Source organism: Ovis canadensis, chromosome 3 (assembly GCF_042477335.2).
Source record: "Ovis canadensis isolate MfBH-ARS-UI-01 breed Bighorn chromosome 3, ARS-UI_OviCan_v2, whole genome shotgun sequence".
Lineage (NCBI taxonomy): Eukaryota > Metazoa > Chordata > Mammalia > Artiodactyla > Bovidae > Ovis > Ovis canadensis.
Window position 1 is genome coordinate 222,820,752 of NC_091247.1, and position 121,896 is coordinate 222,942,647.

At 43.2% G+C, this 121,896-nt stretch overlaps 1 protein-coding gene across 1 annotated transcript; it reads right to left on the reverse strand.

Annotated features, from left to right (window-relative positions):
- Window positions 1–39,004: 39,004 nt before the first annotated feature.
- Window positions 39,005–120,616, reverse strand: ENTHD1 (ENTH domain containing 1). The gene is made up of 6 exons (XM_069579573.1): window positions 120,268–120,616; window positions 104,294–104,536; window positions 89,989–90,107; window positions 75,525–75,648; window positions 52,212–52,607; window positions 39,005–39,612 (listed from the first exon to the last, which is right to left on the reverse strand). Exons 1-6 carry the CDS (start codon window positions 120,614–120,616, stop codon window positions 39,005–39,007), a joined length of 1,839 nt encoding a protein of 612 aa, XP_069435674.1.
- Between the last annotated feature and the right edge of the window lie 1,280 nt (window positions 120,617–121,896).

The window sequence follows — 121,896 nt, forward strand, 5'->3', positions numbered from 1 at the left end:
TCTCCAATAATAAACTTTGCACCTGCGTTTATAGTTTCTGCCTTCGTAATAAATGCATTTTTCACTGGGGGCAAAGATCCAGGGAAAAATATCTTCCAGCCTCTAGGCCTTGCTGGTCTGGTGGCTAGGATTCCTGGTTCTCATCCAGCTTAGTCACTCAGTGGTGTCTGACTCTTTGTTACCCCATGGATGGTAGCCTGCCAGGTTCCTCTGTCCATAGGGATTCTCCAGGCAAGAATACTGGGGTGGGTTGCCATGCCCTCCTGCAGGGGATCTGCCCAACCCTGGGACTGAACCCAGGTCTCCCCCATTGCAGGCAGATTCTTTACCACCTCAGTCACCAGGGAAGCCCTTCATTCAGGCTACCCATGTTCACACGCTTCACACGTTTGCTCACTGCTGCCTCGTGAGATTAATACTAAACTACTGGACAATTCTATGTGAGACTTTAATTCTGACAAATGGTGGACCAGTAGCCTAAAGAACACAAGCTGCTGTCACAGGTTAATCCTTAAGTCCCAGGGTTTTTTTTTCTTATTCATCTAACGTTTGAAATGGCAGGCAGTTCTTCAAGCAGTGATTAGGGACACAGGCTCATCTGTCTTGTGACTCTGCCGTCTTCCCCTGTGGATTGTGTGGGAGGTTTTCACAATCCTGACCTGGGAACAGTTCCACTAGACATGCTACCATGCTTAGCTGCAAGGGTTGAGGGTAGCTAGGGCTGTGGTCTAGGTTTGAGCCCCAAAGGAAGAAGAGATGGTTTGGTGAACAAGTATTTGTTCTGCTACAGTCAGATCCTCTGGGGTTGAGGGACACTTGCTACAAAAACACCTAAGAATGCAGGTTCAGTTATTACAAACTTCTTTATTCAATGTGTAGCTAAGTTTGCAAGAAAGTAAGGGAAATTCCTGAGAGCCAGTAATGATGTGGGAACTGATACCGGAACTAGAAGCAAACACTGCCTTGAGGCATTTGCTAACAGGAGCCTAGAACTGGGTTTTAACTGCAATGCACATATTATCTTTGGGGCTTCCCAGGTGGCTCAGTGGTAAAGAATCCACTTGCCAAGCAGGAGATGCGGGTTTAATCCCTGGGTCAGGAAGATCCCCTGGAGAAGGAAATGGCAACCCACTCCAGTAGTCTTGCCTGAGAAATCCCATGGACAGAAGACTCTGGCGGGCTGCAGTCCATGGGGTCACAAAAGTGACACAACTTAGCAACTAACCCACAAGACATTGTCTTATCCAGAGCTCGTGGGAGCTTGGGAGTATGAAGTGAGATCTTTATCTCAAGCTGGGACCCTCCAAGGCAGTACACTCAGCATAAGGTTGGGCTGTATAAACCAAACTTTTAGCAAAGAAAGAGAGCAAGGATATTCATGTGTCTAGGGCCCTGCAGTGAATGAAGACAAAAAGATTCCTTCCTGAGAACGTGTCAATTTAGGCTGATCTTCACTAGCAATTGGGGCTCCAATTTGTGAGATCAGTGGTCCAGAAAACCCCAAGCCCAGAAATTAACCTAAAGTGGTGCTGGCTGGATAGGCCTGGGACACACGGCCAGGGCACACCCATGTCTTCTAGGTTCTTCTGGGTTCCTACAGAATATCATTTGGCTACAATCTCAAATTGCAAAACACGTGAGACAACCACCCATGATGAGTCAGAATCAGCAGAGACCACACATGCAAAACTAGATCAAAAGATTTCAGATGTTTGAGTGATCAGAACTAGAATTAAAAAAAAATAAGTTAAAAATATTTCAAGAAAGAATTGAGAATACAGACAAGGAGGGGAAAAAAAGACTATAAAAGTGATCCAAGAGATTGAAAAAGAGCCAGGTAGAACTTCTAGAAATGAAAAACATAATAACTGGAATACAAAACTCCACAGATGGGAGGAATAGCGTATAGACCCAGTTCAGGAGGGAATCAGTGAACTAGAAGATGGAGCAGAAGCAATTACCAGGATGCGTAAATGCAGAACAGAGGAAAAAGCCAGAAATATGAGACAGAGGCTAAGAAGAGGGAGTTGGGGTGAGAAATAATGCACAGCTGCACAGAGGGCCAGAGGGAGACAACCGAGAACAGGAGAGACGGTCGTTATTTGAAGAGGTGATGGCTGAGAATTTTCCAGAATTGATAAAAGACATGAATTTCAGTTCAAGGAGCACAATAAATCCTAAGCAAGGGATTAAAAAAAACACACAAAGTAACCCACACACAGACCCATCACAGTGATAGAGAATAGCAAGTAAATCTTACAAGAAGCCGAGAGAAGAGAAAGTGACCCATCTGTGAATGGCAGACTCCTAAAGGCAGTGAGAGAGGCTAGGAGCCTGGAAATCAATCTTATCAAAGACTAAAACAAAAGTGAATTCATTGTCCAACTGGAATCTATCACATAAACATGTCTCGCAAGAACAGGATGAAGGCATCTTCAGAAAAAGCCCAGAGGGGACAAGAAACCCCCACGAGAGCCACTCCTAATGGAAGGTGATTCCTGATGGAAGGAGGCCCCAGAGGCAAGAGCAGGGGGCAAGGAGACGGCCCACACGCGAGGAAAGCCTGGGAGGTACGTTGTCTTTGTAGAACAATCCTGTTGCTGTTTAGTCTCTAAGTCGTGTCCGACTCTTCTGCGACCCCACGGACTGTAGACTGCCAGGCTCCTCTGTCCATGGGATTCTCCAGGCAAGAATACTGGAGTGGGTTGCCATTCCCTTCTCCAGTGGATCTTCCCGACCCAGGGAATGACCCCACGTCCCTTGCATCTCTTGCACTGGCAGGCAGATTCTTTACCGCTGAGTCACTTGGGAAGCCCTGAGCAATCCTAGTCCTGTCTAATCTGGGGGATAAAATAGATAAGATGTCCGAGATTCTGGTATTTCACATGATGACGATCTTCATGCTCTTTGGGAAAATACTAAATATCAAATTTTTTGAATAGTGTTCTCTGTTTTGCCCGGAAACCAGGAGCACACTTTATAGACCTGAAGGATGGTTCAGCACCTGGACAGAAGCCCAGAACACCCTTTGAGGCCCCAGAGTCTTGGCCAGAGGAAAGAATTCCCAGAATTTGCTTTCCTGATGCTGATTTTCCCATGGCCCAGCCCACCGGTTCTCACCTGAAGCACCTGGAGGACATTCTACCATCCGTGTCTGGTTCAGCCAGAGAATCTACATTTCTAAAAGTTCCCAGGTGCCCCTGGGCTTGGACCAGTTTTAGAACCATTAATCTAATCATGCGAAATCTCTCCCGTCTGTTGCAAGGTTAACACCCTTCCTCCAGGAAGCCTTCCAGCATGCACACACACCTCACAAAGCAAGAACTGTGTCTTTACGATTACCGCTGCATTTTCATCATTTGCCTGCTCAGAACAGAGCAGATGCTAAGTCAATTTTAGTTGAGTAACTAACTATGGAAACTTAAGGTGTATCTTTTGGCCAGTGGGTCTTTGAGTGGGGGTTCAAGTCAAAGATGTCTTCCCAGGTGGCTCAGTGGTAAACAGCCCGCCTGCGAATGCAGGAGACTGGGTTTGATCCCTGGGTTGGGAAGATACCCTGGAAAAAGAAATGGCAACCCACTCCAGTATTCTTGCCTGAGAAATCCCATGGACAGAGGAGCCAGTCTACAGTCTATGGGGTTGCAAGAGTCAGACACGACTTAGCAACTAAACAGTTCAGTTCAGTCGCTCAGGTGTGTCCGTCTCTTTGTGACCCCATGGACTGCAGCATGCCAGGCCTCCCTGTCCATCACCAATTCCCGGAGCCTACTCAAACTCATGTTCATTGAGTCGGTGATGCCATCCAACCATCTCATCCTCTGTCATCCCCTTCTCCTCCCACCTTCAATCTTTTCAAGCATCAGGGTCTTTTCCAATGAGTCAGTTCATCGCATCAGGTGGCCAAAGTATTGGAGTTTCAGCTTCACCATCAGTCCTTGGGATTTGTCCCCACCAAGAAATCACTGACATGCACACGCAACCCATACATATACACAATGCATACACCACACACACACACACACACCATTTCTATTTACCAGAGTTGCCACATCTCCTCTGCCCCTTAGCTTGAGGGCTTACTTGAGGGCTCTCTGTGTGCCGGGCTCCCCAGGGGCTACGGAGGGTGCGGGGCTACTTGTGGCTTTTTCTAAAGACTCTGGACTGCTTCTAACTGCTCCGCCCCCTCCAGACCCTGCTTTATTCTCTGCCCCAAGGCCATGTCCCTTAGGGATTGGTCCAGAATCCTGGAAAGCCCTTGTTTCCTCCCCGCCAGTGAAGATGTCAGGGCCTGGCAGGGGGACTAAGTGGAACGACACGGGCAATTGATCCCAACAAGCTTAAGACGTCCCGGTTCCGGGAGAAGGGTCTGCTGACAGAAGAGGCAGCTGCCTGGGCTGCTGGTGGAGTCTGCTGGAGCAGCTGGGAGCCCCCGGCCTGTCGTTGAGGGGGGTGAATGGTGGGGAGGAAGGAGGGTGCTGGGCATGTTGGGGGAGCAGGCCCTCTCCTGGAGGGGCTGGCGGTCTTGGTGGGTGCTGCCCTGAGAGGTGCCCAAAGGCCTCCATGGGTGGAGGGGGCCGTGGATGGGTGCCTGAGGAGGCCCAGATGGCTGATTTATGAGGTCAGATTAAGAAGATGGATGGCCTGTCCCTGGGCCAAGAAATGAGTCCTGTTGCAAACCTCTGAAGGGCACGGACCAAACGTGGAGGAGAAGATTGAGAAGGAGTCGTTCAGGAGAGTAATGAGGAGTAATGGTTTGAAACTGAGCCGATTTCAGGAAGGAGATCTTGGCTGTGACATCTGCTTGGGCTGGAAGCTGGCTCTGGGAAGAAGAGAATCCTGGGGTAGCTACTGGACCGGGCTGGGGAGGCGCAGGAGAAGAGACATGGGGCCCCTCGGAGGACCTCCTGCACCACCTCACCCTGAGCTGGAGAGATCCGGCCTGAGATCCCCACTCCCCTGCCCCTCCAGCAAGAAGAGGGTCACAGCTCTAGGGCTGCCTGGGGTCAGGAGGAGTGGGGGCCCAAGGGATGGACAGCTGACAGAGAGCTGGGGGCAGCCCAGCCCTCTGCTCTGCCCGTGGGGGACCGAGAAGGCACCACCACCCACTCTTGGACAGGGGGCAGGGTCACACCGACTCAGACACTGAGCAGACTTGTGTCAGAGCCCAGCTTTCTGTTCAGAGTCCCTGCAACCGATGGCGCGGGAGCTGGACGTGCGGGGACCTTGCCGCGTGGCCACGTCCTTGGGAGCAGAGCACCCCCAGAGGTCTCTGAGATGCCTCCAGGGCCTGGGGGAGCCTCTGCTCCCTGGAGCTCACTCCCAGGTCCCCTGAGTGACTCAGCTCCCAAGAGCAAGGCCAACCCTCCTTCCACGTGGGGCCACGTGCCAGGGTGGCTCTCATACTGGGGGATGTTGCCCATGACTCAGGTGCCAGCACAGTGCCCAGCCCAGGGCGGGAACAGGTTGCACCCTCAGAGAGCCTGGGAGGGGGCAGCAGGGCTGGGGAGCCATCAGGGGAGCCCCCTCCTACATGCCCAGCCTCCAGCATGACTCCTGCTGGGGCGTGGGGGCCTAATTCTCCCCTTTTGTAAATGAGAAGGTTGCCATGAGGCCTCGCCCACCGGGTTCTGGGTTGTCGAGGGCGGATGGGGTTGACCCCTCATTTCCGCCATGTGAAAGGCCGCGCGTCTCTCTCTGTCATTAGTTAGGAGACCAGTTGCTTCGCCACCCTCAGTCTCCCAGGAAGAGGAGTCAGGACCTGATACCCACTCCACAGGGTCCAGGGAGCTGAAGGTCCAGCCTGGCCCCGGGTAGGTCCTTCTGCAGACCAGCATGGGCCTTTTCCCTGCTGAGGCCCCGGGGCCGTGAAACAGGGGTGTCTTCCTCATGCAAAACGATTGGTCCTCGTGGGCCTGGCACCCCCCCTGGCAGCAACTTGCTTTGGCCTCTGTCTGCGTGTGCAGTCTGGTCTGGCCAGCCTGGATCTGGCTGGGCAGGTTCCACCCACCCCCAGGCCTCAGCCAGCCGGGAAGCCAGGGCCTGCCCTCCTCGCCCCACTCGGGACCTCCCCTTCCCCTCCTGACTCCCCTCTGGCCCTCCCCTCCCGGCCGCCTCCCCCTGCTTCCAGCCCTCCGCTCTGAACGGCCTTGCTGCTGTCTTTGGAACTCTCTTGCTGTCCGAAGGCAGCATGTGGAACTTTAGTCACCCATGAAGCTGAAGCTTGGTACATGACAGATGAGGAGTGAGAAAGAAGTGTGAGTGCCGGCTCTGCCTCCTGAGGGGACCCGCCCCCCTAGGGCAGCGCTGGTTCCTGGGGGGCCCGGCCTCCCCAGAGGGGAGCTGGGGTTCGAGTGCTGGGCTGCGGAGCTGACAGCGCACTAAGCCACGCCCCTTCCCCATCTAGATTTGTATTCCTGGAAGACTTGGGGGGAAAGTAATCAAACGTGAAGAAAAAAAAACAAACCCCAACACGTCCCAACAAGATTTCTCATCAGTTTGAAAGATGGACTAGGACCTAGGTCTATAATGAGGAGACTGGATTGTGTCCTGATTAAGCTGTCTGGCGCTTGCCAGTGGCGCTACAGCTCCATCGTGACCTTCACAGAGGTCTCCAAACAATGAAGCTCACTCCCAAAGAGACACTGCCCAGTTTGGGGTGGATTTAAAGCCCCCCATCCCCTCACCCGTCAAAGAGCAGGCCTCCAGCCCTCCCAGCCTCCCCTAGGAGAACAGAGGGGAGGGTGCTGGAGGAGGGGCTGTGTCTTCTCTTTCTGGACCACAGACTCCTCCCCATTGCCTGGTGATCCTGCCTGGATAAGCGGGAGGATCTTCAGTGAGATCCGGGCAGGTTGCCTGGCCCTCAGCCCACCCTCACTCGGCACCCTTTCCTCTCCTGCTTTTGCAGTGCCCCGCCTGGTTATCTGGTGAGAGAGGGGAGGCCTACTGCCCTGCCCTGCCAGGCAGGATGTTGCTTCCTTTCAGCTGGGGCAGGAAGCCATCCCTCCAGCCCCAGTTCCGGGGCTCAAGCTCACCCAGTGGTTCTAATTGGAGGCAGGGAGTGGCTGTGCATGAGTCCTGTGGACTAGGACTATGCTAAACCAGGAGTCATCTCCCAGCTAAGGGGCATCTTCTCCCTGGAGAAAGGTCTTAAAGTGTCTAATGAACAAGCACAAAAGCAGCTCGGGGCACTCTACGTGAAGCTCCAGTGGTGACATCCGCTACATAAAAATGATAAGGGCCATTTATCTTCTGTCTTTGGAACAGGAAATCAGACTCTTAAGCCTAAGACTATGTGAATGGAATTGTTATTACCTGCAGCTGACCGTGGCACCCTGCTTCTAGACGCCAGGCCTCCGGGGCGGCCTGGAACCATCATTAGAGAAGGTTTTACACGCTCTTAAATAAGAGACCAGGTTTAACGGCCTCTCCCGCCCTTGGGCTCTGAGTGTAGTGGCCTCCCTCTTGCTCTCGCCCTGGACCACCTCACTGGCACTCTTCTGCCACCTGCGGGCTAAAGCTCACCTCGGTTCTGGAAACTGAGCTTCAAGCCCTGAGAACTTTGCCTCCTAAGTGTTTCTGGGGTCCTTCTTCCATTGCCAAGACCTCTGTGCTGAATCACCTTGCCAGCTTTCCCCAGGACGCCACGGGGTCTCCTGACTCGCCTGCCACACTGACCACGGGACCTACGTGAAACGTGAGTGAATCTGACTGCATCAACCCCTCAGCTTTGGTGGCATCCCAGTGCTTTTCCACAAGACTCTCTTGACCTGATGTCACCTGCCCTCTGCCCCCTCTTCCAGCCTTCTCTCTGTCCCCTGTCTCAACACTCCATGCTAGCAGACTTCCCTGGTGGTCCAGTGGTTAAGAATCCATCCGCCGATGCAGGGGACACGGGAAGCACCCAGCACAAGAAGGTGCTGGCTGAGAGCAGCTGTAACCGAGTGAGACCTGGGAGAAAAGGATGCTGTCTGAAGGGTGGGCTCTAGACTGCCTTCTCCTCAAGCGGAGAGCCCTGCGCTGCTTCTTCCTGTCTGGGAAGATTCCACGTGCTGCGGGGCAACCAAGCCCACGTGCCACATCTACTGCAACCAGAGTGCCTAGAGGAAGCCCGTGCTCGGCAACAAGAGAAGCCACCACAGTGAGAAGCACTGCAGAGTATCTAGGAGGCGGCCCCGCCCTCAGCAACTAGGGAGAACCTGAGCACAGCAATGAAGACCCAGAACAGCCAAAAATAAATAATAAACAACCTCTGCGCTGGCTACAGCACCCCATCCAGCTCACGGCCCCCTCCATCTCTGCTTATGCTAATCCCTCAGCCTGGATGCTCCCCTTTCCCAACTCCCTGCGCTTTGCTGGACTACTGGTTTTATAAGTGTCTGAGTTATTTCCTCTTCCAGGAAGTCCTCCTGGAGCTGCACACCCCTACCCTCTCTCAGTGTGCTGTGTCATGACCGTGCCCATTTGGGATCTGTCTGACCCCAGTGTCCCATCTCCCGGGGAACACTAGCTCTGCCTATGAGGCTACCTGACCCTGTCACTCCCTGGGTCCCTGCTGCAGATAGAAACTGATTTCACCTGGATGTAGCCCCCAGACCAGCATGAGACCACTGCCCACAATGCCTGAGGCCGGATGCCAGCACATCTGGGACCCTGAGGGAGGAGGCCCAGGGCCCTGTGCCCTCAGCTCCTGGGACCTCCCCTGCCACCTCCCTTCTTGGAGACCAGCTGGCCCCGAGGAAGGGCAGGAGCAGCGCTGGGCTCTCCGCTCGAGGAGAAGGAAGTCTAGAGCCCACCCTTCCGACAGCATCCTTTTCTCCCAGGTCTCACTTGGTTACAGCTGCTCTCAGCCAGCACCTTCCTGTCCCTGGGAGAGGGCTGCTTGGTTCTCGGTGCCCCGGTCCCCTCAGTCACCCACCCCAGCCTCACTTCATTTTGTTTTCATCACATGCTCTCATCAGGGAGGCCAGGGGAGGGCCCGGGTGGCTCCAAGATGTGGATCCATCTGGAAACTTCAAAGAGGCCCCAGACTCTCAGAGCCCGCAAGGAGGTGATGACAAGGACCAGATGGGGTCCCCGCGGACAAGGGTCACATGTGCCTCGAATGCTCCCGTCTTCCCTGGAAGTGCCCTTGTACTTGTCATGGTGATGGGGAGGTGGGGGCAGGGTTGGGACATGTCACATGGGCAGGACACTTCCTCATTTTCTAACTTACATAAGCCCCGGCCACACGGTGCCCCTGTTGCAACAATTCAGGGTCTCAGAGGGACAGTAAACCCCATATGTTCCCCAGTGAGGCTGGTCTTGTCACCTCCTCCTTCTCTTTGGGGACCTGCAAAGGACTTGGGCACAGTGGTGGAAGCACCCGCAGCCCCAGGACTCTCAGGAACCCAGGGACCGTTGGGGCCACCCCAGGGCAGGATCGTGCTGTACAACCTGGTGCTTTTGAACAAAAGCATTTGCCTGGTTATCTGCATTCCTTCCGTCTCAGAAATGCTACTGACTCCTGCCACATGGGGGATCCAGGGCATGCACCTAGGTCAGGGGGTTCGACGGGAGCGCAGAGGAAACTCGGTCCGAGTGGAGGGAAGGCTGGATCGGAGTAGGTGTGCAAAGTCCCCTAGTCAGATGATGAACACAGACTCGCAGCGAAGATCTGAGTTGGAACCCTGAAACTGTCTGTCATTTCTTGGCCAGACACAGACTCTCCTGGCCTGATGTCCTGATTTCAAAGGGGCATGTGCTGCCTCAAAGGGTCGAGGTGGGTACCCTTGGAAGTGGCTGTCAGCCCTCGCTGGGTGCTGAGGATGCAGATCCAGAAGCCGGGTCTCCGCCCCAGGGGCCCGCAGAGGAGAGAAGCACCCCTAGGCTTGTGTTAGAAGGAACAGCCCTCTTCGGAGCCAGTTTAAATAATGTGAGTTTGCTGTCAGGACCCAGGGGGATCTCCCAGGACTTACTGCAGGGAGGGGGCACCTCTCCCGGCCTCTCGAGGCCCCCTGCCCCTCTCTGGGTGCAGGCTCCATTCTCCACGCAGCAGGCAGAGCAGGTTCTGCCCTCCAGAAGGGCAGGGGCAGGCAGGGGACAGGGAGGGGTCCCAGGAGATGAGGAGATTTTAACAAGGCCACCAGCTTCCGAAGGCTGACTGAACTTGGCCTTGTGGCAACCCCAGCACCCAGCAGAAGGCCGGCTGGAGAAGTGAATGAATGAATGAGTGAATGAGTGACTCTCAAACGTGAGTGGGCCTGGCTGTCAGGCCTGCACTGGAGCTCGCGGGCAGGGCGCGTGGGCAAGCTGGGTAGGGCTAGCACAGGACACCTGGCAGGCTGGCGGCTGACCCCTGGGGAGCGGTCAGGACGAAACGCCCACAGAGGCCTCCACTTTCAACCAAGCAGTTCCACTTCTGTGGAATTACTGGCATAAATATACAAAGATATTTACTACAGCCGTGGAAGCTGCTGAAATGACCGTCACAATGGGATTCAAACACTACACTACGGAGCATTCACACCATGGAATTCCAGGAGCTGTTAGCAAGAACCACGACACAGACGAGCAAGTGGAGCCATTTGCCCAGGCCACACAGCAGCAGCGGGGAGAGGGTCATTGGCCTGGTACTAAAGGGCTGCAAGCAGCACTGCGAGATGAAGACCAGCATGTGGGATGGTGTAAGAAGCGGCAGAGGTGGGCGGGCGGGCGGCATCAGAAACGTTTGTGGGAAGCGGCTGGGAAACAGCCGAGGATGTTTTACTAGCTGTGAACCCTTTTGCTTTTTTCCATGTTTGTTTCTGTCTTGGTTTGAAAAGCAGTTATTATAGACGGAAAATAACAAAAAACAAACTTATTTAGCATCTTTCTGGCAGGAAGGAGTAGGTTGCTTGCAAATAATGTGATGAATCTTTAAAAATATCGCCCTCAAACTTAAAGGCAGGGTGACTTGGTCTAGATTGGGGCCCAGGCTGGTTCTAGGGGAGGGGGCATTGGTCCCCTGAGGGCATCCAGGAGGGAGTGACCAGCAATTGACAGCCACACTGGGCTCAGGGCTGGGGGCTGAGGGAGGGTGGGAGACGGGCCAGCTTGTGACCGGCCAGGCAGGGTGCAGACCACGATGCTGCAGCCGGGCCTGGGAAGCAGAGGCTAGGAAAGAGCAGCAGAAATAACTGCGCTCAGACGAGACACATGTGACGAGGACAGCTGCCGCTGTGTGCCTGGTGTGGTGCTGGGCCCTGCCTCTGAGCATCTCATTGGCTCCTCTAAAGGTCACAGGCTGCAAGCCCTCACAGTGTCCCCAAGGCACAGACAAGCCAGTGGAGCCATCTGTCCAGGCCACACACCAGCAAGGAGAAGAGGGTCATTGATCTATCTGGTCCCAGCCTCCAGAGAGCCTAGGGTCCAGGTGCACAGTGGACATCAGGGCGAGCGGGTACGTTGACCTGCCCTGGGTCTGGGCTTGGCGGTTTAGGATCCCAGAGCCGGCAGCACAGGTCTGGGAGGCTGGGACTGAGAGCTTGCATTTGCCCCCCGCCCCAGAGTGTCCTTAGGGGCTGCAGGTACCCCTATCCCCCACCCTGCCCTCTGTGATGAGCAGCACAGAACTTGTATGGTTGAGCCTTTATGCCGGCTCTGGTTAGGAATGGTATCTGTGACCCCAAAACCCCCAGGCCTGCTGGGCAGGGAGTGTCCTGCTCTGTCTTGGGGCCTGAGTCCAAAGGCAATGCTTTGCCTGCATGTGACCTGGCAGGTGGAGGCTTTGCAGAAAAGATTCACTGATTTCTCTACAGGTGTTTTCACTAGGCTGAGGCTCAGGACATTATGAACTTGACCCCTAGGGCCCTTGAGAAAGAAGGGGTCCAAGGGAAGCAGGGGAGGGGGCTGGGGAGAAGGTCTGGCTGTTGTCTCCTAGGGCCACCCCCCACCCACCTCACCCAGGGCCACTCCGTGCCTGCGTGTGTCTCCCTACAGTTCACGGACACTGCAGGGCCGGGTGGGAGAGCTGTACTCCTAGCTGGGCATTGGCTGTGGAGTAGGGTCAGGGCAGAAGCTGGAGGACTTTGGTGAGTTATGATTTCTAATGAAAGTCACTGCAGAGCAGGATCAGCGTGAGAATGTTTTATTTATTCTTCTCATTTTTAGGGAGGGCGTTTCTTGCACAAACAGGCCACGCCCCCGTCCCCCAACTGCCGGGAGCCTAGGGCTTTGTTAAGCAGGAGTATTTAGTATTCATCTATCTGGGTTTCCCTGCCCATGGGGTCACAAAGAGTCGGACACAACTGAAGCAACTAAGAGACACACACACACACCCCGGGGCTTCCCAGGTGGCAGGAGCAGTAAAGAACCCACTTACAAATGCAGAAGACGTAAGAGACGCAGGTTCAATCCCTGGGTTGGGAAGATCCCCCGGAGGAGGGCATGGCAACCCATTCTGGTATTCTTGCCTGGAGAACCCCATGGACAGAGGTGCCTGGTGGGCTACAGTTCATAGGTTGAAAAGAGTGGGACACGACTGAAGTGACTTAGCACACAGGCACATATTTGGGGGTGGGGATGGGCTTGGTTGGATTTAACATATTCAACTAATATTTCTTGAGCATCTGTAGTGTTTCCATACATCCTAAAAGTCTGCCTGGTTTCACCCATATCACTTCTGGTCATCCCAGTAAGAGGCCTGTGAAGTCTTCATCCCCATTTTACAGATAAGACAATGGAAGCTCAGAGAGCCTGGAAGCTCGCTGAATGTCTATGCAGGCAGAGGCCTGGCAGGATGCTTGGCATGCATCTGGGCCTCACCTGACTCTGCTGGGTCTCCAATTCCTCCCAAGGCTTGACTTCCTTCTCTCCTGGGTCCTCAGGGACTGACTCAGACAACACTGCAGCCCTAAATTCTATGGGCCAGACCCTCCACCCCAGGCTTCCCTCCACTCCCAACACCCAGGCAGGCCAAGACCTCCACTGTACACCCAGGCCTGCCTACCCCAGAGCATCCCAGCTCCTGGTTGGGAGAAATAGACTTAGGTCCCAAGTCTGGGACATCCTTGTTGGGTAAGCCTGGGCAGTGTGTTCTGGAAAACCAGAACTCAGGAGGTGATCTTTCTTGAATCTGAGCTTTCAGGAAGGTCTGAACTCCTGGGAGATGGGGGCTGAGATGACCCAGGAGCTAGCAAGGAGGAGGACACACCCCCACGGACACACACTTGCTTTCTTTACTTTGTATCTGCAAGGCATGCAATGTGTAAACTGCACACAGCTTGGACAGCAAAGAGATCAAACCAGTCCATCCTGAAGGAAATCAGCCCTGAATATTCACTGGAAGCGCTAATGCTGAAGCTCCAATACTTTGGCCACCTGATGCAAAGAGCCAACTCATTGGAAAAGACCCTGATGCTGGGAAAGATGGAGGGCAGGAGGAGAAGGGGGTGACAGAGGATGAGATGGTTGGATGGCATCACCGACTCAATGGACATGAGTTTGAGCAAATTCTGAGATGGCCAAGAATAGGGAAGCCTGGCATGCTACAGCTCATGGGGTCACAAAAATTCGAACATAACTTAGGAAATGAACAACAACAGCTTGGTTTGATTTTCTGTGTGTGTACCCTTGTGTACGGTCATCTACACCAAGATACAGAAGAGGCCCCTTGCCACCTCACACTCAGTTCTAACTCCTCCCCCACTGAGGTAATCGGTATTCTGACCTCTTTTATTCTATACCAGTCTTGCGCATTCTTGAACTTCATATAAATCATATGACGTAGTCTTTTGCTTCTGACTTCTTCCATTTAACATGGTATCTGTGAGATTCATCCATGCTGTCTTGTGTCATGTATTAAATGCTCATGTCTCTTTCTCTCTGAGGTGTACCCATTGTACAAGTGTGACTCAGTTTATCCATTCTCCTCCCAGTGGACATTGGCTCATTTCTACTGTTTATTTATGAATGTGACTTCATTGCGAATGTGGCAGCTAAAATATTTTTGCCTTTGTCTTTGGATGGATGGACTCTTTTCTCTTACTTTTCACCAAGAGGTAGAATTTCTGGGTCATGGGGTGGGCATGTTAGAAAACCAGTTAATAAATGCTAATAAATGTTTAACCACCAGCTGTTTGGGGAGGAAAAAAAAAAAAAAAAGCCCTGCTGTGTAGTGCTGGCCAGTTTTCATGGCATAAATAATTCCACTATGGCTGATTTCAAGCTACCCACGTGAAGTCACCATATCTAGACTTGAAAAGAGAGGCACATGATGGGACCTTGGTCCCCCTGGGAGCCAGCTCAGGATCACCACCTGGGGTGCTCTTTTCCTCTGGAACTTGTTCAAGCAGAACAGGGCTCCTGAACCCAGAGACTGGGCTGCTGTGTGTCCATTCATTCTCCCTGCAGAGTCATATTTGCTTTTCTGCTGTCCCCCAAGTCCAGTCTCTGGGTTCAAGGGCATGCTCTCAGCAGAGCATTAAAGGGGGCACATGTTCACCTGGCTGGCAGTAGGGATCAGTGAACTGTGGAGGGCTGCCCACTCTGCAAGTATCCCTTTGCTGCCAACCTTGGGGGATGTAGGTCTTATTATTAAGGAAAGTGGTCAGTTCCTTATAGAAACTGAGGCTCACTGACTCGATGGATATGAGTTTGAGCAAGCTACAGGAGTTGGTGATGGACAGGGATGCCGGGTGTGCTGCAGTCCATGGGGTCACAAAGTCGGACACGACAGAGCGACTGAACTGAACTGAAGCTGAATGGCCTCTCTCAAGGTGGGGCCTGGGAAGAAAAGACCTTATGTCAGAGAAGTGAGCCTCTAGTGACATTTCAGGCTCCTCTACAGGCTGGTCGGGGGTGGGTAATGGCCCCACGGGCCTCATGACACCCTGAAGCTCCCTCGGAGGCCTGAGCCAGCCAGTCAGGCCTTTCTGGCTCATTTGAAGCCTCCGATTCCCTACTGTGTAGTCGCGGGTGGCATCTTACAGGCGTAGCCAGCCAGCCCTCAGTGAGCTGGGTGCAGGAGGCTCTTCAGTCCTGATGCACGGCAGCTATTAACAGACACACTGCTCTGAGGGCCTGAAGCCTCCAAGGACACATCTGCTCCTCAGAAGGCTCTCTGATGTGACAATCTTCTGTCCCTGCACCCTGTTTGCCCTAAGGGAGGCGGGTAGTGTTCCCATTCCTTCCCCGGAGCTCCCCTGTGCCTGTCCATCAGGCGCCAACTGGCCCCTGACTCCCCCACCACCACCCACCCCTACCTTGCAATAGACATCTCCCAGCTCCACACTGCCTGCAAGATCAAGGAACCTCCTGGGTTCCTTGACTTCAGGGTTTTAACAGAGAGTGCATCCGCTGCTTCCCAGAACATCTCCTGTCACTCACCATCCAGCCCTTCTCTGTGGACGTTCTGCTCACTTTGCACAGCCTGTGCCATTTGTGGAGCGTGGACCCCCGTCTCCTACCTGGTGGGCTCAGCCCCGAAGACCTGGCTCAATAACATCTCTTCTGCACCGGGCCTCCCCCTTCTCTGGGAGAATTTGCCCCTGGCCCAGCACCGCAGTTCTGCCTCCAGAACACTTCATTGTATGGTGGTGATGGGGTGGAGGCTCTCTGCCCTCAAGGTCACAGACAAGGTCATCTTCCTCTTGGGGCCTTGGGGCTTTGCCTTGAGCCCAGCACTTAGCAGCAGCAACTCAGGAAATGTCCACGCTTTATTGAAAATGAGTGAAGAAATATCTCAGTGCTAAAGAACGCAGGCAATACCTCCTGGCCTGAAGGTGATCCAGAGAGGGTGCAGAGGGTGGGGTGGGGGTAGGGAGATGGGGAGGTGGAGAGGTGGGCGGTGAGTGGGAGAGGTGGGGTGGGGTGCGACCTTTGGCGTTCTGTCTCTGAGGAGGGTCTCCAGGCCCTGCCGTGGTGGCAGCCATGGAAGGATCCCCCGGCTGAGCGCTGTCATGGGACCCCACCCCGAAGCCACACGTGCGGAGTGGTCTCGCTTTCCCTCTTCAGCCTGGCAGAGGCAGAGCCAAGGATGAGGCAGGAACGTGAACTTCGGGGCTACACTTACCCGCGCTGCTTCCTGCCTGTGTGACCGACCTTCTCCACCCCGGGGGCAGATGCTCTGGCCGTGGGTTGTTGTCAGACATGGGACAGGCTCCTGCAGAGGACCTGCAGCCCCAGGGGCCCGGCCAACAGCAGCGGCTGTCACCTCCCCGGCTTCCCTGGCCCAGCCTCATGGGGTTTTGCTCCAGCTTGACCCGGTCTCACCTGCGTGGTTTTTAAATGCAAATAAGAGGTGTCCTGCTGCTGTGTCCCCCACAGCCATCATGATCTCCTATAAATAAGGTACAAGTTAGACTCGGCGGGTCACAGCTGGGGTACTGGGATTGGGGTGGGGTTTTTCTTTTCCTTCTTATTTCGTAAAGGTTTTTTTGAGATGAGACTCTGTTCCCGCCCCGACCTTGTCTGAACCCCTGCTTGAACATCAGGTTCGTGGGTATATGTGAAGAGTGAAATAAGACAGGAAAGAGAATATCAGCCCAAAGAATAAGTTCTGCTTCTAACATTTGAGACCAGGGTGTCGTGGGTGGAGGTGGGAGGGAGCCGTGGGTCCAAGGCCCTGGTGTCCACTCGTGAACTGCCTGGGGCAGAGCCTGAGCTTCTCTGAGACTTGGTTCCTCACACCTGAGATGCACTAATCGCATCCATCTCCAAACACTGCTGGGGGATCAAGTGAAATAAGGTGTGGAGAGAACATTTTCCACACTGAGATACAGGGTATAACTGCTAACCATCAAGGATCTTTCACCATTTAAAAAATGTGTGGTCTATCCATAAATGGAATATTATTCAGCCTTTAAAAGGGAGGAAATTCTGACATATGCTACAACATGAACGAATCTTGAAGACAGTCTGCTAAGTGAAATACGCTAGTCATAAAAAGATAACTCTTTCATGATTCCACTCACATGTGATACCTGGAGGAGTCAAGTTCATAGATAGAAAGTAGAAGGGTGGGTGTTAGGGGCTGGGGGCAGGGAGGATGGGGAATTAGTGTTTGATGGGCACAGAATTTCAGTTTGGAAAGATGAAAAAGTTCAGGAGATGGATGGTGGTGATGGCTAAACAACCATGTGAATGTACTTAACGCCTCTGAACTCGACCCTTAAAAACAGCTAACATGCTAAATTTTACGTTATGTGTATTCTATCACCAAAAAAAAGGTGTGACAGCCACTTGGGGAATGGAAACGAAGGGATGGAAGCACACGCCTCATTTCCAGAAAACAAAGGGGGTGTGTGTGTGCGATTTGCTTTATGCAGATGACAAGTGAAATAAAGGGAAACAAGAGAAAACTTTAAAAAGGAAGCTTGCCAGTCCATGAAGCTGAGGTTTTTATAGCCTCTGGGGCAGTGTCCTTTAACACTGGAGAAAGACTGACATTGCTCGTAACATTTTGAAAGGTCAAAACCAAGTGAAACGCCAGCCTACTGCCTAAATGCATGATAATAGCAAATTTAAAAATTAATTACAGGGTCCTTCCTGCCGACACCTGGTGCCGCTCAGAGGTGTCACTGTTCTCAGATGCCTTCCACTGCTTCTATTCTCAGGAGCAGCTCAGCTCTGCCTCACACCATTGTTCCCAGACAACGGGACATTTTGAAATGAAAACTGTTCTAGCTAGACACAAAGGAGACAGCTTCTGGATTCCGAGCCCAGACAGGAATAAAAACTCAGCTGAGGGCGGAAGGGGCAGCCATTCGAGGAGGGCATCTGGGGAGCCCTGAGTCAACTTCAGACTCAGGGCATGAGTCCCGAGGTGCATGAGTCCCCGCGAGATACAGCCAAGCACTCCGTGTGATGGTGTCTGATCACGTTCTCCCAACCATCCTGCTCCCATCATTTCTGTTTCCCAGAGGAGCAAAGCAGCACCCACAGAGGCTAAGCTTGCCCAGGGTCATCCGTTCTAACACTCAGGCTGGATTCAATGCTTGCCTCCCTGATGGCCAAGAAGGAGCAGGAAACCGAAGATCCATCGCCAGCTGGTATCTAAGAGGCCTTAGGGAAGCATGTTTTCAGCATGTTTTCATTTGCTTATTTTGGAGATGGGGCTAATTTCTGCTCCAGTCAGTATTGAAACCAAGCAGGAGCCTGGGCACAGAAGCTTTTCTTTCACCCCATTTCTTGTTCATTAGGGAATAGCCTTCTGACTCCGTGATTTTCCCTGAGTTCCAAAGTGCAGATTTGAACAACCACTAATCAGGGAAGGGAGGGGATGCAGAGACAAGGGAGGAATAGCCAGGAAACGGTGCTGCAGCCTTAGGGTACTGTCCTGGTTCTGCCTCAAGGGATACACATAAAAATACCTTGGAGTTCTTTATAGAACTAAAACCCCCAACAGATGGAAGGTGCTAGCATTCTTCATTCCAGAGAAGACCACGAAAGGAGTGCAGGCCCTGCACACTCCCTCATCCTGATCAGCAGACCCCAGCCTCAAATCATTGCTAGGAAGCTCCTCCCTCAGTCCTCCCAGGTTGGCACACACCGTTTTGAGAGGCAGGAGCCTGCTGTATACCCCTTTTCCTGGCAAAGCAATAACACTGTCCTTTTATACTTCACCCAAAACTCTGAGCTTCAGTTCAGCACCAGAGCACAGAAGCTAAGTTTTCAGCATCAGTTTGGTGAGATGCTGCGAGGTTACCTCCATCTGTACCAACCCAGCGCTTGCTGGCTGGGGACTCTGTGGTGTTGCTGTGTGACAGGGAACAGGTGACTCAGAACATAAAGGCTTTAGCCAGGTTTTAAGTGACATAGCCACACCTAACCTCCAGGGGAGTGGGAGGCCCAGTTTTGCCCTGCGGCAGGGAGGGCAGGACCAGGCATATCTGATTCCACAACCCCACCACTTGCTTCCGAGGTTATTGTCAGGATGGAGAGAGGAAGTGTATGAGATGTACTTTGTTAAACATCAAATTCTCTGCAGATGTAAATTCCTCATGTAAAATACAAATGTAAGCTACTAATGTATTATTATTGGTGTTATTAGTGATATTAATAAACATTTTCAGAGGAGGAAATGGCAACCCACTCCAGTATTTTTGCCTGGAAAATCCCATGGACAGAGGAGCCTGGTGGGCTACAGTCCATGGGGTTGCAAAGAGTTGGACATGACTGAGCAGACAGCACACACCTGTCTTTCACAACATCCAAGAATCAGCCATGACCATGAACCCAAAGTGGTGGGAGGCACGCTCTTCCGGTCAGGACAGAAGGCTCTGAGCGGACCCCGCACTGCGGCCGAGCTCTCTGCATTTGGCTTCTGCCGTACTGTCTGTCATTAGAGTTTTTCTTCCTCTGCGGAAGTTTCTATCATTAGCCAATCCCAAAGCCACAGAACCATCAGAATTGTAATAGACTTGGGCCCCAGAGCTTGACTGCAAACATTGTCATGCACAGCTACGGATGGAAAGCAACAGGTCTTTACAATGTGACTGAACACTGTGCCTTTTAAGCCATTCCTCGGGGCCCCAGGGCCCTGCAGGGGTGATGGAGAGGTTTCTGGGAAAACAGTCGGTGGTGGGGAGATCATTTAATTGTCTCCGTTTTTCTGTCCCTGGCACTCTCCCAAAGTTATGCCACCAGTTGGATAGAAAAAACTCATCAAGAAAGATCTGACAACTTCTAAAATTTCCAAAGGTCTGTCCTTGAGTTCCATGCTGGCTACTGTGTTTCTTTATTCTCTTCCTCTGCTGTTGTTCCTCTCCTTTCCCCTTTCCAGCTGAGAGCATCTTATCTCCACTCTCCCCCTACCACCCCACCCCTGCCCTGGACACACACACATGGGCGCGCACACACACACACACTCTTAGCTCTGGGTGCTTTCTGCACTTCTCTGACGGGAAGTGCGGTGTCTTGCATTATAAGAACACTTCTTCGGACTCAAGCAGATCTGCGTTCAAATCCAGCCTCTGACTTGTACTTGGCGGTGTGTTCTTGGGCAGTTCCTTAAGTCCCCTGAGCCTAATTTCCTCACCACAACATGGGGAAGGTGATACCTGGTTTGCAGAGTTCGGTGTGTGGCTATGACTAATTTCCACCTCTTCTTCCTTCTTCTCCCACTGCAGCTCTGGCCCAAGCCTTCCCAGCCTCAGGTGTCCCCCGGCTCCATGTTGGCCCCGGCTCACCCAGCACTGGAGGGCCCCAGTCCCCTTTCTGGAGCTCAGGAGAGATTGGGCGGGGCTCACAGAGCTGGGGTGCTGGGGCTCTGGCAGAGGGACAGCCCAGGAGAGGAGTGGGCTGTGAAGGGCAGAGAGGATCCACATAGGTCCTGCTCAGAACATAAGCTGCACCAGCCTTAGAGATGTCAAGGTTAAAGGGAGAATTCCTGATGATCGGTTTTGGCTGTTTGCATCGGGCTCCTGGCCTGTGGCTCCATTCAGAGGCTGCCCCATGTGCGTCCGCGACCCCAAGAATCATCCTCACGTCAATGTTTCATCCCTTCACAGCTCTGTCCCTGGCACAGGCTTGTCCACAGCCCTGCATATGCCAGGCCCTCAGGAAACCCTGGTTCCGGCCCAGGCCCCTGTCTGCCAGTTTCTTGGTCAGCACAGGCTCAGCTTCCTGCTGGGGCCTCCAGCTTCCTCAGCTCCTCATCCTGGGCCACCTGCTCGATCACTCCCTGCCCCCTTGCAGCCTTCTTTGCGTCATCACTAGGCAACCTGGGCTTGGGGTGCTGGGATTACTTGAAGCCTCTTCCGTTTCTGGAGCCTGCCTCCTTCTCAATGCCCCTGCCTGCTCCAAATGCCCTCTTGCCTTGAGGCCTCTGATGGGAGGGGCCGTGTGAGACACTTTCTAACTAGGTCGGGCCTGGCTCCGCTTTTCCCCAACTGCTCCCCTCAGTGCATCCTTTCGCTGTCTCTGGGGCGTCTGATGCTAAAGAGGCCCCTGGCTAAGGAGATGCCCTGGACCAGGAGATCGGCTGATTTCTGGCATCAGCCTGGTTCCCAAGGCACGGCCCCTCTGGAAGGGGTTCCTCAATGGACTGATCCCTTCCTGGTGGAAGCTAAGCCTCCAGTCAGGCTTGGGAAGGGCCAGTGGGTGTCCTCTCCGTGACTCCTTTGGCCCAGGTGTGGCTTCTGCTCACATCCCTCCCCAGAACTCTCGTCAGTGCTCCAGACATAGCCCCACGGTGGCACCCCCTTCAGGATCACGCAGTGTCAGAGTAAGGGTGGGGATGTGCTGAGACCATCCACCCCAAGGCTTTTGTCTTACACCTGGGGAGCAGGTCACCAGCTCAGGGGCCAGCCAGGGCCAGAGTCTGGTCTTCTGATGCTCAACCCAGCACACAGGCCTCCTGCAGAGCCATCCCTGCACAAGCAGCTCCAGGCTTCGCTCTGAAGTGAGCACAGACAGTGGAATCACTTGTATGGCAACTCCCCACCCCCGGGAAGGCCTCCCCGTGAGGGTGACGTCCTGGCTTATGGCTTGCCGGCTTGGCCCAGCTGCCCTCCATGCTGGCACCGAGTGTGATCGCTTTATAGGAGCCAGGTACCTTCAGCTCTCCCAGATCTTTTAGCGCTAAGATCTCTAGGACCACGGAAAGAAAGATGCTTTCACCGCGAGGGCGCTGGCACACTCAGGAAACGGCTGAGTCTCCTTTCCTATCCTGGCTCATTCTGAGGCCCGAGTTCACCATGATACTTGTTATTGGCTCCTTCTCTTCTGCAAGCAGGCATAGCTGAAGTATGGAGGTGGAGTTAGACGTGCATACTATGTGACTCCACTGTGGGGGTGAGAGCCAGGTCCCCCAAGCAAAAATCACCCAGAAATCCAGGCCAAGGTCGGTGGCTGCCATGGTTTGGGGGCAGGGCGGATGGGATTTGTTCTGGCCCATCCCACACTGTGGTTTGGGGAGAGCTTATTTATAAGAATGAAGTACATCTCTAGGTCATCAGAAAGCTATAATTTTGGAAACTGTACATGGGGTGATGCTGCACTGCAAGAAGTTTCTAAGGGCCAGGGAGGAACCAAGGAGGAGAATCACAAGGAAGGAACGGGCAGAGCGTCTGCAGCCCCGCCAGGGGAGGAGTCCTGCCTCTGTGGGGCCGTTGATCCATCCTGCTCACTACTCTTTCTAGTAGAGATGCTTCCTAGACTCTGGCTGTGCCCCAGGCGCTGGGCGAGGTTCTGGTGACCCTGGAAGGACACAAGAAGAGGGGCAAAATTCCCTGCCTCTTCCTGGCCGCTTTTGGGGTGGGTGCCCCCTGCACTCAGGATGTGCTGGCCTGATTGGCTTCTTTGTGTTCCTTAAACAGTAAAGCTCATCTCCGCCTCGGGGCCTTTGCCCGTGCTCTCCTCCTTCTGTTCAGGATGCTGGTTCCTGATTTTTTTTCATAAGTGGCTCCTTCTCGTTAAATGGGTCTCAGCTCAAAGCTACCTCTTGGAAGGGGTCTTTCTCGATGAGTGTCATTCATTTTCCGACCTGTTTTTATCCATTCTGCTCTGTTTTCTTTACAACTCTTACCACTCTCTGGAATTCTGACTTGGTTCTTTATTGTCTGTGCTCACTAAGTGGGCTATCAGGTCCATGACGACAGGAATCCTGCCTGTCTCATTCTCCTCTAGATTCCAAGATCTCTCCTAGAATAGCGCCTACAGACAGAAGGAGCTCGGTAAATATTCATTGATGAATAAAGTTCCACATAGAACTCTTGAGCCAGCTCTTTGTGTTGGGCACTGTGCTTGGCACCACAAAGCTGTAAGCAAATTGACAGTGCACCATGCTTCCATACAATTGTACTGTATTTCATTCAGTCTTTATAGGAGCCTCGTTGAGAGAGAATTAATATTATTTCCACAGTGTAAACGAGACCATAGTAAATAACTTGTTCAGCCAGTCCCATCACTTCATGGTAAATAGATGGGGAAAAAGTGGAAACAGTGGCAAATTTTATTTTCCTCAGATCCAAAATCTCTGTGGACTGTGACTGCAGCCGTGAAATTAAAAGACACTTGCTCCTTGGAAGAAAAGCTATGACAAACCTAGACACAGTATTAAAAAAGCAGAGACATCATTTTGCCAACAAAGGTCCATATAGTCAAAGCTATGACTTTTCTAGTAGTCATGTATGGATGTGAGAGTTGGACCATAAAGAAGGCTGAGTGCTAAAGAATTGATGCTCTCGAACTGTGGTGCTAGAGAAGACTCTTGAGAGTCCCTTGGACAGCAAGGAGATCAAACCAGACAATCCTAAAGGAAATCAACCCTGTGTATTCACAGGAGTGATGCTAAAGCTGACGCTCCAATACTTTGGCCACCTGATGTGAAGAGTCGACTCATCAGACCCTGATGCTGGGAAAGATTTAGGGGAGGAGGAGAAGAGGGCGGCAGAGGATGAGATGGTCGGATGGCATCAGTAACTCAATGGACATGAGTTTGAGCAAACTCCAGGAGATAGTGAAGGACAGGGAAGCCTGGCGTGCTACAGTTCATGGGGTTGCAAAGAGTCAGGTATGAGTTAGCGGCTGAATAGCAATGAACAACAGACCCTAAAGGTAAATGACCTGCTTCTTTGTGTGGTTCCACCCTTCCTCTTCAGCACATCCCAGGGAGGGGCTGTTCCTTCATTCTGGATCCCAGAAAGAAGATGCCATGGATAAGCGCCTTGGCTGACCAGGGGTTTAACTGGAGAGAGAAATATGCTGTGGTGTTCATAAGCCACAGAGAATCTGGGTTGTCTGTGATCACAGCATAGCTGAGCAAGACCTGATTAGTACACTGGCTATAAGAATGTTGATAAGGAAACACTTTCTGGAGGAGGGCGCAGGTGCGGTTAGCTAAAGATACCCTGAAGAAGAGATGGGAAGATGCTGGGCCACAGGGGCACCCACGGGCAAGCGTTCTGACCCCACATGATTCCTCGTCTCTGCACTGACAGTCATGGGGATGCTGGTGTATTGTTTCCTGAATGGCCACCCCATCACCCCAGGTTAACAAGCAGGCCCCAGTCTGCCTCGCCAGCCTCGTCACCCTGCTGCTTTTCTCTCTGGACCCTATGTTCTTTCCTGTCTCTATCCTGAACTCACAAAGGGGCAGGCATCTGGGGAAATGACTTCCTCTTTCCCAACCTCACTTTCCCACCTGTGAGAGGAAGGATAATGAGAACTCTTGGGATTAAGAACTGAGTTAATGCGAGAAAGTGCCTGGTCCTCTGTAGATGTTTGCTGAATGAGTGAATGAATAAACAAATGAATGAGTAAACACTTGAAGTCTGGTGCCAAAGAAAGACCCAGCTCATAAGGGTCTCTTCCGATTTGAGTTGTTACAAACCAGTCTCCTCTGGCTTGGGTACTTCTGGAAAAGCTGATAAAGCCACCATTTTTGAACCTCCAGAAATCGAGACAGTGGTGACCTCGGCAAGGGCCAGCCCTCCCACGAGTGTCATTTTGCAGCAGGCTACAGCCTCACCTGCCAGAGGCAGGGACGGGGGAGCCAGGGTCAGCTGGAGCCACTGAGCAGAGAGACGCGTGTTCCAGAGTAGCTGTTCTCTTCTGAATGCTGCTCCTGGGTGCGCAGGCTCCTGGGAACAAGGCAATTGATTTCTGTACAGCAGACACAAAGGCCCACACAACATGGGACCTGGAGAGACACGGTGACAGTTAATCATTGCCAGGCCCGGCGTTGGATCTGTGTTCATTTCAAAGAAGGCAGCCCACCAGCTGGCTGGGTACCCCTTAGTGGATTCTTAAAACCCAGACACTGAAAAATGGTTCTCCTTGCCAACTAATTGAAACACAAGTTCAGCTTGAGAAGCACATATTTGTTGCAGAATTGGTTATATAATAACGTCAGGTCACCACCCAAATCCAAGGACTGTGTAAGGTATGTGGGAAACATGGAGATGGAAGAAGAGAGCTAACACTGATTGAGCATCTACTATGTACAAGGCATCTTGTAGACATGTTTTCATTTAATTCTCACATTAGCCAGGTGAGATGAGTGCTAATAACTCACGATATGCAGTGAAACATCTACTTCCGCTTTATTGACTACACCAAAGCCTTTGACTGTGTGGATCACAACAAACTGGAAAATTCTTAAAGAGATGGGAATACCAGACCACCTGACCTGCCTCCTGAGAAATCTGTACACAAGTCAAGAAGGAACAGTTAGAACTGGACATGGAACAACAGACTGGTTCCAAATTGGGAAAGGAGCATGCTTATTTAACTTATATGCAGAATGCATATCACGTGAAATGCCAGGCTGGATGAAGCACAAGCTGGAATCAAGATTGCTCAGAGAAATATCAATAACCTCAGATATGCAGATGACAACACCCTTATGGTAGAAAAGGAAGAACTAAAGAGCCTCTTGATGAAAGTGAAAGAGGAGAGTGAAAAAGTTGGCTTAAAACTCAACATTCAGAAAACTAAGATTGTGGCATCCAGTCCCATCACTTCATGGCAAATAGATGGGGAAAAAATGGAAACAGTGAGAGACTTAATTTTGGGGGGCTCCAAAATCACTGCAGATGATGACTGCAGCCATGAAATTAAAAGACGTTTGCTCCTTGGAAGAAAAGCTATGACCAACCCAGACAGCATACTAAAAAGCAGAGACATTACTTTGCCAACAAAGGTCCATCTAGTCAAAGCTATGGTTTTTCCAGTAGTCATGTATGTATATGAGAGTTGGACTATAAAGAAAGATGAGCACAGAATTGATGCTTTTGAACTGTGGTGTTGGAGAAGACTCTTAGGAGTTCCTTGGACTGCGAGGATATCCTAAAGGTCAATCCTAAAGGAATCAGTCCTGAACATTCATTGGAAGGACTGATGTTGAAGCTGAAACTCCAATACTTTGGCCACCTGATGCGAAGAACTGACTCATTAGAATAGACTCTGATGCTAGGAAAGATTGAAGGCGGGATGAGAAGGGGACAACAGAGGGTGAGATGGTTGGATGGCATCACCCACTTGATGGACATGAGCTTGAGTAAGCTCCAGGAGATAGTGAAGGACAGGGAAGCCTGGCGTGCTGCAGTCCATGGGGTCGCAAAGAGTCGAACATGACTGAGCAACTGAACTGAACTGGGCAGGTGAAGGAGCAGAGGCTCAGGAAGCTTGAGTAGCAGGCCCAGGGCTACAGGGCTCAGAACAGGCAGAGCCTGGACTCAAATTCTTGCAGTCTGATGCCCCAAACTGTGATTCTCACGTTGCTACCTCCGTGACCCTGTGTGGCCTCTGAATGGCTGAAAGGGAACACAAGGAGGGCTGGGCTCTAGTTACACTGCATTCTCTTGGAAGCAGGACTGAATTGAGGCAGGTGAGCCTTCAGATCACACCTTGATCTCAGACTCCTGGCTTTCAGAATTGTGAGATGATAAATTACTTTTAAAAATTTAATTAATTAATTTGACTGTACCAGGTCTTAGTTGCAGCAGACTCTTCATTGTAGCGTGTGAACTCTTGTGGTCTGTGGGTTTTACTTCCCTGACCAGGGATGAAACATGGCCCCCGGCATTTGGAGCAGTCTTAGCCGCCGGATCGCCAGTGTGTGTTCAGTTGTGTCTGATTCTTTGCGACCCCATGGACTGTAGCCTGCCAGACTCCTCTGTCCGTGGGATTCTCTGGGCAAGAATACTGGAGTGGGTTGCCATGCCCTTCTCAAGGGGATCTTCCCAACCCGGGGATCGAACCTAGGTCTCCTGAATTGCCGGCAGATTCTTTACCACAGCGCCGCCTGGGAAGCCCCCAGATCACCAGGAAAGTCCCTAAATTACTGTTATTTTAAGCTACCAAGCATGTGGCCAAGCAGCCCCAGGACACTAATACAGGGATGACAATGCTGGATCAGCTTCTCCTCTCTGTGGGAGCACTGAGTTCGGGCCCCAGCTTGAACAGGGCACTTCCTCAGTGAAACCATCTCAACCCCATTGGAGGCCTGTGGTTACACCATTACACCCACTGGAAGTCCTCACCCCATCCCAAGGGTGCTGTGGTGAAGACATCGCTATCACATTTCCCATCACATTTCCCAAGGGGCAGGTGAATGCTCCAGGTAGATTAGAGGGTTGGTTGCAGGGCAGAGGGGTCTGCACAGGCCAGCTGCCGACACAGAAGACAGAAATCACAGAAAGACACACACTCATTCCCAACCCTGTCCCACCCCCTAGATTATTTTTAAAATTCTTTAAAATTCAGAATTTTAATAATCAACTGCTTGTTAATATCCAAGCACCTCTATTTACTGTATTTTTCCATGCGGTAATAGTGATGAGCTGAAAAGCTGGTGAATATGGCTATGTTCTCATGCTAAACAGCAGAGCCAAGCCTCAGCAGATTAGTCATTGAAATTCACCCCTTTAAAGATTGTCATTTGGGTGTCGAGGCAGAATCCGAGTGGATAATCATTGCTAGCTCACCGCCCCCCACCCCCCGCCCAGCTCATCTCAAGAATGTGAGGTGTTCTGGTCTTTGTGTAATATTGTTTCCAGTAACTCTGGCTTTTAGGGGAAGAAGCGGCGATTAATGAGCCAAATGAAAACACTAATTTCCATATATTAGAGATGATGAAATATGCTAATGGCTTAAACAAAGCTAATCTAATATAAAAGACAATTTTAAGGGCAGAGGCTCCATACTGAGTTTTTGGCAGCTGATTAGAATGCTGACGCGTGGCTGTGCCGAAGAGTGGCTGGAGGCGGCACAGCTCATGGGACAGGATGCCTCCAGCATCGGAACCTGGGGGAGGCGTCCTGCTGGCTGCTCAGCGCTGTGTGACCTTGAGCCACTGAGTCAGCCTCTCTGAGGCCCCAATCCCTCATCTGTCTCGCTCTCTAAAGAGTCAAGAGACTAAAGCGTTAGTCACTCAGTCGTGTCCGAGTCTTTGTGACCCCATGTACTGTGGCCTGCTGAGCTCCTCTGTGCGTGGAATCCTTCAGGCAAGAATACCAGAGTGGGTGGCCATTCTCTTCTTCAGGGGATCATATCGACCCAGGGACTAAAGACAGATGTGTTTAAGTGCTTTGCAAATGGTAAGGCGCCCCACAAATGTTAGGAAGCCCAAGGCCAAGGAGATTTGAATAGACTGAGCAGTGAAAACCTTCTGAGATGAATACCCGGTAAGCACAGCGATCTCGTGTTGTTTTTCCTCCTGCAGCTTCCTAAGATGCTTTAAAAGGAAATCTAGGACTTCCCTGGTAGTACAGTGATTAAGAATCCTCCTGCCAATGCAGGGGACATGGATTAGATCTCTGGTCCAGGAAGATCTCACCTGGGGGTGGCTAAGCCCGTGCGCCACAACTATGGAGTCTGTCTAGAGCCCAGGAGCCACAGCTTCTGAAGCCCGTGTGCCTAGAGCCCGTGCTCTGCAAGAAGAGAAGCCGCTGCAGTGAGACGCCCGAGCATCACAACTAGAGAGTAGCCCCTGCTCACTGCAACTAGAGAAAGCCTGCATGTAGCAACGAAGACACGGTGCAGCCAAAAATAAATAAATATAGTGTTGCGTTGTGTTTTTTTTACAAAGGAAATCTACAGGCTTCAGGATGAGGCTTGTTGGTCTCCCCCAACCTACACGGCAGGTAGAGGAGCGGCTGGACCTTTCGTTCCTAAGTTGCTCGCCATTACTGTCCCCGCTGGGAACCACAGCTGGTGAAGGCACCTCCCCTTCAGTACAGCAGTGGCGATTAGAGGCCACCGTGGCAGGACCACACTCAGCAGTGGTTCTCAGCAACAAGGGACTACGCTGGCTGGGACCTGTCCAGCCACAGACAAGATGGTCCCCAGGGCTGGGCTTGCACAGGATTGAGCTTCTGGAAGACAGCCAGCCCAATCCCCACGGCAACTTTGGGGGAGAAGGCGGGAAAGCTGTCCTTTCCATGGGCTTTCAGGGCCTCCACAGGCCCTGCTTATTTGGGGGCGCGTATGTAGGTACTGAAAGGTGGTGGCATCTTCTGGAAGGGCCCTTGTCTCGGGAACGTAGGAAGTTTTGGCTTTGGGCTTCCTGTGTCCTCTCTCACGGTCCCCACGAGGTGGGCGTGTGACTGCCAGTGCTGTCTTGCTCCCACTGGGGCCAGGCCCTGCCTCCCCGCCTCCCGTCACAGACTGACCTCCCTCCCCTACGACTGCCTCTTTCAGGCTCAAATCAGCTTTTCCATTAAGTCCCTTCCGGTCTCTTGTCCAAAGGCTCTGCAGCCGCCAGCTGACAGTGTCCACCGCGGGTCTGTATCGACCGCCATCTGCCATATGAGAGGGACGGGGCGCTGTGCCCGCTGGGCCCCTGCATCCCTGGAGTCTGTGTTTGTTTGCCTCTTTCTTGCTGGTTCTCTTTATCTTTGGAATTTGTGCTTTTCAAGCTGTGTGTTTATTCTCACCTTTGGCTTAATCTAACGTGTTACTGTTTCTGGCTCAGTCCTTTCTCTGTTTTTGGTTTTTATGGGGGTGGGGGCGGGTGGAGGAAATACAGGTGGAACAGACTGTTTGAGGGTTAATAGAAGCAGCTCCCCAGGACTCTTACACAGCGAGTATGGACATAAAGCAATATCACACCATTAGCCCGGAGATAATGAAACCAACCACCAAGGGTCACTATGGAGAAAGTGTTCCCCATTAAAAAATGAAGTATGAGCATATTATTGTATATGAAACTGAAGTCAGAACTGATTTTTCTTTAGCCTGTGTTGGCTATTTCTGGGTTGCTCTCTGTGGTTTTCAATTGCACATTATATGCTCCAGAGGCAGAGATCCATTAAAGAAATGAAAATTCTCAGACTTCCCTGGTGGTCAGTGGTTAAGACTCCATGCTTCCATTGCAGGGGCGTGGGTTCAGTTCCTGGTCAGGGAACTAAGATCCCACATGCCATGTGGCTCAGCCAAAAAAAAAAAAAAAAAACCAGGGAGAAATGAAAATTCTCTGCTGCTAGGGTGAACCAGTGAAAGCAGTCCCCAATTAAAATCCTGTGTGTGTAGCCACATGACATTTCCCAGCTTTAATTATGTGGAAAAAAGAAAATGGGACAGTCTCTTCACCTCCAAACCAGCTCTTATGATATTCTAGCTTTCTCCAGCTTCTGCTAATTTGGGTCTAGACATGAAGGAGGGCAGGGAATGGCTGGGGAGTGTGTGTGGAGGCAGATAGCACTTCAGAAAAGGGATACCAACAAAAGAAAGATCCAAAAGGTCTAGGGTGGATGCTTCAGCCAGGCGGCTCTAGAAGTTGGGGGCGACCAACTAGACGGCAGTGTTTGAGGGAGACAGCTGCTGTGGAGGCAGGAGCCCCAGCTCCTCCCCAAACCTGGGGCAGACAGGCTAGCCCCGCCCATCTTCCTCATTTGTCATCCCAGTCAGGGGCACCGACACCCACCTTGTGACCCTCACCCTGAACTGTGAGGCACTGAAGCCAGTGATTATAAGCACAACCTCCACACCCGGACGGACCAGGATTCCTGGCCTGGCTTTGACCCTTACAACTATCTGTGTGACCCTGAACAAGCAAACTCAGCTTTTCTCAGCCTCTGTTTTCTCATATGAAACGTGGCAATACCTTCCTGTTATGGTTGTTGAGAAAATTAAAACGTGCTTAGAACATAGCAGTCAATGAATGTCAACTATTCTTATTGTTGATGTCGATACACACACACACACACATCCCAGAACTCTGGATCTCATCCTGATTCATTTCTTATTTTGCATCTCCCAGTTTTAAGCCATCATCAAGTCCTAGAACTATTGCATTTTGCGTTGGTGTTCTTCAGTGTTAAGAACGGTGCAGCAACCCTACTGGGACAAGTTCTCAACTGCCGCACAACTGAACACACACATTGTGATCTTTTATAATGGAATTTTACTGTTTGAATAGCTTTGAATGCCCGAAGCCATCATTCTGCAATAATTACCGTATCTTTAAGAACTTTTTGCATCATCCGTGAGAAAACAGAATTTGAAATTACCAAACACAATCATCTTCAGAACCTAGCTTCTCCTGAGCCAAATGACTCTTTTCTGAGCCTGCCTGCTGATAAAAGGTGGCAATATATTCTAGCATAACAATAATATGGTTGGCCTCCCCAAACGACTTGGTGTTCTGCAAGAAATAAAAATCTCTCAATTCCACGTAACTAACCCTGCCCTCTTTTAAAAATCACATCTCAGAATCCATTCTATTAAAAATAAAGTGAAACTTAGAAAAACAATCCCCAGGATGCTGAGTACATAACTGTTTGCCAAGTTGTTCTCTATTCCCTTTCTCTGTAAAATGAAGACATGGGAAAGAAGGGACTCCCTGAGCAACCAGGAACAAGCCACTGTCACAGCAAACTCATTTGGTGGGAAGATGAGTTACCAAGGCCTCCAAGCCCCACTCCCCGACTCTTAAAGATTTTTCTTTGATGTGGACCATTTTTTAAAAAGTCTTTATCAAATTTGTTATAATATTGCTTCTGCTTTATGCTTTGGTTTTTTGGCTTCAAGGCATGTAGGATCTTAGCTCCCCGACTAGGGATTGAACTTGCGCTCCCTGAATTGGAAGGTAAAGTCTTAACCACTGGATTGCCAGGGAAGTCCCATCCAAAACCCCCTTTTAAAGCCTATTTTTATCACTTGGTGAGTGGATTTTGGAAACCCTTTAACTCTCACATTTCTGTGATGGTTTATTTTCAATATGATACATTTCCTTGTCACTTGGTCCTTTTCTGTTAGTCTATAAATGTTACCTGTATGTGCGTGTGTGTGCTGGGTCATGTCCAACTCTTCATGACCCCCACCAGGCTCCTCTGTTCGTGGAATTTTCCAGGCAAGAATACTGGACTGGATTGCCATTTCCTTCTCCAGGGGATCTTCCCCACCCAGGAATCAAACCTTCGTCTTTTGCATCTCCTGCATTAGCAGGCTGGTTCTTTACAAGCTGAGCTACCTGGGAAGCCCTGAACGTTACCTCTCATCACCTACTGTAGATGCATAAAAGGAAACTAAAGTGCTCACATTTTTTAAAAATTCCTATTTAACATTTACTTATTATTTTTAAAATTTATTTAATTGGAGGCTAGTTACTTTACAATATTGTAGTGGTTTTTGCCATACATTGGCATGAATCAGCCATGGGTATACGTATGTTCCCCATCCTGAACCCTCCTCCCACCTCCCTCCCCATCCCATCCCTCAGTGTCATCCCAGTGCACCAGCCCTGAGCACCCTGTCTCATGCATCAAACCTATACTGGCAATCTGCTTCACATATGATAATATGCATGTTTCAGTGCTAGTCCCTCAAATCGTCCCACCCTCGCCTTCTCCCACAGAGTCCAAAAGTGTGTTCTTTACATCTGTGTTTCTTTTGCTATCTCACATATAGGGTCGTCGTGACCATCTATCTAAATTCCATATATATGTGTTAATATACTGTATTGGTGTTTTTCTTTCTGACTTACTTCACTCTGTATAATAGGCTCCAGTTTCATCCACCTCATTATAATTGATTCAAATGCATTCTTTTTAATAGCTGAGTAATATTCCATTGTGTATATGTACCATAGCTGTCTTATCCATTCGTCTGCTGATGGACATGTAGGTTGCTTCCATGTACTATTGTAAACAGTGCTGTGATGAACATTGGGGTACACATTTCTCTTTCAATTCTGGTTTCCTCGGTGTATATACCCAGCAGTGGGATTGCTGGGTCATATGGCAGTTCTATTTCCAGTTTTTTAAGAAATCTCCACACTGTTCTCCATAGTGGCTGTACTAGTTTGCATTCCCACCAACAGTGTAAGAGGGTTCCCTTTTCTCCGCATCCTCTCCAGCATTTATTGCTTGTAGACTTTTTGACATTTTTGACCCACCAGTTTGTAATCCTATGCTCAGACTCTTGTTCTGGCTCCCAGCTTTTGCACATGCTGTTCTCTCTGCCTAGGAAATTTTCTCTACCCTAACTCCCTTTGCTTGACTAAATTCTGCTTATCCTTTAGGATTCAGTTTGGATTTTATTTCCTCTGGGAGGCGTTCCTTGACCCCAGATTGGAGCTGGTTGTGGTTCTTTACCAGGCTCTCCACACCATCCTTTGCCTCCCAGATTCACAGGACTTACACATTACACTCTAATTACCCATCGATCTGTCTGTGACTGCACCAAACCGTGCCTCTGAAGACAAGACTGCATCCACTGTGTTCACCACTGCATCTCCAACATCTAGGAAACTGCCTACTTATAAAAGGTGCTTAATAAACATTTAAAGAATGAACACATGAGTAATTTGACAGTAAGTAAACTATAAAATATTTTTATAATTGTCTTATAATAAGATCCTCAAGTTCCAAGTAAAATGCTTAAGAGAATAACATCTAATGAAGTATTTTTAATCTGAGATAATTACAAAGTCAATCAGAACATACCCACTCCTAATTTAAGCCAAGTTTGTTCTATTCATTTAATGGAGTTGGCTAAATAGAAACTGAAATAAGTGCTTGTTAATTATACTGATTAACAAATGGTTGAATTAAAATATATGAGCTATGTAAAACCTAGTTAAAATCTGAAGTTACTATGTGCATGTAATAAGTGCATAGTAAGTAAGTTAGTTTCTCAAGAGGATAGTTTTCGTTCCCTCAGTTATTTGTGGGGTTTCTCTGAGTAAATTTCAAGATGTCGGATATAGCGCTTTTCAGTGATGGGGGTGGGGAGGAAAGAATGCTGTATCTCCGGAAGCTTTTTATTCTTAACTCTTGGCAATGTACCACTAAGAAATTTTATAGCTGTTGCAAAAAAGAGATATTCCATCTTTCTATCCCTTAAGAATCCATTGGTGGATTTTCCCAAATGATGAAGAAAGCCAATAGAAGGTGTCTTATGATTTCATACTTATTTTATGCTCTGCTTTATTTCAGAAAGAAGTTTTATTTGCCCAACATGTCATTACTGGCATTTATTTCAATAATCCTGGAACTTATATTTCAGTTCAAAAGTTATTTCCTTAAAGAATTCTTTCACCAATCAAATCCTATGTATTATTTCCCAGAACTATTAGCCTCTCACATTTTAAAAAACAACTTGATTAATCTGTCCAAGTTCTCCAGAATTCTAGAACTCAAGCTGTCGTAAACAGAAGTTATGTCTGATTTTGTTCAGCACTGCATCCTCAGGGCCTGGTATAGAGTCTTATGGCGTTGAAAAAGATAGAGACCTGATAGATAAATGATTGCAGAAGCCACTTTTCCCTAAGGGCATGTGTTGAGTTCAACAAATTCCACTTTTCATTTTGGTGCCCTTGAAAGGTGATGAGAACAAATTACTTCACATAAGGTGGGGTATTAAACAAGAGATACTCCTTATGGTGAAGTGGAACCAAATGGCTATGCATTGAGAATGAAGTTGAAATGAACGATCTCTTATGAGGAATTTAAGTTTGAGATTAACCTGATTGTTCTAGAAGACTTCAAGCAATTGCCATGATTTACCTAACCACTATGAATATTCATTGGAAGGACTGATGCTGAAGCTGAAGCTCCAATACTTTGGCCACCTGATTAGAAGAACTGACTCATTTGAAAAAGACCCTGATGCTAGGAAAGATTGAAGGTGGGAGGAGAAGGGGACAACAGCGGATGAGACGGTTGGATGGCATCACTGACTCAATCGATGTGAGTTTGAGTGAACTCTGGGAGTTGGTGATGGACAGGGAGGCCTGGCGTGCTGCAGTCCATGGGGTCGCAAAGAGTTGGACATGACTGAGAGACTGAACTGAAATTATATCTCATTTTTAAAAATTTGTGGATTTCAGTTATGCAAAGGAAAATTAATAGCCTTATGCATGTATTAGACCATTCTTAATAGTTTGCTAACAAGAATACTCTTTAGTTTACTTATTATTCTTACCAGTAAGAATTTTATACTAGTTTACTTACCATTTCTACTAACAAAGATATGCTTGACACTATCTGTAAGAAACAGAGGTCTGTGAAAAACAATATAGCCAATTTTACAAGAACCAAGTCAGTCAGTCAGTCAGTTCAGTCGCTCAGTCATGTCCGACTCTTTGCGACCCCATGAACTGCAGCATGCCAGGCCTCCCTGTCCAACACCAACTGCCAGAGATCACTCAAACTCATGTCCATCAAGTCAGTGTTGCCATCCAGCCATCTCATCCTCTGTCGTCCCCTTCTCCTCCTGCCCCCGATCCCTCCCAGCATCAGAGTCTTTTCCAATGAGTCAACTCTTCGCATGAGGTGGCCAAAGTACTGGAATTTCAGCTTTAGCATCATTCCTTCCAAAGAACAGCTAGGACTGATCTCCTTCAGAATGGACTGGTTGGATATCCTTGCAGTCCAAGGGACTCTCAAGAGTCTTCTCCAACACCACAGTTCAAAAGCATCAATTCTTCAGCACTTAGCTTTCTTCACAGTCCAACTCTCACATCCATACATGACCACTGGAAAAACCATAGCCTTGACTAGATGGACCTTTGTTGGAAAAGTAATGTCTCTGCTTTTTAATATGCTCTCTAGGTTGGTCATAACTTTCCTTCCAAGGAGTAAGTGTCTTTTAATTTCATGGCTGCAATCACCATCTGCAGTGATTTTGGAGCCCCCCCCAAAATAAAGTCTGACACTGTTTCCACTGTTTCCCCATCTACTTCCCATGAAGTGATGGGACCAGATGCCATGATCTTCGTTTTCTGAATGTTGAGCTTTAAGCCAACTTTTTCACTCTCCTCTTTCACTTTCATCAAGAGGCTTTTTAGTTCCTCTTCACTTTCTGCCATAAGGGTGGTGTCATCTGCATATCTGAGGTTATTGATATTTCTCCTTTTCATTATATGGGACTGGAATGCCAAAGTAGGAAGTCAAGAAACACCTGGGGTAACAGGCAAATTTGGCCTTGGAATACAAGAACCAAGTAGAATTATAGAAATGGAAAATACAGTAGCTGAATTAAAAACTAAATGAAGATTTAACAACAAATTATATATAGCTGAAGATAGAATTCGTTAACTTGAAGGTAAGTTGGGAAATAACCACCCTGATTCATGCAATAAGTATGCTGAAATATTCTGCTGTGAAGTGTCACGATATCTGAAATTTATTTTCAAATAGCTCAGCAAAATGTGTGTGGTTATCTATATAATGTGCATATAGACATAGATGTGTTTAGCAAGAGAGGGAGGTAAGGCAAATATAGCAACATGTTAACAACTGGTGAATCTGAATAAAGGCTATATGGATGTGCAGTGTACACCTGTACAACGAACATTTCTATAAACTCTTCTAAAATTACAAATAAAACTGGTAAAACAGTAGCACTTAAATAGCACAAAAATATGAAGAACAAAGAATTAAGTCTTTAAAAAAAGAAATAGAAGCCTTCTTGGGGGGAAATAATGAGCTTATTGAAAAACATGAAGAGAACATCTATATGGACAGAGGTTTTAGAGATATACCATGTTCATGGATTGAAAGATTAAATTTGTAAAAATTTCTCCAAATTGATTAATAGAGTTAATGCAACTTTATTCAAAATTGAATAGGGCTTTGGCAAGAACTTGACAAGATGCTTCTGTAATATATATAGAAAAGGGCCAAGAAGAGAAAACTCTTTTGGATTCCAAATGCCACAGACAGTATTGTTTTGTTCCTACCTCAGTGGTGCCTCTTTCTCAAATTCCTTCCTTAGTTTCCCAACTTCTTCCTGATCTTATGTTAGAATGCCCCAGGGCTCAGGCCTTCAACTTCTTTCCTCTATCACACTGACTCCTTTGGTTAATTTCATCTAGTCTCATAACTTTAAATAAAAATCATTTACTAGCCTCCATTTCAATCTAGATCTCTCTCAGACTCACTCTTCTATCCAACTGTTTACTTGATATCTCTACTTGGTTATCTAATAGACATCTGAAATTTTAAAAAATGGATGCCTTAAATTAAAAAAAATTAATTCAGTTCAGTCGCTCAGTCATGTCCGACTCTTTGCGACCCCATGGATTGCAGCATGCCAGGCTTCCTTGTCCATCACCAACTCCCGGAGTTTACTCAAACTCATGTCCATTGAGTCGGTGATGCCATCCAACCATCTCATCCTCTGTCATCCCCTTCTCCTCTTGCCCTCAATCTTTCCCAGCATCAGGGTCTTTTCAAGTGAATCAGCTCTTCGTATCAGGTGGCCAAAGTGTTGGAGTTTCAGCTTCAACATCAGTCCTTTCAATGAATATTCAGGATTGATTTCCTTTAGGATTAACAGCTTTGATCTCTTTGCTGCCCAAGGGACTCTCAAGAGTCTTCTCCAACACCACAGTTCAAAAGCATCAGTTCTTCAGTGCTCAGGTTTCTTTACAGTCCAACTCTCACAACCATACATGACTACTGGAAAAACCATAGCCTTGACTAGCTGCTGCTGCTAAGTCACTTCAGTCGTGTCTGACTCTGTGCAACCCCATAGACGGCAGCCCACCAGGCTCCCCCGTCCCTGGGATTCTCCAGGCAAGAACACTAGAGTGGGTTGCCATTTCCTTCTCCAATGCATGAAAGTGAAAAGGGAAAGTGAAGTCGCTCAGTTGTGTCCGACTCTTAGTGACCCCATGGACTGCAGCCTACCAGGCTCCTCCGTCCATGGGATTTTCCACACAAGAGTACTGCAGTGGGGTGCCATCGCCTTCTCCAAGCCTTGACTAGATGGACCTGTATTTTTTGGCCACGCCACACAGAGTGTGGGATCTTAGTTCCCTGATCAGAGAGTGAACCCATCCATGCCCTCTGTAGTGGAAGGGCAGAGTCTGAACAACTGGATCGCCAGGGAAGTCCCTAAATTTTTTTCTATCTGCAACCTTCCTCATCTTAGTTGATGGCAACTTCATCTTGAATTTTAGTTGCTCAGTCCAATACCTTTGGGTTCATCCTTGACTCTTCTCTTTCAGATATTTTATCCAACTCATCAGCAAATCCCTAAATGAATCACTTCTTATTTACCTTTACTGTGCTGACCCTGGCTTGAGCCATATCCAGCTCTTATCTGGATAACTTCAACAGCCTTCTGACTGGCTTATTTCCTCACCCCATGTACCTGCACCAACAGTGTCCTCTAGTTCTTAACCCAGTGTGCATGATGAGAATCAGTTTTGATTTGGGACCAGCACCCAGAGCATTAGAATACTTTTTAAAATGTCTCATAATTCTTCAAAATTATCAGAGATTATTTTAGCCTTTGGTTAGTAATTGTTGAGACTGACCAGTGGGTAAATGGAGCCCTTTACATTGTTCTTTCAAATAAATATGAAACAAAACAAAAGCTTCTCTGGTGATTCCAAACTGCAGCAGGATTGAGAATCACTGGTCTGTAATCCCCAAACCAGATCATTTCCCCCATAAATAATTGAGACAGTTCTATTTACAAAGCTGTCTTAAAGAATTAAAACAGATACATAAAAGACTAAAAACACCAAATTTATTTTCCAAAGTACAGAAAAAGGTACACATTTAAATTTACTTTGCATATTCCTTAACAACAACAGAAACAACAAAACCCCACCTGTTTCATGCCCTACTTATCTCAACTTAACTCTCAACCAACTGTGGCATCCACAAGAAGGGAAAGATTTTTGGCCCTTTTTTGCAGAACCTGAAAGGTGACATGAAGAGATGTGAAACATATACCCCAGACTCAATTCTCCTAAGACAAGGCAAAGGCTCGTTAACAATGAAGCTCCATACTGATGGAAAATGAGAGGCTTCCTACTGCCAATTTACCCAGGAACTCTGGAATAGTCATCTGCTGTCTGAAGTATTACCACAACTTTCACTACTGCTCCATGTTATTTAGAGGTAAAGTACAGAGCATGGAGGAATGAAATTCTCTTCAGTTTCAAATGAACTAATATTTAAACCTGAAAATATCAAAGGTGATTCTTTTTCTCTTTAAAAAATAAACCACCCAGATGAATTTATTGGTTTGATACATACTTGTTTAATAAACCTGACAAAGAAAAATCAACTATCACTCTATTTTTGCACAGTAATGAGAATCTATAAAATGTTTTGCGTTCTATCAACAAGAGCTACTGAGATCATTCGACTTGATCGGAGCCCGCCTCAGAACACTGGGGGAACTGCAGAGACCTGCTTACGTGGGGACTGGGCCCGCTCATGCTCACCAGACGGCTGCTGATGACGTTGAGCTCCCGTATCACCATGCTCAGGTCTTCGTGCAGTGTGACTATGGCAGTTTTCACCTCCCCTAGAAGAACGTTAGTGGAATTGTCTGCTTCAGGCTCCCTGGACAGGCCTTTGGTTGCCTGAGAACTAGAACAGGACACTGAGGTGAAATGGTCTACATTCTGAGTGGAAAACGCTACCCAGTCACTGCTAGAAATTGAACTCGTCTTCTCTTTGGCAGAACCAGAGTCGTCTGGAAGAATTTCCAGGAGGCTGAGTTGGTCATTTGCTTTTTCATCGGGGAACAATGGACTCCTAGGAGCAAAAGGGTGACGGATCCTGGCTGTCTTATCTGTATTTTTAACAGAGGCAGAAGAAGACTGTTGACGGGACAAAGTCCAAAAGGAAGGTCCGGCCCGAACTGGAGGTAAGGGATGAACAGACTTCTCTGGAGAGGCTGAATCAGGGGATGACACAGATAAAGTAGAAAAGGAGAATGTTCCCTCAGAGGCAGTTGAAACTAAAATGTATAAATGAAAGACAAGGATTAGGCAACATACAAATAAGAGTAATAGCTTAAACAATTTTACAATGTCAAATTCTACCTGGTCTCAGCATAAACTACTTAGAATTTTATATGTTAAAGAGTCACAGTAGGCCCCAATAAAACCAAAGCAGGAAATAGAGAAAATCTAAAGATGTATGATACATCAATAATACCATAGAAAGGGAATTTAAATAGAAATATCAATATTCATCTTGACTCTCAAACTTTGCCTAATATATTTTTACACTACACTTACCAGAGAGCAGAAAAGTAGAATATTACACCCTCTTCTACTCACTGCCAGAATTTTAAGTTGACATTTAAAGCAGAAAGTCTAAGAAACCTGTAACTTAGATTCCTTCTCTTTGTTTTTAACAGAAAATATTATGGCAAAATGAACAACCAACTACAAGTACCTCAGAGTTACAAAACTAATCTTTTTCTCTCAATAGTCAAATATAGTCAAGGCTGAGTCCAACCCATCCAAGATCCAGGACACTTTAGCACTTGTATACAATTTTTTTTTTCCACCAAGAAACTACAAATAAAATGGATTCTAAGTCTATTTTCCATAAAATTAAAGATTTGATAATGTTTTTAACTTCCCTTCAGGCAAAAATCATATTAAATCTCTTCTTTCACACTTTATTCTAAATCATTATTTCCCAAACCATTATGGAGAACACTGTGTCCCTTAAGATGTAAAAAGATGTTTTGTGAGAACTGGGTTTCAAAGTCAAATAAGATTGGCCAATTGCACACTGTGCCTCCCATTAGGAGATTAGCAATATCCGTTAGCATATTAAAGGTTCTGAGAAACTGACAGTACAGTTGACCCTTGAACAACACGGGGGTTGGGGTGCTGGCCCGCCCCACATTCAAAGACCTCCACATAACTTTACAGTTGGCCCACCATATCTGCAGTTCCAAATCTGCAGACTCAATCAACTGCAGATTGTATAGTACTGTACTATGTATTTACTGGAAAAAAATCGCGTATAAGTGGACTCATGAAGTTTGAACCCATGTATTTAAGGGCCACCTGTAATTTATTCAAGTGTTTTTCAAACTTTATCAGACATAGATCATTTTCTTGTCTCCTTGGAATCTCTATTTTTATTCATTTATGCCTTAGGTGGGCTTCCCAGATGGCTCAGTGGTAATCTGCCTGCCAACGCAGGAGCCGTGGGTTCAATCCCTGGGTTGGGAAATGGGATACTCCAGTATTCTTGCCTGGAAAATTCCATGGACACAGAGTCTGGTGGCTACAGTCCATGGGGTTGCAGAGAGTCAGACACGACTGATGTGACTGAACACGCATGCCTTAAAAGGTGATACAAGTTGTCAAATTCTAGTGCCAAAGTCTTTGAAATTAACTTTGAACTTACTACTCAAAAAAAATTTTTTTTAATTGGCAATTCCCTGGCAGCCCAGTGATTAAGACTCTGTGCTTCCAGTGCAAGCGGGCACGGGTTTGACCCCTGCTCTGGGAACTAAGATCCCACATGTCATGAGGCATGGCCAAAAACTAAAAATAAATAAAATAACAGTGAGAATAATTTGAGAATAAAATAATTAAAAATACAAAACTTATTCACTATAAGTCATAGAAGAGGGAGATTAATGCTTACCACTTAGCACACAAGACTTATCTTTCTTTCTTATTTATTTTACATATTCATGTCATTCTAAACGAAATTGGACCTCTTGTCTAAAAATGTGGCCAGGGCAGACAGCTTCTATTTTTGTCTTCAAAGCCACCTGGTGCCTAGCTCCAGTTCTCAGGAAAGAATTCCAATCACAAAACTTTAAGGGGGCGAAATGAGTATCCTCAGCTGGTCCAGCAGCAGGACACAAAAAGGAAAGTAGGAACTTCATTAACAAACGGTCAAGACAGGACAAGCACACCCAAGAATCCAGGCCAGGCTCACCCAACACTCTATCCTTGGGTTAGAAAGAGGGTATGTGGCAACCGCCCTGCCAGTGACGGAAGCCTCTATACGCGCGTGTCCCGAGCCACTCCGCAACCCTCTGGGCTGCACCCACCGCTGTCACTGGACACGTCTCTAGGCCGCCCTTCTATTTTCCGTCAATATATCCTGGATCCTTGTCTTTCTTGGTCTATTCTCAGGCTAGAGTAACACGTTCTCCAGTGGCTAGCATCTCACTTCAGAGACCCTCCATGTACCTTCTCCAGAAAACACATCTCTAGACTTCTGCCAGAGGTTGTGAGAGTTGGTTGAATATTCAGGGCAACTATGAGGCAAAGGCATCTCAGAGAAGCAAAGAAACTTTCCCAAGATCACAAGGCTCAAAAGGGGTAGAGATGAGACTCAAATTCAAGTCTCTGATGTTAAAGCATCTAATCTAATCTAAACTCTACATCCACACCATTCTAGTATATTATAATTATTTTTACTCTATTAGATAATTATGTTAAATTCTAGATATAAAGTTGAGAAGGCAGGCAACCAAGATGGTGAGGGATGTAGAAGGGTTGATGGATATTCAAATCTTTACCCCAAATCAGATAGGAAGACAGAGGGTTGCTGTGGCTATATTTAGTTTTTTGAAAACAGTCAGAAAATCTTAGTAATATTTATCTTCCATTTCTCATATTGTGTACAAGTTGGAACTGCAGTTAGCAGGAGAAAGTAACAGGAAAAGAGATTTCAGTCCAGTTGAAAAATGAAAACGTTTAAATAGTTGTGGTTTCCCACACATGACATGCACTGCTTTGGGAAGCGGTGAGGTTCTTAACACTTAGGGAGCTCATGCACAGCCTGAGCGACCATTTGGCAGGAACATTTCAGGCAAGATCAAGGCATCAGCTGACAGAACTATATATCCTTGGTGAGATTCTAAGATTCTAGGACCCAAACCACATATGTTACAGTACTAAGAAACTATTCTAGAAATAGTTCACTCTGGTCAGAAAGAATGATTTCATAAGGAAGATTTAAGAAGGCCAGGAGGAAAACAATATTTCAGTCAAATGTTAGTATAATGTTATCTTACATATTTAAAGATCTCTGGTTCCTCTGCCTGTTCTAAACCCTGCTTGTACATCTGGAAGTTCTCGATTCAAGTACTGTTGAAGCCTAGCTTGAAGGATTTTGAGCATAACCTTACTAGCATGGGAAGTGAGCACAAGAGTCTGGTAGTTTGAACATTCTTTAGCATTGCCCTTCTTTGGAATTGAGATGATAGAGATTTTCTTTTCTTGGGCTCCAAAATCACTGTGAATGGTGACTGCAGCCATGAAATTAGAAGACACTTCCTTTTTGGAAGGAAGGCTATGACAAACCTAGACAGAGTATGAAAAAGCAGAGACATCACTTTGCCAACAAAGGTTCACATAGTCAAAGCTGTGGTCTCTCCAGTAGCCATGTATGGATGTGAGAGCTAGATCATAAAGAAGGCTGAATGCTAAAGCTTTTGAATTGTGATTTGGAGAAAACTCTTGAGAGTCCCTTGGGCAGCATGGAGATCAAACCAGTCAATCCTAAGGGTAATCAACCCTGAATACTCATTGGAAGGGCTGATGCTGAAGCTCCAATATTTTGGCCGCCTGATGTGAAGAGCTGACTTATTGGAAAAGACCCTGATGCTGGGAAAGATTGAGGGCAGGAGGAGAAGAGGGCAGCAGAGGATGAGATGGTTGGATGGCATCACCGACGTGATGGACATGAACTTGGGTGAATTCTAGGAGACAGTGAGGGACAGGAAGGCCTGGCGTGCTGCAGTCCATGGGGTTGCAAAAAGTTGGACACGACTTAGCAACTGAACAACAACAAATATATTTAAAGATAACACAGTTATGGTAGGCACACACGTGTGACATGATGAATACCTGGCTTCAGTTTTATGCTGAAACTGAAAGTTGCTCAGTCGCGTCTTACTCTTGGGACCCCATGAACGGTATATCCCATGTATACAATCCATGGAATTCTCCAGGCCAAAATACTGGAGTGGGTAGCCTTTCCCTTCTCCAGGGCATCTTCCCAACCCAGGGATAGAACCTAGGTCTCCCACACTGCTGCTGCTGCTGAGTCGCTTCAGTCGTGTCCGACTCTGTGCGACCCCATAGATGGCAGCCCAACAGGCTCCCCCATCCCTGGGATTCTCCAGGCAAGAACACTGGAGTGGGTTGCCATTTCCTTCTCCAATGCATGAAAGTGAAAAGTGAAAGTAAAGTCGCTCAGTCATGTCTGACTCTTAGCGACCCCATGGACTGCAGCCTACCAGGCTCCTCCGTCCATGGGATTTTCCAGGCAAGAGTACTGGAGTGGGTGCCATTGCTTCCTACACTGCAGGCAGATTCTTTACCAGCTGAGCCACCAGGGAAGCCCACAGTTTAATGCCAGTGTTTCTTAAAGTGTGGTTCCTGAACCAGCAGCAGCATCACCTGGGAATTTGTTAAAATGAAGTTCTAGGGCCCCACCGCAGAGCAGCTGAATCGGACACTGGGGGTTGGGGCTCAGAAAACTGGGTTTGAACAAGCCTGCAGGTGTTTCTGCTATGTGCTCTGGTCAGAGAATCACTGCTTTTTGCTGTATGCCCACCTTTCTCCTGCTGTGTAGCTACAACTGCTGAGTAAACAGCTTCTCCCTGTTTATAGTTCTGCAGCTTTGATTCGTAGGCTGCTTGATGCTTTTGCTCATAAGAACCCACTTCATCTCTAATTGCTGCACGCCAATTTACTTTTGTTTCCAAACACACTGCAGCTGTACCAGCCACTGCACACTGCGCCTCAGGGCGCATCTCCCTCCCCGTTTAGTGACCCTTCTCCGGCTTACTGCGGTGGTGGTTAACAAGCATCCTCTTCATACAGTCGACCCCCCAGAGCTGAAATGCAGCAAGTATTGCAAATCAGCTGCAGCAAATAGCTGGATTTAAAAGTCTCATTGTGTGATACAGTCATGCTAATGACTGCCAGACTCGCTTGAAGATAGCACTGACAAGATTTTTCCAAATGCTAATGTGTTCTCTCTAATTTTTTATGCTCACAAATAACGCTGGATCTGTTAATTAGGGTCACAAAGAGTCGGACACAATTGAAGCGACTTAGCACGCACACACTGTTAATTATTATACTACAATTTTAAACTTAAAAAGCATTTGGAAGTACTGGATTGGAAAAAATAAGATAACAAATACACTTCTGGAAATATTTAAAATTATCTTTAGCAGTAAATGTAAATTTTTCTGCTAGCAGCTGGTCTTCGGTAAACAGTTCACTGTACAAGAGAGGGATTTTTTTCTTTTTCTCATTCTCCAATTCATCTCTTTCAGTTTTCCTCACTAATACAGAATGGCTGTCAAGTTACCTACACACAGGAATTATACTATCCTGATTTTGTTCTATGGCTAAAAAATGAAACATTTACAAAATTCTTTGTAATAGAATTATTCATAACTGCCAAAAAGTGGAAACAATCCAAACGTCTGTGAACTGATTAGCATAAAGAAAATGTGTTTATCTATACATTGGAATATTATCCAGCCATAAAAGGGAATCACATACTGATTTATGCTACATTGTGGATAAACCTTGAAAACATGATGCTCAGCGAAAGAAATAAATCACAAAAGGCCTCGTGTTGCATGACTCCATCCCATGAAATGTCCAGAAAAGGTAAATCCATAGAGACAGAAAGTAGACAGTGGCTACCAGGGCCTGGGATAAAGAGGGCAGAGAGTGGCTGCTTGTGTGTACAGGACTTTTGAGGGTAGTGGGAATGCTCTGGCATTAGTAGTGATGACTGTACAACTCTGAGAATACACTGAAAAACCACTACGCTGTCCGTTTTCAAAGGGTGCATTTTATGGTATAGGAATTAGATCTCAATTTTTTAAAGCTGCCATATTTGAAATTTTATTTTTAGTATCATTATTATAAATAAGCTACATAAAAGAACCAGATTTAGGAGTAACATGGGCCTAGAGAGAAATGCTAGTAAGTCTGCCCCTTATTATAAGTAGTTATAAATCACTTATGCCGGGTTTTTATTGGGAAAATTGGATTATTGTATTAAAGATGAGTTTTCTCACTTGCTTATGAAGTATAAATGTGGTTCATTAAATTAAAATCAAATTGGTGCATCTTTCTGTCTGCACAAGAGCAGGCAGGAGCTGCACAGCTGGAAGGGTTGTTGGGGCCCTGTCTAGGGGTCAGGGAGCACCCTGGCTGTGACCTCCCTGGAGGGTGATAAGCCTCCCTCGCCCATCAACGCTCTACTCCACACGGTGCTTATGGACCACCCTGACCACTAGCTCACCAGAGTTAGCTGGGATGGTCTGTAGAACTGCTTTCTATCATTTCCCCCATTGCTTCAGGGACTCTGTTAATTGTTCTAACTCCAAAGGCTTTTATAGGCAAAAAGAAAAAGGCATTGTAAATGGGTCTTCAGTGTATGCGTCACTTTAGTTTCTTTTCCTAGCAAAGGTGAACTGAAAAACCGCTACAAAGAACAACTACTGCTGAAATCCAGAGTAGAAAACAAAATGGGACCAAATGAGACAGAAAGGAGGAAGCCAGTGAGGATGGTCACCGCTATCTCAACAAGACAAAGCACAGATAATTTTTTCCTCCCCAAAATTAGAAAGTAAAATCCAGTGCATCTAACACCCTCACCCTGACTGTGGCTGATGAGACTATAAGGAAAGCTGCCTGCCACCAAACTGGCTTCTAAGTATGTGCTAGCTCCTTCTTCCTTTTTAGTGTGCGTGATAAACTAACGACCTAAAACAACGGTTTGAGCTTCAGACAAATAAGCAGAGGAGCAGAAGGAATGGGCTGTTCTCAGAACAGAGGTATTGAGCATCAAAATGTCAAAGGAGGTTGCTGCAGCAAATTCATTCCTCTCATTCAGTAAAGATATTAAAGTGTATTAGCTGGCTGCCTTAGACAGTCTCCCTGGTATTTGAGAACCGCTAAAATATGCAAGGATTTTTTAAATTTGTCCAGCTCATTATCTCCAAAGAGTTTTATGACAGTGGACCTGGACCCTTCCTATAAACAAATGCTTAAATGAAAACCAGAAAAAAAAAAAGGTACTCTCTTTGTTATCCTCCACCACCCAGTATCCATGGAGACTAACATCCATTTAGTCTCATCATTTCTTGAATTCCTCAACCACAATGACCTTCAGCCATTCCTCTGAGTATTTCCTAGAATGCCATCACTCTCAACTGCCCTACTTTGAAATCTTGTTTTCCAAGATTACTTTTTCTTCTCAGTTACTTCCAGCTCTATAGATTCCTTTTACATTCCTTTTAATACATCTACACTTTGGCCTCACTGATGCAGTGAGACCATAGATGCAATGATCTTTCTGTTTTCTCTCTTTCTATCAGTGTCCTCTTGGTTCCGGCTCCTTTCCTAAACCAGCCTAGAATCCCAGGATCCATCACTTTAGCCACTTTCTGGCTACTCTCTTGCTGAATGTCTTCTGCCTTACTTGCTACTAATTTCTTTCTTTGGCCTCCCTGGGTGGCATGCAGGATCCTAGTTCCCCAACCAGGGAATCGAAACCGTGTCCCCCCGCAGTGAAGTCTTAAGCACTGGACCCTCAGAGAAGTCTCCCTGCCACTAATTCTTGATGCAGGAGTCAGCAAAACGTTGATAGAAAGGACAGGATAGGAGCTCTTTTAGGCTTTGTGGTTCATACGGTCTGACAGCTCTGCTGATGTGGCACAAAAGCAGCCAAAGACAATATGCGAGCCAAGCAGTATGGTTGTTTTCCAATAAAACTTTATTTACAAAAACAGGCAGTGGGCCAGATTTGGTCCAGGCTGAAAGGTGGTCAATCCCTGTCATAGGCCTATTCAATTTAAATATCTGCCTTTTTCATTTCTATCCCCGGGATGCTCAGCACAGGGAAAAAATAAAAAAATAAATAAAGCCCAGACCTGAAAAACTGGACCACTACAAATTACTGTTCCTCCATCTTCTCAGAGTCTCAGCAGCTCCTTCTTCCATTCTCAGCAGTGGCTGTTCTAAATTTTTTCCAGTTTCTTCATGGAAAAATTGAAACCACTCCAAACCCTCAGGCTTGGCAGGTGACCCCAGACAGTAAGATACAGAGGCCATGACGTATAGAGCGCAGCCCATGGATGTTCAGTACATTTAATTATTGAGAACAATAAGACCCTTCCCTCACATCGGTACACCCTTTTTCCTCCTTCCTTATGGGTTCTCAGCACGAGGCGACTCTCTTCCTGGTCTGGATTCCAGTCTGCCTTCCCCATATCCCCCTCCATCTCAGGATCCTTCCCCCGACCTTGCTCACCAGCTCCCGTCTCTGTCTCTCACCTCAAATCTTTTCCTTCAGCCGACTCACTGGAAAAGACTCTGACACTGGGAAAGGCCGAAGGCAAAAGGAAAAGGGGGCAGCAGAGGATGAGATGGTGAGACAGCATCACTGACTCAGTGGATGTGAATCTGAGCAGATTCCAGGAGACAGTGAAAGAAGGGAAGCCTGGCACACTGCAGTCCACGGTGACTCATAGAGTCAGACACAACTCGGCAACTGAACAACAACGACACCTTTACCACTAGAATTTAAAATAAAATATATGGCATTTTCTATTTACCCACGTATTCATAATTCCTAGTGCTATCTTTTTTCCCCCCACGATTCACTGGGGTCTTCCCCTAGACATATATTATGGCTTCAACCACTGTGGTGAGATCCACTGGGTCCCCATCCTGGGTGGCAAGTTCTCCGGACACCCTCAAGAGCTATGCCTACATAGAATTTGCCACTGAGAGCTCGGCCCAGGCCACCAAGGAGCTGGACAAGAGCATCTTTCAAGGCTGGGTCATCAAGTGCTGCCCCAAAGGACCAATTTACCAGGCCTCGGCTCCACGGGCCACAGGGGCCTTCAGGAACACCCAGGTGCCAGGGGGGAGCCTTCCCGGACAACAGCCTCCAGGGCAGGGCCCGTTTCAGACCGTGAGAATGGAACCGGGGGTGCAGAAGAGTCTCACCATGGTTTTTACTGTGTTGAAGCGAGGACTCGATTTTGAGAGCGGGGCTGTGGCGGGGTCAGGAGTTAACACAGCTCTACTTGAGACCATTTACTCCACGCAGAATAACTGCTCCACCCTCTTCATTCAGCGGGAGGACAGTCCAAACCCCACGCCAAAGCCATCAGGCACCCAGCAGGGCACAGGGTGGGCCTGCCATGGGGGCCAGTCTTGACTGTGGAGGGCACGGGGCAAAGCTGAAGGTAGGTGAGGCCCAGGGAGCCGGGGTCGGCTCCAGTGATGCCTTTTATAGAAAAGTAGAAATGTGTGTCTTATTGGTCAAGAATTTGGGCAGAGTTTACTAATGGAATATGAGACTCCTTCTGAGTCTCCCTCCCTTTTAGGGTTTCCCTTGTAACTTTTCAACTTTGTTGCCAGTACTGAGCTCTTTCTTTTGACACCTCAACCTTTATGAACAGAATAGCATCCTCAAGGTCTTAATTTCAGCTAATTATTTTTCTGCTTTGGAATTCAGGAATTCTCTTGACTCCTTTTTAGAGATAGCAGTATTCTATTCCGATGAAATTCCCCCATCTTTTCTTCTGTTTTTTTTTTTTAACATATATTAATCATAATTATTTTAAAGTATGTATCTTATAACTTCAGTATCTAGATTATTTATGAGTCTGTTTCTGTTGCTTATTTTATCCTGTATTTCTGGTCATTTGTTCATTTCCTGGTATGCCTGGTAATTTTTTGGTGAATGTCAAATCTTATGCATGGAAAACTGTAGCACCACTCAAGAAAGGATTTTATTGTCTTCAGATACTTTGCTCTAGTTGAAGCTGGGTTTCAGCATTTGGGAGGGCTATTCTATTTCCAGGCTGTCCTTGCTCCTAGAATGTACCTCTGATGCATAGGGTGTAGCCCTTTAGAGGGCCCAGCTGAAAGGACAGTGTATTTACCACAGCCCCTACAATTCTGCACATCCTAAACTCCAACCTCCATCTTCTTAGCATCACAAGACTATGAGAATCTCTGGTTAGCTTCTTGGCTTCTTTCCATTTAGTTTCTCGGCACCTTATCCAAAACCTGAGCAGTTTAGCAGCAGGCAAAAGTAACAGTATGAAATTACACAAAGACTTGTGGACTTTTTCTCTGTGATTCCCTCCCCTCTGAAATATTGGCCCCTTAAGTCCCTGACACCTTGGAAACCCCAAACTCCAACCCTACCTCCCCAGCTCAGGGAGACGGCAGAAAGCCCAGGCCTCTCGTGTTTCCTTGGCTTCTATCACCCTGCTCTGCTAACAGGCAGACAGGCAAGGGGGAGAAAACTGAGACACTACTCAGATGCCAGCTGCGGGTCCAGGCCTCTGTTTCTGATGTGCTGGCTATAAATAGAAGAATCCCACGGTCCCCTCTTTGGGTTTGATAATTTGCTAGAATGGCTCACAAAACTCAGGACCTTGCTTTGCTTACTATGACTGGTTTATTATAAAGGAACAACCAAATGGAAGAAATGCACGGGGCAAGGTATGGGGAAGGGACACAGAGCTGCCGTGCCTTCTCTGGGCGATCGTCCTCCCAGAACGTTCATGTGCTCACCAACCTGGAAGCCCTCTCAACCTCATGGTCTAGGGTTTTTACAGAGGTCCCATTACATAGGCATGACTGATCAAATTATTGGCCCCTGATTTTTTTTAGACTATCCATCACTGCCACCTGCTTGCTCTCTTCTGAAAAGCATCTATTATTTGTTTTGGCTGCACCGGGTCTTCGTTGGAGCACGTGGCCTTCTCTAACTGTGGTGTAGGCTTCTAGAGCATGTGGGGTCAGTAGCTGCACATGTGGGCTTAGCTGGGATATATGGGATCTTATTAATAGTTCCCTGAGCATGGAGTCTTATCCACTGGACCACCAGGGAAGTCCCCATTGGCTTCTGATTGATCAAATCACTGGCCATTCCTTCTCCTCTCCCCAGAGGTTGGGGATGGAGTTGAAACATAAACATATTCTGTTTATGATAAATAACAGAAAATGCCTCTTTCTCTCCTATCACTCAGGAAAATGACAAGGGTTTCAGAAGCGCCGTGCTAGGAACCAGGGGTGAAGACCAGATATACATTACTTATCTCATCACAGCATCACAATCCTTTCCCCTAGGGCCCATCAGGTGTTTTCTACCTTGGTTGTTTTATAATGATTTCTAATAGTTTTCCAGCTTTAACCAACATTGTTGGTGGAGGATTAGACTAATCCTATCTACTTCATTGTAAGTAGCAGGAAAAGTCTTCCTTGCTAACTGGTTTTAGAGGAACTTCTTGTAATTTTTCATAATTAAATATACTTGATATACAAGCTATGAGCAAAAGTATTCTCAATTTTCTTTTTGTGGTATTTGTGGAAGAAATGAACCAAAGTAACAGCTTTCCAGGGGACATGAGCTAATCCTAACATGCACTGGCTATCATAACCAGTACTAACTGGTTTCTCCATCAGTAGTCTCAGCAGAAAAGTTAATTTTGTGACAAAACTAAGAATTAGTTTTATTTTTAGGTACTCAATTAAAAAAAAATTCTGGGAAGAGCAGTAAGAAGAATCTCTTACTAGTCACTGACCTTACTAGCATTAAGGTAAGTTTCTTTAACCTCAAACAATTTTGGCTTCCATTGTTTGTATTTATATTGTACTTCTGACCTGAATTTGAGGTAGTTTAAAGGATTTATATTTTAAAAGTTCATATTTAAAAATTATATTTATGATTTAGTAAGCATTATTACATATGAGAATCAATAAACTACTTAGTCTTTGAAATGAAAAAAAAGTGAAAGTGTTTGTCGCTCAGTCATGTCCGACTCTTTGAGACCCTGGGGACTGTAGCTGGCCAGGGTCCTCTGTCCATGGAATTCTCCATAAGAATACTGGATTGGGTAGCCATTCTGTTCTCCAGGGAATCTTCCCAACCCAGGGATTGAACCCAGGTCTCTTTCATTGCAGTAAGGTTCTTTACCATCTGAGCCACCACGGGTATGTACCAGCAAATGGGTTATTCTTTTACTAAATAACTCTACAGAAGAAAGTATAAATTATGAAATGTAGGATTTAACAACTGACAGCCAATGACCTGGGAACTGGCCTTATCCTTTATCTACCGTCTAGACAATACTGCAACCCTCTCAATGTTTTGCAAGACAGAAGAGGGAGGCGATTCTCTACTCCCCCGCCCCTTTTTTGTAATCAGTACACAGCTCTTTTAAAAAAGGGAAAACACACACACACCAATATACACACTAATCACTTTCTCTCATATAGTTTTTAAATAAGTAACCTAAATGTTTGACAGGAAGCTCTTGTTTAATGCTAGTTCTTTCTAATTTGTTCTGTATCAAAATTGCTCAGAACATGGGCTTCACTCAAGCACATGTGACCGTGATGATGATCTGCTATTAGCCTTTTTAAAAGGGGCACTTTCCCAACTCAGAGGTACCTCTCCTCATACCAGTGGGTGGAGAATAAGAGAAGGCAACAACCCAGGAGACAGAAAGCAGAGAAAAGTAAAAGAAGAGTACTTCAAAAGAGGGGTTTCTTGTAGACTCACCCCATGTGGCTAAGGTCTGGAGGTTTTCATCCTCCATCGGAACCAGGCCGGACCGTGTTGCTTCCTGATGACCCTTACTGATTACAGTCTCTTTCATTGTGTCAAATGTTGTGAATGAGGGAGATACATACAGTGTCTCCACGGAGGCCTGGTTTCGGAAAGTAGAATCCGACTTTGATGTCCTTAAATGAGGGCCTGTGAACTCTTCTTGACTAGACGGCCAATGTGCTGGTAAAGTCGCTAATGTGTCACAGCTCTTTGCGGCTGGCTGCTTTTCTAAAGGCATTTGCAAAGGGCTTCCTGTGATGGTCTTTGTAATGGTACTGTCCACATTCTTGTCCAGATTCTCATTTGTCTGCAGAGACGGGCTTTTTTCTGAGGGAACAGGCACAGCATCTGTAAAATAACAAATGAAAGAGCTATAAAAATAATAAAATGGAAAGTACTCTATGTCAGATTTATTGCATTTTTAATAGATGGATATTTTTATGCCGTAACAGAATTCTCTGCTGTTTAGTCGATTCTACTTTTTCACTGTTTCTATTCTGTCTATTTAAAGTATACCCAAGCATAAGTGATGACTAGTCATTCTGTGGCTGTCTTTCTCTCTCTCTCTCTCTCCTCACTGAAGCCAAGGCCAGGCAAGCTTCAAATAACTTGTCTTTAAATATTTCTCCCGTCACCCACTTATCCATCTCTGAAACCACTCCATTTTTAGTTCCTTCAAACTTTCATCTCTTACAAGATAAACTAGAGAAAACATGCCACCTCATACTGGTCTATCCTCACAGAACCCCTAGCTACAAAAAAGTCTTTTGCCCCAAAATAAAAAATGTCTTCTCGCCCCAGTGTCTATCCACAGCCCATGAAAGAAAACCACTCTCTTAGATAGCAACCTAATTTTAATAATAACTCAGTGGGAGAAAAGAAGCAATTTTTCCAGAACCGTTGTGATGACTACTAAAATGGACGTTCCACTGGGTCAGGGATCTTTGTCCGTTTTATTCATTAATATCATCAAAGTACCTAGGATATAATGGGAAAAGCACCTGGAATATAACAGACAAGTAATACATACTACAAATCAAAGGGATTGAGAGAATGGAGGGGAATTGAAATTTATCTATTGAGTATGAATTATGAGCCTGGTCCAAGTTTCTAGGTGTAAATTGTTATCAACACTGCCAGTGCTAGGGACTTGCTCTCGAACAGTTTCATGTGAAATAGTACATGGAATGAAAGAAAACTGAGAGGGCAAAAGGAAGACTGTCTCATTTGAACTCCTCCAAAGAAAGGAGGCGATGGGAATTGTGCGAGTTGCTGTGAAGTGTTTACACGTCACAGTGTACCTCACAGTGAGCAGTGAGATGCACGTCACTATCCCTTTCAGGCTATGAGTTATTATACTGAAAAGCAAATCTTCTTTATCTCTAACCCTCTTCCCATTTCATCCACAGTTGGAGGCTAACCTGGGCAAAAGTGCTGCTGGTTCACCACAGAATCAGACAGTTCAAGAAACCTGAATCATTACCTCTACCAGGAATTCCATTTCCCCCTCAGTCCTCTCATCTCCGGACATTTTCATACTTAAAAACTCAGTTCAGCTCTCACCTTCTCTACAAAGCTTGCCCCGATCCTGTCTTTCCTCGCTCTATCCTATTATTGTTTATCTTACAGTATCTTGTTAGGAGCCCTGTGAGCAGTTGTAACACATCATCTCGTTAACTATTAATGCAAGTCTGGCCACCTGCCTGAAAACAGGTTAGTTGAGGAGACCTTACTAGGAGTTTCCTTTGTACCCCAGCACCCAACAGTGCCATTCCCATAGGACGTGTTTGATAAACGCTTGTTGAGTGGAAGGCCAAACTGAAGCACAAGGATAAAAAAGGTAATGGCTTTGTTTTTTAAATTGAATATAGTTTAACTACTTAATAGTGATTGAGGGAAACAGAAGATTGGTATATAAAAGTAACATCTAAAATATTCCAGGTGTGCATATGATCATGTTATATCTAGTGGATAAAGGTTCTGTCAAAAAGATTAATATATTCCTAGTAGAATATGAGATCAATGGTGTCCCACAGGGCATGTGTGCATCACCATATTTACATAAAACCATGGCTAAGAAGTGAATTTCAGTCAAATATTTTTCCATTGACTTTCACTTTTCTTAGGAGAAAAGTCTTTCTATAAGTAAAGAAATCATCTTGAAATTTAGCAACATGTAAACTAAGATAATTCAGAATGACAGTGACTTTCTGATGACAATATTCAAAATAATACTCCATCTAAATCTAAAGAAAGAAAGAAACTGAAATCTCAAGACACTCCTTGAAACTCATTCCTCTGTGGATGCTTCAAGTGAACTCTGCTGGCATCCCTTCATCTCACTAAGCAATCTTTGCAATATTCTTCCCTGGCTCTGTTTCCTCTAAAATGCAGACAGTCGATCCTTGGCCCCTTCCTCTTCGGCCTCTACCATATCCCAGGGTGATGTCACCTATCACTGCTCTTAAAGGAGGATGAGATCCATCACCTGTATGCAAGTAATTCACACATTTTAATTCTCAGCTCTGACTTCGGCTGAATTCTAGCCCCCAATACGTACCCATCTCTCTGTACAGGGCGGTCTTACTACCCTCCAGCCTCCTCACACTTGGGTGCTTGTTTTACCTCTATTAATATGACCATTAACTTCCCAGTCATGCAGGTTGGAGCACAGTTGCTACTACCGCCTCTAAGAGGTCTCCCTGCCCGTTCTCTCAGTTCATTCTGCACAGTACAGCCAGAGTGGCCTTTCCAAACTGAAAACCTGCTCATGTCACTTCTTTCCAGTATGTTCTCAAACTACTTAACAGGGTTTTCAAGGCTCTTTATAAGTCAGTCCCCATTTACCTCTCTTGTCTCATTTTGTACTGTTGTTGCTGGTCAGTTGCCAAGTCGTGTCCAAGCCTTTGTGATGCCATGGACTGCAGTGCACTCTCCCTGAGACTGTACGATTCTGCTTAGCCTCTCCCAGTTCTTCACACTCACCATGTTTCTTTCCGGTACCAAGTCTTCGCCCATGCTGCTCCTTCTGCCTGAAATGGTCCTCCCGCTTTATACCCGACTCCAGCTTCCAGGCTGATGGCCATCAGGTGGACACACACTTTCACGTCTCTGGTTTCATGTCTCTCTGTGCTCTTCCTTCAGTCTAGAACATCCTCATCCTTACCCTTCTTCTCTATCAAAAACCTTTCCACTCTTCTAAACTCAATTCAAATACTGCCTCCTTGGTGAAATCCTTTATATATCCTCCACGTTAAAATGAATCCCTATGTTCTTTGTTCTGCATGATACAATGGGAGTATTGTTTTCACTTATCATTTCAAATATTTACAGCCCATGGGGTCGTGAAGAGTTGGACACGACTAAGCATGCACACACATCGTATTTCAAATATTATTCATTCATTTGACAAATATTTATTACGTACTAGTATGTGGCAGGCACTAAGCTCTGATGTCAGCAATGAACAAATCTTGTTGACACCTCGTTAGAGCTTGTTGACAGCTCTGGCACCCCCTAGAGTCTGCATACCCACTCATGGCACATATCGTGTTCAACTTGTTCAATCGGTAAGTGACTGGCAGAGTTCCTAACACTCACTTGATAAATGTTTGTTCAAGCAATCTTTATCTGGATGACCCAGTTGTTAAAAGAAACATGAGTGGAGGAGAAGAGATGTCTTAGAGGACATTCTAATTCAGTCCTTTTGTGATACACAGGAGAACCTGAAATTTCTAGAAGTCAGGTGACTTGCCAGGCTCACAAAATGATTCAAGGGCAGAAGTAGGACCAGAACCCCAAATTCCTGATTTCTAAGTCAATGCTCTTTTTATTAGGGGAATATGAGAAGGAATAATGAGAACCAGCTGCACCAAGTACTTCTTGACCAACAATTGTTGTAATGGTACATAACTGAAGTGACTGGAGCTTTGGGATCAGGACATCTGTCCCTGGGGCTGCCTTTAGGGATGTGGGACCCTGCAGAGGGGGATGGAGTTAAGTACACAGTTGGCCTATGTATCTGTGCCTGTTTGTCTTCTCCCAGGAAGGGGCATGGGTAGAGTAGATTTTTTTCTTCGATTCATATGAAGAAAGAATAGCATTTATGGAAAATTTTCAGAAGCCCAGGAGAACCTGTGGGGGTTTGATGGAGAACAGCAAAAGGTTTGTCTTTTTATGCTCGAACACAAAGCACAAAAGTGGATATTCTGTAAACACTAAAACACTAAAGGGATTGTTTCATGAGGGATTCCCAAATTTCTCTGGGAAAGAATTTCTGTGAGTTCCACTGAAAAGGCAGAGAGGAATACAGAGTGAATTAATTTGGTTGGCTTGCTTTATCTGGTTTCTCATTTTCTTTCCATTTAAACCTGAATGTCAAAAAGCTTTATTCTCAAGTATCTATCTAGCAGACTCCTGGATGGGAAGTCTAGAATTAAATTATGAGACTGTACTCAGTTTCTTTATTGTAACAGTGCTTTACACCTGCTAAAATACTTGATTAATGCAAAATAAGACCTTGAAATGTCAGTCATATTAAAACTGGTTTGGGTATTCTTGATAGTTATCTTTAGGAAGAAGCTTATTCCCTATGTAGGACATCAGACAGCAAATTTAAATACAGACTATCACCAAAATGCCTGAAGCAAGGGAAGAAAAAAAGACAGCCAACAACACAACTCCTTGCTTTGAGCCTAAGGACAAGAGAAATAGCTATGCTGCCGAAGGTACTGGAAAATGTTTTTGCTGGTTCAGAGACAATGATGAAATCATTTTTAAAAGAGAACATCAGATTTAATCCTGAGTTGAGAAACTTTGCCTACAGACAGGAACATTCCCATACTGGTAGCTCTTTTACAATTTTCAATAATTCCACTGCCTTGTTTCAGGTACTATAATCATTGCAAATTATTTCACATTCTATTATACTGAGGATCTAATAATGGGTGTTATATTCCAACAGCGCTATTGCTGTGATCAATTCTCCTGTTGGTCTGATACACAGTATCTAATTACAGCTACAAAGCAGAGAGCTGGCAAGCATGACAAAAGATGGATGCCACACACGTCTTTCTGTAGTTTAAAACAGTGTAACTAAAGGAGCTTCTACTTTAGTAATTATGTTAATCAGAGAAAATAGGACCTGAAGATAATAAGGCCATTTTGCTAAGAGGCCACAGTTATAAATTATTAACACAGAGGGGTGATTTGAATTGCTCATTAATATATTCATTTAAAGTAGACAAGCTATTAATTTTAAATGGATATTTAATGTGAAAGTTAAATAACATGTTTGACAAGAAAATCTTTATATATTTACCTTACAATATTTACATAAAGCTCCAAATAATCATTATAAGGTTGCATAGCTATACTCTCCCTACAATCTATGTTAAGTGTGTGTATGTACGTGTGTGTCTGTAGGGGGGATGTATATACACACAGTTGTAGATTCTGAGAATTTTTTATCATGTATCATCATACTTAACTGTAGTATATATATTATATCCAAGTATTAAAATAAGGAAATATATTTGGAATTATAGTTATGAAATATGCCAAGTATGCTTACTACTTTTTTTTGATATGTATTTGAGGTAATGGCTTAGCTTTGCATAGAGAAATAGAGGTATGGACACATTGAAAGGTGCTTTTCTTTACAAAGCATCAAGTGGGACAGCTGAGACTTTCAGGCCTTGAAAATGGATTGTAATGTTGTGCGTGAGCTGTGAGTTCAATGCTAATGAAGCAACTGTATAAAATAAAGTGTCTTGAGACAGGAACACACATAAAACGAGGTTATGTGCTGATCGGCTGCCGGTGATGCTGTGACCAGAGATCATGGGAATCTGAGTCTGTTTCCCAGGAGCAGGGATTCAGGAGGGAAGGTGTCAGGGTTTGGCGTGAACACACAGAACCAGACGACTGTATGCTCAACTTGAATAAATCCTCCCCAACACTTTACTAAGTTGATTGTACCACCAGGGGAGCTTTTAAAACTCCCCTGGGTCAGGTTACACCAAGACCAAATAAATTAGCACCTCTGGCAAGGGGACTCAGGGACAGTGGACTTGCAAGCCAGTGTGCACAGTCACTGATAGAAACACTAGGAGAAGAGATAGGATGACCACAGCACTCAGCTCAGTCCAGTTCAGTCGCTCAGCCGTGTGCGACTCCTTGCGACCCCATGAATGCAGCACGCCAGGCCTCCCTGTCCAGCACCAACTCCCGGAGTTCACTCAGACTCAGGGCCATCCAGTTGGTGATGCCATCCAGCCATCTCATCCTCGGTCGTCCCCTTCTCCTCCTGCCCCCAATCCCTCCCAGCATCAGGGTTTTTTCCAATGAGTCAGCTCTTCGCATGAGGTGGCCAAAGTATGGGAGTTTCCGCTTTAGCATCAGTCCTTCCAATGAACACAGCAATAAATAGTTGCTAATTTCACCCTCCCCCCCAAAAAAGAAAATGGATCATAATGATTGGATTATATTGGGTTGGTCAGAAAGTGTGTTAGGGTTTTCCTGTAACATATCATGGAAAAGCCTGAATAAACTTTTTGGCCAACCCAATAAAATAGGTACTGGATGCTTATTATTAAATTTTACACCACAGTTATGGTCTCACCAATAATAGAAATCCTAATTTCCCTTAACAGATTATCATTATCAAAACTGAAGCTCTAAATATCTTCGGGAAGCTGGTGATCATTACCTATAGCAACATTTCGTGTCTTTTAGGCTAGAGTTTAAGTGGATCCGGTCTCTGGCAGGCCAAGGCCTCCATGTGCTACAGAGCATACTCCAGGCTGACTGCAATGGGCAGGTGCCTGAAGGTGCAAGTGTTTGTGACCATCCAACCAATCCTTATAATCACAAGAAAACCCTGCATGTGACTCCAGGAGAGTAAAAATATTAAGCAGAACTGGACCAGCGGTCTAATTCTGATGTGACTTAAACATGTGCAATGTTTGAAATGGTACCTGGCTCACAGTAAACAAATGTAGTAAACAGGTACTGTTATTCCGGGACAGTCTAAAGAAGTGGCATCATGAGGGACTTGCTGCCATGGCCCTGTCTGGAAGCAGATGGGGACCTGAACACACCAGGTACTCTCCCTTCCCCCCAGAAATTTCTGCATTCGCAGACCACAAAGCATAAGGCAAGACTTTGTGAGCACTGGTTCTTGTATTTGAGAACACGGGAGCTGGTGTGCTGTGGAAAGGTGACGTTGAAGAACTACAGTTGTCAAACATTTTCCCCATAGATGGACAGACCAGTGACAAACTATTTTTTACCTTAACACTGAGTAAATATCATGCCTAAGTCTGAAATACTGCAACAAACCCTTAAATATAATTTAAATTGTGAATTCAAAAGCAACTGCTATTTCTCATGATGCATGAGTTACTCAAAATAAGCACACATGAAAACCTCTCACCTACTAAAACTTCACAAATTATATATGTCCCTTTGGAAAAAACCTTACAGAATACCTAAGATGCTAGGTACTGTTTCTCTTCCTTTGGCAGAGGGGGGTGGTCCTTGTTTTTACAGCTTTCTGCTTATACATCTATATATGCATTTTAATTGAAATATAATTGATGTACAATATTATGTGAGCTTCAAGTGTCTACATAGTGCTTTGACATTGGCATACATTATGAAATGTCACCATGACCAGTCTCGTAACCATCAGTCTCCATATAAAGTTATTACAATATTATTGACATAGTCCTTATGCTGTCTGCTACACCCCCATAGCTTACGTATAACTGGAGGTTTGTACCTCTTAATCTTCTTCACCTATTTCCTCCACAGCTTACATTTTAATAATATGGTTTACAACACTATATTATAATTTATGTATTGTTTTCTTTGCTGTTTTTATTTCACATGTTTTCATTCATTCATTTTTGCAATATATTGAGGATGGATCATGTACTGTACATTGTGCTTGAAAATACAAAAGTCAGCAGAATTAGACCAGCAAAGCCTTCAGACATTGTTAATTCATTGGAATTATAATATACAGAACATAAAATGACCACAGAATATTTAACTTCTATAAAGAAATAAAAGTTTGAAAACATGAGCAAAAAATAAGAAATTATAGTAATAGAAACAAAGGACTTTCCTGTTGGTCCAGTGCTTAAGATTCTGCGCTTCCAATGCAGGGGGCGCAGGTTCAAAAAATTCAATCCTTTGGCGAGGAACTAAGATCCCCCATCCCGCATGTCACAGGACATGGCTAAAAGTAAATAAATAAATAAAACCAAGTAGATCTGACAAAGATCCAAATAGACTTCTGTGCTGTGCTGTGCTTAGTCACTCAATCATGTCCAGCTCCTTGCGACCCCATGGACTGTAGCCCACCAGGCTCCTCTGTCCATGGGCTTCTCCAGGCAAGAATACTGGAGTGGGTTGCATGCCCTCCTCTAAAAATGAAAAATAAAATACCTGAAAATTTAAATGTAACTGGTTGATTTAAGCAGCAGATTAACTCCAGTTGAAGAGAAAACCGGGAACTGGAAGACATGCACAAAGATTCAAAAGCACAGCACAGACATCAGAGAGAGAGACAGTACGGATGCGAGGAGTGAGAGGTGCTTCGTCCAAGTATCCAGAGCTCCGACTCTCCTTCCAGTCTCCAGCTGCCTGCCCCAAGGCCAGTCAGTCATTCTCAAGCACCTCAAAGCTTCCCCCGCACACCAGGGGCTGTCCCACCAGGCTTTTGCTCTGGCCGCTTTTACTTTTCTTTCCCTCTGTCTTCTGGAGGTCCATTTAAAGGAACAAAGCTCCCTCCTACGAGCTCACAGAGGCGGGTGAGGGACAGGTAAGGGACAGGGGTCTGTCTCTTCCTCACTGGTCCCTGATGTGGTCACATACTGTTGGTGGTCACTGCTCTTTCTGCTGAGGTCTCTCTGCCCTCCAGGCAGCCCTACTGGACAGGATCCAAGATGACCACGATGGCTCTTCATCCTGCCAAACCCACCTCTGGGCAGCCCCCTGCTCTGATCAACTCTGGGGCCAGGCCAAAACCAACTCACCAGGCCTCAGTGGCTTTACTGCCAATGTGACTGGTCAGTGTCTCTCTCTCCAGGCCAGAGTCAGACCCCGGCTAAAATTCCAGGTATGAGTCAGGTACCGGTTCTCCAATTTCAGGGAATATATCTCAGAGCCCCTCTCACCGGAACTGGGGTCAGTGAGTAGCAGTCTCTTCACTGCTCCTCCAAAGAGGGGGGAGGTGTGTGGAGACTCATGGCATAAGGCATTAGCTCCCTCCCAAGATATGCCCTGTATACAGACGGTATTGATAGTAACATGAAGAGGGAAAATCAAGCACCACTATTTTCATTTTGTTAAAACTGCTAACTTCAGGGAAACGAAGCTGTAGCCTGAACATGCTGGATATGTTGGACTGTGATCAGGAAGGGCAAAATGATTAACTACTAGATTTCTCTCTGAATTTTATTAAGGGATTGAGCATGTTTGATGATGACCTACATTCAAGATGTGCCATGCTTTTTAAAATAGTAATAAAATTCTCAGATCTCTGAAATGCACTGTAGACATAACCACTATCCAGAAAGCACACATAGAATCTTTAATTAGGTGTCTCAAGGAAAGACTGATTAAAGAAATAGGAAAAATAATCATCTAAGGTGGGATTCAGTTATTCTAGTGTACTGATAGTCAATATTTCCAGAACAAATACAGAACTCCAAAATACACCTCCTCCTATTTCCCCAAACCTGTGCTCTCCTGTCTTCCCCTTCTCAGTAAATGGCACCATCACACATTCACTTCACAAAGGCAGGACAGGAAACTAGGAATCGTCTTTGTTTCCATCCTTTTCCTCATGCTGACAACGGACCATCAGGAGATCCTCAGGGCTGAACTCTAAACCGTATGTCAAGTTTGCCCACTTTTTTCCACAGCCACTGCCCTGCCTCAGCCATGGTCATTTGGACGGTCTCCAGAGCCTCATCACTGGTCCTTTTGCTTTTGCATCTCTCCATAATGCATTCCCCCTTGGTTTATACTTTGTTATTGTTGTTGTTCAGTTGCTAAGTCATGTCTGACTCTTTGCAACCCCATGAACTGCAGCACGCCAGGCTTCCTTGTCCTTCACTATCTCCTGGAGTTTGCTCAAACTCGTGTCCATTGACTTGGTGATACCATCCAACCATCTCATATTCTGTCAGCTCCTTTTTCTCTTGCCCTCAATCTTTCCCAGCTTCATGGTCTTTTCCAATAAGTTGGCTCTTCGCATCAGGTGGCCAAAGTATTGGGACTTCAGCTTCAGCATCAGGCCTTCCAATGAATACTCAGGGTTGATTTGCTTTAGGATTGACTGGTTGGATCTTCTTGCTGTCCAAGGGACTCTCAAGAGTCTTCTCCAGCACCACATTTCGAAAGCATCAATTCTTTGGCGCTCAGCCTTCTTTATGGCCCACTCTCACATCCGTACACATTAAAGTTGTGAAAAAGTTCCATATCTGTACTGGAAGAACCACAGCTTTGTTGGTAAAGAGATGTCTCTGATTTTTAATGTGCTGTCTAGGTTTGTCATAGCTTTTCTTCCAAAGAGCTGCTGCTGCTAAGTCATGTCAGTCTGTGCAACCCCATAGATGGCAGCCCACCAGGCTCCCATCCCTGGGATTCTCCAGGCAAGAATACTGGAGTGGGTTTCCATTTCCTTCTCCAGTGCATGAAAGTGAAAAGTGAAAGTGAAGTCGCTCAGTCATGTCCGGCTCTGCGCGACCCCAAGGAGCAAATGTCTTTTAATTTTGCGATTGCAGTCACTGTACACAGTGATTTTGGATCCCAAGAAAATAAAATCTGCCACTGTTTCCATTTTTCCCCATCTATTTGCCATGAAGAGATAGGACCGGAGAGCCCAGAGGAAGAGCAATAATCCAGCATGTCAGGAAAGGCTTCCTGGAAGAAGCAACATTTAGCTGAACCCTAAAGACTCAAATGAATAGGAATGGAGAACAGAGTAAGGGGCATATTCAAAGTGTGAGAGAACACAGTATTTTGGCAAGTTGCTCAGCATCCATTGCTAGACCACTGCACGTGATGGAGGAAGAAGGAGGTAAAAGGCAAGCTGCCGAGGAAAGCAGAGGCCAATGAGGAAGGAGCTCATCTGCCAGGCTAAGGTGTTATCCTAAGGGGAGCTTCTCAGAATTCTGACCAGATCAGAGCTGCATTTTAGAAATGTTCTTAGTCTCCAGTTCTGTTTTGACCCCTGACTGCTCTCCCTAACTTGTCCTCCTCCAATCTTTTCTTTACACCACCATCCACAGTCATCTTCCTAAAAGCAAGGAAGATCTGCTTGTCTCATGTCCTTGCTTAAATCACTTCAAAGGCTCCCCATCATTATCCAGACACTACTGAAACTCCTCCAGCACATGCTTGCCTTAGTCCATTAGTGCTGCGATAACACAGTACCACAGACTGGGTAGCTTAGAAACAACAGAAATTTCTCTCTTACACTTCTAGAGGCTGAAGTCTGAGGTCAGGGTACCAAGATAGCTGGGTTCTGTGAGGCCTTCTTTCAGGTAACAGACTGCTGACTGCTCACCGTGTATTCAGCTGGTGGGAGGGCTGGGGAGCTGTGTGAGGTCTAAGATCACCAATCCCCTTCCAACTTCCTCTTACCCTACCCCTTGTCCTCTCACACACTGTTCACTCAGCCTAAGATATTCTCTTCTTCTTCCCTCACTTGGTCTGGCTGATTCTGTGTAATAGGCAAAACAGTGTAGTGAAGTGTTTTCCAAACTGCAGGTTGTGATCTGTTAGTAGGTTATGAGATCGATTTTGTAGGTCACATCCAATATTAAAAGGAAAAACTGTCTAGAATAAAATAGAATGGATCAGAATACATTTCCAATAACTACTGCAACACTACTGTTTCTGGTGAGTGTTTGTGTGTACTGGATCATTACACAAAAGGAATTTCGGGCTGCAGATCACAGTTAAAAGGTTTGAAACACATCAGCATAGGCTCGGGGATCAGACTATTTTGATCTAAATCCTGACTGTGCCATTTCCGAGCTCTGTGACCTTGGGCAAGTTATTTAAAAATTCTGTGTGGATTTTCTTCATTTATCTCATAAGACGGTTTTGAAGAGTAAATGAATTAAAGTGCATAAAAGTATACCCAGCACACACATGGCACCAGGGCTGACAGTTTAGTCATTATCTATCCTTCAGGTTCCTGAACATCATTTTCTCTAGAAAGTCTCCCCTAACATCTGAAGTCAAAGTCAGGTGCCCTCTCGTGTGCTTCCCTGCCCACTCTATCCTGACACTTACCTCATCTGTCTGATCAGACCTGATCAGTCCTGATTAGACCCTGGACTGGAAGCTACATAAACTCAGGGATCTTGTCATCATCGCATATCCAGCAGTTGGGACAGGGCCTGACACACAGTAGGTATTCAGTAAATAGCTGTAGGATGCATAACTCACTCACTTGGAAATAGATACACAGCCATCTGTTTCACTCAAATAAAGTCAAATTGGGACATATACACCTCAGGTGTCACAGTCATTTGATAAAGAACCTGTCACCTTAGTTTACGTTAAGACTGTTTTTCCTAATTTGAAATCTCAGAGAGTTATATGATATTTTTATAATACATGCACTTGTTAGTAATGTAGAAAAAGATTTAGGTGGGATGGCTCTTGATCTAATGTGTATAAATAATTCAAAAGTCAGTGTTTCTTTTAATCATTGCAATGATGAAAAGAGTCGGCCACTGCATGACAAATAAAAGGTGACATCTTTAAATATAGTTACCATCTTTCTAGTCTTTTAATTATTTAATTGACTTCTGCAGATGACTATGGCTTTGCCCTATTCATTTCAGTAAGAACGTTTCACAGTTCCATTCATGTCAATTTTTCATGCACGAATCATGTTTTCCAGATTTTTGAAGTTAATAAGGTGGGAACAATTAAATTTCAAAAAAGGTTTTAACTGAATTTCTTCACCAACCATATAAGGCACAGTTACTATGTTGATAACCACTCAAATTTCTGTAGTCATTTCTCTAATTAAAAACATGCTTTGCAATACTCCGATGATTGATTGAAGGACACTTTCAGGGCAATGTGAAAGCATGGAGCAACCGCCCTCAGAACAGAAACCATGAACGCAGTGCGCCTAACCCACGAGCAACGGCCTGAACAGCGTCATATACACCTGGAAGCAGCCAAGAGCAGAGTTCACAGTCAGAGCAGAGTCACCATACCCGGGGGTGGTCCGCAAAGCCCCAGAATCAAATGATTCTCTTACAGAATCAGAGACACACAAGTGATACAGCAATTTGGATGATGCTGAGCGTTTCCAGGAAAATAAAGCAGGGAGCAGGGAGACAGTGAGCCAGTGGAGGTGGTGAGGTGTCAGTTTCTGATACTGTGCTCAGGAAAGCCTCCCGAGGCTGTGACGTTTCAGCAGCACCTGAAAAGAGTGAAACCAAGAGCCAGAGAAAGACTGAGAGAACACTACTGCGTGGGACTCAGAAGCGGCCTTCAGCAGAAACACACGCCCCTGGCAGGCTCTAAAAGGAAGCGGAAAGGCTCCAGGAGACGGGACCGATGGGAGGGCTCTATTACGTGCAGTGTGCTCCGACACCTCCTAACTGCCCTGGAACAAACTCTCTTCACCAACACACTAGCAACCATTGGCACGGCGCACCAGCATCACTGCAGCGCTTGTAGTGGTGGTCCTCTGCGGGCTAGAGAGGACCCCAGGAATGATACAGTGGGACTGGGTTCCCGGATTGCAGTGGGGATAATGGCATCCTGGAGTGGTAACAGCTTAATCTTGGAGACAAGCGAGGCACAAGAACCATAGCAGGCCACAGGGATGCAACGATATCAGGTTTTTTGTTTGTATGTTTGTTTTCACTTTCAGGGATATATAATAATGGTTAATGAATGACAAGATGAATAGAAAATAAGTGGGCAGCCTATGAAGTGCTGCTCTACATGAAAAAGTGGAAAAAGTGAAAGTGAAAGTCACTCGGTTGTGTCCAACCCCTTGTGACTCCAAGGACTATATAGTCCATGGAATTCTCCAGGCCAGAATACTGGAGTGGGTAGCCTTTCCCTTCTCCAGGAGATCTTCCCAATCCAGGGATCAAATCCAGGTCTCCCACGTTGCAGACGCTGCTCTACATACATAGATGGAAAACCTAAGTAGTATCATTATGAGAGAAGTCATGGCCTTTTACTCAATTCCTAAACTGAAGCCAGTTCACAAAGCCAGAATCTCCTGATTGAGGGGAAGGTCAGATCCCCTTGAGAAAGAATCCTGAAACGCCCACCGCAGGTATAGATGGTAAATCTCCTAAACCTTCCCTAGAGGACCTGAAGCCATTTACAATAGTGACTCTCCTTGGAAAGGGAAACACACAGAACTCCCCGGTCTTGTTAGATACTGGCTCTTAACTGACACTAATCTCTGGAGATCCAACAATGCCATTATGCTCTACTAAGTAGGGATTTATGGAAATCAGGTGACACATGAAGTCTCCACCTAGGCAACAGCTCACAATGGGTCCTGTAAAATCGCAGCCCTACCTCCAGTATTTCCATGGTCTCAGAATGTATAACGGGAATAGATACACTTAAGTAACTGGCAGAATCCCCACTTTAGTTTCACAACCCATGGAGTTCAGGCTATTACAGTTAGACAGACCACGTAGAAACCTCAAGAATTAATTACACCTTCTCACTCCAAAAAATATTTTTTGGGAAACAGCAGACATTAGCGCTACCATCAAAGACATAAAAGGTATAGGGGCAGTGAAAAGCCAGATGGTTTGTGGAGAATGACCAGAGATTATTGCAAATATAATCAAGTGGTGATGCCAATCATAGCTGTAATTCCAGCTGTGGTATCTTCCCTAGAGCAAATCAACACAGCCCCTGGAATCTTATGTCCAGTTATTGGCCTAGAAATGTTTCTTTAAAAACCTCTACTAATAATGAGAATCAGTCTTCATGTGAAAGAGACAGAGTATACCTTTACTGTCTTGCTTCAACCTCTTTCATCAGAGACCAGACAGACCTGGATTTCCTTGATATCCGATAGAACACCACACTGGTCCTTTACGTTGATGATACAATGCTAACTGGACTTGATAAGCAGGAAGAAATAAGCCCTCTTAGTGCTTCATGCACGCAGAGGTGGGAGATAAATCCTCAGAATGCTCTAGGGTTGCAACATTTGTGGAGTTTCTAGAGTATTCAGTGGTCTGTTGCATGTTAACATATCCTCTCTAAAGTGAGTGACAAGTCGTTGGGACTTCCCTGGTGGCCCAGTGGTTAAGACTCCATGCTCCCAATGCAGCGGGCCCAGGTTCCATCTCTGCTCAGGGAACTAGATTCCGCTAAGAGCCCACATGCTGCAACCTCAGCTGCAGCCAAAAAGAAAAAAAAAAAAAGCAGTGAGAGACAAGTCACTGCCCCTTGAATTATCCAACACAAAGAAATAAATCACAGTGAAACAGGTGTCTTGGAATTTCGGAGGAAATGTATACCACATTTGGGTGTGCTGCTCCGATCATTTACTGCCATTTTTTTTAGTGGGGATCGAAGCAAGAAAAGGTTCTGCCACAGGTGGAGGCCACTGCATAAGCTTCTCAGACAGCTGGACCATATAACCTTGAACCAATGCAAGTGCCTGATGCAGAGAAAGACGGTAAGCAGAGCATCTCGTGAGCCCCAGTAGGAAAGTCACAAAGCTGACCTCTAGGACTCAGAAGTAAAGCCATGTCTTCTTTTGCCTACACCTCAAGACACCAAACAATTATGTGCCCATCATGTAATGGGTGGTACCTGGTCTAGAGGACAAAGAATTGGGATCGCACAGCAGCATTCTATTGTAACATCAAATGGAACAGATGAGTCCAGACCGAGCCAGAAAGCCCATGGAAACTATACAGACAGATGGCTCAGACTCCACGGAGTCTGCTCTCATTATTTACTACTCCCCTCTCAACTTCCACCCCTAGCTCCACGTAGAACTGCCAGTTAAGAGAGAAAAGTATAGGGCTGGTTTACAGATGAATCTCAGGAATGCCAGGAGTAGCCAGCAGCAGTTAACTGCTAAATCAGAGCCTCACTCACAAGTGCCCTGAAAGAGTAGGAAAATCCTCCGGAAGACAGAATTGCAAACAGATGCACACTTCACATGGAAGGCAAGAAGCAATTCATGGTCGATGGGGGCTATCAGGGACCTGGAAAAAAAAAGACTGGAAGATTGGAGACCAACACGTGGGTGAATCTTCAGGGTGTATATGCACACTGTGTGAAGACATTCACGTCCCATAGAAGTGCCTGCCAGAGGACATTCACTGCAGAAGAGGCTCTCAAAAATCAGACGGGCAAGACACGCTGTTTAACGGACGCCAACCATCCTCTTTCCTTAGTCACTCTGGTGACTGTGCAGTGGACTCTGGCCGTGTGGTAGGGGTGGAGAGCATGCATGGATTCAACAAGAGCTTTCTGTCACCAAGGTGACCTGGCCACTATAGCTGCTGAATGCCCAACCTGTTAAGAGTAGAAGTTAATTCTATATCCCTAGCATGGCACCGTTTTCCAGGAAAAGCAGCCAATTACCTGGTGTCAGGCTGATTACACTGGACCTAGCCATTATAAAGGGGGCAGTGCTTTGTCTTCATGAGGAGACAGATGTACTCTAGGTAGCCATTTGCCTCCCCTGCCTGCAGTCCTGCCAGCGCCATCACTGAAGGTACAGAATACTTGATCCACTTTCATATCATCTCACAAACAACCCTACACAAATTATTCCAGCATATAAACAAAGAGCAAATACTTTCCAAATCTTGTTATGAGTCTGGCAACATCTCAGTATCAAAACATAACAAAGAAAATATGAGAAAAGACAGTCCTGGTTAATTTCACTCATGGATACAGATGCAAAACTCCTAAATAAAACATTAGCAAACCAAACCCAGCAAGATATATAAAAGATAATATATCATCACCAAACTGAGTGTATTACAGAAATTCAAGGTTGTTTCAACATTTGGAAATCAGCTAATTTACCAAATTAACAGTTTAAGGGAGAAAAACCTATAACCATCAATATAGATACTAAAAATGGATAAAACTCAACACATATTCATGATAAAACTGTTGACAAATTAGGAATAGAGATCTGCAAAAAACATACAGTAAACTCATCTTAATGGCAAAATGTTGAAATCATCTTCTTTAAGATACAGCCTGAATCTAGGAAGACCACAATCACAGTTTCTATTCAGCACTCCCTGAATGGTTCTGCCTAGCAAGGTGAGGTAAGAAAATGAAATACAAGGTAGTTTACAAGTGTGAAATAAATCTGCCATCATTCACAAGTGGTACGACTTTCAACACAAGGAACTGAGAAGAATCTACAGGAAAATTGGTAAGAATTAGTTGAGCAAGGTTACTGGCTATAAAATCAATATACAAAAATTAGTTCTACTCATTTTCATCATCAAAAAACTGTTAGAACATGCAATTTATAAAATTATATCTTTTGCAGTAGCAACAAAAAATACATAAAGTACACAGGATAAATCTAACAAAAGATGCATAAGACTTGTATGGGGAAAAACTGTAAAATATAACACAGTAAAGTGAAAGTTGCTCAGTCATATCTGACATTTTGTGACCCCATGGACTATACAGTCCATGGAATTCTCCAGGCCAGAATACTGGATTGTGTAGCCTTTCCTGGGATCTTTCCAACCCAGGGATCAAACCCGGTTCTCCTACATTGCAGGAGGATTCTTTACCAGCTAAGTCACAAGGGAAGCCCAGGAATACTGGAGTGGGTAGCCTATCCCTTCTCCAGGGGATCTTCCTGATCCAAGAATCGAACCAGAGTCTCCCTCATTACAGGCAGATTCTTTACCAACTGAGCTATCAGGGAGGCCAACTCAGTGAAGAAGACTTAAATAAACAGAACAATTTGATATTGTAAAGTGGTCACTTCTCCAAATTGACTTAAAGATTGGCGAGCCAATAAAAAACTCTAAGAGGTTTTTTTCAAGGAACATGACAAGCTTTTAGGTGGGAAAGCAAGCAAAGGGTCAAAAAAAAATTTTTTTTTAATTTAAAAAAAGGAAAAGAAACAATGACTCTTCCTGATAAAGGAAAAGTTTACAAAGGTTGAGTAATTACAAGTATTTGTTGGTTCTGGGAGAGCCAAATGCCTCGTGGAACAGAACAGAACTTGTGGAACAGAAAGCCGAGAAACAAAAATCCATGCATATGCGTAAACTTGCTTTAGGCCATAGATGGTACTTCAGTTCATCAGGGAAAGGACAGACTTTTCAATAACTAATGCTGGGACAGCTGGTTATCCATTTAGAAGTAAAAATGGACTCCTGCTTCAACCACATACAAAATCCAATTCCAGCGGCATTAAGAGCTTAATTGTGGAAAGCAAAATCATAAAAATCTTAACCTTTATGGTCTTGAGACAAGAAAGAATTTTTTTAGATCCTAAGATACAAAAAAGTACAAATCATAAAGAATGAAATTCTACCTCATTAAAATTAAGAACTTCTGCTACCAGAAAATTACCAGGGCTCATTAATGAATTTGATAAAATTGTAGGATACAAAATTAATATACAGAAATCTGTTGCATTTCTATATACTAACAACATACGTTAACTATACACTTTCTGAAATATCAGAAAGAGAAATTAAGCAAACAATCCCATTTACCATTGCATCAAAAAGAATAAAATACCTAGGAATAAGTCTACCAAAGGAGGCAAAAGACCTGTACTCCAAAAACTATAAGACACTGATGAAAGAAACTGAAGATGACACAAACAAATGGAAAGATAAACTGTGTTCTTGGATTGGAAGAATCGATAGTTAAAATGACCATACTACCCAAGGAAATCTACAGGTTCAATGCAATCCTTATCAAATTGCTGATGGCACTTTTCATAGAACTAGAACAAAATTTTTCTGTTTGAAAACACAAAAGACTCTGAGTAACCAATCTTAGGAAAGATGAAGGGAGCTGCAGGAATCCCACTGCCTCACTGCAGAGTATATTACAAAGCTACAGCCATCGAAACAGTATAGTACTGACACAAAAACAGGCATATAGATCAATGGAAAGGATAGAAAGCCCAGAAATAAACCCAGGCACTTATGGTCCATTAACTTATGACAAAAGAAGCAAGACTACATAGTGTTGGAAAGACAGTCTGTGGGAAAACTGGACATCTACACGTAAAAAAATAATGTATCTAGATCATATTTTAACACCACACACAAAAATAAACTCAAAATGGATTAAAGATGGGACACAAGAAAATTCCTAGAGGAAAACATAGGCAGAACACTCTCTCTAACATAAATCGCAGCAGTATCTTTTTTGCTCTGACTCCCAGAATAATGGAACTAAAACAAAAAATGGGACCTACTTAAAATCAAAAGTTTTTGCACAGTAAAGGAAACAATAAACACAATGAAAATACAATCCATAGATTGGAAGAAAATATCTGCAATGATGTGACTGACAGGATTAATCTCTGAAATTTACAGCTCATGAGGCATAACATCATCAAAACAAAGAACTCAATCAAAAAATGAGCAGAATACCTACATAGACCTTTCTTCAAAGAAGACATACAGATGGCCTGAGAGGCACAAGAAAAGATGTTCAATATTCCCAATTATTGGAGAAATGCAAATCAAAACTATGAGTATCACCTCACACCAGTCAAAATGACTATCATCAAAAAATCCACAAACAAAAATAAATAAACAAAAGAATAAACAAAAGATCCACAAACAATGTATGTTGGAGAGGATGTGGAGCGAAGGGAGCCCTCCTACACTGTTGGTGGGAATGTAAACTGGTACAGACACTATGGAGAACAGCGCAGAGGCTCCTCAAAAAACTAAAAACAGAGCTACCATATGGCCCTGCAAGCCCACTCCCGGGGATATACCTGGAGAAAAACATGGTCTGAAAGGATACATGCACCCCAATGTTCACTGCAACACTGTTTACAACAGCCAAAACAGGGAAGGGAGATTTTAGTTCTATCTACATGGTTTGAATTTTAAGAATCAGAAAATATTCACTTATTATTTATGTAATATAAAAATAAATAAAACTTATTAAATAAATAATTATGGTACAAAACTATAAATTCTATTTTGGGGGTATGGGCAAAGTCCTGTGGGAACACACTGAAAGGAGAAACTAGTGTGTGGAAAGATTTTATAGCAATAGTGACATTAGAGCTGGGCCTTGCTGGGTTTTTTTTTAATTTATCTTTTTTTAATTGCAAGGTAAATGCTTTACAGAAATGTGTTGTTTCTGCCAAATGAGCTGGGCCTTGCTGTTTGAATAGGATTTTGTCAAGCGTTCATTATTTGGTGGAGAACTGTGGCAGACTGTATATTCCAAAGATGACTGTGCTAATACACTTCCCACTCCATATGCTTTTTTTTCAGTATGACATGGACACTTGTCCATTGAGGGGTAGGCATCTTCGTACCCTCCCCTTGAACTTTGGCAAGACTTTTCGATTGCCTTGATAAACTGAATGGGTGGGGCGGGGGGGAGTATCCTAGCGTGGCTTTTGAAATTATTCAGCTCTGCTTGGTCGGTCCCTTCACAGGATATTGAACCTTGGAACCCAGCCACCATGCTACAGGGATGCCCAAACTAGCCCACGGGGAGAGACCACATAAGGTGACTCATGTGGAGAGAACCTGAGGCTCCCAGCTGACACAGCAAGCATCAGTTACCAGACAAGTAAGCGGATGAGCCATCAGATGATTCCTGTCCCCAGCCTTTGTGTACGTCATGGAGCAGAGACAAGTCGCCCCCACTCTGCCCTGTCCTAATTCCCGACCCAGAGAATCCGTGAGCAGAATAAATGACCATTTTATGCCACAAAAGTTTTAGAGCAATGTGTTACACAGCTGAAGGAACTGGAACAAAGACATTCTAAGGAGAAAGTAATAGAATGTCACAAACTGTTGTGAATACTGGCAGTATTGGTGATGAGGCCATAAAGGTTGGCTGGAACCAGACTATGAAAAGTCTTACAAGACAGTAAAAAAAAAAAAAAAAAAAAATTAGACTTACTGGCAGTAGAGAACTGTTAAAATGTTTTAAGCTGAAAAAAAAAATGAAATGCTAAGATCTGCCTTTGCAAGCTATCTCTGAGATCAGTGTGAAGGGAAGACTGGAGAGAAGACTCAAAACAGGAATTCAATAAAGATTTTAAAAATGGTTCACATAAAAAAAAATCTTTAAAAAAAATCAGAAAAGCTCCTCCAATTAAGATGAGTCCTAAACAAGTAAATGGGTAGGATCATCTCTCAAGCGATGTGCTGTGTGACTTTTTCCCTCTTAAGGGTTGCTTCTGATGCTCATTTATACTCAATTTCTTGTATTAAAATGCTGGCAGAGAGAAGCATGTCACACAAAAACCTACACAGGAGTATTTACAGCAGCTTTAGCTAAAATTGCCAAAACTTGGACATAACCAAGATGTTCTTCAGTAGGTGAATGGATAAATTCCCTCGTATATCTTACTCAGCACTAATTTTAAAAAATGCACTATTAAGCCATGAAAAGACATGGAGGAACCTTAAATGCACATTACTAACTGAAAGAAGCCATCTGAAAAGGTTACATACCGCATGATTCTAACTTTATGAATTTCTGGAAAAAGGCAAAACTCTGAAGATATTTAAAATGTCAGTGTTTTTCAGGGGTTACAGAAGAGGGCGGAAAGAACAGACAGAGCACAGAGGATTTTTAGGGCAGAGATGCACTCTGTAGGATACTATAATGGTGGATACATGTTGCATACGTTTGTCAAAACCCATAGAATGTCCACCACTGAGAGTGAACACCAACAAAGTATGGTCTTTGGATGATTAAAAAAGAAGTTAACGTAGGTTCACTTTTTGCAACAAATGTACCACTCTGGTGTGGGATGTTGATAGTGCAGAATGTTGTACTTGTTTGGGGAAGAGGGGTGTATGGGGAAATCTTGGTACCTTCCCTCAATTTTGCTGTGAATCTAAAACTGTTCTTAAAAAAGTTTATTAAAAATATTAGGGGATGGGAATGTTAGGGGATATTAAAACACAAAAACATTTTCCTTCCGTTTTCTTTCAAATTTCTGGATCTGGACCAATTTACATAAAGTGTATTCTAAGAATAAAAGCAAGCTGTCTAAAAAATTGTTACCACTTATAACCAATTATTTATGTGACTAACGCCAACCTTATACTACAAATATCACCATAACCCACAATTTCTTGTTTCTGGGTTGATTAAAATATCCTCATCAGTCTCAGAACTGGCTTTATAAGAAAACTATATACAAGTGAACTTTTACAGTAAAACTATACTAACAAACTTCGGTTTTAATATTTTGGATATTGGGACTCTATATAATGGGAATCTAAGGTGCATGGTCCAAAGATGAGGGAGAAGATGAAACTCAGAATATAAGGAGCCAACTCTATGAAAAGGATGCCTGGATGAAAATAAAAGCAAAGATACATGAGCGGATAAAAACTACTCAGAACGTTTTGTTCATCTTCACAGATCTTTCATCCTTTTTTTCTGAGAAAATCAAGGGAAGAATGTATTGGAAACTGAGTTCATGGAGAACAGACAGGCTGGAGTGGCTCGACAGTGGGTCAATCAGATCTTGAGTAGCAGTAGAGCCTGGCTGGAATTCGATAGTGTGATTTATCGGAGGTCAGTAGTATACTGTGCCATTCTCTAGTGTTAATTACTCAAGAGATCATTAAGCAATCTGTGGGACACCATGCTTCATACTTTCTCACATTTTCATCTAATGCTTGCTTCTGAAAAATATAAGCTCTTCATCAAAGAGACGATTAATACAAACAAGAAAAGGAGCTAAAATGAACTTTATGCTTTAAAGAAAAAAATTTATGAATATAAAAGATTTAACATTTGTAGTTAATAATTTTTGAAATGAAACAATGAAAACGAATAAAGCAAAACAGACAAAAACATTGAAACAAATAGTAAAACAAGGTTCTTGGACCCTGTGTGGATTGAATTTATCCCTGTTAATCTTTTCCCACATGACCAAAATTAAAGCCACTGTTGCTCTATTTCACAAAATAAAATCTGACGAAAAACAATACCTGTCCAGTGTTTCTTATTCACATTTCTGAGTACAATTTTTATTCTTTAATTTACCTGTATCCAAGAGATTATAGACATCCGTTTGCCCTTCTGACAACCATGCCGTTGATGAGATAAAGGAAGTAGGAATTATCGGCAAAACTGGCTTTGGATCATCCTCACAAAATAACATCAGGTCCTTATGGAAAGCAAAAGAGAACACGAAAGTAGAAAAAAATTAATCCCACTGCTTCAATTTGCTACAGCAAATGGACAATTTATGGAGACACAATGTGTCTATATGTGCTAACATTATCATACATTTGGACTGAAAATTAGCACAGAAGTTATCTACACTTGGGTGTCCACTGAGTGTTGAGTGGTTTTCTATCCTTAAGGATCCCCTCTCCCTGCAGCAATATGGTTGGACCAAGAGAATATTATGCTTAGTGAAATGTCAGACAGAGAAAGACAAATATTGTTTGACATCACTTACATGTGGAATATAAAAATAATGCAAATAAATGTACATGCAAAACAGACTCACATATATAAAAAACAACTAATGGTTACCAAGAGAAGAGGCAAGGCGGAGGGGCATATTACGAGCATGGGATTAAGAGATACCAACCACCACGTATAAAACAGACAAGCAACAAGGATATATTGTAATAGCACAGGGATTTATAGCCATTATCTTGTAATAACTTTTAATGGAGTATATCTGTAAAAATACTGAATTACTATGCTGTACATCCAAAGTTAACAAAATATTTTAAATCAACTATACTCCAATTAATATAAATAAATAAGTAAAAAACAATCTGTACCTTCTAAGTATAAAAAAAAAAATCACTCTTTGCTACCTAGCGCAGATAAGCAATTTTTTTTTGAGGGGATTAACTTTCCCTACCATTTCTTGAGCATCCTTAGAACTTACTATCTCAGAGGCCGATTCTGTTTTATTGGTAGTAACAAAGTTACCTGTGTGAGTCTTTTATCCATATTTAAAATTTTAAACTTTTTACCATGGAGTAAAGAAAGCAGACAATAATTCAGTCAAGTAGGTTAAACAAGAATCAACTCAACCAGCCTTGTTTCATTTGTATCATTACCACTTCCCATCTATTTTATTTTGAAGCAAATCTTAGATATATCACTTATTTCAATATGTATCTCAAATGATAAGAACTCTAACAATAAATAATTGTGTTTACACTTATAAAAGATAATACTGTGAAAGTGCTGCACTCAATATGCCAGCAACTTTGGAAAATTCAGCAGTGGCCACAGGACCAGAAAAGGTTAGTTTTCATTCCAATCTCTAAGAAAGGCAATGGCAAAGAATGCTCGAGCTACTGTACAATTGCACTCATCTCACATGCTAGTACAGTAATGCTCAAAATTCTCCAAGCCAGGCTTCAACAGTATGTGGACCGTGAATTTTCAGGTGTTCAAGCTGGATTTAGAAAAGGCAGAGGAACCAGAGATCAAATTGCCAACATCCATTGGATCATGGAAAAAGCAAGAGAGTTCCAGAAAAACATCTATTTCTGCTTTATTGACTATGCCAAAGCCTTTGACTGTATGGATCACAACAAACTGTGGAAAATTCTAAAAGAGATGGGGATACCAGACCACCTGACCTGCCCCCTGAGAAATCTGTATACAGATCAGGAAGCAACAGTTAGAACTGGACATGGAACAACACACTGGTTGCAAATAGGAAAAGGAGTACATCAAGGCTGTATATTATCACCCTGCTTATTTAACTTATATGCAGTACATCAGGAGGAACACTGGGCTGGATGAAGCACAAGCTGGAATCAAGACTGCAGGGAGAAATATTAATAACCTCAGATATGCAGATGACACCATCCTTATGGCAGAAAGTGAAGAACTAAAGAGCCTCTTGATGAAAGTGAAAGAGGAGAGCGATAAAGTTGGTTTAAAGCTCAACATTCAGAAAATGAAGATCATGGCATCCGGTCCCATCACTTCAAGGTAAATAGATAGGGAAACGTAGAAACAGTGAGAGACTTTATTTTACTGGGCTTCAAAATCACTGCAGAAGGTGACTGCAGCCATGAAATTAAAAGACACTTGCGCCTTGGGAGAAAAGCTATGACCAACCTAGACAGCATATTAAAAAGCAGAGACATTACTTTGCCAACAAAGGTCCATCTAATCGAAGCTATGGTTTTCCAGTAGTCATGTATGGATGTGAGAATTGGACTATAAAGAAAGCTGAGCACAGAGGAATTGATGCTTCTGAAGTGTGGTGTTGGAGAAGACTCTTGAGAGTCCCTTGGACTGCAAGGAGATCCAACCAGTCCATCTTAAAGGAAATCAGTCCTGAATATTCATTAGAAGGACTGATGCTGAAGCTGAAATTCCAATACTTTGACCATCACCTGATGTGAAGAACTGACTTATTTGAAAAGAGCTGGGAAAGATGGAAGGCGGGAGGAGAAGGGCATGACAAAGGATGAGATGGTTGGATGGCGTCACTGACTCAATGGACATGAATTTGAGTAAACTCTGGGAGTTGGTGATGGACAAGGAGGCCTGATGTGTTGCAGTCCATGGGGTTGCAAAGAGTTGAACACGACTGAGCAACTGAACTGAACTGATGAACGTCACAATAACTCAATGTCATCAATAATGATAAACTGTTCAGACTTTCAATTTAACATAACTGTCATAAATAGGTTTTTCTACAGCTTGTCTGGAGAAGGATCCAAACAAAGTCTCCACAGTGGGACTGGATGATTTGTCTTTTTTCCTCCATGAACAGGGGAAAATGTTTTTTTCAGTAATTACTGATGCATAATTAACAAACAGTAAAATGCAAAACCTTAAGTGTAAAGCTCAATAACTTTTAATATTATGTGTATACTTATGTAACCACATTTCCTTCACTCCAGAAAGTTCCCTCAAGCTCCTTTCCAATTGATACCATCCTCTCACCACCAGTAAAGAGTATTATACCTTCTATCACCATCAATGTTTGCCTGTTCTTGGACTTCGTATAAATGTAGCCATACATTATGTATTCTTTTGTATCTGATTCCCACTGCTTAACATAGTATTTGTGAGATTCATCCATGTTTTGGGTGTGTTGGTATTTTTTTCTGTAAGAAGTATTCTACTGCATGAAAATATCACAATTTGTTTATCTGCTCTCCTGCACATGGACATTTTGGTTGTTTCCACATTTCAGCTATTACGAATAAAGCTCTATGGACATTCTTGCACAAATCTTTTTGTGGACAACTGTATTCATTACTCCTGGATATACACACAGTAGGAGAATGGCTCGGTTATAGAACAGATTTATTTTTAACATCTTTAGAAACTGTCAAACCATTTTCCAGGTGATATGCCACTTTATCTAATTCATCAATATTCTGAAATAGTTGTATATTCACATTCAGTTGTAAGAAATGACACAGAGAGATCTTGTGTGTCGTTCACACAGTTTGCCTTATAAGTAACATTGTGCGAAATTACAGAACAAAATCATATTCAGGATACTGACATTGTTATGGTCAAAATACACAACATTTCCATCACCGTAAGTCTCCTTCCTGATGCTTTTTTTTATTACCATGCCCTGCTCCCAACAACTACTAGTGTGTTCTTCATTTCTGTAATTTTGACATTTGAAGGGTGTTATATAAATGGAACCATACAGGATGTAACCTTTGGAGATTGGTTTTTTTCACCTGGCATAATTCCCAGAGAGTCATCCAAGTTGCTGCATGCATCAATAACTTGTTCCTATTTATTGCCAAGCAGTAAAGGCAAAGTGGTTGTCTGAGGAGGCTTTACAAATAGCTGAGGAAGAGAAGCGAAAAGCAAGAGAGAAAGGGAAAGATATACCCAACTGAATGCAGAGTTCCAGAGAATAGCAAGGAGAGATTGGAAGGCCTTCTTCAATGAACAATGCAAAGAAACAGAAGAAAACAATAGAATGGGAAAGACTAGAGATCTCTTTAAGAAATTTGGAAATGTCAAGGGAACATGTCATGCAAGAACGGGCACAATAAAGGACAGAGATGGCAAGGATCTAACAGAAGCAAAAGAGATTAAGAAGATGCCGCAAGAATACACAGAACTATACAAAAAAGGTCTTAATGACCCGGATAACCACAATGGTGTGTCACTCACCTAGAGCCAGACATACGGGAGTGTGAAGTCAAGTGGGCCTTAGGAAGGATCAAAGCTAGTGGAGTGATGGAATTCCAGCTGAGCTATTTCAAATCCTAAAAGATAGAGCTGTTAAAGTGTTCCAATCAATATGTCAGCAAATTCGGAGAACTCAGCAGTGGCCACAGGACTGGAAAAGTCAGTTTTCACTTCAATCCCAAAGAAAGGCAATGCTAAAGAATGTTCAAACTACCATACAATTGTGTTCATTTTGCATGCTAGCACAGCTATGCTCGAAATCCTTTGAGCTAGGCTTCAGCAGAACTTCCAAATGTACAACGTGGGTTTCCAAGAGGAAAGGGACCAGTGATCAAATTGCCAACATTCACTGGATCATAAAGAAAGCAAGAGAATTCCCAAAACATTATCTACTTCTACTTCATTGATTATGCTAAAGCCTATGACTATGTGGATCACCACAAACTGTGGAAATCTTTTGAGACGGGAATACCAGACCACCATACTTGTCTCCTCAGAAGCTTGTATACAGGTCAAGAAGCAACAGTTAGAACTGGACATGGACCAACTGACTAGTTTAAAATTGGGAAAGGAGTAGGTCAAGGCTGTATATCGTCACCCTGCTTATTTATTTTCTAATGTAGAGTTCAGTCGATAAATCATGTCTAATTCTTTGTGACCCCATGGACTGCAGCACGCCAGGCTCCCGTCCTTCACTCTCTCCCCCAGTTTGCTCAAATTCATGTCCATGGAGTTGGCGATGTCATCTAACCATCTCATCTTCTGCCACTCCCTTCTCTTCTTGTCCATCAGGGTCTTTTTCAATGAGTCAGATGTTCATATCAAGTGGCCAAAGTATTGGAGGTTCAGCTTCAGCGTCAGTCCTTCCAATCAATATTTAGGGTTGATTTCCTTTAGGACTGACTGGTTTGATCTCCCTGCAGTCCAAAGGACTCTCAACAGTCTTCAGGGTATATCATGCAAAATGCCAGGCTGGATGAATCATACACTGGAATCCAGATTGCTGGGAGAAATATCAATAACCTCAGATATGCAGATAATATCAATCTAATCACACTAGGACCACAGCCTTGTCTAACTCAATGAAACCAAGCCATGCCTGCGGGGCAACCCAAGACGGGTGGGTCATGGTGGAGAGGCCTGACAGAATGTGGTCCACTGGAGAAGGGAATGGCAAGCCACTTTAGTATTCTTGCCTTGAGAACCCCATGAACAGTATGAAAAGGCAAAATGATAGGATACCAAAAGAGGAACTCCCCAGGTCATTAGGTGCTGGATGGCATCACGGACTCGATGGACGTGAGTCTGAGTGAACTCCGGGAGATGGTGATGGACAGGGAGGCCTGGCGTGCTGCGATTCATGGGGTCGCAAAGAGTCGGACACGACTGAGCGACTGAACTGAACTGAACTGAACTGAATGGCAGAAAGTTAAGAGGAACTAAAGACACTCCTGATGAGGATGAAAGAGGACAGTGAAAAAGCTGGCTTGAAATTCAACATTAAAGAACAAAAATTATGGCATCTGGTCCCATCACCTCATGGCAAATAGAAGGGGAAAAAGTGGAAGCAGTGACAGATTTTATTTTCTTGGGCTTCAAAATCACTGTAGATGGTGACTGCAGCCATGAAATTAAAAGACACTTGATCCTTGGAAGGAAAGTTATGACAAACTCAGACACAGTACTAAAAAGCAGAGACATCGCTTAGCCAACATAGTCTGCATAGTCAAAGCTACGGTTTTTCCAGTAGTCAAGTATGGATGTGAGAGTTGGACCATAAAGAAGGCTTAGCGCACAAGAATTGATGCTTTTGAACTGTGGTGCTGGAGAAGACTCTTGAGAGTCCCTTGGACAGCAAAGAGATCAAAGCTGTCAATCCTAAAGGAAATCAGTCCTGAATATTCATTGGAAGGACTGATGCTGAAGCTGAAGCTCCAGTACTTTAGCAACCTGATGCAAAGAGCTGATATTGGAAAAGACCCTGATGTTGGGAAAGATTGAAGGCAAAAGAAGGGGGTGAAAGAGGATGAAATGGTAAGGTAGCATCCCCAACTCCATGGACATGAATTTGAGCAAACTCTGAGAGATAGCGGAGGACAAAGGAGCCTGGCATGGTGCAGTTCATAGGATTTCCCAGGCAAGAATACTGCAGTGGGTTGCTATTTCCTTCTCCAGAGGATCTTCCTGAGCCAAGGATCAAACACATCTCTAAATCTGCACTGGCAGGCAGATTCTTTACCACTGTACCACCTGGGAAGTTCAGGACCCATGGACAAAGACCAAATGTGTATTCCTTCCTATGATCTCAATATCACAATCTTATAGAAGTCCAATTTTAATGTAGTCAAATTCTCCTCTATTTAATGGCATCTAGATATGAAGTTATTTCTAGAAATACTTTCTCTAGTCTAAGAGTTTATAAAATGTCACCCTAGCTTTTTATTTCAAGAGACTATTTTTTAGATCAGTTTTAGGTTCACAGCAAAGTTGAGAGAAAGCTACAGAGATTTCCCTGTATATCTCTACAGTCCGTGGGGTCAGAGAGTCAGACATGACTTAGCAACTAAACAACCACCACCAACAACAACAACCGTAGCTCCTGGCACAGAGCTCCCAAAACCCTTGGAATTTCCTGGGTAATACGAGTATCTTTCGTTCTAATGAAGTGACTCTTGGTGGGTTCTTCGAGGCTTCAAGATGGGGACTGGCCATGAGAAAGCTCAATCCATGGTTAGAAACTTGAAACTTTCAGCCCTAACCTTCCAAGAAGGGAGGTGGGTTGGAGATTCAGTTAATGATCAATCATGCTTATATGATGAAGCTTCCACTAAAAAATCCTAGGTACATGGTACAAAGAACTTCTGGGTTGGTGAACACAACTGCATGCTGGGAGATTAAGTAAAGCCACTCACTCTTTGTGACCCCGTGGACTGCAGCCCACCAGGCTCCTCAGTCCACGGGATTCTCCAGGCAAGAATACTGGAGTGGGTTGCCATTTCCTTCTCCAGGGGATCTTCCCAACCCAGGGATTGAACCCGGGTCTCCTGCATTGGAGGCAGATGCTTTAACCTCTGAGCCACCAGGAGAGATACAGAAGCTCCTGCACACAGAATGGTTTTGGGTGCATTTTTTCAATCTCAGCTTACATATTTCTTCATCTGTCTGTTCATTTGTGTTCTTTATATTTTCTTTATTATATAATAAACCAATAAATGTAACTGTTTCCCTGACTATGTAAGCAAATACTGCTAAAAGCTGTTTTAGCAAATGATCGAGCCTCAGGAAGGGGTCACTGGAACATGGATTTATAGCGGTCACCCAGAAGTATAGACAGCAACCTGGGACGTGCAACTGGTATCTGAAGCAGAGGCGGGGAGAAGGAAGTGTCGTGGACCGAGCCCTCAGCCTGCGGGATCTGATGCTGTCTCCAGGAGAAAGCATCAGAAATAAATTAAATTGTAGGACATCCAGCTGGTATCAGAGAACTGCCTGACGTATAGAAACCCATGCCTCTGATGTTAGAAGTGGAATGTGGTGGCAGTATGACAGTAAAGGCGAAACATGGGCGGGGTAGGGGGGCGGTGGATAATGTGTTTTTCTTTTACAAACACACACAAAAAAAGCCATAAATAAAGTAAAAAGTCAAATGAATGACAAAGATTAATCTACAGAACACATTAATATAAGCAGCTCATACAGCTCAACATTAGGAAAACAAACAGCCCAGTGAAAAAAGGGGCAAAGACCTAAACAGACATTTCTCCAAAGAAGACATACAGATAGCCAATAAACACATGAAAAGATGCTCAACATCACTCATTATTAGATAAAAGCAAATCAAAACTACAATGAGGTATCACCTCACACCAGTCAGAGGGGCCATTATCAAAAAATCTACGAACAATAAATGCTGGAGCAGGTGTAGAGAAAAGGGAACCTCTTGCTCTGTTGGTGGGAATGTAAATTGATAAAGCCATTATGGAGAACAGTATGGAGATTCCTTAAAAAACTAGGAATAAAACTACTATATAACCCAGCAGTTCCACTACTGGGCATATACCCCGAGGAAACAATAATTATATCCCAATATTCATCACAGCACTACTTACAATAGCTAGAACACGGTAGCAGCCTAGATTTCCATTGACAGATAAATGGATAAAGAAGTTGTACATATATACAATGGAATATTACTTAGCCATAAGAAAGAACGCATTTGAGTCAGTTCTAATGAGATGGATAAACCTAGAGCCTATTATACAAAGTGAAATAAGACAGAAAGAAAAAAACAAATATTGCGTATTAACGCAGGTATATGGGATCCAGAAAAGTGGTACTGATGAATCTGCATGCAGGGCAGCAGCGGAAATGCAGACAGAGTGACAAAGCTGTGAACATATGAAAAGAAGAGGGTGAGATGAACTGGGAGAGCAGCGCTGAAACCTACACATTTGGTTCAGTTCAGTCGCTCAGTCGTGTCTCTTTGTGACCCCATGGACTCCAGCACACCAGGCTTCCCTGTCCATCACCAACTCCCGGAGTTTACTCAAACTCATGTCCATTGAGTCCGTGATGCCATCCAGCCATCTCATCCTCTGTCGGCCCCTTCTCCCGCCTTCAATCTTTCCCAGCATCAGGGTCTTTTCCAATGAGTCAGCTCTTCTCATCAGATGGTCAAAGTATTGGTGTTTCAGCTTCACCATCAGTCCTTCCAATGAATATTCAGGACTGATTTCCTTTAGGATTGACTGGTTGGATCTCCTTGCAGTCCAGGGGCCAGTCTTCTTGAGAAGACTCTCAAGAGTCTTCTCCAACACCACAGTTCAAAAGCATCAATTCTTCAGTGCTCAGCTTTCTTTATGGTCTGTATTTTACCATATGTAAAATAGAGAGCTAGTGGGAATTTGCTGTATGATGCAGGGAGCTCAAATCCAGTACTCTGTGACAACATAGAGGGGTAGGATGGGGTGGGAGGTGGGAGGGAGGTTCTAGAGGGAGGGGACATATGTATACCTATGGCTGGTTCTTGGTGATGTATGCCAGAAACCAATACAACATTGTAAAGCAATTATCCTCCAATTAAAAATAAATAAATTTTTAAAAATCAAGTGAAAACTAAAAATGATTAGATAATGGGCTAAATATTTAACAGACAAATAGCTCTAGTAACTGATAAAGAAAAAGATAGAAACCAAGTGGAAAAATGGGCAAAAGACAGGAATTAATAAATAAATAAAAAGAAACACAAAGCCCAATAAACACGTGGTACGTTGTTCAAACTTACAATTAAGATAAAACAAATTTAAGATTTTTCTACCTCTTAGATTGACAAAGATGTAGAAATTTGATAATACTTGGTATATACAAAGATGAGGGGATACACTTTTGGTGGATATAAAGTGGTGCAACTTTTGGGAGGACAATTTGGCAGTACTTTTCAAAACTAAAAATAAATATAACCTTTCAGCAATTCCACTTTTGGGATAGCATCATAAAAATGCATGTACAAGGTTGTTATTGTAACACTGCTTTTAATAGACAAAAACATTAAAAAATCCCAAAATGATTACCAACAGGGATGGGTTAAATAAATTAAGATTAATTTATACATCAAGAATACAACATAAGATAAATAAGTTCTTACCCTTTTATATTGTTTAAACTTTTCTCAGTATTTTCTAATTTAAAAAGAATAAAAATATAAAAATGGAAACAAATGACTTTTAAGCACAAAGCAAAGATGCAAAAAAGAGGTAAAAGGAGGATGAATTAACATAATTAGACTAAGTATAATGTTCATTTCTCTAACGGCTTTGATATGTTCAAATTTTTTGCAAATATCATAAATGATATGCTAATAGACCCAAGAATAAAAATTGTTTACTCTTCACTTAATAAATAATAAACAGAGGCAGTAAGAAATAAACATTTTTCTTCTGTCACTAGCAATTTAGTAACTCAGAACTACACTGAAGGCTTTGGTCAGCTTTAATTTTGTGTGAACCAATTTATAGCATCCCTAACTGTTGCTATGGTAACAACTGAGACCCAAAAAAATCATAACCTCATTGTTGGATCTTCTCAAGCAGGAAAAGAGGAAGGTCTTTTGAGCTGATGAAAAGCTACAAATAGCCTTACTAATTAGCAAATTTAATAATAAAAATTCTGGACAGTATGCAAAGACAGAACTCATCCATGTCTAAGTGTCATAAATTTAAAGACTTTCTCTAGTTTTGAATGTATCAGAGGCGAGCACTATTCGGTTTTGAAAGTCCTATTCTGTTCCGAATTTTACTTACTGCTTTTAGATCATTTTTGCATTTGTAGAAAGAGAATAGTTAAAGAAGTTGCTATTAAAAGTTTTTAAAAGATTTTTAAAGTACCCCTCATTCTGCCAAAGCAATCAACAATATCATTTCTTTCTCATTCTGTATTAAGAACATGAGAATTTTAATGTAGATGCAGTACATTTGGCAACAACAATCAGATTTCCTATTCATCTTGGTAGGTTTTGTCTTCTGCTACAAGAGAAGATTACTGAAGAGGACACATTGGATTGCATCAAGTATTCTTGACAGTAATAACAGCAATGTTTGTCAATGGGATGATGGAAGAGTGTTCTGACATAGTCATGCTTTGAAAAAGGAAAATCTAGCTTTAAACTTTGAGAGATGGGCACCATTTTCTGCTCATGGATATTAGATGTGAAATGATGTAAATCAATTACAGAGGATTCCTCTAAAGAAAAAATAATAATGATGAGAATTTAAAGACTGATATTAAAAAAAAAAAAACCCAGTAGGTGACATTTTATGTCTTTGTGAAACTCCATAGCATATAAGATTATTCAAGTCTATTCTCTCCCTTAAAAGCCAGCAGCAACAAATAAACTGATCGCAAATTTTAAAATCATTTTGACTTAACCTCATAACTTTGAAAATAACCTACAGATTTTCAATCTGTGGGCTATTTTGCAATTAAGATACAGTGAATCGTATGCACTTTTCTGAGCTACTAGAAAATCAGGTAAATCCAATACCTAGTGGCTAGAGGAAAAGGCTGGGAACAGAAGACTAGGAAATAGTTCCAAACCCCCTCATAAGACCTCTGGCAAAACCCTGAATAAAGCACTCAGAGCAGGAGGCCGAACAAGCCTGTATCACAGGAAAAGAGGGGAAGGGTACTGACATTGAGGGTCTCCTCATTCATTCATTTATTTCACTGTTCATTAACACAAACTGGGCAACTGAAGATTCAATAATCAATAGACTAGAAAAGTCTCCAAAGCTCTAGAAATGGAGCTTTCCTTCTAGTAGGAGAAAAACATAAAACAGAAAAGCGAATGAATGAGATAATTTCATAGGGTCTTGAGTGAAACAGATTTCCAGTTAAAATGGTTCTACTTGCTCATACTGCAGGGATATGTGTTCTGCAAACACACAGCAATGAAAGAGAAAAAGAGAAAAGTGTGAGAATTAAAGGCATTATGTAAAGGACAAGATGAACATCTTCACAGATGAGAGCATGAATACAAACTCATGACAGTGAGGAGGTTGAAGCTGTGGATCTTTGAGTGCAAAAAGAAAAAGACAGAGAGAGAGAGAAAACCAGAAGGTCAGTTCCAGAGGGGTAAACACAGATTTAAAATGATCACCGAGGATAAGAGTGTTGAACATGAGCTGACTGCTTAAAATGATGCCTGGGCATTGGGCTCCCCTACTTGCAAAGGAACCTGAAATAATTAATCTGGCATCAGTCACGGCCTTGGACTCTGGCTTCTTAAAGTATTATACAAGTGGGTTCGAGGGGACACAGACTAAACTTCACCAGCAACTGAGCCACAGTACCCCTTGGTCTGGAGACTGGATCTGGAGTATCTCTGACATGAGCGAAAGAAAGGGGCTGTCCTCTGAAGGGAGTGCCTCCTGAGAATGCAGAAACCCTGAGCAGGTGAGAACACTCCGTGGGACTGAGCAAGCAGGCTTGAGAAGACGCTTCCTCACCCTTCCTCTTCCAATCCCCTGGGGCAGGTGGTTTACCACTGAGGGAGTGCCTCCCTCTAAAGCTGCTTCTTGGGGTGCTAAGGATAAGACCCTCAGAATGAGCAATGATTAACTCTGGTATTCTTGGAGGCAGAGTGGAGGGAAAGGACGTGCTCTCCACCCTGCAGTCCACTTCTCTCCCATCTCACTTAAGCTGACAGAGCTGACACGGAGTAAGGTCTGACCTCTAGCAGTCCTAGACAAAGCGGCCATAATCTCGAGGGCTAAACAGTCATTTGAGGACCAAAACTACTTTTTAAAAAAACTGAATTACAGGTTTTGTCTAAGTATGGATATTAGAAAAGATGGACCAAGAACTTAAAGTTAATATACAAACTAAAATAAATAAATAAAGGGATATGCAATATGCAACAGGAATAAGCACAATAAAAAGAATGAAATAGAAACATTAAATATCAAATGTAAAAACAGAACGTGGAAACAGAGAACACAGTCAGGATAAACAGTGGAATGGATTCGCCAAGAACAAATATCAAACCGGAAGATCAGACTGAGAAACTCTAGATGAAGAAAAAAGAAAACATTAAATAGAGTCTATAAAGAAAACTGAAGAGATATGAAGGTACAAATAGAATTACTAACATTCAGATAAGAAGAGCTCAAGAAAGAGAGGAAAATAAAAATAAACAGTAAGAAATATCTGAATCAGAGATAACTGTCTCAGAATTAAATAGAGGTGAGAGACTGTCCACTGGAGAGTCTCGCAGGGTGACAAAGAGAGATAAGGAAAATCTACACTTAAACACTTCAGAGTAAAATTTCAGTTTTTTCAACAATGCTGTTGAAACAATTGGATATCGGTAGAGAAAAAAAGTTTTTTTAAAAAAATCTCACCTATACTTCACACTTTACACAAAAATTAAATCAAAATAGATCAGAGATCCAAATGTAAAACATGAAACTATAAAGCTTTTAGAAGAAAACATAGGAGAAAACCTACATGATCTTGGGATAGACAAAGAGTTCTAAGATATAACACCAAAAGCATGATCCGTAAAGTAAAAAACTGATAACCTGGACTTCACTAAAATTTAAAACTGTTGCTGGAAAGCTGGGTGAAGTGTACCTGGGCCTCTGTACTATTTCTGCAACATCCTGTAAGTCTATGATTATTTCACAGTAAAAGATGCTTACATGAATAGAGAAAGATGGACTGTTTGATAAAGTAAATATTGCTTATCCACAAGTGCGTGCTCTGTCGCTTAGTCAGGGCTGACTCTGCAGCCCCATGGACTGTAGCCTGCCAACCTCCTCTGTCCGTGAGGTTTTCCAGGCAAGAATACTGAAGTGGGTTGCCACTTCCTCCTCCAGAGGATCTTCCCAATCCAGGGATCAAACCTGTGTCTCCTGCATTGGCAGGCGGATTCTTTACCAGAGAGCCACCTGGGAAGCCCTTGCTTACCCACTGCTAAGTCACTTCAGTCATGTCCGACTCTGTGCGACCCCATAGACGGCAGCCCAACAGGCTCTGCCATCCCTGGGATTCTCCAGGCAAGAACACTGGAGTGGGTTGCCATTTCCTTCTCCAATGCATGAAGGTGAAAAGTGAAAGTGAAGTGGCTCAGTCAGGTCTGACCCTCAGTGACCGCATGGACTGCAGCCTTCCAGGCTCCTCCGTCCATGGGATTTTCCAGGGAAGAGTACTGGAGTGGGGTTTCATCCCTATCTTAACACTATATAGTAAAATTCCAGAGGGCATAAAGTGCTTTCCTTGTGGCTCAGCTGGTAAAGAATCCACCTGCAAGGCAGGAGACCTGGGTTCGATCCCTGGGTTGGAAAGATCCCCTGGGAAAGGGAAAGGCTACCCACTCCAGTATTCTGGCCTAGAGAATTCCATGCACTATATAGTCCATGGGAGTCACAGGGTCAGACACAACTGAGCAACTTTCACTTTCACAGAGGGCATAAATATTTGAACATTAAGAAGAAAAAATAAGAGACTTTTTCTCATATTAGGATAAAAATTTTTTTCTTAAGATTTTTTAAGGCACAAGGTATAAAGGAAAACTTTGTTAATAAAATTTTGAATGACAGAAGGTATCAAAAGCAAAGTTAAAAGAAGATAGTTTCTCTTCTCTGAAGCTCGAAAAAGAGAGAAAACAAAATTTCCCTTCAGGGTTCGAGAAAGAAATGCAGCCCTGTAGACACCTCGATTCTAGGCCAGTGATCCCTGGGTCAGACTTCTAACCTACAGGACTGTCAAATGCTACTTCCGTGTTGATTTAAGGCACTAAGCTTCTGGGAACTTGTTAGAGCAGCAATAGGAAACTACTGTGATGACTTACCTCTGTCAATTTCCAAGCATTAATCTCGACGGGTAGTGTTTCCTGGGACAGGACAGTTCCACTGGGCACCTCAATGTCTTGACACTGCTCTTGTTTCTGTCCTGCCTTGGAAGTGTTTTCTGTCAACAACATAAAGCTTTTACTTTGACAAAAAAGTAGTCATGTTTTCACACTGGCTCACAATTTTTCAGTTAATCACTTCTGATGATCCATTTTGTCTACAAAACATTATGTGCCAGTGGTAACCAGTGAGTATTAATCATTTAATATATCCCTTTATCATTCATAACTGACAAGTTTGGACAGATTTTAAAAATACAACTTCAATTCTAGCCCTTTCTCCCATCAATGATTCTATTTTAAGGGTTTATTATTTGAATCATATTTTTAAAAATAAGGTATAATATAGAAAATAGAGTTTGAAAGTGTGAAAATTACTCAAATGAAAGTCTAACAAAGCAGGAGTGACATCTATAATTATTTTAATTAAGACTTAGAAGAACTTTATTATTGTAGTGTGAATTTCATGTGTTCTAGGCAAAAATAATCAGAAATATATAGGTTTTTTGAGAAAAAGAAACTTTAAACAAATTTTTGACTTGAAAATTTTAAAGAAAAAGAATATGCCAATGAAGATAAGCTATTTTTGTTTATATATATTTGCTGAATTTAATGATTTTTGTAGTCAATATCACTTTCCTTCCTATGTTATGAAATGTAAATGAAAGTATTAGAATCAACTATATTCCAGATGTTATTGGGTACTACAAAAAGTCTAAGAAATCTATCTTCAAAGTAGCATACACACTTCTGGGGGTATTTAAAGACTTCCCAAGGGTTAGGTGGGCATAGACAGCTTTAAAGGATGTAACTTCCAAATCCACAAGTTCCGTATGTATTCTTACCAAAAACTGACCTGCCTGAGAATGCAACTAAGTAGAAGCCTCTGGCTAGGTCTTTTCCTCCTCCTTTCATAATCAATTTTCTCCCATTTACAAAGACGTTTTCTTTACCCATCTAATTATGAAGCATCTTCCCTTCAGCTATAAGCATAAGAATCTCTGAGGCACCAAACAACAGTAAAAAAGATTGGTGTGGGGAAGCCTCTTTTATTCAAGGCATGAAAAACCCAAAGTACAGCTTCAAAGCTTGTCCCGTCTTACACATATTTCTTTCTCTCAGAAAGCATGGCATAAGTAACGGGCCTTTTGGGCCACACCAGGATGTGTGGTGCTCAGATATATCACAACATGGAGAAGCAGGACAGTGTCCTTGTGCCTCCCATGCCCCTGGTACTGTCAAAGAATGCATCACTCCTGGGGAAGAGTCCCAGGAGAGAAGAGCAAAGAAAGCATCGGGGATAGAAGCACCTTATTCCACCAGTGCCACACACTTAGGGCGGCCTTTGTGGTGGTGGTAGTGTAGTCACTAAGCCGTGTCTGACTCATATGACCCCACGGACTGGAGCCTGCCAGGCTCTTCTGTCCATAGGATTCTCCAGGCAAGAATACTGGAGTGGCTTCCCATTTCCTTCTCCAGAGGATCTTCCCGACCCAGGGATCAAACCTGGATCTCCTGCATTGCAGGCGGAATCTTTACCGACTGAGCTACGTACGAGTGAAGTTCCACCAATGCAACACACTTGGGCAAGCCTTTGTGCCTTAGCTTTGAGAGTGTTAATACAACCAGAGTGATGGCTGTTTCCATGTGTATTTAAATAAATAAAGTAAAATGTTTTTCTGAAAGGAAGTTTAAATCTGATTCGACTGGTTGTTTTGACAATGAGGACCAGCTTTGTAAACTAGGTAAATATGACAAATATTTTCCAGTAATTGAATGAAACAAACCTGCAGTTCTGAAGATTTGATGAAAATTCATTTAAAGCATATGACACACAAAAAGAATCATTTCTCAAAAACATTTGTGTTGACAGGTACACTGCAATTAGTGTTTTTATTTTTCCCACACATTCTGAGTATATCGGGTTAACTTAATGTGTAACCAGTGTAATTAATAGCCATTTGATACATTTTAGCAAAAGTTTTTTGGTATTATTCCCAGAAATTGAGAACACAAATTGCTCCCAGTGACTGTTTAACAAGCCTTTTCCTAAGTAGGCTGTTTCCAATCCTTTGCTTTCAACAATGAAGAAAGACCTAATCACATTAACAGTTGACAAGTGATGGAAAACATTTTTATAATAAATCACTGTGTAATTCTGGGCATATGACTTGGAAAGAAATCACAGAATTGATTGACACTGCTATAATAGCACACCTTCTATTCACACTGACAATTTTATGTGAACAAGTCGTCTCAGCATTTACATCTATAAAAATGTAAAACAGAAACAGAATTTACGTTGAACCTTGTTTATTTCAAGCAATAAGTAATATTCACATGTGGGTAAATGAACAGTTTCATGCAGTTCATAAAAAAGTCCTTCCAATAAAATTTTATTCTTTATGTTTAATAAGTATTTATAAAAATGTATAATGCACTTATATGGTTGAGATTGATTGTGTACTAAAAATAATTACAATGATAAGTCAATCTAAAGGGAATATTTTTCCACTTAAAGCCTCTGGTTGCAGACAATTTAGAAAAATAATTGCAATTTATATACATATTTCACGTAGAGAAGACTTTCAGGCATAAGCATACTTTCTGTTAGGAAAAATTCTGTGAGATGTGAAACAGAAATATGACTTCGAGGAGAAAAGAGAATGATATAAAATTTCTAACAATTAAAGAAGACCATGCATTTTTTTAATGAACGATTATAGATAACAATCAGAATAGTATCCATATTCCTTTAGATGCTCTTAAAAAACTCATGAAACACTTCTGATTGTTTTCTTTTCTTGTCTGTAAAGTCAATATTTTTAATTATATCCTTTGCATTTACTATACTTAAGACAAAATTTCACATGTCAATTAAAAATGTTTAAGGGGGTATATAATTTTTCAAGATCATTTTAAGAGTTATACAAGAAAAATAGCCTGATTTTTGCCTTCAAAATGTGTATAGACTGACTAGTGAGGTAAGTCTAAAATATAGACTTATAGGAAACAATTAGAGGAAAACAATTACAGGCCAAATTTTCTTAAAGTAACTTTCATTGGAAAAGACCCTGATGCTGGGAAAGACTGAGGGCAAGAGGAGAAGGGAACAACAGAGGACGAGATGGCTGGATGGCATCACTGACGCAGGGGACGTTACTTTGAGCAAACTCAGGGAGATAGTGAAGGACGGGGAAGTCTGGCGTGCTGCAGTTCATGAGGTCACAGAGAGTCAGACACGACTTAGGGACTGAACAACAACAATGAATAGATATTCTAAGGGAAAAAAGTGTGCTCCAGAGTAATCAGAAAGAACCTCACACTGGAAGGAAAATTTGAACAAGGCTTTGAAGGACAGCTAGGATTCTGATAACTACAGAGGAGAAATGACTCCAAGCAGAAGGAACTACACAGGCAAAAGGAGCAAGAATGGTGTAAGCCAAAGATGCTCAAGAACACAAATTCTGCATTTATAGCTCTGACGTTTCATTTTCTAACTTTATCCAAAAATCAATAATTAAAATGAGCTTATTTTGGACTTAGAGATTCTACAACTAATCCTGGCAAACAGCAGTAATTTGAGGTTTAGATCATCTATGTACTTTCAAGCGATTTAATGAAGATCTATATTATCAGTCTTTGAGCATTCAGCAACTTATTATCCTTGAAATGATACGGATTTAAGTTTCAGACATCCCAGAAGTTGTTGTAGTTCAGTTGCTCAGTCGTGACCAACTCTTTGCAATGCCACGGACTGCAGCATGCCAGGCTTCCCTGTCTCCCAGAGTTTGCTCAAACTCATGTTCATTGAGTCAGTGATGTCATCCAACCATCTCATCCTATGTCACCCCTTTTCCTCCTGCCCTCAATCTATCCCAGCATCAGGGTCTTTTCCAATGAGTTGGTTCTTTGTATCAGGTGGCCAAAGTATTGGAGCTTTAGCTTCAACATCAGGCCTTCCAGTGAATATTCAGGGTTGATTTCCCAGCAAGCATTTCAAGGGTCTTCTCCATCACCGCAATTTGAAAGCATCAATTCTTTGGTGGCACTCAGCCTTCTTTATGGTCCAGCTCTCACATCTGTACATGACTACTTTAAAAACCATAGCTTTGACTATACAGACTTTATTGGCAAAGGGATGTCTCTGCTTTTTAATATGCTATCTAGGTTTGTCATAAATTTTCTTCCAAGGAGCAAGTGTCTTTTAATTTTGTGGCTGCAAGTCACCGTCCACAGTGATTTTGGAGCCCAAGAAAATAAAATCTGTCACTGTTTCCACTTTTTCCCCATCTATTTCCCATGAAGTGATGAGATCATATGCTATGATCTTCGTTTTTTGAATGTTGAGTTTTAAGCCAGCTTTTTCACTCTCCTCCTTCACTTTCATCAAGAGGCTCTTTAGTTCCTCTTCAGTTTCTGTCATTACAGTGATATCATTTGCATATCTGAGGTTGTTGGTATTTTCTCCTGGCAATTTTGATTTCAGCTTGTGCGTCTTCCAGCCCAGTATTTCACATGATGTACTCTGCATATAAGTTAAATAAGCAGTATGACAAAATACAGCCTTGACGTACTCCTTGCATGTATATTAAATAATCTTATGGGGCAAGAAGGCAGGCAGAGTATAGTGAGTCTACAGAAATCCATTTAGAATTTTTTTTTTTTTTTTTAGTATCAGCACACAACATTGCCAGTGAAGTGCGTTTAATTTAATTAGGTGACTACACAACATTGCTTTCTGGGTTTTCACAATCAAGTAGAGGGGGAGAACACACAACATGCATTTAGCTCCTTAGTGGAAATGAAGTACCTTGTATATCACAAGCTATTTATCAATTGAGACTGTGTAGTCACAGCCAAGGAGGACTAGTATGTGAATGAGACACCTCAAAGGAAAAAGTGAAGATGTTGCAGGAAGTGATGCTATTGAGTCATTCAAAGATGAGCGCTTAGATACGGAGGCTGTAGTTACTTGGCAGAAACAGTCTAGGGAGAAGCTACAGATCTCATTGAGCCTGTATCACTCAGATAATACCACAAAGCAGAACTGGTGAACGTTGTGATACTTCTCAGATAAGATATCAAACTGATGTTCAAACTATCAGACAGTAACAACGCCACTGCGCATTTTGGAATTGAAACGCTCCGTTAGTGCACAAATTGTTCTATGTATTATTTCACATCTAACAGACATTTTGGCTATGTATTAATACTGTCCTTTTAGGTGTAATTGAAGTAAACTAACACTTACCTAGCAAACATTAAAAAATATGTATTTAATTATTATCAGCACTTTGGGCTGTGGTGGGTTTTCGTTGCTGCTCGCGGGCTTGCTCTAGCTGTGGTGAGCGAGGGCTACTCTGCGATGCAGCGCTCTGGCTTCTCATTGCCGGGACTTCTCTTGTTGCCGAGCACAGGCTGTAGGCGTGAAGGCTTCAGCAGCTGCTGTGCGGAGGCTCAGTTGGTTGTGGCTCGTGGGCTCTAGAGCACTGGCTCAGTACTTGTGGCACATGGGCTAAGTTACTCCTTGGCATGTGGGAACTTCCTGGACCAGGGATTGAACCTTTGTCCTTTGCATGGCAAGGCAGATTCTTAACCACTAGACCACCAGGGAAGCCCCCAAAATTAACTTTTAAAAATGAACAAATGCATCAATCATAGAAAATGAAGAACTGATAAGGTTTCAAAGCCTCATGGTGATTAAGAGTATCACGAGTTTGGAACCTTAACAATTTTAATATCATGGAGCAGACTGATAGAAAAGCAAGAATAGTACAAAGAATTCTCATCCAGAGCCACCAATTGTTAACATTTTGCTTTATAATTCTTTCCTCATTTATGTACATATCATTGTCCTATATCCTAAGTCTCGAAGCAAAGTCACTACTGTAGGTTGGGTTCCCCAGGAAACAGACTTTGAGACTCACATTTGTATGAGGGGGATTCATTAGGAAGCACTCTCAGAAACCACATCTAGAGTAGGGAGGGAGGCAGGCCTGGGCCAAGGGAGAAACTGAACTGCAATGCATTTGCAACAGAGGTCTTGGCCAATCCTCCTGGGAGCTCTGGGGCTGGAATAGCTCTTCACAGTTGTCCTGCCTTGAAGCAAGGTGGCTGGCCCACATCCACAAGTCATTGAAAGCAGGTTCTTTCAGGGATGGGGCAGAACTTTAGGCAGAGAGGCTTTCTTCAGTTGTTGTGAGTTTAAAGAGAATTCAGCCAAGACCCCTTGGGCGCCAGGTCCCCCAGCAGCTGACGGAACAAGCACCTTGATTTTGAAGCAGGAATCTGGGAAACACCACAGCATCCACTACAGACACCACCTCTGTGATTTCACTTTACTACTATATTTACTCAGGACAAATGCTTCAGAGGGACAGTTTCTAGAAGCCACCTACACTGCTTATCACTACATCTTCAAACTCCCCATGTGGCGCAGTGGTAAAGCATCTATCTGCCAATGCAGGAGACGCAGGTTCAATTCCCGGACAGGGAAGATCCACTGGAGTATGAAATGGCAACCCACTCCAGTATTCTTGCCTGGGAAATATCATGGACAGAGGAGCCTTGCGAGCTACAGTCCAGGGGAGTCACAAAGAGTCGGACACGACTGAGTGGCTGAGCGCGCACATCTTCAAGCGCGCAAGTGAAAGTGAAGTTGCTCAGTCATGTCCGACTCTTTGCTACCCCATGGACCGTAACCTACCAGGCTCTTCTGTCCATGTGATTTTCCAGGCAAGAGTGCTGAAGTGGGTTGCCATTTCCTTCTCCAGTCAGAAAGGGTGCATCAAATCTTTCTCACTCTTGGAACCTGTCTGACTTTTTCTTCTAACACCAGCAAGAGCAGGGTGCCCCAAGCCCTGCTCTGTTAGGAACCAGGCTGCACAGCAGGAGGTGAGTAAGCTAGTGAAGCTTCAGCTGCCACTCTCCATTGCTCTCCATCACTCTCATCACTGCCTGAACCATCCCCTCCCCATGGAAAACTGCCTTCCGCAGAACTGGTGCCTGGTGCCAAAAAGGTGGGGGATCATCGAGTCAAGAGAAAATTCTGCCTATAAGGGGTTTGTGTGAGGGGTTTGTGTGATTAGATTAAGCCCACCTGAATACTCCCTTTTTTGACATATAATGTAACGTAATCATGGGAGTGATAATTCATCATAATTCACAGGTTATCCTCAAAAGAGGGTTATTCAAAAGAGGGGATTCAATAAAGGCAAGAGTCATTGAGGTCTATTTACAGAATTCTGCCTACCACAGTAGTCAAATTTACAAATACTTTAAAAAATAGTATTTAATAGTTTGCTCTTTTTTTGGTTTAAGAAATCCTTCCCTATTCCAAGCCAGCTTCCCTGGTGGCTCAGAGGTTAAAATGTCTGTCTGCAATGCAGGAGACCTGGGTTTGATCCCTGGGTCAGCAAGATCCCCTGGAGAAGGAAATGGCAACCCACTCCAGTATTCTCGCCTGGAGACTCCCACGGACGGAAGAGCCTGGTGGGCTACAGTCCATGGGGTCACAAACAGTCGGACACGACTGAGCGACTTCACTTTTCCCTATTCCAATGTGGAAAAGATATTCTATATTTTCTTCTAAACATTCTGAAGTTTTGCTTTTTCACTTTTAAGTCCTTAATTCCACCAGGATACATTCTTGTGTGGGCTTCCCTGGTGGCTCAGGTGGTAAAGAATCTGCCTGAAATGTTAGAGACCTGGGTTTGATCCCTGGGTTAGGGAAGATCCCCTGAAGAAGGGAATGGAAACCCACTCCAGTATTCTTGCCTGGAGAATCCCATGGACAAAGGAGCCTGGTGGGCCACAGTCCATGAGGTTGCACAGAGTCAGACAGGACTGAGTGACTAACATACACACACACACACACACACACACACACATTCTTGTGCACAATATGAGACAGAGACCTAATTTCACTTTTTCCAACATGGATAAATGAATGTCCTGGTGTTGTTAAGCAGTTCCTCCTCCCCCCACCAATGTGAAACACCACCTCTGGCATACACTAAGATGGCACAGCTGTACAGGTTTGTTTCCAGGCCTCTATCATTTGCTCCACTGGCCACGCACCTATCCCTGCATCACCACCACACTGCCACGATCAGAGCTCTTTGTTTGTGTGATCTAGAAAGGCGAGCCCTCCATCTTATTCTTCTTCAGGAACATTTTGGATATGCCTGACCTTTTGCTCCTTTCAGATGAGTTTTGGAATTAGTCAATCAAACTCCATGTTTAAAATCCTTTTGGGACTTCGATTTTAAATGTAGTCAATCAGTGATTCTCAACTTGGGGCAACTTTTGTCCCCAAGAGACATCTAACCACATCTGCAGACATTTCTGGTTCTCGCAAAAGGAAGGGGTGTGAGATAATAGCATCTAGTGGGTATAGGCCAGAGATAAGGCTCAACAACCTACATGCACAGGGCGGTCCCCACATCAAAGCATTATCTGGCTTAAAATGTCAATAGTACCAGGCTTTAGAAACCCTCCACTAAATTTGTTGCAATTTGGAGACAACTGATGCTTACCATTTTTTAGACTTTCCATAAAAAAATATATATATATTTCATTATTAATTTAAATTTTTAGAAGATCCTTGGAGACTTCCCATACCTCTGGTGAGTCCAGAAATGTCTCAGTATATCATTTCTAGTCTTTAATTATTGTTCAGTAAATGACTTTCTTGGAGCTCCTCATAAGTATTATTACCACAGTAGACCTGAAATATTGTCAGTGAAACTTAGCATTAGCATAACTCCATTTTTATAAAAACAATTTCTCTCTAGTTATTCATCTTCATACGTATTTGTATGGATGGATGGATAGCAAGATGCCTAGAATTTACACTCATCTGATATTAATTATGGCTATTTCTGAATGATTGTATTGGAAGTGATTAATTCTTTACAATGGGTCTATTTTTCTTTTTTTTTCTTTTACAAGAATAAGGTGGTTTTTCTGAAACAAAAGAAGAAAAAAAATAGGACTAGAAGCAAATATTCTAAGATGTTAATAGTGGTTGGTTTAGGGTGGTAGAGGTATAAGCTGCTGTTTCTTTTTTGTATATTTATTTTTAAATTTAAAAAAAAATCACTGCTTAAATGTTCATCAGTGTAAATGTCTTAGTAGCAACCACACTTGAACCATATACTCTGCCATTGAGACTGTATGTGATAAAGCCACCAAGTATGGCTCTACAACTCTCCATAAATATAAAGTTCACTGTGGGAAAATGCTGGTGGTTTTTCTGTTTGCTTTTGATTCATGTACTGTTTATCTGTCTTTCTGGCGGGTCTCCACTGCTTTGCACGGGCTCCTCTAGTTGCAGCGAGTTGGGGCCACTCTCTAGTTGTGGTGCGTGGGCTTCTCACTGCAGTGATTTCTCTTGCTGTGAAGCATGGGCTCTAGGCACACAGGCTTCAGTAATTGTGGTGTACAAGCTCAGGACTTGTGGTTCGCAGGCTTGAGAGCACAGGCTCAGTGGTTGTGGCACACAGGCTTAGTTGCAACACGTAGAATCTTCCCAAACCAGGGATCGAACCTGTGCCCCTTGCATTGGCAGGCGGATTCCTATCCATTGTGACAGCAGGGAAGTCCAACATGGGTGTTTTTGCTTATTAAAGTATGACAACTGCTTTGAATTCTAACTTTTGGTTCAACAGGAATCATATGCAATTTTTAGGGAAATATTTCCATGATGTGAAATGTTATTACATTTACCACAGGCCAGAGTAATCCTCTGATATAGGTAAAGTTCCATTGCAAAGAACAGTACCACTAAAGAGCTCTTTATAGAAGACTGGATGATCCACAGAGGTAATGCTTTGCTGGTCTGGTTGTAAGCAATGTCTCCAGTGATAGTTTTTATAATTATTACCTCTAAGGAAAGGCCCTAACTCTGATGCTTACAGCTCAGAAAAGCTGAGTTATCACTGTGCTTTATATAGCTTTCTGTCTTGCCATCAAGCAGCACTTATCCTTCAGCTCATCTCTTCCTTCAAACAACAAAATCATCTAAACAAAAAACACCCAAGCTATCCACCAGAATTAAAACATGAAAACATCCAGGAATAGGAAAAACGGAGTAGAAGCAGCGATGTGTGTATAACACCTTCTCTAAAGTATCTTTTTTCCCTTGCTAATTCATCACAAAGAAGTGAGGCACAGCTGTTTTAGCTCAGGAGCCTAAAGCCAGGGTATCAGATTTCCAGCAATGCATCCAATTTTACATTTCATTATAACTAAATAATTCAGAAGCATCTTCAAATTCCTTCTGATGGAAATTTACCCTTATGAAACTATAACTTGCCTTCATTTTCTCTGACTCGAATGTTAGAGTCATTTTCGATTTCTTTCTTCTTCAATGTATCATCTATGTATCCATTCCCTCTCTATAGTCTGTCTTCAAACATTACCTTTTCCTCATTTCAATAACCTTTGAGTGGGTCCTAGATTGAAACAACTGTCCCCTAGAAAGCTTCCCTCCAATTTGTAGCTCCTTCATTTCTACACAGAGCAATAAGAATTATCTTCCACCAACAGCTGTTTTCAGTAATAAGAAAGCTAAGTTCTGTGACTAAGCTGAACATCCCTTCTGTTCTCCAAGGCCTACAATGGATCCTAGTTGCTAGTTGTATCAAACTGAAATTTCCAAATACTGCTCATAAACTGTATTTATAAACTGTGTGGAGTACTCTCAACTATCTGCCCACATTTTTCTGCATATTAAAATTTATATTTTCTATTCCATTTAATCTGACAACCATGTATTACCATGGTTAATTCATTTCTTGTATTCTTTTCCACTATGGTAGGGACTATTTGTTGTCCCCTATATTTATTCTCTCCTTCTTCCTTAACAACAGATTTCCTTTCATTTGGGTACATGGCTGTTATATGAAGACTACGTTTCTCAGCCTTTCTTGAAGCTAGGAGCGTCCATGTAACTAAGTGCTAAACAATAAGAGTACATAAGCCAAAACGTTACAGGCAATTTCCATAAATGTCCTTAAAGGGAAGGGGCATTCATAGTTTCAACCCTTCCTCCTTCCTACTGGCTAGAAGGCAGATGTAATGGCTGGAGGCAAGCAGCCATCTTGGACCATAAAGTGGAAGTTACATGGTGAGTTTGGTGGAACAACAAGACAGAAAGTCTTCATGAACAGCCATACTGGTCCTAGAATACCTAGTTCTGGATTATTTTTAGAAGAGAGAAGTTCTTACTATGTTTACACCACTACCAGTTTTGTGGCCCTAGTACTGTCCCTCATGGGTGCCCCTAATTTTAACTGATCCACACATCTCCAAGTTATCATTTGCTGTTTTTCCTGTTCCATTAATAATGCCTCCTAATAAACTTTCTTATCTTCCCCAGGCCCAGGCAAATTACCAGTTTTTTTTCTTCTTTTAAAATACAGTTTCAGATTCAAATGCCTACATGGATATGGTTAGTATTGCTAAGCTTACTTAATCCAATTTCTCTTTTTTGAACACAAACTCACACTTCTATATATCCCCTTTGTATGCATATGATACACAGTGATGATAAATGAAATTTTAAAATTATGTAACAGATTTTTTAACAAACTTACTACAGCTTTTATATGTAAAAATTCAATATTTACTTTAAATTTTCACTACAAATGTACTTCAGTGATGTTGTCATCCACCAAAACTCTTTTTGAACATCTTTTTTTGAAACGGACTGAAAGTTCATCACTGGATATAACCTCTGTGAGAGCAGAAATACACCCAATTTGTTTACCAGGCCTAGCCAACAGTGTCTGACACATAGTACGCAGATACTCAATACATGTTTGTAGTATGAAAAAAATGAATTGTAGCAAAACTACTTCATTTGCAGGTAGATTGATTTTTTTAAATAGTCAAAAGGTATTCAGAGTTCAGTCTAGTTGAATAATAAGCTATTATAAAGCTGGGAAATATCATTTTGGGTTTAAAAAAAGCAGTGACTGTAAGGCAATAAGCTAGATTTTCTTATATGAATCACAAAAATGGCTCAGAGTTGAGCTACTTCTGCAGCAGTTTAGGGATTCATCTCCTGAGTTGACGGTGAAGGGTGCCAAGCTTTCTCTCATCTCAGAGATTTGCACCACTGTTTCCTCTGCCCAAAGATCCCAGATATACCTGGACAGTTCCCTCACCTCATTCAAGTCTCTGTTTAAATCTCTGCCTCCTCCAAAAGAACCTCCCTCACTGCTGCTGCTGCTAAGTCACTTCAGTCGTGTCCAACTCTGTGCGACCCCATAGACAGAAGCCCACCAGGCTCCCCCGTCCCTGGGATTCTCCAGGCAAGAACACTGGAGTGGGATGCCGTTTCCTTCTCCAATGCATGAAAGTGAAAAGTGAAAGGGAAGTCATTGCTCAGTCGTGTCCAACTCTTAGCGACCCCATGGACTACAGCCTACCAGCCTCCTCTATCCATGGGATTTTCCAGGCAAGAGTACTGGAGTGGGGTGCCATTGCCTTCTCTAACCTCCCTCACTACCTGACCTAAAATAAAGCCATTCCTGTCCCTCTCTGCCCTGTCACTGCTTCCCTTTGCTTTATAGGACTTGACACTATCTGACACAGTATTTTACATGTTTTACTTATGTGTGTTTAATATTTATCTCTGTCACTAGAATATTTGCTACATGATGAGAGGGACTTTGTTTTATTCACTGCTATCGCTCCAAAGTTCTGCTAGATATCCAAACTTCAAATTATAAATTTAATAAATACATTTATAATGAAAGAAAGGAAGAGGAAAGCAAATGGAAGAAGGAAGAACAAAAATGGTAACAGAGAAGTAGCAAAAGGGATGCAGAAACTCCAGGTGAGTCATAATTGGTTATTTTACTGTTACTTCATTTTAGGTATCAGTTTGAATTTAAGGCTTCTATGAGAAAATTTCAGAATGTGTCTCTTTCAAGATTTATTTCAAAGGACCAGGTCCCCAAAGAAAGAGGTTCCACTACTTTTTAGAAGTATTTGGTTGGTATTTATTAATACTATTATAATTATAATCCCCACCTCTTTTACTATCTTTCAACTGCCCTGTCCACACCAGTACAAATGGAGTGAACATTTGAGAACTCTTGACTTGTCAGAATAGTATTATACTTTAACGATTTTTAGCAGGATTGTTTTGTACTGGCATTAATATTAACATTTTAAATTTTCAATATTTAACTGACACCTGGAATGTCTCTCTTTCAATATCTTGCTTAATATGGTTACATGATAAAGCTGGCAGGCAGGTGTTTGAAAATGTTTTCAACTGTGTGCTCCTATATGTATGTAACATATATATGTAACATATGTAACACACATATATATACATAACATATGTAACACGCATATATATACATAACATATGTATGTGTTACCCCTATTATGCCCCTCACTATGGCACAAAGTGAAGCTGCTTTCAAGGGCCAGTTACCTAAGTCACACTTCACTAATGTTTTTGCTTCTTCAAACTGTCCATTCTTTACACACAATTTATTAACAGGGTTTATACTGGAGAAATTAGAGCAAAATGACATTCCTTTGTTGTTGCTTAATCGCTAAGTTGTGTCCGAGTCTTTTTGACCACGTGGACTATAGCCCGCCAGGCTCATCTGTCCATGGGATTTCCCTTTATGTTTCAGCAAATTCAGTAGAAAAGATAACTGCCTTTTCTTTCTGATCTCTATTAAAACGTTATAAATAAGTGCCTTCTTTTCTAAGAACTAGTTTTCAGCGGTCCAGATTTAAAGTTTCAGGTAAAGGAAAGGGTTATATAACACAGGGAACTTTCCTAGAAGAGTTTTAGAGCATTCTCAGAATTTGGAGGCACGTTTTTCAATGTCAGTGTCTTGATTTGGAGGATCAGAGAATGTGAATGTGCGCACACCCAGACCCCCAGTCTCCGAACACAGTGCTCCATCATCTCCAGTTATGATTAGCGTCTTAAAACTCAATCAGGATGCCAAATAGGATAGTACTAGATCAATACCTTTAAAGCTCAAAAACGTTTTATTTGCATCCCACATAACTGCATTCAGACAGTCATAAAATCGTCTACTGAACAGTATCCTTCACCACTGTCTACAGTAGGATGTCTCATGTAGTAACAGTACTACTGATATAGCATTAATACTTCAGTACTAAAACCCAATGTTTTCTACTTTTTAATTGTTCTTAAATGATATCTATTGTACTTTAGGCCAATGCCCATTATACGCACTTTTATTATGTAGCCGTGCAACCTTAAGAAGCTTGTTCTTCTTCTCTGAAACAGGAATTTCTGGTGTAGGGGCAGAAGCACACGCTGTTGGTGAGTTACCCGTACCAGGTAATCTTTTAGGAAATGTCATAGAGTAGGAGGTACGCCGTCTAGTCCGACACGCTACTTCCCTCTCTCTATGCAGCAACTGTTCGTCCATCAGCAACGTTATAACTTGTTTTGACTTTTCCCGGATATAATAACCTGAAAAATACATTAATTGGCTTAGAAAATTTTAATAAAGGCTACCATAAAATTTTATTCTAAGAAAAAATAAGCGAAGTGTAAAAACCTTTAGCAAATGTAGAGGGAAATCCAAATTTCATTAGAATTGTCAATGACTATACTCCTATTCTTACACTTTAAGAAGTAAGCATATGATGAAATCACATCATACATTGGCATTACATTTTTCATCTTAAATATGCTATTGGATTTTTCTTTTGAAAGCACTACATTATTTATTTCATTTTTCAAATTGGCATTGAGCACTACCTAATACTGTACTATATAGGTGTCTGTTTACTTGTTTATTGGTTTCTCACCTAGAATACAAGCTCCATGAGGGCAGAGACTCTTTAGTGTCTAGAAGAATGACTGGCACACAGTAAGTGAAAGTGAAAGTCCCTTAGTCGTGTCCGACTCTTTGTGACCCTAAGGACTATACATTATATGGAATTCTCCAGGCCAGAATACTGGAGTGGGTAGCTGTTCCATTCTCCAGGGGATCTTCCCAACCCAGGGATTGAACCAAGGTCTCCCACATTACAGGCGGATTCTTTACCAACTGAGCCACAAGGGAAGCCAAAGAATACCACAATGGGTAGCCTAACCCTTCTTCCCACAGATCTTCCTGACCCAGAAATCAAACTGGGCTCTCTGCATTACAGGCAGATTTGTTACCAACTGAGCTATCAGGGAAGCCCATAGTAAATACTTAATGAATATTTACTGAGTGAATGAATCAATAAAGGAGAAAATTACCAAAAAGTCTCCATTTTCTTCTTGATGCAATGCAAATGGAGCCAGACAGATGAAAAATACAGGTTGCAATTTACAACTTAGCTGCCTGAGAAAGTTATTTGGCCTGAAATAATTTCTTAGAACCTTCCTAATTGGAAAAGGTTAGAACTACAAATTATGGGGCAGATGTGGAACATTCTACTCGGAGTCTGCATGGATGGGTGGCTTTGACGACAGCTGCAATAGTTCAAAGGGAGAAGCAGCTCTCTTGAGCAGAATGTCAAACACAAGGATGAGGGGCTTCTCCCCACAGCCTCAGGCCTCCCTCCTGAGGAGCAGTCTGCAGCATCAGGACAGTGAGGCCACAACACTTCACAGAAAATTGGAAAGAAATCATCCCGAAGTGAGCTTCCCATTCAAGGATTCCCACTGCCCTAGCCACCTCCCATCATCCCCAAGATACTGGAGAGTAGGAACCTGGATGTTTTAAAGGATCAGAGTTGAAAGTCAAAAGATTCAAGAACCCAATAAACCTGCTTCAATGACGAGGTAAATAATAACAATAGTAATAAGATGGCATCTACTTGCTTCTTACCAATACATTTCTGAAAAGGATGAATACATAGTACTAAAATATAATAGGCTTCCCTGGGGGCTCAGTGGTAAAGAATCTGTGTGCCAATGCAGGAAACATGGGTTCGATCCCTGGGTTGGGAAGATCCCTTGGAGAAGGAAATGGCCACCCACTCCAGTATTCCTGCCTGGGAAATCCCATGGACAGAGGAGCCTGGAGGGCTACAGTCCATGGGGTCACGAAAGAGTCAGACACGATTTAGCACCTAAACAACAACAACAAACTAAAACAGAAGAGTACTGAAAATAGTTGGGCAGCAACTGCTTTGTGTTTGAAAAAGGGAGAACAGTGAAGGGGACTGAAGAGGGGGAGAGAGAAGGAGAGGGAGACAGAGAGACAGAGAGAGGAGAGGGGAGGAGAGAGAAAACAGATTCTCTGAAATAGGAAATTAAGCTACGCAACAGATCAACACCCAGCCAACACCCAGATACTACATAAAACACATCAAGATGGAAAGCTTGTCAGTCGAGATGAAGGCGAAAACAAAACAAAGCTATATACCATTTCATTGGGAATCTTTTGGTCATTAGTGACAGAACCTCAATTTGAACTGCTTGTGGGAAAATCAGGGGTTGCAACTCGGCTACAGATACAAAGGAAGCAGAGACTAGAAAACTGCCAGCACCTCACCCAACCACCTCTGCCCCACTCTGCGATGCCTTTTCTCTTCTCACAGGTCCGCTTCTTCAAGGCCACAGACACTCCATACTCATACCTCAGACTGTGTCACCTGAGAAGTCTCCGTCTTCATTTATTCAAATTTGAAAATTCCAGGAGAATGACACTGAGTGGCCCAGCTTGAAAGTCACCTGCCTGTCGCTATGGCAGAGAGTAGGATGCTACCATTGGCAACCCCCATTAGAAAGGCACAGTGGATTCAAATGCGTGAAATAACGCCATTTGCAGCAACACTGATGGACCTAGAGATTGTCATACTGAGCGAAGTCAGTCAGTCAGAGAAGGAGAAACACCATACGGCATCCCTTATATATGGAATCTAAAGAAAAATGATACAAATGAACTTATGAAACAGACACAGACTTAAGAGAAGAAAATTATGGTTGCTGGGCTGTGGTAGGGGAGAGGATGGGGGAAGGGATAATTAGGGAGTTTGGGATGGACATGTACACACTGTAACATTTAAAATGGAGAACCAACAAGGACCTAATGTATAGCACATGGAACTCTGCTCAATGGTGTGTGGTAACGTGGATGAGAGGAGAGTTTGCGAGAGAACAGATACATGTATATGTATGGCTGAGTCCTTTTACTGTTCATCTGAAACTATCAAAACGTTGTTTGTTAATTGGCTTTACCCCAATATAAAATAAGAAGTTTAAAAAAAAATTCTTAAATTTTGTACCCATATGAAATGAGGGACGTTCACTAAACTTATGGTGGTAATCATTTAACGATGTACGTTAAGTATGCTGTATATCTTAAACAGTGCTACTGGCAGGTGGGTTCTTAACCACTAGTACTACCTCAGAAGTCCCATATGTCAAATACATCTCAATAAAACTAGAAAATAAAATAAAATAAAAAAAAGACACAGTGGAGTGAGAGGAGGATCAACAGGACAGAAAAATGAATGAGGAAAAAGCCAGTATGAACAATCCTCGCAAACTCAAAGGATGAGAACATGCAAATCTCTAGATCAACGATGCAACAGGTAATTCTCAAGAACGTTAACTTACGCAGTCCTTTAACCGTTTCCTGTACACTGTAAGTTTCAGGAAATATTCTAAGCAGTGGGGGCACTGGTGAGGAAAAGACAGACAAGGTCCCTTACGAAGATAATTTCAGATAAAAATTCATGTTTCACAGGAAATGAAGAAGAGAGATGTGCTAACATCAATTCAGGGTGCGGTCAAGGAAAGTCTTACTGAGGAAGTTACAGATCAGCTGAGGCTTAAACAGCAAGAAAAAGCCAGCTGCGCAGACCTGCACGGGAAGAGCTCCTGGCAGAGGGAACAGCCCAGATTTCGCTTCTTCAAAAAAGCCTCCCACTGAGAGATAACAACTCCTTTCCGCCTCACCCTACACGTATCTCAGGGCCTCACTGGTCACATTAGACCCACCTTCACACACTCACTGGAGAAGGCAATGGCACCCCACTCCAGTACTCTTGCCTGGAAAATTCCACGGACGGAGAAGCCTGGTAGGCGCCAGTCCATGGGGTCGCAGAGTCGGACACAACTGAGCAACTTCACTCACTTTCACACACTCACAGCACCAACACCTGTCTTTCAGAGGCTTCCACGGTTTGTAATTGTCTGTGTGATAAATGTCTTTTTCCTCCATTAGAGTACAATATCCTTGAAGGCCAAAACTATCTTTGTTCTCTTAAGAGAAACTTAAGAAACATTTGTGTTTCACAAGCTGGAATCAAGATTGCTGGGAGAAATATCAGAAACCTCAGATATGCAGATGACACCACCCAAATAGCAGAAATCGAAGAGGAACAGAAGAGCCTCTTGATGAGGTGAAAGAGGAGAGTGAAAAAGCTGGCTTGAACCTCAACATTCAAAAAACTAAGATTGTGGTATCCTATCCCATCACTTCATGGGAAATGTTCAGTTGCTCAGTCATGCCCAACTCTTTACAACCTAGTGGACTGCAACATGCCAGGCTTCCCCCAGGCTTTACCCACTGAGGCACAGCGAAGCCCAATCTATATGGTGAAAGAAATAAAACAGCCCTTGCCTCTAGGAAAAAGGGAGGCTTGACTGGAAAGGGTAATAAAGGAACTTTCTGGGATGATGAAAATGTTCTTTATTTTGAGTGGGTGATGGATATGTTTATCAACATTTGCCAAACTGTACACTTAAGATCCCTGTGTTTTAAAGTACATAAATTATATCTCAATAAAGCACTGTTAGCATTAAAAATATACATTAAAAATAATTTATAGTAAAGAAATGGAAAATATTATTATTAAAGGAGTCAGTTATCACTTTTATAGTTTTTATATTCCTAAAAGAAAGTCAATTGCTATAAATTTGCTGAAAGTATAAATATATAAAGGTATTAATCATCCATTCACCAAATACCTATTGGGTGATCCTACACCCAGGCATCGTACTAAGTACTAGGAACACTATTATCGCCCTTAAGAAATTCAAGTTTGGGGAACTTCCCTGGTGGCTCAGTGTTTAAGGACGTGTCTTCCAATGCAGGGTATGTGGGTTCGATCCCTGGTCAGGGAACTATGATCCCACATGCCGCAGGGCAACTGAGCCCACACGCCACAACTACTGGAGCCCATGTGCTGCAACAAAGATCTCAAGAGCCACAATTAAGACCCAACACACCAAAAATAATGAAATATTTTTTTAAAAAAAAAGAAAAGAAATTCAAGTTTTGTAAGGGATACAGACATGGATATCAGTGCACTCTGACAGAGGTATACAGACACTGTGGACATAAAGGAGAGGATGGTACACTCTTCCTGAGGATGTCAAGGAGATTCAGGACTCTTGAATCAACTACGGAAACAAGGCATCTTTTCTGATGAGTTTGAGCCTTACCTGTAATGGGCCCTAAATCAAAGATAAAAGAAAACTGGCCAGTCACGCTAGCTGTATCAAGTTACTTGCCCAAATTAGTTACACTTGAGTGAAGCATTTTTGTTTTAATTGGAGGATAACTGCTTTACAATATTGTGTTGGTCTCTGCCATACATCAGCGTGAATCAGCCATAGGAGTACATATGTCCCCTCCCCCTTGAATCTCCCTCCCACCTCCCACTCCATCCCACCCCTCTAGGTTGTCACAGAACACCAGATTTGAGCTTCCTGCGAGTGAAGGACTTTTTAAGCCATGAGAGCTGCAAGTAAAGAGTACAAGGGGTACACTTCTTATACCATCTTTGAATGGTATAAGATAAATATCATAAAATGGTACAAGATAAATAACTCTGAAACATGCAAAAAGGGATAAACTGCTCAGCTCCTGCTCCAGATTAGTGAACAGAGCTAGTTCAGTTCTTAGGTCCTTCCTATCTGCTATGTGTAACTAGTTAAATGCTTGGTCAAGTCTGGAGACAGACACATGTTGACAAGACGGAGTAGAAGTGTGACGAGCATCAGGAGGAAGGGGATAATATCATTCATTCATTCACCAATCTCTGCAGTACTTAAGAACATGGATTCTGAAACCGAAACACCTAGACTCTGGCTAGACTCTGGTAATCCTGGCTCTGTCACTAACTAGCCATGTGAACTATTAGGTTGGTGCAAGAGTAACTGCAGTTTTGCATCGTTGAAATATACTGTTTGATATTGGAATATATTCTTAAATAAATGTGGTTATGTTTACAGTATTTTAATGTGTATTTTTTGCTTTTTGATTTTTTGCTAATGACTTATCACTTGCTCTGCATTTTATACGTATTTTAGACTATGAAAATGATGTTAGACAAAAAGCAATTTTGAGCACATTTCTTATTCGAGTTCAAAATGGGTCGTAAAGCAGAAGAGACAACTTGCAACATGAGCACCACATCTGAACCAGGAACTGCTAATGATCACACAGTACAGCGGTGATCTGAGAAGTTTTACAAAGGAGACGAGAGCCTTGAAGATGAGGAGTGTGGTAGCTGGCCATCAGAAGTTGACAACAACGAACTGAGAGCAATCATCAAAGCTGATCCTCTTACAACTACATGAGAAGCTGCCAAAGAACTCAGCATTGACCATTCTACAGTCATTTGGCATTTGAAGCAAACTGGAAAGGTGAAAAAGACTCCTTAAGTGAGTGTCTCGTGAGCTGATCAAAAATGAAAAAAAAATAATTTTGAAGCATCTTCTCTTATTCTATGCAACAACAGCTAACCATTTCCCAAGTAGATTGTGGCATTCAATGAAAAGTGGATTTTATCCAACAATCGGCGACGACCAGCTCAGTGACTGGACCGAGATGAAGCTCTAAAGCACTTCCCAAAGCCAAATTTGCACCAACAAAGGTTATGGTCACTGTTTGGTGGTGTGCTGCCAGCCTGATCTACTACAGCTTTCTGAATCCCAGCGAAACCATGACCTCTGAGAAGTATGCTCATAAATCGATGAGATACACTGAAAACTCCAGTGCCTGCAGCCAGCACTGGCCAGTAGAATGGGTCCACTTCTCCACGACAACACCCGATCACACATCACACAAACAATGCTTCAAAAGTTGAATGAATTGGGCTAAAAAGTTTTGCCTCATCTGCCATATTCACCTGACCTCTTGCCAACTGACTTTCTTCAAGCATCTCAAAACTTTTTGCAGGGAAAATGCTTCCACAACCAGCAAGAGGCAGAAAACGCTTTCCAAGAGTTCGTCGAATCCTGAGGTACAGGTTTTAAAAGTCATGTATTTATTTTAAATGTTTTGAGATAAACAATTTGATTCATTGCTTTAAATTTACTTCACCTGAAAAGCTGTCTGGAGGTTGAATAAAACCATATTGAAACATTATTTGAAAATGTTAACGTACTATTTCCAAATAAGCTTCTCTCATTTCCCACCTTTTCTGACTTGTTTTCTCAACTTTTGTCCCCAGTAGTATCACTATTATTAATTATTGAGCATGTTCTTTGTGATAAGCACTGTTGTAACATTGGAGATGAAGCCTGGACAAAGCAGACACAGAATGTTCCTGTCCTTATGAACCTTACTTTCTAGTATGGGAAGATACATCATAAATAATAAGATAAAACATACCAACATCTGATAAGAAATATCATGAAGAAAAAGAAAATTAAAGGTGCAAAACATATCAGCGCAAAGAGTGGGCAGGGCTGCTTTTTTGTAAATAGGGTAGATCTAGAAGTCTGCGTGGGCTTCCCTAGTAGCTCAGCTGGTAAAGAATCCACCTGCAACACAGGAGACCTGGGTTTGATCCCTGGGTTAGGAAGATCCCCTGGAGGAGGGCATGGCAACCCACATCAGTATTCTTGCCTGGAGAATCCCCATGGACAGAGGTGCCTGGCAGGCTGCAGTCCATGGGGGTCACAAAGAGTCAGACCTGACTGAGCCACTCAGCACAGCACAGCACAGAAGCCTGCACTAATAAGATGACGTTTTGAGCAGAGATCTGAAGGATGCAGAAAGCACTGCAGGCATCTGAGGACTCCAGGCAAAGGGAACAGCACATATAAAGACCATGGAGGAAAAAAAAGACTTTTTTCTATAATACCTTCTACTTTTATCTCTTCTCTGGTCTCTTCTTGATCACCTGTATCTAGGGTAGGATCCAGCTGTAGATTACTTGGGTCACTACAATTTCTCCATGATTACTTTCTCCCTACAGATTTCACTCTGCTTTTTTTCTTCTCTGATTGAACAAAATCATTCTTATCAAGCAGTTTTTTAAGGATCACAGTTCTTTCTTCAAGTCTCTTGCTGTTTTTATGACTTCCATTCAATAAAAATTTACTAATTGTTTAACATACGGTATATACCCTCAGAATTTAGATAAGGACAGATATGCATAGTAGATAAGATACACTATAAAAAATACCACTGATATTATGCATAAACTGCTGTAGCAATTATTTCTGCCTAGTGAAGAAAGGAAGAGAGTTGGGGGGGGTGGGGTACAAAGGAAGATGCTGCTGAGCTAGGATCTGAAGACTAAATAGGAATTCAAAGAGCAGATATCAAGGAAAGAATATTACAGGTAAGAAGAAACATCTTAAGTACAAGTAGAGGTGTATAAGCAGATAATATATCAGGATTGCTTGGTGATACAATGCACTAGATTGAAAACTAAAGAAATGAGTAGAAAGGTAGATTGGGAACACATTAACGGTCCTGACATTATCATGAGAACCAGTCGTTTTGAACTATTTCAACAGCACATCTCATCAATAACAAAGTTTTACACATGTATCCACCCCCTAAATATACACATACATTTATTTATGTATGAATTATCTCAAGAGCTACTATTCTAATATGTTACACTCACTAGAGAACACAAAAAGAGAAGTGTATAAGACATAAGTAATATTTTCCCCAATGCAATAGTTTTTCATTAATATTTATTAAATTAGTAGTGTGTACCAGTTATCAATCAATAACTAATATGCCTTCCATAATCAACAAATGAATGTGCAGCTGACCCTTGAACAACATGGGTTTGAACTGAGTGCGTTCAGTTAAATGTAAATTTTTTTTTTTTCAAGAAATATGTACTATGATACTATACAATCCATTGCTGGGTGAACCTGAGAATGTGAAACTGAAAATAGGTTATAAAGTTATGTGCAGATTTTCCACTGTTCACTGGAGGGGGACAGTGTCAGCACTGTAACCCCCAAGTTGTTCAAGGGTCAACTGTAGTATGCTTCTGCTGACAATTCATTTCTAACTTGCCTTTTTTTTTTTCTTTCTTGATGCTAACAAAGTGAGTATTTATAAAGTCCAACATAGCACAGCTGTATTTCTTTAATCCTAAATTCAAACGTTAGGTAATCTGAAAGACAGTGTATTCAAACATAACCGTACATATGATACTTTGTACATATAAAAGGTATAAATGAATAAATATATTTTTCTGTATATTGATAATTGTATGCTTATCTACTTTATTTCTCAAAATAGCTCATAAACTCTTTAAAGCAAAGGCTGATCCTCTCTTTCCATTTAAAAAGATATCATCATAGTGGTAAATACAGTAATAACATAGCTGTTGTGTAAAGTACAAAAATGATTATACCCCATTCACCATTATGCAGAAAATTATGCCTTTTTAAAACCTAACTCTTGGGGAAAAACAAATATCATACACTCCAGGTGGCGCTAGTGGTAAAGAACCCGCCTGCTGATGTAGGAGACATAAGAGACTCAAGTTCAACCCCTGGGTCAGGAAGATCCCCTGGAGAAGGGAATGGCAATCCACTCCAGTATTCTTGCCTGGATAATCCAATGGACAGAGAAACCTTCCTATAGGGTCGCAAAGAGTTGGACACGACTGAAGCAACCTAGCCCACATGCAACGCATATATATGGAACCTGGAAAGACGGTACTGATGAAATTATTTGCAGGGCAGCAGGGCTTCCCTGGTGGCTCAGCTGGTAAAGAATCCACCTGCAATCAGGGAGACCTGGGTTTGATCCCTGGGTTGGGACGATCCCCTGGAGAAGAGAATGGCTACTCACTCCAGTATTCTGGCCTGGAGAATTCCATGGACTATTCCATGGGGTCACAAAGAGTTGGACATGACTGAGGGACTTTCACTGCAGACACAGACATAGAAAACAGACTTATGACATGGGGGTAGGAAAGAAGGAAGGAGGAGGGTGTGATGTATGCAGAGAGTAGCAGCTATGGCTTTTCAGTAGTCATGTATGGATGTGAGAGTTGGACTGTGAAGAAAGCTGAGCACCGAAGAATTGATGATTTTGAACTGTGGTGTTGGAGAAGACTCTTGAGAGTCCCTTGGACTCCAAGGAGATCAAACCAGTCAGTCCTAAAGGAAATCAACCCTGAATTTTCATTGGAAGGACTGATGCTGAAGCTTCAATACTTTGGTCACCTGATGTGAAGAACTGACTCACAGGAAAAGATCCTGATGCTGAGAAAGATTGAAAGCAGGAGGAGAAGGGGATGTCAGAGGATGAGATGGTTGGATGGCATCACTGACTCAATAGACATGAGTTTGAGCGAGATCCAGGAGTTGGTGATGGACAGGGAGGCCTGGTGTGCTGCAGTCCATGAGGTTGCAAAGAGTAGGACATGACTGAGCGACTGAACTGTACTGAACTGAACTAAACATGGAAACTTTTATTACCATATGTAAAATAGAGAGCCAATGGGAATTTGCTGTATGACTCAGGGAACTCAAACCAGGGCTCTAACAACCTAGAAGGGTGAGATGGGGAGAGAGATGGGTGGGAGGTTCAAGAGGGAGGGGACATATGTATGCCTATGGCTGATTCATGTTGATGTTTGGCAGAAACTAACACAATTCTGTAAAACAATTATCCTTCAATTAAAAAATAAATTTAAAATTAAAAAAAAAAGAAAGAGTTAATGTCTGTAGTTTTGAATCATCTCCTTAAAGAAAAAAATAAATCTAATTCTTGGGCTTGCAAAATTTTAATTAGTATTTAATTTTAATAATAAATTTAACCCTAATAGAAGCTGATGCCTTTGTAATTTCCGGATTAAGTAGTATAGCATGCTCAAAACCCAAGAAGATATTCTCCAGTTTTATCATCAAGCCTCAACCAGACCTACAATAAGCGCTTAAAAAAAGAGGACATACACCATGACCAAGTGGGATTTCTGCTAAAAATGCAAGGGAAACAGGGAAAACACATAACATCAACTGATGCAGAAAAAGCATCTGACAAAAGTCAACACCCTATCCTGAGAAAGTTGCTCAGCAGACGAGGAACAGGAGAGAACTCCAGCAACCTCATAGAGAGCATCTATGAAAACCCTTCTCTAATAGCTTACTCAGGGCTTCCCCACTGGCTCAGTGGGAAAGAATGTGCCTACAGTGCAGGAGATTCAGTTTCGATCCCTGGGTGGGGAAGACCCCCTGGAGGGGGAAATGACAACCCCCTCCAGTATTCTGCCTGGAAAATCCCATGGACAGAGGAGCCTGGTGGGCTACAGTCCATGCAATCGAAAAAGAGTCAGACACGACTGAGCACATGATGGATGGAACATCATACTTAATGGTGAAAGACTGAACGCTCTTAAGATCAGAAACAAGACAAGAATGTCTGTTCTCGCCATTTCTATTCATCATTGTACAGGAGGTTTCAGACAGAGCAACTAAGAGAGAAAAAGAAATAAGAGGCATCCAGAGTGGAAAGGAAGAAGTAAAATTATCTCTATTTGCAGATGACATAATCTTGTATGTAGGAAATTCAAAGAAATCTGTATTAAAAAAAAGACCAAAATGCCCCAAAAGTATTATAGCTAATAGTTATTACAGAAAATATTATAGCAGAGTAATAAAATGCAAGATTAATATACAAAAATCAGATGACCAGCTGAATTTCTACACACTAACAATGAAAAATCTGAAAATGAAATTAAAGAAATTAAGAAAACAATGTTTGTGGGTTTTGTTATTTTTTTTGTCTGTGTAAGATCTTAGTTCCCATGCTTTCTGCAGTAGAAGTGCGGAGTCTTAACCACCAGACCTCCACGGAAGAACCCATCATTTCATTTATAGTAGCACCAAAAAAAAATTAGAAATAAATTTTAACAAAAGAAAACTTGTACAAACTACTGCATACTGCAAACTTTGCATACTACAAAACATGTTTCAAAGAAATGAAAGACCTAAATAAAAGGAATGATTTCTTATGCTTATGAATCTGAGGAAATAATATTATTTATACGGTAATATTCCTGAAATTGATCTTCAGACTCAACGTAATATCAGACAAAATTCTAGATGGCTTTTTTGAAGAAACTGACAAGCTGATGCTAAATTTGATATGGAAATGCAAGGAACCCAGAACAGCCATAACAATACCAGAAAAGAACAAAGTTGGAGTTGGAAGTAAAGCCATATTCCTTTATTTCAAAACTTACTACAAAGCTACACAGGCATAAGAATAGATGAATAGATCAATGGAACAGAATTAAGAGTACAGAAGTAAGCCCAAATATCTATGGTTGATTGGTTTCTGTAAGCATGTCAATATAATTCAGTGAGGAAAGAATACTCTTTTCAGCAAACAGTAGTGAGACAACTGGGTATAAAAGAATGAGTTTGGATCTCTACCTCCCACCATATATAAAAATTAATTCAAAGTGGACCCAAGATAAATATAACAGCTAAAACTACAAAACTCTTATAAGAAAACATAGGTGTAAATCTTTGTGACTTTAGACTAGGCAATGAGTTGTTACTTATGACACAAAATACAAGCAACCAAAGGAAAAACAGATAAAATGGACTTTTTCAAAATTTAATCAAGAAAGGAAAAAAACAATCTACATAGAATGGGAGAAGATACCTGCAAATCACCTATCTAGATAAAGGTCTTATATCCAAAATATATAAAGAACTCTTTAAAAACTCAGAAAAAAAATTTTTTTTAATGGGCAAGGAATTTGGATAGACATTTCTCTAAAGAAGACATATAAATGGCCCAACGAAGACGTGAGAAGATGCTGAACATCATTAGTCTTCAGGAAACTGTATATTAAAACCACGGTAAGATAGTAATACTGCTTCACATCCAGCAGAATGGCTATAACAAAAAAGATGAAACAATAACAGGATTACCAAGGATGTTAACAGCAATCCTCCTGTTAATACACTGCTGGTGGGAATGTAAAATGGTGCCGCTGCTAAGAAAAACAGTTTAGTGGTTCCTCAAAAAGCTAAATATTGACTTACCACATGACCCGGCAATTCCGCTCCTAAGTATACTTTCCGAAAGAAAGAAACTGAAAGCAGGACTCTGGTAACCTGTACACTGGAGTTCACTGCAGCATTATTCACAGTAGCCAAAAGGTGAAGACAACCAAGAACCCATTAGCAGATGACCAGATGAACAAAAGGTGGTTAAGTACCCACAAATTAATGTGAGTCAGTATAAAAAGAATGAAGTTCGGCTACATCCTCTCACATGGCTGAACTTGGCGGACATGGTAAGTGACACAAGCTAGACACACACAAACAACTACTCCATGATTCCACTTTACGAGGCACCCAAAATAAGCAAAATTAGAGACAGAAGAAGTAGATTAGAGGTTAGCATGGGGAGTGTTGCTGAATGGTTACAGAGCTCCTGTTTGAGGTGATGAAAAAGTTTGGAAACAGACAGTGGTGATGGTTGTGCCACAGTGTGAATGTAACGAATGCCACTGAATCACACACTTAAAATGGCAAATTTTATGTTACATTTATCTCAATTTTAAAAATTAATTATACACCAAAAGTCATAGGATTGTGACCTCTAAATGGGTGAACTGTATGGTGTATGAATTTTGTCTCAAGGAAACTGTTTTTTAAAGTAAAAAAAAAAAAGAAAGAAAGAAATCAGCTCTCAAGCTATAAAAGATATAGAAGAATCTTAAAAGCGTATTGCTAAGAGAAAAAAAAATTCTGAAAAAGCTACATATGGAATGGTTCCAACTATATGACAACCTGGAAAAAACAAAAGTACAGAAACAATAGAAAGAACAGTGACTGCCAAGGGCTCAAGGCAGGGGAGAAAGGATGGACAGGTGGAACACAGGGCACTTTCAAGGCAGGGAAACTATTCTGCGCAATGCTGGAGTGCCAGACACATGGCACCATGCAAAACCCGCAGAACTGCAGAACACTCTGGGTAAACTGAGGACTATTAGTTAATACTAATGTATCAGTACTGGTGTGACTGTAACAAATGTGCAACACTAGTGCAAGATGTTAGCAGGAGAGGCCACGTGTGGGTGGGGAAGGGTGTGGGAGCTCTACTTTTTGCATCATTTTTCTGTAGCCCTAAAACTGCTCTAAAAAAGACTATTTTTAAAAGGTATACTTAACAGAGACTGCACTGAATTTTATCCTCTTCTCATGATTCATAAGGCTATTACTTCAACAAATTATAATTTGACTTGAGATGGGAGGAAGTGCTGATTCTTTACCACCGCAGAACAATATCAGGCACTACTGAATCATCCCAGCGCAATAGCCTATGCAGCCTTTCCCTACTTCTCTTCCACCCCCGACAATATTACTTCATGACCTAATTTTCTGTATTCACAAAACTACTCCCATCATAGTTTCTGAAGAGTCCATAGTCTTTGGAAACAGTTTACCACACTTATGACTAAATTCCAGTCTAATTATAATTACAGTGACATTATTATATTAAGTTGTCATGCCTCTTGGTTTATTCACTTTGTTCTTTTTTTTTTCACATGGCCATGTTAGTTTTATTTGGTCTAATTATACACTGTGTTTTAAAATATACAAGTTTATATAAAACAAAATAAAAATCATCTCTAGGGACTTCCCTGGCACTCCAGTGGTTAAGACTCCGAGCTTTCATTACAGGAGGTGCAGGTTTGATCCCTAGCATGGGAACTAAGATCCCGCAGGCCGTGCAGAGCAGCCAAAACAAACAAAAAAACACAACAGCAAAATTAAAAAAAAAAATCATCTCTAGTCCTACCAGGACCACGTGTTAAACTCTTATATAATAAACCTCATATACATAAATATAATTTTTTAAACAAAATTGGGACCACTGCATATTCTTTCTTCCATTTATTATCTCTCTCAACAAATAAATGTTGATGGTGCCTCTTCTGCTGAGAACCAGCAATGGGCAAGGTAGACAAAGCCCCTGCCCTCATGGAACTGACATCCTCTGGGGAGAACTAGGCAAACATATTTACACTCCTCACAACCATCCTATGAGACAGACATTGGTATTATCCCAATGCACAGAGAGCTAAACTGAGGCCTCAGGTAACCTAATAAATTACCTTAGTATATACAGTTAGGCAGCAGCAGAGTCAGGATTCAACCCCAGGTTGAAAGAAAACCCTATATGATAACAGACTCTGAGCTTTTAACTCATGAAAGAAATCTTATTATGATATCCTGTATCTTTATAAAATGGTATCAGGGGTAATAGTTTGGATTAGCTCCCTTAAATAACACATTTACTCCAAGGACATAGTTCTTTGACTTCAATCATCAAGCTTGCTCATGGAAAATTATTCATTGCTATTTTGTCATATGTAAATTAAGCAGGAACTCAAGTTCCACTTTTTATCTTTTTGGTGTACTTGGTTTTTTTTTTTTCACTTTATTTTTTAAATCAATTTATTTAGACTAAAACAAAAATAGTTCACACATTTTCTTCCCTCCCTCCGCCTCTGACAACTGCTAATCTGTTCTCTGTACCTATAAACTTTTCTTTTTTTTAACTCCACATGTAAGAGAAATCATACAATATTTGTCTTTCTCTGTCTGACTTATTTCACTTTGCATAATGCCCTTGAGGTCTGAAAGAATGAAATCTTGCCTTGTGCGACAACATGAATGGACCTTGAGGGCATTATGCTAAGTGAAATAAGTCAGGCTGAGAAAGATGAATACTACATGATCTCTCTTTTACGTTCATTGTCTACGAGGTGTCCTTTTATCAGGCACCTAACTGTGTGAGTTTCACACATCATTTTGAAAAATATATATACATTGTTTTCAAAGGCACTCAAGAGTCAACACAAAGGATTAAACAGGAAACCCAAACTGTCCCAGAGGAAAAGTAGCTCCTACATTTAAGAACTACTTTTCCCCATCCTCTGCTTTAAAGTAACCCCCTCCCACACTCTTACTCTTTACTAGCACACTGTATAAACTTCTTCATCTGGTACCTTGATCTTTTCCAGCTTCATCTACGTGTTGAAAATCTTTTAACGTTTGAAGGTTACGGTACCCCTCTCTGCAATGCTGAATAACTTTCTCTGATCCGTTCTTGATGAGATAATCCATTAGGGTAAGGGATTTATACACATGGCGCCAGTTCTTCCCGTGGTCGTTGAGTCTCTGCCATAGCATGTTCATAATTTCAGAGAGAGAAATTGTGTTGAAAGTCAGGTCGCTGATATCTAACATTAGAGAACTGGAAGGACCCCAAGGGTCATTAGAAGTTGCTTCCCTGACTTTTATTTCAGCATCTGAGTAATTTTTCACAAAGTTTTTCACTTGCCTCCTGAATGCCATAGGTAAGACAAATCTGAAGGTGAGACGGGGGATGAAAGCAACAGAATAGTTGTTTGTGTCACTGGTTTATAGAACCCTTGAGAAGTAGTTGGTCCCCAAGTCTGCTGCTCCCAAATACAAATGACTAATCTCCATCTTGACAAGGCATCAATTTTCTGCAAAGGAATACATGAAAAAAATAAGTTAAATATTTTTAAAAAGTTTCCAGAAGAGCAATTCAGTCTGAAAAATCTAGCTGTAGTTTCCAAATCAGCGCCTCACGTACGTCAGTGAGAACTGAGGGGACCATATAAATGTTCCTAGGATCAATATGGGAAAATATCTCACGAGGGATTAGCCTATGTTATTTACAGAAACATAAGTGGTCTTTCGAGACCTAAAAGTTTCCATTGAAAGTATCATTGGGACTTCCCTGGTGGTCCAGCGGTTAAGAATCTGCCTGCCAATGCCAGGGGACATGGGTTCGATCCTTGGTCTGCGAAGATGCCACATTCTGCAAGGCAAGTAAGCCCATGTATCACAACTACTGAGGACTACACGCTCTAGAGCCCGTGCTCCACAGCAAGAGAAGCCACTGCAATGAGAAGCCCAGGCGCCACAACTAGAGAATAGCCCCCTCTCACCAAAACTAGAGAAAGCCCGGTGCAGCAACAGAGACCCAGCACAGTCAAAAATTTAAAAAAAAAAAAAAAAAGTATCCCTGAACCTCTTTGGCCAGAAATAAAATTATTATAAAGCATTACAAGGACAGTGGACAAGAAAATGGAACTTGCACTGTGACATCTCAAGATTTGTTGTCACATATAAATATGCTGTGTCCTGCGACTAATCAAGTGAAAACTGAGTCTTACAATCATCAACTGACCTTTGGTTCTATCCTTTTCAGAACTTACAAGTCATTAGAATCAAATCCAAATATGGTCTGTTTTCTTGTTAATCTAAAAGAAGGGAGGATCATCAGCTATTAAGAAATTGTCCTCAGTGGACTCCACATGTAACCCACGGCACCCTAAACCAATATTTTAGTCCTGGTAAGGCTGGTAAGTTGAAGGAAAGGTTAAATTACTTTCTTTACTCAGCTTTAGAAAAATATTCCCTGATGAGCATCAACAATCTATAATCAGATTTTACTAGAGAAACTGCACACATACTAAATAAAAATGCTAAAAATCCATAAAAAATGTACTTGCTATTTTTAGTTTTGTTTCTCTTCCTTGACCTTCTAATTTTTAGCTCAGGCTTGATTAATTTCTATGTATTTAAAGAAGACATAATTTTCA

Excerpts from the sequence above, each read along its gene's own strand:
- ENTHD1 (XM_069579573.1), bottom strand. The coding sequence starts at position 120,616 with ATGGCATTCAGGAGGCAAGTGAAAAACTTTGTGAAAAATTACTCAGAT. Across the intron at positions 52,608-75,524 it reads CTATAATCTCTTGGATACAG|ATGCTGTGCCTGTTCCCTCA; the intron begins GTAAATTAAAGA and ends GTTATTTTACAG. Across the intron at positions 39,613-52,211 it reads CCAGACCTTAGCCACATGGG|TTTCAACTGCCTCTGAGGGA; the intron begins GTGAGTCTACAA and ends TATACATTTTAG.